Source organism: Megalobrama amblycephala, linkage group LG18 (assembly GCF_018812025.1).
Source record: "Megalobrama amblycephala isolate DHTTF-2021 linkage group LG18, ASM1881202v1, whole genome shotgun sequence".
Lineage (NCBI taxonomy): Eukaryota > Metazoa > Chordata > Actinopteri > Cypriniformes > Xenocyprididae > Megalobrama > Megalobrama amblycephala.
In genome coordinates this window covers 28,018,555-28,121,584 of record NC_063061.1, presented here as the reverse complement: position 1 = coordinate 28,121,584, position 103,030 = coordinate 28,018,555, and the positions used below count along the sequence as shown (strand labels likewise).

The 103,030-nt window shown below is 36.9% G+C and overlaps 7 protein-coding genes and 1 pseudogene across 34 annotated transcripts in view; 2 read left to right on the top strand and 6 right to left on the bottom strand.

Annotated features, from left to right (window-relative positions):
* The window catches only part of nedd4l (NEDD4 like E3 ubiquitin protein ligase), an 89,237-nt gene extending 82,138 nt beyond the window's left edge, over positions 1 to 7,099 (top strand). For all 18 annotated transcript variants that reach the window (XM_048166274.1, XM_048166273.1, XM_048166275.1 and 15 more), the window contains 8 exons: positions 1 to 37; positions 151 to 224; positions 312 to 372; positions 505 to 564; positions 1,534 to 1,641; positions 3,734 to 3,830; positions 4,553 to 4,625; positions 5,224 to 7,099. The exon at positions 1 to 37 is cut by the window's left edge and continues 59 nt beyond it. In XM_048166274.1, the coding sequence (XP_048022231.1) occupies positions 1 to 37; positions 151 to 224; positions 312 to 372; positions 505 to 564; positions 1,534 to 1,641; positions 3,734 to 3,830; positions 4,553 to 4,625; positions 5,224 to 5,326 (613 nt within the window). In that variant the 3' untranslated portion in view covers positions 5,327 to 7,099. The remainder of the gene's footprint in view (positions 38 to 150; positions 225 to 311; positions 373 to 504; positions 565 to 1,533; positions 1,642 to 3,733; positions 3,831 to 4,552; positions 4,626 to 5,223) is intronic.
* Positions 7,100 to 14,838: 7,739 nt separating this feature from the next.
* alpk2 (alpha-kinase 2) lies at positions 14,839 to 27,903 on the bottom strand. 4 transcript variants are annotated; one of them, XM_048165895.1, is made up of 12 exons: positions 27,743 to 27,903; positions 27,419 to 27,490; positions 24,147 to 26,281; positions 21,355 to 22,894; positions 19,911 to 20,064; positions 19,271 to 19,401; positions 19,021 to 19,059; positions 18,566 to 18,864; positions 18,386 to 18,474; positions 16,721 to 16,938; positions 16,566 to 16,614; positions 14,839 to 16,241 (listed from the first exon to the last, which is right to left on the bottom strand). In XM_048165895.1, exons 3-12 carry the CDS (start codon positions 26,262 to 26,264, stop codon positions 16,040 to 16,042), a joined length of 4,839 nt encoding a protein of 1,612 aa, XP_048021852.1. In that variant the 5' UTR covers positions 26,265 to 26,281; positions 27,419 to 27,490; positions 27,743 to 27,903; the 3' UTR covers positions 14,839 to 16,039. The 4 variants fall into 4 exon arrangements, with proteins under 4 accessions (XP_048021852.1, XP_048021855.1, XP_048021854.1 ...); XM_048165898.1 differs by having other exon boundaries at positions 24,312 to 26,281; XM_048165897.1 differs by lacking the exon at positions 19,021 to 19,059.
* Positions 27,904 to 40,941: 13,038 nt separating this feature from the next.
* oacyl (O-acyltransferase like) lies at positions 40,942 to 53,446 on the bottom strand. Its single transcript, XM_048167422.1, has 15 exons — positions 52,881 to 53,446; positions 51,887 to 52,020; positions 51,597 to 51,675; positions 51,250 to 51,385; positions 49,698 to 49,942; positions 49,376 to 49,543; positions 49,169 to 49,271; positions 46,855 to 46,956; positions 46,577 to 46,742; positions 46,410 to 46,489; positions 44,553 to 44,663; positions 43,677 to 43,800; positions 43,392 to 43,578; positions 42,962 to 43,104; positions 40,942 to 41,235 (listed from the first exon to the last, which is right to left on the bottom strand). The coding sequence occupies exons 1-15, from the start codon at positions 53,032 to 53,034 to the stop codon at positions 41,137 to 41,139; spliced, it is 2,031 nt and encodes a 676-aa protein (XP_048023379.1). The 5' UTR covers positions 53,035 to 53,446; the 3' UTR covers positions 40,942 to 41,136.
* A 1,597-nt stretch (positions 53,447 to 55,043) lies between these two features.
* On the bottom strand, positions 55,044 to 75,965 carry znf532 (zinc finger protein 532). Of its 8 annotated transcripts, XM_048165916.1 has the most exons (12): positions 75,790 to 75,965; positions 74,383 to 74,538; positions 74,097 to 74,157; positions 65,385 to 65,583; positions 63,282 to 65,259; positions 62,154 to 62,335; positions 61,325 to 61,501; positions 60,093 to 60,255; positions 59,504 to 59,815; positions 58,222 to 58,334; positions 57,924 to 58,065; positions 55,044 to 57,233 (listed from the first exon to the last, which is right to left on the bottom strand). In XM_048165916.1, exons 4-12 carry the CDS (start codon positions 65,528 to 65,530, stop codon positions 56,715 to 56,717), a joined length of 3,732 nt encoding a protein of 1,243 aa, XP_048021873.1. In that variant the 5' UTR covers positions 65,531 to 65,583; positions 74,097 to 74,157; positions 74,383 to 74,538; positions 75,790 to 75,965; the 3' UTR covers positions 55,044 to 56,714. The 8 variants fall into 8 exon arrangements, with proteins under 8 accessions (XP_048021873.1, XP_048021866.1, XP_048021870.1 ...); XM_048165909.1 differs by lacking the exon at positions 74,097 to 74,157 and having other exon boundaries at positions 63,282 to 65,583; XM_048165913.1 differs by lacking the exons at positions 74,097 to 74,157; positions 74,383 to 74,538; positions 75,790 to 75,965 and adding exons at positions 70,736 to 70,990; positions 71,084 to 71,993 and having other exon boundaries at positions 63,282 to 65,583.
* A 2,951-nt stretch (positions 75,966 to 78,916) lies between these two features.
* Positions 78,917 to 84,308, top strand: LOC125252819 (gastrin-releasing peptide). Its single transcript, XM_048166405.1, has 3 exons — positions 78,917 to 79,328; positions 82,963 to 83,246; positions 83,992 to 84,308. The coding sequence occupies exons 1-3, from the start codon at positions 79,193 to 79,195 to the stop codon at positions 84,040 to 84,042; spliced, it is 471 nt and encodes a 156-aa protein (XP_048022362.1). The 5' UTR covers positions 78,917 to 79,192; the 3' UTR covers positions 84,043 to 84,308.
* A 6,362-nt stretch (positions 84,309 to 90,670) lies between these two features.
* rx3 (retinal homeobox gene 3) lies at positions 90,671 to 95,011 on the bottom strand. The gene is made up of 3 exons (XM_048166309.1): positions 93,221 to 95,011; positions 92,566 to 92,792; positions 90,671 to 91,543 (listed from the first exon to the last, which is right to left on the bottom strand). The coding sequence occupies exons 1-3, from the start codon at positions 93,453 to 93,455 to the stop codon at positions 91,109 to 91,111; spliced, it is 897 nt and encodes a 298-aa protein (XP_048022266.1). The 5' UTR covers positions 93,456 to 95,011; the 3' UTR covers positions 90,671 to 91,108.
* On the bottom strand, positions 92,317 to 92,426 carry LOC125253635 (annotated as a pseudogene).
* A 922-nt stretch (positions 95,012 to 95,933) lies between the features above and the next one.
* Positions 95,934 to 102,274, bottom strand: cplx4a (complexin 4a). Its single transcript, XM_048165098.1, has 3 exons — positions 101,584 to 102,274; positions 99,649 to 99,736; positions 95,934 to 97,507 (listed from the first exon to the last, which is right to left on the bottom strand). Exons 1-3 carry the CDS (start codon positions 101,745 to 101,747, stop codon positions 97,280 to 97,282), a joined length of 480 nt encoding a protein of 159 aa, XP_048021055.1. The 5' UTR covers positions 101,748 to 102,274; the 3' UTR covers positions 95,934 to 97,279.
* Positions 102,275 to 103,030: the final 756 nt, after the last annotated feature.

The window sequence follows — 103,030 nt, the reverse complement described above, 5'->3', positions numbered from 1 at the left end:
TTTGCGGTTCTGCATTGATGAGGACAACTTTGGACAGGTAACACACCACAATGTTTCTAAATGTCTGTGTTTATTATAGATTTAATTTCATTTTAGTCATATATGTAATTGTAATATTTTTGTTCATGTTTTGTATATATATATTTATAGACATATCAGGTGGATTTGAAGCCAAGCGGATCAGACATGGTTGTAACCAATGACAACAAAAAAGAATACATAGAGTGAGTTGCTGTTTTGCTCTTTATGTAAAATCTTACATATGGCATCTTATACTAACAATGTTTTTTATTTTTTTTGGCTCTGCACAGCCTGGTGATTCAGTGGCGGTTTGTGAACAGGGTGCAGAAACAGATGAACGCCTTTTTGGAAGTATGTGATCAAATTCCTCACACGATCAAAGTTATCTGAAATTCTAACTAATGCCACTAGGTGGTAGCAGAAGTTAGATTATTACTAATGCCAACATGCAATAATGACATGCAATTTTTGATCGTTTCACAGGGATTCACCGAACTCATTCCCATCGACTTGATAAAGATTTTTGACGAAAATGAACTGGAGGTAACAACTTCCCACATACCCGTTACTCAGTGTCTGCCGTTGTCATGGAGACTGCATCCTCCATGTCCAAGACTTTCATAGAATTATACATGCACACCTCATAAAAGTGCCAAAAAATGCTTTTGTTGAATGAATCGTCTCTTCTCACATGAGCACAGGATAATGCGTTTATGTCCAAGCTGTTGTTTGCATACTGGGGGAAAGCTACACATACAGTATGCCCGTCATTGTGGCAAATAAGAATAAACTAATAAAGAGAGGCATTGCAGTATATACCATGGTATAAATGTGGCATCCATTAGAGGTTCTTCCACTTCACCACCGCAGCGTATCCTCTGCATGATTTTGTACTAATGCTTGATTTATATTTTATGATTAATGTTATTTCATATATATATATATATATATATATATATATATATATATATATATATATATATATATGCTACCATTCTTTTTTTTTTTTGTTACACGTGACTTAGTTACATTGTACTTACTCCAGTACGTACTGAGTAATATTAATTAAATACATGTACTTACTGTAGCCGTTTGGATTAGGGTTTGGTTTAGCATGTTACTTTTAATTATGCATAATTTACTGTTATTACTATAGTAAGTACATGTAGTACCATGTAACTACTTCACCTTAAAATAAAGTGTTACCATTTTTTTTTTTTAAATCAGCAAGGACACATTACATCGATCAAGTCACAGTAAAAGCATTTATAAGGTTACTAAAGATTTGTTTTAAATAAATATTGTTATATTGAAAATACTGTTATTTTTATACTGTTATATTTATTTTTGATCAAGTAAATACAGCCTTGGTGAGCATAAGAGACACATATTTTGTGTGTGTAAATTTATATATATGCTTTCTGAAGTTCAGTAGATCTGATCAGGAGGATAAAGATGTTGGTTGGTGTGTGTTAGTTTGTTTATTGGGCTGTATTCTCTCTCTCTCTCCAGCTGCTGATGTGTGGTCTCGGAGACGTGGATGTCAATGATTGGAGGCAGCACACCGTTTATAAGAATGGCTACTGTCCTAATCACCCTGTGATCCAGTGGTTCTGGAAGGTATGTAGAAGCACATAGTCTGTGTGTTTTGTGTGCTTCATAAGTTTGGATGCACCTACTAATTCTTTATTATTACTATTCTCCACATTTATAACAATTGTAAAAGTCATCTGAACTACGATAGTAGTCACTGAAAAATGTTTAACAAGTCAAAACAATCTAATATTTTATCTTAGAGGTACACTATAAAACTTTTGGCCCTCTAGCGGTTAAAAGACCAAACTGCATGAATTTTGCAGAAGAACATTGTTTTGGTTGTGCTTCGGCTCTGTGATGATGACCCTTCACAATAGATAATGCTTTATAATAAACTCTGTAAGAGAGCTATATGTGTTCAATAAAATATCTTACCTGTTTAGTAATAAAAACACCATCTCCGCATCGCTTTTACAACATTTGAAATCCCTCAGTTCTTGCCATCTCCGAAAAGCCAAGCTAATGTTGATTCTTGTTTTATTACGAGCTCTGTTGCATTCTCTTTTTGCCAGAGACTCTCCTCTGTTAAGCTTTTTTTTTTTTAAATGAGTGATTCCCCAGAGGTTGGAGATTTAGTGAAATGATCGCAGTGCCAGTTCCATTTTTTTCCGTAATTAGAATAGGCGTAGGACATACATGCGAAATGCGAAATGCGAAAGTGCGGTTTTGGCGGAAGCATGTGCAAGGCGATCATTATTTATATAAAGCATATACATTTAAATTTTTTTGAAAATGACCGATCGTTTCGCTAGATAAGACCCTTATTCCTCGCCTGGTATCGTTTAAAGCCCTTTGAAGCTGCACTGAAACTGTAATTTTGACCTTCAACCGTCTGGAGGCCATTGAAGTCTATTATAAGGAGAATAATCCTGGAATGTTTTTATCAAAAACCTTAATTTCTTTTACACTGAAGAAAGAAAAACATGCACATCTTAGATGACATGAGTAAATTATCAGGAAAAATGTATTTGAAAGTGAACTCATTCATTAAAGTAGAGCAATTTTCCCCTATTTACAGATTTGACAAGACATACATGAGCGATTGACGTATGTGCGCAATTTCTTGCGAAATTAATCCTGACAGGTCTAAAATTATATAAACACTTACAATAGGCTTACCATTGTGAATCAGGGTAAGACAAAAACATTTTTTTAATTCTGAACAAAAAAAGTTACATGGTTTATGTAATGAGGTACATCCTGGGATGCTGGGAGTTGTGACACTTGGTATGAATGCATATTTTCTTTCAAATTAATTTCAGACATTTAAACACAGTCCTTTAGATCAAAAGATTTCAAATATCACGAGAAACAAATCAATTGTGTCAAGTCAAGTGTGTCAACTTTTGTATGCACATGAGTGTGTCTGACCCCATGCCAAGTGCACTGGGGGCAGTTACCGATCAAAGTCTGTTTGATGTGAGGCTCATCGAGTGTTTACTCTGATGAAAGTCACGGAGCGCATTAGGAACTTCTTATCAGCAGTCTGGAGCCAGACTTGCTCTTTCTACATACTTTCTAAATATCTATCTGTTATTTCAGTTTATTTCAGCTGCAGTTGCTCAGCTGGCAAACAAATTTTTGATTGACAGTTGATGGAGAAAGATGCTTTTATGCCACAGAATGCTGTAGTTATGGCATCTGTCAGCAGGGGCTTACTGTACTGATCAAATTTTGACCCCTGGCTCCGACATGTTTGAGCCACATTGCAGGTTAGAGTCTAGTTTGTAGCATTTTTTGATCCTTATCCCTGCTCTCCTTCCCGTAAATTCATATCACCTCACAACTGTTGCCTTAATTTTTTGGCAAAAAGGCAAAACACAAAAATAAAAATTGACAGATTTTTTGATACAATTAGATATAAAACATTTTGGTGTAATATTATTATTTATCTATTTTTTACATATTCTAATGCATTGGTCGGTTTTTATGCATGCAATGATGCTTATTTGAAATGGAATAATGAGGAGACTTATTTTGAAAAAACAACACTGGTTACTGGTTCCCATTTACGGTTGTTTCGAGAACACATTCCCTGTAAAAAGTTTTCACTGCCGTTAGCATAAACACATAAATGTTATTGGTATTAACTGTGTCTCTCTTTATCTCTTCTCAGGCTGTGTTGTTAATGGATGCCGAAAAGCGGATCAGACTTTTGCAGTTTGTCACTGGAACATCCAGAGTGCCAATGAACGGCTTTGCTGAACTCTATGGTAAATGAAGCTCTACGGTGCTACATAATATAATATAATATAATATAATATAATATAATATAATATAATATAATATAATATAATATAATATAATATAATATAATATAATATAAAGTTAAACATGTAACTAATAAATTAATATAATATTAATACAATGTAATGCAATATAGCTAGATCTGCATAATTTATACCATTTTTATATATTGCTATATCACCCAGCTATAAAACGACTCTGTTAAAGCATTAAGGCATTACAGACATAACTGTATGTCTTTCTTTCAGCAGCTTTGAAATGCGCATTATGAAAAGTGTAATTCAAATAAATTTGACTTGTATAATATTACCAGTATATTATGGTAAATTGGGTTTAACCTATACGTGTACTGCTTGGTAAATACATGTATCTTTCAGCTTTGAAATGTGTATGATTAAAAAGTGCTATAAAATTGACTTGTAATATAATATTTCCAATGTATTATGGGAAATTGGGATTAACGTGTGTATATATATGTACTATTGTGTACATGTATGAATGTTTAAATTTTCAGAAAATGTCACTGGTGTTGCAGTAGTATTGTATAATTTCTCTTGACATTGTAATATATATATGAAGATGTTTGTAGCAGCTTTATCTGGTTTTTAGATCTTAGCATTCCCCTTTGAGACCTATAGAATAGCTCCTTTCCTGATTGGTCCTTGACGAGTCATGTGATCTTTCACAGGTTCCAATGGGCCGCAGTTGTTTACTATCGAGCAGTGGGGGACGCCTGACAAGCTCCCTCGTGCTCACACCTGGTAAGACCTAGAGGGATTTGAGCACTTTATTAATTCAAACATCAATATATGAAGAGTTCAGATGCAAAAACCTCTAAGCCCATCTGACATGTTTTCTTTTAAATGAGCATTTTTTTTTTTAACCAGGCTTCTATGTTTAGGTTCAGTAATTTCACTTGCCTTATTTTCAAAAATTTCACGTTAGGCAGTTCATTGGTATACAAATGTGACTCTTTTTTGCTGCAAAACCAGCTAAGTCCAACTCTTTGGACAAGAAGACAGTAAAATAGCAGTTTCTGTCAGTTTTACAGCAGCAAAAGGTTGTTTACTTGCAAAATCCTGTCATTGCCACATTACCGATGGACAAAACATGATGATAACTCGCCGCTTTAAAGCTGGCTCATACGCACACCGTCATTCATCTTGAAATCATATGATTCGATGGTTCTTCTGTGGACTTAGAGGCTATTGCTGACAAAGGGAAGTGGCGTTTAGTGGTTTCTGAACGACACTGGGATTTAGAAGTGAAAGTATTTGATGAACGTATACTATGTGCAGATCAAGTAAAATGTTTGCATTCCAGTAATTTCTTTGATCGTTACATTTTCTTCCCACTCAGCTTTAATCGTCTGGACCTCCCGACGTACGAGACGTTTGAAGACCTGCGAGAGAAGCTTCTGATGGCGGTGGAGAACGCCCAAGGCTTCGAAGGCGTTGACTAAAGAAATCCCTTTATATACACACAATCTCCTAATGCAACCGACGAGCAAAGACATGTACAACACGCACACACATCTATACTCACATATACACACTCTCGAGTTGCCATTGTACAGCCAGAACCCAGCGGTCGCAGGCGTGTGATGTCAGCACAGTATATGCATGTATCTGTCTAGCTGGAATGACATTGGCTGTGAATGCGTTTTGATGCCAAACAGCCCTGCAGTATCCCTCAAATCATGTTCTCTCCCAACACATTTTATTTTTAAATCCAGCTCTGAGGCCATGGCAACTTTTCTATTGACGGTAATCGAAACTTCAGTATTTGAAGGCCTCAGTGGGTGTGGCCTCAGAGAGGGCGTGGCCTTGATACAGCATAAAAACCACCACAACCAATCCCATTTTCACATTAACATAATATAAGTTCTGCGGAGAGGCAACAATGAACTCTCTTATCAGGTTTTACTAACACCAGATTACCTTAGGAATCACAGCCAGGATGAAGGGCGCATCCTCATCCTCCCTTATCCCGCAAAGTACGCCAAGTTTCCCCTTCCTTTGTCGAGGATTATTTTTTTATCTTCTTTTGCAACGCCAAGAAGCAATGGGATGTTGATAATTGTTTTTAATAGTTAATTATTATCGCTGTTATTATGATACTGTTGTCATTCTTACTGAGTAAACAGATATTTGTACCAACAATGTGGTTTACTATTTTAAACTATGTTATTGAAAATGCATCAATGGCCTGGCTATATTCAATTCAATTCAAAATCCATATCATCGTGGGTAAAAAAAAAAAAAAGAAAAAAGAAAAAAAGAAAGAAAAAACAAACAAACATGATCAACATGATTATTGTATTGCTATGAAAACTGGCATGAACATGTATCTTGTGTTTCAATATGATTACGTAGTAATTATAAAGCTATTCTCCTTCTTGGTTGAGAGCAAAGATCGAAAAAGTCATGCATTGGACATGTAAATGCGTTTGTCGGAGAGGGTTTTCTTCAATTGTAATAAGTATTGTTCTTATCTTAATTATGATTATACCTGTTCATAATGCTGTAAATGAGTTTGTTTTGGGGAAAGATGCGGTTGGACTCTTTTACTGTATGTGTTAAATCTGTTGGAAGTATTAAAGAGCGACACAGAGTGTAGCTATCTTAAAAGCGCTGTGATTCAACACTGCAAGTCTCGTAGACTTTCAGGATGTAAACTTTCTTTCTGTCTTTATTTCTTTCTATCTTGTTTCTTCTAACACCACTGTACCTATAAGGGCACTTTATTGATCACACACTAGGGTCATGTCACCTGTTTTTTTGTGAACTTGAATGTGATTATCTTTTATTTTCTTTTAAAAGCACTCAGTTACTTGGTGCAATATCTATTGTTTATAATCGGCCTGCTGCTAACATATCAGATCACAGCTCACCCCTACAGCTGATCTGGAGTCAGACTGGCTCTTCAGTGTGAAACTGGACGAGTCGACGTCTGGATCAGCTCTGTAGGAGCAAGCTCCACCTGGAGTAAGACTTCAGAATTTTCTTTTCCAGTCTTTTTTTTCTGTACGCCTCCCCACTCACACTTTTCGGGCCGCTGTGGCTCTGTAGGTTTGTGATAACATTATGATTATTGTTATTGTTATAAATTACCCTTCCTCTTTTGTAGGGGCAGTTCTTTTTTTATTGATGAGGAACATTTACTGTCTGGTTCCTGCTCACCATGAAACCTTGCGATTCGTATAACTTCGTTCAAAATAAACTGATAAATGGAACTTAGGTGTGTTGTCGCATTACTGTTTTATCCAGAAAGTCTCAAAACGGACATATTTTAAGATATGTTAGTACAAGTTGCTTTCAGTTAAACCAGCTCAAACGTGCATTTTAGTCTGGGACTAGGCTTAAGGGGGGAGATGCCATAAAAACTTTGTGATTTTACACAAGCACAATAAACGATAGGAAATATGGCTAAAATAAGAATTTATTTTTTGTGTGCGTGTCATTTATGTTTGGATTCTACAGGGCCCCTAAAGGGACATGGTGATGGAAAAAAAAAAAAAGATGAGGAGAAAAATTGTCAATGGTTTTGCGTCCATGATCAACATGATCATTGTATTACTATGAAGTTTACGTCCTTGCGTTCCCCCAAGAATCATTGCTTTCCCTTCCAAAATTTTTGCCTTCCCCTAAGAAACTTTGTGTTCCCTCGCAAAAATTTTGCATTCCCCCAAGAAATTTGGGTTCCGTCAAGAAACTTTTGGGTTTCTCCAAGAAACTTTTGCCTTCCCCGGAGAAACTTTGCTTTCTGCCGAGAAAATTTGCGCTCCCCTGAGAAACTTTGCTTCCTGCCGAGAAACTTTTGCATTCCCTGAGAAACTTTGGGTTCCGCCGAGAAACTTTTGCGTTCCCTGAGAAACTTTGGGTTCCACCAAGAAACGTTACTTTCTGCCGAGAAACTTTTGCGTTCCCTGAGAAACTTTGGGTTTCACCGGGAAACGTTACTTTCTGCCGAGAAACTTTTGCGTTCCCTGAGAAACTTTGGGTTCCGCCGAGAAACTTTACTTTCTGCCGAGAAACTTTTGCGTTCCCTGAGAAACTTTGGGTTCCACCGAGAAACTTTACTTTCCGCCGAGAAACTTTTGCGTTCCCATGAGAAACTTTGGGTTCCGCCGAGAAACTTTTGCGTTCCCTGAGAAACTTTGGGTTCCGCCGAGAAACTTTTGCGTTCCCTGAGAAACTTTGGGTTCCGCCGAGAAACTTTTGCGTTCCCCTGAGAAACTTTGGGTTCCACCGAGAAACTTTTGCGTTCCCCTGAGAAAATTTGGGTTCCGTCGAGAAACATTTGCGTTCCCCCGAGAAACTTTGGGTTCTGTCGAGAAACTTTGGGTTCCACCGAGAAACTTTACTTTCCGCCGAGAAACTTTTGCGTTCCCTGAGAAACTTGGGGTTCCACTGAGAAACTTTACTTTCTGCCGAGAAACTTTTGCGTTCCTTGAGAAACTTTGGGTTCCACCGAGAAACTTTACTTTCCGCCGAGAAACTTTTGCGTTCCCTGAGAAACTTTGGGTTCCACCGAGAAACGTTTGCGTTCCCTGAGAAACTTTGGGTTCCACCGGGAAACTTTACTTTCTGCCGAGAAACTTTTGCGTTCCTTGAGAAACTTTGGGTTCCACCGAGAAACTTTACTTTCCGCCGAGAAACTTTTGCGTTCCCTGAGAAACTTGGGGTTCCACTGAGAAACTTTACTTTCTGCCAAGAAACTTTTGCGTTCCCTGAGAAACTTTGGGTTCCACCGAGAAACGTTTGCGTTCCCTGAGAAACTTTGGGTTCCACCGGGAAACTTTACTTTCTGCCGAGAAACTTTTGCGTTCCCTGAGAAACTTTGGGTTCCACCGAGAAACTTTACTTTCTGCCGAGAAACTTTTGCGTTCCCTGAGAAACTTTGGGTTCCACCGAGAATCTTTACTTTCCGCCGAGAAACTTTTGCGTTCCCATGAGAAACTTTGGGTTCCGCCAAGAAACTTTTGCGTTCCCTGAGAAACTTTGGGTTTGCTTGCAAAACCTTTACGTTCCCCTGAGAAACATTGTGTTCTCTCGTAAAACATTTGCATTCCTTCACAAGTTTTTGTTCCCTCGAGAATCATTGCATTTGCTTGCAGAACTTTTGCATTGCCCTGAGAAACGTTGCGTTCTGTGGAGAGACTTTTGCGTTCCCCTGAAAAACATCGCGTTTGCTCTCAAAACATTTGCATTCCCTCACAAAACTTTTGCATTCCCCTGAGAAACTTTTCCATTTCTCAGAGAAACTTTGGGTTCGCTCACATAACATTTGTGTTCCCTCACAAAACTTTTTTTTTTTGTTGTGAGCAAATGCAAAGTTTCTCGGGGAACCCAAATGTTTTGCGAGTGAACACAAACGCATTGAGATATCTCATATTTTTTCCATCATCATGTCCCTTTAGGGGCTCTGTAGTATTTCTTCCTATTGATTTCAAGGTAACCGTTGAAAACGTACTCATGATATTTCTACTTCTGTAGCTGCAATGTGGCTTGTAAATTCCCCTTCATGTCTATTTTAGGTTTCATTTTAAGATGAAGGTTGAGCGGTTGAGATAAACAGCTTTGTCAGTTACTGGATTGTCTGAAGTCGAAGAGAAAGCTTGATTGTGGGTTTTCTTTTCTTTTTTCTTTTTTTTTTTACAGATATGCAATGTTACATGTTCTGTTGATTTGACCTGTTTCAAAGCTGCAGGCACAGCTTTGGGTCAAATCTGGCAGCCATTCAGTCTTTTTAATCTAGTTCAAGGCTGTTTTGACTTCTCCGATTTTATTTCTGTGCTTAAACATTACAAGCTTACATAATTTGTGAAATACATACATACATAAGTAATTTACATACACTACTGTTCAAAAGTTTGGGGTCTGTAAGATTTGTTGATGTTTTTGAAAGAAGTCTCATGTTTTCCAAGGCTGCATTTTGTCAAAAAATTATTATAATTTAAAAGAACTGTTCTCTATATAAATGTTTTCAAATTAAATTTATTTCTGTGATGACAAAGCTTAATTTACAGTCTTCAGTGTCACATGATCCTTCAGAAATCATTCTGATATACTGATTTGGTGTTGATTTTTGGAACATTTCTTATCAATGTTGATAATTGTGCTGCTTAATTTTTGTGGACATTCTTTCTGACCCCAAAGTTTTGAATGATTGTATATAAATTATAAATGTAAGATTTTTTTTTGGGGGGGGGGGACCTGACAACATAATTATGAAAACTTTTAAAATAATTCTGTAAAATATTTTATATAAATTTGTTATAATAGTAATTGCATAATATAAGCAAAATTAACATGTTAAATATTATTCGCAATACAAAATGATGATTAATAAGCATATGCTGGCATTTCAAAACCTTGCACATTTGTTTTTCCAAATAATTTATGGTAATTTCTCCATTAATGTTGCTCCGCATCACAGCTGTACACATGGCATGAGGCTCTAAGCGGTGAAGGAAACTCAGTTCATTCACACATGCAATCAGGCAGCTATCAGATCCAAGGACAAGCAAATAAAAGCGGCTTTCTGTCCTGTACGCTTTATCAAGTGCTCTCTTTCAGCAATCACAAACAAGTCCAACTCCAAACTCACCTACACCTACCTATTCAGAGAATGAGCTTCAATTATTGAAACACTGCGGCAGGCCTGAATGCTTCACTATGTTTGTCAACACTTCTTGGAAATTAGGTAAGACGGTTGTGTGTTGTGGATTTGAATGGAATAAATACTGTCCCGTAGTGTCAGTATGATCTTTCTTTTGCACCTGCTGAAACATTTGGGCTTTGACAAAATCAAGAATAGGCATGATATCATATATTTTAATCGCTGATTCAAAACATTTCAGGCCGTCTCACCACTTTTTATCGCATGATTGTTCTCATGGTTACAGATGTCTGAAATTTTGCTGGTGCATTTCATTGAGAACGCTTACTAGAAACATGTTTTTTTTCATAATCACTTGCAGGTTTTGGGTTAGTGACCTCGTCCCCACGTCACTGCGGATCAATACTTCTCTAAGCTTATCACAAATGTGTTTGACTAAACCCCCTCTACATATATGGAGGTTAAAGGAGAGTAGAATGACCAGTCATGGCAAACTTTGTTCAGAGACTGGACTTGTTTCTCGTTTTCTTGCCGACCGCGGGACCCTGGAAGAGACTATGTGAGGATATGACGGTGTGTGAATGTATTATACATAGTGACATAGTATTTGTGTGTTCTGAAGAGTTTCTTTTTCAGTGTTCTTACTATTCCAACAGCATGGAGGAACATGTGGATCAGCCATCTTTACAAAACAGGGTCTGTGGTAAGTCAACAATGGATATGAGAATGGATTTATAAAAAAAAAAAAAATTATAATTTGAGCTTATGTATAGTAATATTTAAGGCTGCATCATTTTTTCAGAAGGAAATTTATGAACAAAAAGGTTGCTTTTTACAATTTACAGAAAAATGTTTTGTAAAATGCAAACTAAAGGCCCAATGAGTATTCACACATCAGAAGTGACTAAACAATGTTTTGACTATGATTTACATAAAACTAAATCTTTAAAAGAATGATGGAGATCCAGCATAATTTTCAAGTGTCGGTCAGTAGTTTTAAACAAATAACAGAGTTCAAGAAGAGACATTTCCAACCATTTTCAATCCATTGACCTCTTAATGGATTAAAAAAATTTTTTGAAAGAAATTAATACTTTTGCTCAGCAAGGTGGCATGAAACTGATGTGACAGTAAAGGTGTTATTTCAGTATTACTGAGATACCATTATACTTTTATGACTTTTTCATTTCAATTTTAGTTAGAATTTTACTCATTTTGTTGTATTTGTCATTTTTATATATTTTATATATTTTATATATATATATATATATATATATATATATTAGTTTTTAATTTTTATTTCAGTTTTATTTGGTTTAGTACACCAAAATTGAAGGCTTGGCATCTAGCAAAAATAAAATATTCAGATTATGATTTTTTTTTTTTTTTTTTTTTTTTTTTTTGAAAATTATTTTTTTAAATTATTAAAGTTTTTTTTTTTTCCAAGTTAGTTTTTTTTATTTCAAGTAACAAAAATATTTTTTTTTTCATAGGGTGAATTCAGGGCGATTGGGACACTTTTTGACTTGGAAAAAGTGTCCCAATCACCCTGAATTCACCCTATATATGGGTTTAGTTTTAACTATAATAACCCAAAAAAATATGTTATAAATGCTGTTCTTTCAAACTTTCTATTCATCAAATAATCGTGAAAAAAAAGTTTCCACTAAAATATTAAGCAGCACAATGGTTTTCAACCAGTTTTCTTGAGCAGCAAATCAGCATATTAGAATGATTTCTGAAGAATCATGTGACTGAAGAGGAGTGATGATGCTGAAAAGTCAGCTTTGCCATCACAGGAATAAATTCCATTTTAAATATATTAAAATAGACATTTATTTAAATTTATTACAGTTTTACTGTATTTTGATCAAATAAATGCAGCCTTTATGAGCATAATACACTTTCAAAAACATTAAAAACGTCTAAAGCTAAGTGTAGCCTAGTTTTTGTGCTGCAATTTATTTACAGATGATGCTTATATGATAAAATTATGAGTCTGAAGGTGTGGTTTAGGTTACTTTTTGTTGGAACATATTTTAAAACAATTTCACACAAAAAAGGCAGAGGAGTCTGTTAAAGAACCCAGATCTAGGGCACAAACGATAGTTTAGAAGAAACCATCTGCACTGTTCCCATCACCGTCCACTCCACTGACCGACATGTAAACAGAAGACGATAATCGATAACATTTGCACGTGATCAGACTGTGAACCGGCAGCTGACTGAAAGAGAAGAGGGAAAGGGGGCTGACATACCCTGGCTGTTCAGAGTTTCATTTTGAGGGTTTAGATTACAACTCTGAAACTAGAAACCCAAGAAGACGAACTCAATATTATGAGCGTTTACAAAAAATAATCAGCGGTGTTTTTTTTGTTTATAACCATATAGTGTTTACCTGTCACAGATGAGAAAACAACTGGAATTCGCAAACACAAGTCCCTACGATGTTCATAATAAATGTTTTAAGACTAAACGAGTGAATAAATCACCATTCATTTTCTCTCCCGTCAGTTTGTTGTCCTCCTGAGCTGTGGAGTGTGACAATGGTGTTTGTATCCTGTGTCGTCAAACGCCATTATCACACTAAATAGCCACGGTGAGACCTCACGACCTCCTCAGCCAATCAGCAAGCAGAGAAACAGATGACGTCACAGGCTATTGTGGGAATATGAAACACCTTTGTGTCGTTAAATGAATACGTATGAGTTTGTGTAAGGTTGATAAATTGGCATATGCCGAAAATAGATGTAATAGATCATGTCTGCCATATGTTCCTACTGACCCAGTTGCTGTTATTGGATATGTTAATGAGTTCAGCATGTCATGTGACGCTTCCTTCGTATTGTATTTGGTATTAGCGTGGTATCTTCATGACAATAAAATCTGCAAAGTTTTGAAGTGTTTCAGTGGGTCGAGTGTTATTTGTAACTCATGATATGTGATTAAAATCAAGCACATTCTCAAAAAAGAAAAATTATATTTATTATTTTACAATATATCATTCAGAAAAGCCCATTTAAAGCCAATACAACAAGATTGTGGTTCAGTCAAACCAAGAATCTTATGTCATCTTATATCATGGACCTTCAATTCACATTCACTAAGACTACTAATATTTAAATATAAGACTATCTAGATTTGCATAAAGTAGCTAGCATCACAGTTTTTAATTTCATGTGATTCATTTGTGCGGTTCATTAACATTAACAGGACAAATATGTTGCTTCAAACGTGTGTGTTTATATATAGTAATGCGGCAACAAGTCATTTGACTTTCGAAGGATGATGGAAACGTGAAGGTGGGAGGATTGTCATTCTTACTGAGGCAAATCAACAGCTGTTTACTAGGGCAAGCGTACAAACTTTTCCATAGCATCATATTCACCACCTTATCCTACCTTCCCAGAGACAAACAGAATAGATAAAGTAAAACTACATACTGAACAGTAAATTAAATACATTTTTTTACTTGCATTTTTACTTTGTAAATTTTAACATTGAAAATGAGCAGCTTCCAACATTCAGTTCTAGCAGTTACATTAACATTTTTTTCATGTTGTACATTCATCTCACTCATAAGATAAATATCTATTTAAAGGGTTAGTTCACACCAAAATGAAAATTCTGTCATCATTTACTGACCCTCATGCCTTTCCAAACCTGTAAGATTTTGTGTGAATGGCATGTAACCAAAGTCCCTTTAAGACAAGTCATTTCACTCGGCGGCCATCTTTGAAACGCGACTCGGGCATTTAAGTGCAGCTCCTATCTCTCTGAATGGGGAAACACCAAATTCTCAGAAACTGTTTGCCAAGCTTTCGATTAAATTTCATATTTGAAATCACCAATGAAATCGGACAACAACTGTCTCATAAATTTAGTTTCTAAACGCTCGAATCATGACAAAAAACTGTATTTTTCAGGCTGGATCAACCTAATGTGCATGTGCAGTCCTAAATTCGCGTCTCTTTTGCCTCATTTCGGAGGCGCATGTCTGACTGTTTCTATTGAAACCGGAGCTTCTGACTTTACCAATCGGCGATTGGCTCTTATTTAGAAGGTGGGACTTATTCCGCCATATTGCGCGATTCACTTTCTCCCATTCATAATAATATGAGTGACGCGTCTTGTGTTATTCTATAGTCTTTGCCATAACTGATCGAAAAATAAACAGCGCAATCTTATTTGTGTTGTTATATATTTAAGCCTTATACATTCAGTTTAACAGCATTACCAGCAAGGTTTCAACTGAACTATGCATATGCATTTTATACACTTATGCTCCATGCATACAATAAATGTATGTTCTTTAAGGTGCAGTGAGCAATTTCTGAGAAACGCTGTTGGTATTTGAGATCACCAAAACAAAACACGCCCCTAATCAAAAATGGATCACACCCCTATCTTGACAGCCCCGCCCCCAAATTCACAAACACACTATGCAACATAGGCACCTCCGCCCAATGAGCGTTTACACCCCTTACTGCTGATTCGCTACAAGTGTGTTTTGGTGGTCTCTCCGATTCACTTTCAACAGCATTTCTCATAAATTGCTTACTACACCTTTAAATGAGCAAGGTATTCTAGCGTATTTCAACTGCTCATGACCCATTTTAATTAGTTTAATTTAGGCTTGCTTGATGTGTGAAACAAGCCAGAGCCGTTCAATGCAGCTTTCACAGGAACCAATGAGATTTGTTCTCGCACGTCAAACAGGTTTGGTTGAGCTTCTGTTTATGTTCATTCATCAATGTTTATATGTGAATAAAAGCCTAAATTAAATCTGTTCATCATATAAAGCGATCAAGTCTCGTCAGAAAATTTGGACTAAACCGCTCTATTCGTATCTCTTTATGAACTTTTTGAAGTGACAAAGTTGCATGGACTGGCAACGGAGGAACAGAAATCTCATTTAAAATATCTTAATTTGTGTTTCAAGGGTAAATGAAAGGCTTGCGGGTTTGGAATGATATGAGGGTGAGTAGCCTAATTTATGACTTTCTTTTTTTCTTTTCATTTTGGGTGAACTAACTCATTAAGCTTTAGCGGTTAAATAAACACTTATCATAACATACAATCATAATAACACAAGGAACCGTTTCCAGTTCTTTGTTATTATTCTGGCACCTCTATTATACAATAGTGCCAGTAGGCTAATAATAAAGAAACAGATGGCAGCACCACTGGCACGATTATGAACTTTTCAACAAAGCAAATCAGGATAAAACACTATAGGCTGATAACTTCCTATATTTCTTTGGTTTTAACAAAAATATTACATCAAAAAACTGTTGAAAAAAAATTGCACAATCCACTTACCCCTTAAAAACATTTTTAAAAAATCAATAAAAATCAGTAATACGCTAATTTAAAATAGCACAAAAGAACTCTCAAGAAAGAAATAACCTCCCTACTGTCCTTACAGATGAATGTCATCTTACATTTAAAGAAACATCTCAGAAACACGTTCGTCCCTAAGAAAGACTTCATTGATAAAACCTGCAAGCAGTATTTATCCTACAAGCAAATCTTCAGGGCTTCTGTCCAATCAAGATTTGCCATTCAGAACAGGGCCGAAGGTTTTTTTCTTTGTCAAGGGTTGTGTTTTTGGCTTTGGGAGGGCAACGGTCCGCTTTGGCTTGGGTTGGAGTGATGTCAGGCCCAGTAGCTCACAGTACCTGTTACACTGATGCAGAGCTTTGAACTGATCAATAAAGGACGTGGCACAGTTTCCCTTGAATCCCTTATAGCTGCACCAATAAAAATAAATATTACTGCTTACTACACATTTTTTATTACAAATCTTTAAATATCACTCAAATATAAGGAGGGGATATTTAAATAATTTATTATTATTATTATTATTATTATCATTAGAGCTACACGAAAGTTGTTTTTTAAAAAAAAAATTGTGATTCTCAATTTATTCAGAATCGTGAAGCTCTAATTTCTATTATATAGGCCTATTTACATATTTAAATATTTAATTGTGAAAGGGATATTTAAATGTATTATTATTAAATACAGATTTCTATTAGATATATTTATAGTTACATATTTGTTTCAGAACTTACCCTTTTTTACCGGTGGCAATCCCAACATCTGTTAGTTTCATACCGACACCTGTACATGAAGGAGAAGATTTTTTCTTCACTACATCTACATCCAACATCTTTACTGTTAATGTCATGATGTGCAGCATGTGGTAAAATGGAAGCACATTATTTACCCTGCATATCGGTGACCAGCAGGTTACCCTCTGTCTGTGTGTAGACCCAGTGCTGAAAGGCACAGCATTTCTGTCCCGCCTCAGAGTCTCTGCGCATCAGGTTGATCTCCTTCCCATCCTTCACAGAGTACTTCACGAAGTCTCCCAGCAGCTCCTCCTCCAGCGTGGCGTAAGGGATTTCATTAGATGGTCGGTGCACCAAATAAATAGGGATGATTCTGGGAAAATAAGGAAAGGGTTTTTTAAAAAAAAAACGATGTTTATGAATGCTGATGAATTCACTTTCTTTATGTGTAAATATAACATTTTTGCTGAATTTTAAAGTGTGTCTTAGAACCTAACATAATCTACACTACCAAAAAGCTACCTATTCAAAAGCTTGGGGTCAGAAAGATCTTAAATTTTATTTAGCAAATACATTTTATTTAGCAAGGATGCATTCAGTTGATATGGAAGCTTCTGCCACTAAAAAAATTATTTAAAAAGGTACTTGATTAATTATCACACAATTCTGACTTTATAATTCACAATTCTGACTTTATAATTCGCAATTCTGACTTTATATCTCGCAATTCTGACTTTATATCACACAATTCTGACTTTATAACTCGCAATTCTGACTTTATAACTCGCAATTCTGACTTTATAACTCGCAATTCTGACTTTACATCACGCAATTCTGACTTTATAACTCACAATTCTGACTTTATAACTCGCAATTCTGACTTTATATCACGCAATTCTGACTTTATATCACGCAATTCTGACTTTATAATTCGCAATTCTGACTTTATAACTCGCAATTCTGACTTTATATCTCGCAATTCTGACTTTATAACTCGCAATTCTGACTTTATATCTCGCAATTCTGACTTTATATCTCGCAATTCTGACTTTATATCTCGCAATTCTGACTTTATAACTCGCAATTCTGACTTTATATCACACAATTCTGACTTTATAATTCGCAATTCTGACTTTATAACTCGCAATTCTGACTTTATAACTCGCAATTCTGACTTTATATCTCGCAATTCTGACTTTATATCTCGCAATTCTGACTTTATAACTCGCAATTCTGACTTTATATCTCGCAATTCTGACTTTATATCTCGCAATTCTGACTTTATATCTCGCAATTCTGACTTTATATCATGCAATTCTGACTTTATAACTCACAATTCTGACATTATATCATGCAATTCTGACTTTATAACTCGCAATTCTGACTTTACATCACTCAATTCTGACTGTATAACTCGCAATTCTGACTTTATAACTCGCAATTCTGACTTTATATCACACAATTCTGACTTTATATCACACAATTCTGACTTTATATCACGCTATTCTGACTTGATAACTCGCAATTCTGACTTTGCCCCAAACTTTTGATCATACTGTAGATGTTACTTTAATTAGACATTTTTTCCTAATTCCTAACTTCAGTACTGTCAAAATTCAAATGCTAGGTTTACTATTTAATTAAGTAAACATAGAAATGTTTTCACTTTACTCATTTTGGTTAAGTACCTTTAACTTTTAATTGAGTGTATTACATACAAGTTTCCCAGTACTTTTTACACCTTACATTACAAACATTACTGTCTAACATCAATAGTGTGTAGACAGCAAGGAGACAGTTGGAGAGTTTGATAAACTTACTCTGGCACCTCTCCAAATGATTCAGCAGACTTGGCCACACTATTGTACGCTTTAATATATTCCCTGGCGGTGTTCTGCACATGACATTCCTGGTTAATACAGAGAGAGAAAAAAATCAGTCCCAGATTTCCTTAAGTTAATTTCTTAATTAAACATCTCCCTGAAGACATCCATTCTCACCTCCACAGCCAGGCTGTAGTTCTTCTGGACAAGCTCCTCATTATTTTTAATCCCATAGTTGATGCCGTTGTGGACTTTCAGGACGCAGGGATGGCCGGGGTTGAATCGTGGTAGATTGCCTTCTCTAAGTGTGGTCCTGAAAGCTTTGCGGTGCATGCCTTCACCGAAATGGACCTTCTCAGTCACGATGCTAGCGGGTTGATTCTCTCCAAAATACTGATCCGAAAGAAAATCCTCCTTAAATAGAAGCGGGCTGCACTGGATGTTCTCCTCATCCCCGTCCATAACCCTGGGCTCAACTGGGAGATTAAATAGGGGGAGAACTGTTACCAATCACACCCAGTTGCTATTAAAAATCATACACCTTTCAGCTATGCATAAAAGAAAACGTTCATAATAGTTTAGCTACTCATAGGAACGGGAGATTCTCAAGAGACCATGAAATTAAGGTTTACCTGGTTTATCATGACTCGGAATGACTAGTTCCATAAGCACTGCAATTAAAAAATGTAGACAAGTTGAGTCAATGTGTGTAATAAGCTATCTGCCATTTTTTTATTGTCTTCTCCCTGCTGAAGCTTCAGAGCACAAGTTAAACATCCTGCTGTAACTATCTGCTTAGTCACGGAGTACATCAGCAAATTAAAATCTTAATTTATAGCCTTTAATCAGATTATTGTGAGAAAGCAGCCCTCTATGTCTTACCCTCAGATGTGAGATGGTACTCTGAGGTCGAAACAGAAATGTTGGCAGCATTCAGACTGCATTTGTACAGCCCTAGATCTTTACTGCAAGCCTCTAGGATTGTCAGTGTGAAGCGGCCGTCATCCTTCTCTCTGCAGGAAAAGAAAAACCTAGTAAATCAATCATTTTTCAGACATCTGGGCAAATACTTTCAATTACTAAATCAACTGTCAAGGTCGTAAAGACTAAATACAGTGGTCTACGCAGATGAATCCTTGAATCCCTATTATATACACTATAACTCTAGTTACAGCTTACAAAAGAGCTCAGAAGGACCATTCTGGAAAGCAGAGGCCTGTTTGAGAGGCATAGTCAGCATTTAGTAGGAATGAATCACATGGTTATGTAAAAGGTTCATTTTGCTCCCACTCCAACTCATGGCTGAATCACCAGTGCGCTGATGTTCAGTCAGGTCTCTGCCAAAATGTACAGCAGATTTAGACAACAATAGAGTGCCACCAAGTGGTAAAAAAAAGTTACGATGAGTTTCTTCAGAAAGAATGATGTTCTTTCATCTTAGTTAACTAATTAAATTTGGACCCAGAGGAAGACGGGGTATAAGGTGAAGTGGGGACTGATGGGTAAAGAGGGTTTTTCTTACACTTTGTTTATCTCTGACAGCACTCTTCCCTCTTTAGTCCACTTAATGGTGGCATCAGGTGGGATGGGGCTGAACTGGCACCAAAGTAAGATGTTTTGGGGGTCAGCAGGGATAGGGTCAGCCTGGATCTCTGACACTACACAAGGAACCACAACTACAACAAAAACACATACAAATATGTCATTTATAGACCATTTTTCACATGGCGACTTATTTGTGCAATATTTGTTAACCTGCTGCCATGTATTCCCCTAGAAACAGCTTAACCTAGGCTAAAGGGATAGTTAACCCAAAAATGAAAATTATTCCACGATTTACTCACCCTCAAGTCATCCTAAGTGTATATGACTATCTTCTCTCAGACGAACACAATTGGGGTTATATTAAAATATATCCTGGCTCTTCAAAACTTTATAATGGTAGTGAATGGCGCTCATGATTTTGAAGCCCAAAAAAGGCATCCATCCATCATAAAAGTAATCCACACGGCTCCAGGGGGTTAATAAAAGCCTTCTGAAGTGAAGCAAGGAGTAGAAAAATATCCATATTTACAGCTTTATAAACTATAATAACCAGTTTCCAGCAAACATCCGTATGCAAGTCGACTTACGGTGGAAGCGTAACTTCTGACCGTAAATCGACCTGTGTACGGATGTTTGACGGAAACTGGTTATTATAGTTTATAAAGTTTTAAATATGGATATTTTTCTTACAAAAACACATCACTTCACTTAAGAAGCCCTTTATTTACCCACTGGAGCCGTGTGGATTACTTTTATGATGGATGGATGCACTTTTTTGGGCTTCAAAATCATGAGCACCACACACAACCATTATAAAGCTTGGAAGAGCCAGGATATTGTTTAATGTAACTCTGAATGTGTTCATCGGAAAGATAATCATATACACCTAGGATGGCATGAGGGTGAGTAAAACATTGGATAATTTTCATTTTTGGGTGAACTATCCCTTGAGGTGATTAGCTGGTCTCCCTAAGGTGGCCAAGCTTCTCAGGCTGGTCTGCTGTTGTTGGTTTTTTTTTTTTTAATAGAGGTTTTCAACCACCTTAACTATGCTGGGAGACTAGTTTAAACCAGTTAAGACCAGCAAACCACATAAGACTGGTTCAAGTTGGAGTTTTTTCCTGCAGGGTTCTGACATTTCTGACTCATAAACTGGTATAAAAACACAAAATGTTCTATGGGGTATCCAATCCTCTCACTATTCTGCAGAGTTTAGCTCCAGTCCTAATCAAACACATCTGAACAAGCTAAACAAGGTCTTCAGGATTACTAGAAAACCTCCAGACAAGTGTGTTTTTGGCAGGTTGAAGCTAGACTCTGCAGGACATTGGGCTTTAGGGAGCCGATATCATGTAGAGTTTAGCTCTGTTCTAATGGATTGACTTTTAATTTTAAGTTGAACAGGAATATATTTGGAGAACCTTCTTTGGGTTTTGGAATCTTCTGCTTGACAACCTCACTGTAAGCTTTCCGGGTCACATCTTCTCCATCTTTTCTTGCTTGGCGGAAAATTGCAGGCAGCTGTGGCCTCGTCCTTATCGGAACTGCTCCAGACACGTCTGCAATTCTCCTGCGCTTTATGTCATCACTTGGCATGTTGGGTAAACACGCACTAGGAGAATCTGATGTGCACGTCTTATTTTCCATCTTGGCTGTGTTACTGGCATCTGCTTTGAGTTTTATTGGGGCAGCTTTCTGAGTGGCATTTACGGTGGCAGGGTCCATCTTGGCCCCACTGGGTTCTACTTTGGGTCTCACTGACATGACTATTTGAGTGCTATCTTTGTTAGTAATATCCATTTTGGTGGGAAGATGATATGCTGGTTTATCCAGACCATTTGATGCCACCTTCACTTCAAGGTTCTCTGTCTTGCCAATTGTGCTCTTCTGAGTGCTCCTGCTCACTATGTTAGTTGGTGGATCACTCTCGGGTTTTGGCATCCCATGTTGCACATACTTCTTTTTCTTTTTCACTTGGGCTTTAGGAACAGTCTTCTCAGTGATGACGATAGTTTCAATGACAGTAACCGGACATTCTTCACAACCAGCTCCTTCTGAGTTGAATTCGTCTTTCGCCTGGGATGAAAACTGAAGATCTTGCTTTTTTGATGTTTGAATCCCATGTTGCTGCTTCTCAGCCAGTTTCTCCTTATGTTTAGAGCGTGTTTTACCATCTAAGGAAGTCTTGGAGGTCTTGTGAGGCATATTGTCTGTTTTAGGTAGTTCCTCACAGTTTGACAAGGAAAAAAGACTCAAATTTCTGGGTTCCTCCAAGTCTAGAGTAACATATGCAACACGTTTGTCCTCAGACACCATAAAATGCTCTCCTGTGAGTAAAATGAACTTAGAAAGCTCTTTGCTGATGCCACAGGTATCACTATACTCTGATTTTCTCTGAGTATCCTTGATGGAAAGATCATCTGAATCTCCACCGGATGAAGATGAAGACTGGTCAGGGCATGTATGAAAGCGGCCTTCAGAAGAATTGTCACTACTTACTGATTTTTGATCGCTCTTAAGGTGTATCTCATTAACAATCCCTTTATGAGGAAGATCTAGATCAACTTGTGGACTGTCCTCTCTCAATAAACTATGATTGAGGAAATTTTTTCCAGTACAGAGTGGAGCAAACGGCATAATAAACCCTGGAATTGTACTTATTTCCTCTTCTCTTGGCTTCACTGTACAGTCATCAGAGTTAGAATGCACAAACGATCCATTCCCTTCAGCACATCCCGCCTCAGAAGACACATGAACATCCGATTGAGAGGGACATGTGCGGTGATTCACATTGGAGCCATGACGCCGCTCCTCGCCACTCACACAGCCAGTTAAATTCTTGTTGCTGGTGTAAGCTGAGATCTTCGGAGAAGAAAAGCTGCTTTGGCGTTCCTCCTCGAAGACCAACCCAAGTACAGAAATTTTGTCTCCAGTCACCTCCACCAATGTATTTCCCTCCGACTGAAACACAAAAAAATGGACAAAAAAATTAAATGTCATGCAGAAGACAGAAAGGCCTATCTGAAGACAATAAAGACAGCACAGTAATTGAAGAATTAGTATCATTTAACAAGTCACAATTTAGGCCTATTCTTGCCCAAACTGCATGTCATTGTTTGTTTACGTACCTCACTGAGGCGTTGGTCTGCCTAATGTAAAAATCATTATGCTTTCATGCAGCACTCCAAAGCCACATGTGGTTGGCAATGGCAGGGATCATCTCTATTATAGTGATCACAGTCACCGTGTAAAGCAGGTGAACCAATCACAGCTCTCCCACTGCCTCAGGGGTCTGTGGGATTGGAGAAACTGCCATACAGTACGACACTGAAGTTGGAGCAGGGGTCGTATTTCGGCCTTCAGCTGTGCTCGTGCCACTCAACCCCCTTCCTCTCCAGGTCCTCTTTTGCTCTCTGATCTATTATCATCTGCCACTCTCTATAATTAGTCTGCATTTCTGTTTATCAGTATTTTTCTCTGCACCTCACATTTCCTCAGCAGCCACAGCTGTCTGTCATGAATGAGGGAAACGGTGAATGTTTAAGGATTAGTGAGTGGGTTTGAGCTATAATTTGAGGATGAATTTGTCAAAAATGGCTCTAGAATTTAGTGTTTGTTATGTGTGTATGAGAAAGAGAGAGAGGGAGAGAGAGTACATTATGAAGTGATATTCATGTGTGGAATGACTGGGCTCTTCCAGCACACAGAGTGTCATAATAAATAATGAAAGTCACAATGACAGTGTTAAAAACATGTAAAATCTATTAAAGGAAATGTTAAAGGTGACAGGCTATTTAAGATCACTGTAACATGTAGAAGACTTTTCCTTAATGGAAATGGTATCTAACAAAACTATGTCAGAAATATCATGGTATTGGCATTTTTTGTGTATTCTTTAAAGTACAGTAGCTTGGTATATGAGATATTAACATGGTGTATGATCCCATCATTGAACTAAAGGTATAAATGTTAATTTCTGTGTAATTCTGCAACCATGTAGTAGTTGCATTCAGATTCAGCTTTTAAAATACTTAAGCTCAATATGAGGTTATTTCAGTGCAGGTAACCGAAACTAACCTTTAGGTTAAACTGAAAACTCTGAAGTGCAATGCAAATTGCAAAAGATCTAAAGAATACTCAGTCAAAACTCCACATCTGCAGTCTACATCTGCCTGTGCTAATTATATTTGAAGAAGTGTACTAGTAATCTCACCTTTGCACTCCAAAGCTCTCCAGAGATGTGCTGACTTCCATATTGTTTGGGGCTGAACTCATTTGCAGAAGACATACATGACTTTGATGCATTAAATGTATCAATGGCTGCATTCTTATATGGTTTAAGGGATTCAGACATAACCAGAGTCTCCAACAAACTCACGTTGTTCTCCATCGTTGTATTGTCCCGACTGTCTGCTTCTGAATGTGAAGGAAGTCCGTCTTTATCTCCTTTAGTTCCATTAGTGTTATCAGACTCGACTTGTCCTCTACTTGAGGCTTGACCTGGTTCTTCTGGTTCTAGGAGGTTCAGAGACAGACAAGTCTGTCCAGTGTTGTTTGCATTATCTGGACCTGTCCTTTGCTCCAAAATCTTGTCCTGGATTGCCATACTATGCTTAGAATCAGAGCTTGAAGTGTTAGCGCCCAAGTCTTCTGGATAGGTGTTAACTGCCTGGAACCAGTCTGAAAGAGCGCTAGCCCAGCTGTCTGAGGACGACCACCTCTCAACAGGTTTAAATTTCAGCTCCAAGTCTTCAGCGTGGTGGTCAATTGAAATGTTTTCTCTCCTAGAGTAATCTGAGGCTTTTGTGTTGTCTGAATGGGCCGTAAGGGGGCTGGGAGAGCATGAACGACCCCACTTGTCAAAAATAGCACCCTCATACTCTTCACCTGCCAAGAACTGGCAAGCATCCAGCCACAACTCACTACCAGCCTTAACATCACGTTCCGTTCCTGTGAACTTTAAGCAACAGCCCCCGGTCTCCTCAGAACGTTTACCTAAATCTCCATTCGTGACAGGTGTTGGGTTAGGGACCACCTGTGAGAGATCCTTCTCATGTTTTTCACCAATCTGTGGTGTTTCAAGTATGGACTGGGGGGAAAATGACTCAGAATTACCTATTGTCGCACTCGTATCATGGCTACAAGCAACCAGTGGTTGCACTCTACTGACTTCCAATGAGAATTTTGTATCTATCATTCTATCAAGCATGGAATCATCAGTTCTGTTGGATTCCAATTCCGTTACATCATGTTCTGAAACTTGTTGAAGGTTCTGAACCGTCTGGGTAAAAACGGCAGTGCAAAACTCACCATTTGAGGAAGCCAAGTCTTTATTTACAGTCTGAATGATCTCACTGTCATTGGCAGGCATGTCAGCTGTTTCCAATACGTTGCTCATCCCCAAAGAATCTAATAATGTGGAGGCATGTGTTAAGTGCAAATCGGCCAAACATATAGGAACGTCAGTCTTCGGATCTTCTATCTTTGGTGTCTGGGAAGTTGTGAAGCCAGCACACATCAAGTCGCCTGCAATGTCAGGCTTTTCTGGGTCAGTTTTATAGGCAGTCGCTGCTTCCACTGCTACATAAACACCTTCAGATGTATCCCCACAGGTCTGAACGAATGATTCAGGCGAAGTTGAATCAGTCTCATTGTTTGCTATTGAAAGTGGTTGTTCATGGTTTTGCTCACTATTCATTACATCAGAGACAGTATTTACCAGGGGATCGTCATCATTAGCCATTCGACTAACCTCAAGTCCAACACTCTCAGAGGAGGAATATTGGTTTAAAATGGTGTATTGGCTCATTTCTTCTTGTCTGTTGCGTTCTGTTAATGATGGAACTTCTGGACTCATTAAAGTGCCATGAGCCTCATTTGGATCCTCTATAGTGTTTAAATCACTTTGTTTGTTATTTTGATTTCTGTCTAACATATTGTCCACGTCCATAAGGTGAATTGGGTCAGGGTTGTTAATGCTGTTTGTAATATTGTCAGTCTCCATTACAACACCAGTATCAAAGTCACAATTGCTTTTATCATCATTTGGATGATTTATTTTCGGTTCAATCAGTGCAGTGTGATCCAGGGGCTGCGTTAAGACTAAACCACTCTCATTTTCTGTTTCCCCGTGAATGTTTGGACTATGGATCTCCATGGCCCTGCCCTGACTTTCTAAGGCTGGATCAGGCTGTTGATCAGGGATTGGACTGAAGCTGTCGTCTGTCTGGTTGTCCAGGGGCTCATCTTGCTTTATGTGCACTGAGGCGAGGGAAGAGTTGACAGCATCTGTGTCCAAGAGCAGCAGATTGTCAACCCGCTCAGCTGTCATCTCCTCTCTCTGGATCACTGCGCACACGTCATTGCAAGAGAGCAAATGGAAAAAGGGGAAAAAGAAAACAAGGAACAATTAGACGCATAGAAATTGAGAGCTGTAGATCATTTAAAAAAGAAAGATTCAGCAAAGAAACATTCACAACATTCTTTTGTCAAATCAACTTAAATAATTAATGTGGTTCAGATAACATAATATTTTGAGTTTATGTTGATTAAACCAATCGCCTTGATTGTATTAACTCAAATTTTTTATTTTAATGAAAACCAGGTAACTTACTTTTTTAAGTTAAACCAACAATTCTTTTTTAAAGTGTAATGTGGCACTACTGTGGTTTTTAGACATTGTATTCTTTTTAGTAGCTTGGGTTAATATGTGGTAATACTATAATACATGAATATGTTTATCAATTTCTGATACTATCAATACCATTAGCAGTACCATTGTACAACCGCAGTCTGTTTTGTAAGACATCATGGGCAAAATCATGTGACAATACCGCTATATTTGTGTGTCCTATGTATTTTTATAAAAAAAATCGAAATATTCTTTAAATGATAGTTTTGAGATTAAAAACGTTGAAAATATCTTTCAGAGAACATCTTTAATATTGTAATATTTAAGAACATTATTGCATATTGCATTACCTATTTAATGTTAAAGTTAATGTTAATTTAATGTTAATTATAAAATGTATATTATTGTATTATTTATTTAATATTAAACATACATTTATATAATATAAATGAAAAATTATATATATATATATATATATATATATATATATATATATATATATATATATATATATATATATATATATATACATATATATATATATATATATATATATATATATATATATATATATATATATATATATATAACTTAAAATAAAATCTTTATTAATGTCATTTTAAGTGTTAAAGTCATTTTAGAAATAAAAATAAATGCATTCAATCCTAGGTTTTTCCATTACAAACAACCTGTATTGTTGCCCGATGGTGTTGGGCTACACTGGAAAACTGACTGACTGATTAGTCAAATGATTTTCCATTTAGATTTGTATCAAACCATGTGTGTGTAATTTCCATACGTGATTCCTACGTCAGCGCTCTCAAATGAATATGACTCAGCCCTGTTTTTCCTACCTGCGTGATTTTCTTAAGCCACTCTTAAACTGTCATCACGCACTTCAGTCAGATGCAAGACTTCATAAATACCTTAACAGACGTAAAGCAAAACATAAATAAATAAGGTCAATTATTACTCATATACACCACCTGACTCATTTAATATGCATGCAAAACAACAACAACGAAAAGTTAGGTGTTTTAAAGATGACCTTTAAAACTACATTTCTTGTTAGAATATAGAAATAGTAAACATAACTATTTGTGTAATTAATTCAAGAAATAGATAAAATACAAAAATTATTAAATCATTAAACCTCACAACCTTTGAGAGTCCATTACCTTAATTAGGACATCCAAAAATCTCACTCTTAAAGTAGACAGATCTTGGCATCAGTTCTCTGCATTCACAACAGAAACTGTTTGTCCTAACAGAGAAAATCCCAGTGACAAAATCCCACAACCCTTTTTTTAACATCCAGATGGGCAATTATACTCAACAGTGATGTAGGTCTGGAGAATATGAGGTTCACATAAAGCTGAAAGGTCTTGGGGGTTTGGGGAGAGGGTTTATTTTTAGTCAACATCCCCCTTAGTTCAAAGTGGGTTACCTGATAGCAGAGACATGTGCCATCCCAGATGATTTATCACTTCACGGCTATATTTGCCCGCCTTGCGATAATCAGAGTTGACAAACATCACGAAGAAGCTCTCCGAGGTGTTTTCATCTGCGGAGCCAGAATGAGATTATTACTGTCAGAACAGTGGAAGGGAATTTGACATTGAAAGGTATTTTAATGCCTCTCAGAGTCGGTGGGCCAAGTGTTTATCCTGCATCAGTGTTGCAGACGCAGATAGAGGGATTTTAAATAAGAAATGGAGGATCTGCTCTACAAGCTCTGGCATAGAGGAAGAAGACTGTGTAGTTCTCAGAAGTGCTTCGTTCTTTCCTTAGACACGCTAATATCCATCACCTTATCCACCTATTAAAATGCTATCTCTCTCTCTCTCTCTCCAGCACACACCTCTGTAATGTGAGGTGGCCTTCCCAACAGGTGCATTTGATTCAAGGAACGCAGTAATGGAAACTTTCTCTCTGTTTCAACATCTATGTGAACTGATTCACGAAGCTGTCAACAAACAGCGTGCTTGATTTTCTGTTTCTTTTGTGATACTGAAGAAATATAATTGAATTCTGTTTGCATTATTGATCACTATTTTCCTGTTTATCACTGTAAAGCTGCTTCGCTAAATAGATAAACAGAGGTTTGATGCAAAAGCACCAATAAAGTGCCATAAATGTCATCCATACAACTTCTGTGTTCTAGTATGTCTTTTGAATTCATACAATGGCTTTTTATGAGAAACGGACTGAAATTCGAGCTAACTTTTTTAGGTGAGCTATAGACCTTATGTAGCCCCGCCCCTTTTCAGCGTTGCGCTCGTTGCCTTTTGACTTCCGGTTTGTATTTACAGCGCGATCTTACATTTATGAATGAACTGCTCGTTTTAAAATCTTCCCGATCTACTGACTTTTGTTAAGACATATGCTTTAAACATAACAATGCTCATGATAATTTTCATTAACTCTACAACAAGTAAATCCACTTAACCAACTAATTATTCTTTGACAGCGATGCCATAGAAATGTACAGAGCTACCGCAAAACGGAAGTTCAAAGACAATTTTATAAAGATGGCGGCGCGCTTCTTGGTAAATAAATAAATAGTGCCTCAGGGATGACGCGTTTTTGTTGGCCAACCAGGAAGTTAGCGGCGCACGGGTTCCCTCGACTGAAAGCCTATTCATTTTTCCCATAGACTTTTGGAAAATCGTAGAAAATAAGCTCTGTGTTTAACAAAGGGTTATGACACTTACACGTTTTGTCTATCAAGATAATCTTTACAAGTTAACACAACATTTATAGATTTTGAAGCCTAAATAAAGTCGTCAGATACAAAAGGCTAACAGTAGGCTATAAACAGACTACAGCACACCATGGTCGCGGATCAACGTCGTCACCACCAAGCGTCCTCAAACTTTATTTAGAAAACAACTCTATTTAAAAACATGCTCGCTGATTATGATCTGCGCTGTTTATGAATACTTATCCACTTTTTCATGAGAAATGCTGTCCAAATGTCCTGTTTGTCATGATGACATCTAAAGTCCCCGCTAAAGGAAGTAGGCTAGTCCCTTTTAGCAATTTGTTAGCAACCGCCGATTTTAAGACACAGTAAAAGTTTTAAAAAATCACAAGTGGGTTATAACTGGTGTGTTTTATGTCATAGATCAAAATGTGAAAGTATTTAGAGGCTTTGTTAACCACAGACCTTATTTCAGGCGATTTAGCAAAAACCCATTCAAAAAACCCATAGACTTTACGGCGTTGGAACCGGAAGTCCTAAAATGCTAACTCGCTTCCGGGTTTTGCCTACAAAAACGCGTCATCCCTGGGGCACTCTATTCATATAATGTTTTGTGGTGCAAGGATTATAAACTGACAAAATTTGCACAAAATTTGTGAGGTTCACTTCTCACATTCCTATGAATATTTAATAAGAGGTCTGATAAACCAATCTGTTTTATTAACCTCTTAATTCATCACTTTGGAAGGTATCCATTCATAGTTAAGCTGTTTTTTATTAATACTTTCATTGATTAAAAGTGACGGTAAATACTCATGTTATTACAGAAAATAGATTTCAAATAAATGCTGTTATTTTGAACATTCAGTTCATCAAAGAAAATTTAACTTTTTTAGGTGAGCTATTCATATATTATTATGTGGTGCACAGATTATAAACTGACAAAATTTGCATGCAAATTTTACTGCAAAATTAGGGTACAAAATGAGGTTCACTTGTGATGAATCCAAAGTTGAGTTTGTTAAAGGTTTCATTGTTGTGTTTAATATCTCCCTCAATTTACACACTTGTCTCTGGATGCAACAAATTTATTCAACATACTCCAGCTTAGGGTTGGCACAGGTCGAGAAACCTTTAAGCTTTGCAGGCTGTTAAAATCGCGCTGAGGTTTCAGTCTTTAGAATGTGTTGTCTTATGATTGATCCCTGTGGGAACATACTGTCTTCAATCCTTCAGTGTCCTACTGCAAACCTCAGAGGGCGTAAACCCTTGACTCCAGTCTGTGTCCTGAGACGGGGTCATAAACAACACACACACTTGAATATAAGCTTTTACACACACACACACACGCTGGGTTTCCATGTTTTATGGGGACTTTCCCTAGACAATGATTTTTATACTTTACAAACTGTACATTCTATCCCCTAACTCCTAAACCTACTCATAACAGAAAACTTTCTGCATTTTTACATTTTCAAAAAACATAATTTAGTATGATTTATAAGCTCTTTTCCTCATGAGGACCAAAACATGTCTCCACAAGATTAAACATGTCTGGTATTACTATACTTGTGAGGACATTTTGTGCCCACAAAGTAGGAAATACATGAACCACACACACACACACACACACACACACACACACACCTGCAGGTCAAGTGGTGTGACCTTATTTCCCCATTGAGCCTCACTCATCAGATTCCATGGGACACCTCTTAAAACACACACACACAAACACACACACGTCTATAAATGCAGATGCCTCTCATAAACAGTCAAGCAAAGGAGTGGCATTAGATTACACAAAACATCACAACATATCTTTCTGTAAAAATAGAAATGTAATGTTATGCAGTGGTTCAAAAATGGGTTCAGCATTTAAAGTCCCCCTGTAATCAATCATTTTATCCCATAAAACTCATCTTTGATCACCGTAATGATATTTAAATGTTTTTTTCCTGTGAAAAAAAAATCTTCATGCTTGAATGTAACTCTACACCCTTGCTTCAATCAGTATACTATGAATATGCTAATTAGCCCCGCCTCCACTCATTTACGGGCTCAGAGATCCAAAACTTACTAAGGTAAATGCTGCACAATGGTATCGCTTTTAAACATCACACACATAATGGTATTTAAAGGTGCTATAGAGGATGTTTTGTTTTATACATTTTTGCAATATTACTTGAAACTGTCTTTACTAACTGATAAAAGACTATTTATTAGGTGCACTGAAATGAATAATATCAATATACTAGTGTTGCACCACGATATACCGGTACTAGAAAGGTATCGCGATACCCTGCTTTTAAAAACGGTCCGGTTCTTCATTTTATTAGTACCGGTACTTTGAGTGCCAGCTGTATTTCCTAATGTGCGACAGCAGGGGGCAGTGTGTGTACAGCGCGTTGCTTCTAAGGCAAATTGAGTGCGTGTTTATTCCTCTCAACTGCGCAACGGCTTTTATGGTGACGAAACGAGAGGTATGGCTGCAAATACAGATGCTCTTGCAGACAGTCCACAAATTGTTGAGAAAGCAGATGCACGAAGCGAAATATGGCATTATTTAGCTTACATTGCCGACAGCCAGGGCAAGCCCACGGACACCACTGAGCCCGTCTGCAAAAGATGTTACAAAATAACGCAAGCGAAGGGAGTCAAAAGCATCTTGCTGTCAAACATCTCGATTTGTACAAAGAATTTAAAGAGCGACAGTATAGTGAATGTGATACCAGCATTATGTTTATGCTCTCAAACATTAAATGAGTGTTATTTATTTATTTTACTCGTGCAAACAGAACTCCGCAAAGAGGTGTATTATTGAGTCCAAGTTTAATAAGTGATATCTGGTTGCAAAAATAAAATTAATTTAAAAATACATAAATATGTGAAGGGTATATACAGTTATTTTAAACCAATTTATGCTTTAATAACATTGCTCTAATTATTTACAGTAATATAATTTTTACAATAAAAATTATTACTTTATAAATTATTAATTTTACAATCTTACTGTCAAAACACCTAAATGTATTAAAAAAAAAAAGCATAACAGCAAATAATTTACAATTTTATTGAGCATGAAAATAATAAACTTAAAAAATTACATTAAATCTAACCCTAACTTCACGGCAATGAAGCTCAAATCCAGAAGTATCAGCCTGCACACTGGTGAAGAAAGAAGTTCTGTCATATGTTATTTATTTACTTTTCCTGCTGTTTTAGGTTTTTGCCATAGTATCGCTTAAGTATCGGTATCGTGATATTTAAGTTGGGTATCGTATCGAAGTCAAAATTTTGGTATCGTGACAACACTACAATATACATCATCTGTGCACGAGGTAGGGCCTTAAAAACATCAGCCAATCGTTTACGTGATCATCGTGTAAACCAGGGGTCATCAACTATATTTGTCCAAGGGCCAGAATTTTTCTCTGCAGACACTGTAAGGGCCAGATACTCGTAATATAAAATAAAATTCGAATTGTATCCTAATATGTTATTATTTGATATACTAATTCTAATTCCAAATTTATTTTATTTTTTACATATTACCTCTACTGCAGCAAGCCACCAGGGGGCGATAGCGATATTTTAGGCTTCATATTTGTGAGGCTGTCAAGCTGTCCATCACTGTCACGCAATTGTGCGCTAATCCCAGGCAAGGAAAATTTTGACATTTGTGAAAAAATGAGCACGTGAAACAATAAAAGATGTTCAATGAGAGCAACGCGTTTATCGTCATTCTTGACTGAAGGCAGGCTATGGCACAAGCTACTTTTCAGAAGGGTTTTTTTTTTTTTCGTTAGATTTAAAAATAAATAAATATGGAACGGACCCGAATATTCAAATATTCGTTCGGTGGGTTTGTTTTCGATTTGAAAATGTGACATTCGAATATTGTTTTTTTTTTTTTTTTTTTTTTTGCACACCTGGGATCCCCCGCGAAACGATTCTCATTCCCCCTTGAATAAGGCCGGCGACACACTGGCTGCGTGAGCGTCTCAGCTGCGTGGCGTGTCCGTTTTTATTTCGGCTCCCATATTTAACAGGTTGGAGTTTGCACACTGAGACACGCGTCTCAGGCGCGCTCCAGCCACGCGGAAAACGCGTGCATGCTAGAAATAGAACCAACGCGTGTTCCAGCAACGGGAGTGTTCTCTGGCTAGAGCGCAGAACAGCGGAGTTTGTATGGACCGAAGTGCATATCTGAGCTTGTGTTTTGTTGCTTTGACATTGTGGAAAATAGAATAATAGAAACAAAATGTATTAGCATTTTTACCCGTTATTATCAATCTAAATTAATCTCGTTTTTAATTTAACTTAATTTCGTTTTTCTTCATTTAAATTTCGTTTTTTCTTTATTTAAATTTCGTTTTTGTTTATATAAATTTCGTTTTTTCTTTATTTAAATTTCGTTTTTCTTTATTTAAATCTACCCTTACTGTGCCAATTTGTTAGTCAGAAAAATATTAGACTACCTTAAAAGTATTGCTTAATTTAACAGACCTGTGTGTGTGCGTTTTATATCACTAGTGCAGTGTCCGTTCTCGGAGCATAAGCCCTGCCCGCATGAGGTGCGCCGCTTCCCGCTCGCGCTGTTCTGACTGTAGTTTACTAAAAGTTTATTAATTCTGAATGTGTCGCGTCTCGCGTGTCCATCTATATTGCACCAAATGCGACACTGCACTGCCTTGTGAAGTCGATTGGATGAACGGTTCTCGAAATAATAAAAATGCAAACGGACATACAGACACAGATTCCTGCCTTTATTAGAGAGAAAAATATGTTCAGCCCCTCTCTCCGAAGAGTCGATGTTCATTACTACCGAAGCTTCGAAGCTCAAAAAATGGTATTCGGACCAGCCCTAAACTTTTTCCTCTTACAAGGCTATTCCTGAATTCAGTATTATTCTGGGGGCCGGATGGAAATCTCTGGCGGGCCGGATTTGGCCGCCACTTGACCTTGCATGGTGTAAACGATTGGCCCTCTAGCTTGTCAATCACCGCCATTACGTTCCTTGTGAGAGACGTGCGCACTCCAGTAACTTTCCACACTCCACAGGCGCCGCATGCAATGTTTTTGTCAGGAGTAACAACTGCAGATTATGAGTTATCTGCGGTGAGTCCGACATAATGAATCCACTAACACGACAAAGCGAATGCCGGTGGTAAACAAACACTCGTGTTCCAATACTCGTGCATGAGTTTTGGGAGCCGTTCCCTCGAAATGAGCTGTGAAGGAGGGGGGTTGTTCTTACACATGCGCTCATTTCAAAAACTCACTAAGGCCGTGTGTCCACCAGAGCGTTTTTAGCCAGCTGAAAACGCTAGGCGCTCTGCTTAAAACGCCCGTCTGTGAGCACTTGAGAGCGCTTCTGCAGCGCAGCGTTTTTTTCCGTTGAGACGCTTTGTTGCTATGATACGGAATATCTGCGGCACTGTTACTTATAACTGATTTTGCAGGTAATTTGTTTCAGCCTAAAAATGTTGACACAATGTGAAATTACTGTGCTATGTATTTTCGGAGAGCAGCAATATTAATTTCTCATCCATTTTGTATCGTTCTCAGTTTGTTGATGTTGTTGTACAGCAAGAATGTTGTGACGGTTGGCCAGTGTAGTATTTGTCCCGCCCCTCCTCCACTCTGATTGGACGGCTGGCTAAAAAGTGACAGTGATGAGCGCAGCGTTTTACTCAAAGTTGAACATTCTTCAACTCGAGGCGACCAGTAAAAAACACCGAGCTCTCATCGCTTGAGCGTGAAAAAGACGCTCAGCGCCTCGTTACGCTCCTGGCGTTTAAAAAACGCGGCGGTCCCATTGAAAACAATTGAAAAAGTACGCTAGCAGCTGAAAAAAAATGCTTAGGTGGACACACGGCCTAACAGTCTTTGGTTTCTCAGTCGTCGAAAACATCCTCTATAGCACCTTTAATATAATTAGCGTTTTGCTTGACTATGTTATCAAACAGATAATAATGTGTTGCTAATGTTACACAAACCATGTTCCAGTTCACCATCTCAGAGTCAGACAGCTGCCTTCGAAAAATCAGCATCCTTACAAACGCCTTGAACTTAGAACCTCGGTGGAGAAAGGCATATAGTTTAAACCTAACATCATAATGTACATCATATACCCTCTATTATTGGTAGCCTAATTCTACCCTATTTTTCATATCAATAGAAAAATGTACCGGAGACTCCCCTGCTTCAAAGCAGTCATAGTTAATGATATGCTAAAACCCATCAGCATGTTGATGTGATTGGTTACAAGGTAGTTTGTGACATCACAAACACCAGTGATTTCAAAACATGTTTGTGAGACTGTCTTTAGATCACTGGCGTTTTAAAGAGATAAAACTCAGAAATGGTGTTGACTTATGAATTTGCACATAGTTTGTCTTAAAGCCTATGATTTTCACCACATTAATATTTTTACTGATGGGTCATTTTTAAACTAAAAAATAGATTCACAAATATTTCTTTCACATTGCTATCATTACAATTACTGACACAGTCACATTTTTTTTTTTTTCACAGAAAGAGACATTACTGCTCACCTTCAGTCCAGAGGAGAAACATCTCATGATTATAGCTCATAGGGAGATTGACGGCATACAGTCTGAGGTTTTGGCACTGTAATAAAACACAACAGACTGTTTCATCATTCATGTTACATCATGTGTGTGTGGTGTATTATTTTCTGATAAATTTATGAGCGGGTCATTGACAGCATTGTGTTGGATACAGGAAGAGGTGTGGACAGGCTGGGGGTCTTGAACTCTGCATGACCATTCCTGTGTGTTTAACAAGTCATGTTGATGTTTTGAGTGTGTGTTAGTATGTGTGTCAGAACAGTTGCTGGGCAGATATACAGGCCAGACTGACTAACAAACACACACATCTTGACTTGAGGTGAAGACCCACACAGTTATTTTACACTAATAAAATGTGTTGATGCCAAACACACACCCTTATTCATAAAAACTGATATGAGGACTTGGACATCTTTAATTTGTTTTCTTGGAGGCCACAATGTCTTCGCAGTCACATCAAAATAGAATGTTATAGGTCATATGTTATGTTTTAGATAACGGATTTCTGATGGCAGCATGGTATACTGATAGATGGAAATAACATGGTACTTTGACATTTACATAAGGGTACTGCGCCATTATCTACCTATGTATCTATGTATATATCTATCTATCTATCTATCTATCTATCTAAGAGCCCGACATACATGGTGGTAATTAATATAATATATAATAACCATGTAGCACTGATGTCAGGCTCTTGAAATCTTATCAAAGAACAGAGTATCACTACACACTCAAAGCACTTCAGACACACGTGTGTTAAACAATGTTAAGAACAGATTGCACAGGGCTTGAGTGTTGACGTATTACAGTAAGTGAATATCTTAAAATTGGTTAATCTCACATCATCAGTTTAAGAAAGAGGGGGAAAAAATACAATACAGCTTTAGTAACTGATATTTTTCAGCATCTGTTTATTTAACCAAACATACAAACAGTTGCTCAGGCTATTTAAAATTCTGGATCACAGAGAATGAATATTATTAGTAAAACAACTTTCAATTATCAATTAAATAAAATGGTTCTCGCTTATTTTTTTCCACAAATCATTCCCACATTAGTATTCAATTATAATAAAATCCATCTTTTCAAATACAAAATATTGAGAAATATATATATGAGAAGAAATTATTTAATAAGAGGTCTGATAAATAAATTTTCACTTTGTTTTTTATTAATACTTTTCATTAAACAAAAGGGACAGGAAAGATTTGTGTTATATTTTTCAAATATTGCTCCTTCTGTTCATCAAAGAAAATCTATCATTTAAGCAGCGCAACTGTTTTCAAATTCATAATAATATAAAAATGTTTTTTTGAGCAGCAAATCAGTAGGCTATATTAAAATGATTTCTGAAGGATCATGTGAAACTAAACACTGGAGTAATGATGCTGAAAATTCTGTTATGCCATCAGAAGAATAAATTACATCACAATAATATGTTGTTACTGTATTTCTGAAAAATAATAAATGCAGCCTTGGTGAACATAAGAGACTTCTTTCAAAAACATTAAAAATACCAACCCCAAAAACGCACCAGCATGACCCATGTTGTTATTCCTCCTGAACACTTCTTCACTCTAACATACTAGGTTATATCACAAATCACTGCGCAATCAGTCTTGTTTAAGTGTTTAATTGTGTTGTTATTCCCAATCCAGACACATGCTTACAGATCTAGTCCTGTTCTGGCACAGAACCTGAAGCATTCTTGAGTGGAGATATATGGAAAACGTCCAGAGTGTCAGCTTTCTAAAGTCAGTTAAATATAACTTCACTAGTATGTGTTGTCGCACAGGGCATCTTCTCGCCGCACCCTATGAATTACTGTATACGCGAATACGTGCACGGCAGGGGGTTAAAGGAGGGTGAGAGGGGCTTCAGCAGAAAGTGGGGCACCCTTTGACTTCATTCTCAGGACTACAATCCAGCCGGGCCCCAAAAAAGCACTCTTTAATGAAAAAATGTAAGGACAAAGTGACTCAGAGGGGCTAACTGGACCAGACCTTGATTTGAATTTGTCATATGTGAATTCATCCATGATATTGAATAAGAAGACTGATCTAAGAAGCATCCATCAACAGCTGGAAGACATTCTGCTAATAAAGTCACCATGCAGTTATCACACTGTGTACAAGACCACCTGCTATTCACAGCTCTCAAATAGCTAATGATTACTTAAGACTAACGTCATAAGTACAGTGCCAGTAAAGCATACTTTAGTGTAGGAGTCATGTTATGCTCATGACCAAAAGTGGTAGGCTATGCAATCCTGATAACGTTTCTTAATCATATTCATCTTTTGGAAACACGTCATTCTTCATTTTAACCACAAGGTAGCGCTTTAGACCCATTATTCATGGAAGATTTTACATTATAACTTAAACCGAATTTAATGTTTTTTTCTTGAAAAGACTAACGTTAAGCACATCATCGAATAACAAATATTAAATGTAAACACGGTGTTCTAAATAGGCCACTCTTTCAAAGCTGGATGTCAGACACTTTTTTCTTCTATCGACTAACCTGAATAAACCTTCACTTCACTGACTGCGGAAATGTCTTACCTTTCATGTACCTTTTTAACTTTGGAAAGTCCGATTCTTAGTAGCGAGCTGGCATACATTTCAATTAATCGATTCGAAGAAATTGATTCACTGATTTGTATCATTCAAGTGTCCCCTGAAGTTCCCGCCTCCCATAGGGTTTTACGTTTTTTTTTGTTTTGTTTTTTTGTATTTTTAACATGTGTTTGTGTGTGTGTGTGTGTGTGTGTGTGTGTGTGTGTGTTTGATCTTGTGGGGGGAATTTTTTGGTACCCCCGAGGAATCATGCTAAATGACGATTTATTTTATTTATTTATTTTTTTGAAAATGTAAATATGCATGTTTGTTCAGAAATATTTCTAAAAAGATATTTGTTATATGAGTGAAACAAATTTGCCTAAATCAAAACAAGAAACTTGAGAAACTCTCAATAAACTAAGAAACGAAAGTTTTTTTTTTTGTTTTGTATTTTTTTCTACAATGCAGGCATTCGAAGGCTAAACAAAAAAGCTTGCTACATACTGCAGTATGTATATAGTGTGCAGCATATGCTGTGCAAAATGTGTGAATTTTCTGTATACAGAATTCCTGGATGACCTCCTACATTTGCCAAAATGAACCATACACTCAAACAGAGCATACTAAAAAAAAAAAAAAAAAAGCATACTTACTGTAATACTGTATCCCACAATGCAATGCATTTGACTGCTTTATTGGACCTGCACTTCATTTAAAAAAAAAAAAAAAAAAAAAAAAAAAAAAACGTTTTAACACAATTTTGGAAATATTAATTAGATTAAAATTGAAGTTTTCAGTGAATTGAGGTTTATTGCTTCTATAACTTTCTATATTTTTTTAATTGTACTAGGCAGTAGGCTATGTATTGCCTGGCAAGGCCAGGCTGATATATCTTCTACAACAGTGTTTCTCAACCAGGGTACCCCCAGTGGTCCTTGACATAGTGCCAGGGGGTCCTTATAAAATATCTGAATATTAATTTTTGTATATTTTGACATTGACATGTTCCCACAAAAGAGGAAGATAATATATGTATAATCTACCTGACAATATGACTAAATATAGGACAAGTCAACAAACGTAGTAGTAGTAGTAAATTATACTTGATTGCATTTGGTTGTCACAAAGACATTAATGATACCAACGAGACAATTTTATTCTGGGGTCCTTGAGGATGGTTCCAAATATGATGGGGGTCCATGACTCAAAAAAGGTTGAGATTCACTGTTTTACAAGATATATCAGTCTGGTCAGTCCACCCTCCGTCGCGATTCGAGTCAACTCCAAACCGTACCGTGCAATCAGATTCGTTTATTTCAGTGACGCAAACAGCGTCACTCTAGTGCGGTGAAAGTCCCTTCAATATCAACAAAGATGGCGCACGGGAGACCGGAGAGTTTGTTCTATTCAGCCGTGAATTCAGTTTTAACTGACCAAAAACACACTAAATTATTTACTTTTCGCTGTTGACTCTCTTGTCGCTTTGCTAACGTCATATCCGCCCTTCTCTGATTGGTTTACTCCGCTTCCTGTTTGCTCGGATTTGCTCCGCCCTAGAAATCAAATTGATTCAATGGCCGACCAGACTCATGCGCTGGTACAGTGGTGAGGCTGGATTTTCCAGGCAAATTGTATAGTGCACTAAGTTGGTGTTAAGTTAGAGTTATTGCATTCCTTTAATTTGAGCTTGAACTTGTTACACAAAAGTCAAAATGAGTTGCATGAAGTTTTAAAGTAGTTCTGTAATTTCTAAGTTGTCAAATAGCTAACTGGCCTCTTGAAGAGTTGATTGACCACTTGATGTTGATTGTCTTCATATGATTCAGATGTTGTGGCTTGGCTGATTACAGTGGGCACACAAGTGGGTTATATACTTTATTTTGATTATAGTACATTTACTGTGTTAGAATCTAACGAGAATAAAACTTAAAATAAATGAGTGCATTACTAAATGATGCTTCCGTTTCATTTTCTTTTAAATGTTGATGTTGATTGTCCTCATATGATTCAGATGTTGTGGCTTACCTGATTACAGCAGGCACTCAGGTGGGAACATACCATGTTTGTTCAGAAATATTTCAAAATTTGTAAATATATACGAGTTATGTGTTTTTTTTCTAGCAAGCTTTCTTTTCGGACCTAACTAATGGGATGATTTGTGATTTTTTTATTTTTTTAAATTTACAATGATGGATTGTTAAATGACTCATCTTTCACTTCCTGCAGTTAAGATGTGGTCGCCTCAACTTCAGATGCTGACGTCTGGTCAGTGTTTTATTGTCTTGAGCTGCTCATACTTGAGGTCGTGTTTGTCCATGACATCAGCTCATTTCACGCATGACATCATTTCACTTATGCAGCAGAGAAACATTTCCTGCTTCATAATATGCATACATCCCTGCTACACAGTATGCAAAAAAACAGTCCCTCAAACAGTCAATGACAACTATATGACAACATACACTAATGCATTGGGACTTTGCAATTCATCTATTAATTCTGTACATCAATATAGGCTATTATTTATTTTATGCATTCAAATAACAACACCAAAGCTCTCTAACATGTTCATAAACAGTAATCTACAGCTTTCACAGAATGAAATGAGGTACAAGGGGAATAAATGAATAAATATACTGCACTTGTCTCTTAAATATATGTAAATCTTCTCTTCACCTTCCAGTTTTGAGGGAATGAAGCAGGACTTATCGTTTTGACAGGAAGAGATACGGCTTTTCAATTAGCACAGTTAAAGCGTAACCTATAGGGATTGTCAACAGCAGATGACCCAGAAACAGGTAGAACTGAGGACAGAAAATGAGAGAAAAGAAGACAAAATGCTAATTAAAAATCCAATAACTTGACTTGATCAAAAGTGACAGTAAAGACATTTACAGTGTTGGAAAGATTTCCATTCCCAACAAATGTTTGAACTTTCTATTCATCAAAGAATCCTGAAAAAAAAAACATATCAGTTTCCACAAAAACATCAAGCATAACAACTGTTTTCAGTATTGTTAATAAGAAATGTAACTCTGCAGACTGGAGTATAATGATGCTGAAAATTCAGCTTTGTCATTAAAGTACTACCATTTTAAAATAGAAAACGATTATTTGAAATTGTAATGATATTTCACGATATCAGTTAGAGTTAGAGTCACGATAAGAGTTATTTTTCAAAAACATTAAATGTGCTATATAAGCATGTATTAATCTCTTTTTTTATTGCCACTGTGTTAACAGCTTGTAACTAATCTTAAAGGGTTAGTTCACCCAAAAATGAAAATAATGTCATTTATTACTCACCCTCATGCCGTTCCACACCCGTAAGACCTTCGTTCATCTTCAGAACACAAATTAAGATATTTTAGTTGAAATCCGATGGCTCAGTGAGGCCTGCATAGCCAGCAATGACATTTCAACTCTCAAGATCCATTAATGTACTAAAAACATATTTAAATCAGTTCATGTGAGTACAGTGGTTCAATATTAATATTATAAAGCGACGAGAATATTTTTGGTGCGCCAAAAAAACAAAATAACGACTTATATAGTGATGACTGATTTCAAAACACTGCTTCATGAAGCTTCGGAGCATAATGAATCTTTTGTGTTGAATCAGCGGTTTGGAGTACCAAAGTCACGTGATTTCAGTAGTTTGGCAATTTGACACGCGATCCAAATCATGATTCGACAGGCTGATTCATAACGCTCTGAAGCTTCATGAAGCAGTGTTTTGAAATCGGTCATCACTATATAAGTCGTTATTTAGTTTTTTTTTGGCGCACCAAAAATGTTCTCGTCGCTTTATAATATTAATATTGAACCACTGTACTCACATGAACTGATTTAGATGTGTTTTTAGTACCTTAATGGATCTTGAGAGAGGAAGTGTCATTGCTGGCTATGCAGGCCTCACTGAGCCATCGGATTTCAACAAAAATATCTTAATTTGCGTTCTGAAGTTTAATGAAGGTCTTACGGGTGTGGAATGACTTGAGGGTGAGTAATAAATGACATTATTTTCATTTTTGTGTGAACTAACCCTTTAAAGAACGAGACCTTCCCCCAACTTTGTAGCCTGTAGTAGACTAAAATTTTATGAGATAACATTGTAATTTTAATCAAGCTCATCTGTAAAAAAAAAAAAAAAATGTTGGTGAATCATGTTCAGCACCAGCAATGAGCTGCTGGCTGCAGTTCACTTAATGGCCACCGGTGTCGCTAATAACAAGGGTTTCTGAATTCTGCATGTAGCCCCTTTTTTAAAAAATGGTAACAATTTACAACAAGGTTTCATTTGTTAAAATCAGTTAACTATTAGTTAACATGAACTAACAACAATGAACAATGCTTCTACAGCATTTATTAATCTTAATAAATAAATAAATAAAGTGAGCTTATATGATGTGTGAGCTTAATCGGTCCATTTACTATACATCCACATGCAATTTGATGTGAAATACCTTAACTAAACAGTGTAACTGTCCTGCACACTCTCATCTGCATTTATTTGGAGAGAATACTTACAAAGTTGAAGTCAGTGTAGTGCATGGTTGTCTCTTGTTTGCCGTTGTACAGTATAATAATGATGGGGTGGATGAGATAACAGGCAAAGCTGATGTTAGACAGAGGAGTCCACAGGCCTAAAGACAGAATTTTATCCACAAACCCTGTACAGACAGATACATATTTAGGTACTTCTGAACGAACACCACTTACATGCATTTTTATTTGGCTGACAGTTATTTAATTATGGTTGTAAGGTGCTTATTAAAATGATTTGTTATTATTACACAGCTGGTTCATGCCTCATATCGCAATTTAGTCTCTTTCCTCTCACTTAAAATAATTTCAATTCAAATCAATGTTCATTTATTTAGTAGCAGCCATGTAATAATGTAAGGTCAGCTAGTCTTTACCACATAAATAAACCCCTACTAGTGGCTCTTCTTGTTACCTCCGTGTCCTTCCTCACAGGCAAGGATGATCCAGACCAGAGCCAGGGCCCAAAGCGAGCGGTGCATTCCTTGATAAACAGCATGAGGAAGGGATGGATAAGGCGGGACTTCTCTCAGCACATAGGCCAATCCCACTAACAGCGCCATGATTGACAGGGAGCAGAGCCAACCTATGACTACCTGCCACTGTCACATAGAAAAATTGATCTGTTATGTGACTGAAAACACATTTATTTTTTAATCTAAAAAAGAACACTGAGACTTGTATGTATTCAAGACATTGCCTGTTGTTTTATAAGCATCTCTTTCTTGTTTGTCATGTATATTCCAGCAAGAATGCCCAGCAGATACGGCCCATATCTTGTGTAGGGTTTGTTGTAGTAATATTGAAAGTAGCTTTCATATGCCCTAAAAAAACAAGCCAACCAGTACAGAATATCAAAGAATTACATTTCAAAAGCAATTTGAAACAATTAAGTAACTTTTAAAGGGTTAATCCACCCGACTATGTCAATTCTGTCATTATTTACTCACCCTGTCGTTGCAAACGCTTAATTTTTGTCCCTCCACTGACAGTCCACGTAATTACCACAAAATAGTCAACGTGACTACAGTGGTTCAACCTTAATGCTATGAAGCGATGAGAATACTTTTTGTGTGCAAAAACAAAACAAAAATAACGACTTGAACCGTTGTCATACGTAGTGAACTCAATGCATGCTTCCTTGTTTACATCCGAATGCTGGCTCATTATTGGCCGGATCCTGTGTCAGCATCACATGCATGCGTCGTGCTGCTCACATGTTCAGCTTCGGCTAGTCATGTTGACTATTTTAACCATGTTTTCAACTACCTTTCTGGACGTCAAAAGGTGCAATGACTTTGCTGCCTCTGTGTGGATCAAATACCCTTGGATTTCATCAAAAATTATCTTAATTTGTGTTTCAGAAGATGAATGAAGGTCTTACGGGTGTGGAACGACATGAGGGTGAGTAATTAATGACAGAAATTTTATTTTTGGGTGAACTAATCCTTGAAAGGAACAAAAATCAGATTCAAATTGACTCTGCATTGCATTGGCAGCTGTTAGAGGCCATAATCATAGCATTTTAAAAATGTCTGCTTTAGTCTCATTGCGATAAAAAAAGAAGATCTCTTACAGTGTGGTTGGCTGGTGCACAGGGAGATGCAGGAAACCAGTGATCAGGGCTCCTGTTACACTGGAGAGCATTAGGAGAACTGACGACACAACGACAAGCACACTCTTGTTTCTGGAAATAAGCAAAGAGCTGCTGATTATAGACTGGAAAGACTGGCAACCTTTACACGTTTCAATTTCACAAAACCTGTCAAGAGCATTTCATGTATTATACTAGAAAGAATAGAAATGAGAAATTATGGCTTGTTTAAAGAAAACAAAGCCAGTTTTTAGAACTATTAAGATGGTGTGCATGGCATTCTCATAACTGCAATGAGAAAAATCTTGTCCTTTTTAAAATCTCATTGAAAACTAATACTTTTAATCAGCAAGGATGTATTAAATCGATCAAAAGTGACAGTAAAGACATTTATAAAGTTACAAAAGATTTCTATTTCAAATAAATGCTTTTATTTTGAAATTTTTGTAAAAAAGTATCACAATTTCCACAAAAATATTAATTAGCACAACTGTTTTTAACACTGATATTAAGAAATGTTTTATGAGTACCAATATTAGAATATTAGAATGATTTCTGAAGGATCATGTGACACTGAAAACTGGAATAATGGCTACTGAAAATTCAGATTTTCCATCACAGGAATAATTGCATTTTAAAATGGATTAAAACAGAAAACAGTTGAAATAATATTTCACAATATTGCAGTTTTTACTGTATTTTTGACCAAATAAATGTGGCTTTGGTGAGCACAAGATACTTTTTTTCTGAAACATAAAAATAATAATCTTAATGTGCTCAAACCTTTGAGCCTATGAAATTATTTTAAAGTATTTACAATAATTTATAAATACTTTTTGTTGTACTGCTTTTAATCTATTTTTATTAGATTACTTTATTCATTTATTATAGTGCCTTTACTGTGTTAGAACCCAGTGAAAATCACAATTATTAAAAAAAATAATAAAATAAATGAGCAAATTACTGTAATTATGATACTAAAAATACATTTAAAAAAGGGCAAATTTTCTTCTTCTTCTTTTAATTTTATGGTCAAATATGACCTTGAAATGTTTTCATAAAATTCACCCACATGTCTAATATGAGATATAAAGGGTGGTGTGGTAATAAATTCTGTATTTATGATACAGGCAAAATGGCTGAACTTACATTCTTTCCTTTAATACTTTTAATCAGCAAGGATGTATTAAATCGATCAAAAGTGACAGTTACGGAAAAAACGAAACTGGCGCCGCGTTCGTTCCGTAAGTAGAATAGGGAAGGCATAGAACATTCAGCGTAAGCGTTATGAAGAATGCGGAAAGCGGAAAGTACGTTCAATGCGATATTTTGTTTATAAAGCATAAACAGTTGTATTTTTTTCGAAAATGACCGATCGATTCGCTAGATAAGACCCTTATTACTCATCTGGTATTGTTTAAAGCCCTTGAAGCTGCACTGAAACTGTAATTTTGACCTTCAATCTGTAGGTAGCCATTGAAATCCACTGTAAGGAGAAAAATCCTGGAATGTTTTCCTCAAAAACCTTCATTTCTTTTCGACTGACGAAAGAAAGACATGAACATCTTGGATGACATGGGGGTGAGTAAATTTATCAGGAAAAGTGTAATTAAAAGTGGACTAATCCTTTAATACAAAAATAATAAAATAAATGAGCAAATTACTGTAATTATGATACTAAAAAAACATTTAAAAAAGGGCAAATTTTCTTCTTCTTATAATTTTAGGGTCACCTTGACATGTTTTCATAAAATTCATCCATATGTCTAATATGAGATATAAACGGTGGTGTGGTAATAAATTCTGTATTTATGATACAGGCAAAATGGCTGAACTTACATTCTGTATAGGAAGATCAGAAAAGGTGTTGTTGCATAGAACTGGAAGTCAATGGAGAGATACCACGTCCAGGGTGCACACTTCAAAAAAAAAATCATTCTCATAATGTAATTTTAACCATATTCTGCAATTACATAAGTGAAGTGATCAGATCAATCGAGACGTACAATGTCTGTGATGGTGAAGAGGTTGTTGATGAGGAGCAGGTTTGACCACCAGTATTTCTTACAGCTGAAGACCTCATCCTCTGCTATGAACCAGAACACCCCTCTCTGAACGACAGAGAAGAGTCCAATGGTTAGGCACACGATAAAGAGGTGGAGAGGCTGGATCCTGACAAGAAACAGACAGCATAAAGGCAGATGATTATCATAAAATCAACCCTGAAAAAAATGGTGTAGAACTAACATGCGCCTTGACTGGAAGCTATGAAGATAAAACTAACCGCTTGAACCGCTTGAAGAGGAAATGTGCCACCAGACTGAAGCTAAGCGTGTTATCTGACCTCTGGATGGAGTTCAGCAGTGATTTGGCACTCAGAAGACCACTGACACAACCAAACAAACAAGACACTGTCAATATTAATAAGCCAGTTATTCTTACAAGCAAGATTATATCAAGCAACATGGATAAACAATGTTTTGGTAAAACTATTTTAAGGTGATGTTAAAGTTTAATTACACAAATAAGTAATGAGTATTAATTAACTGCATGTACGTACTATATAGGGTTTGGTTTAGGGTTAATTGCTTTTAATAATTATGTATAATTTAGTAAATTACAGATAAATACCCTACTTATCATAAGCCAATTGTACACAATTATTCTGGGCATTTTCTGTACAATATACCTGCATTTGTTTTTCTGAAACATAAATCACAACTTTTATTCATGAATAAATACAAGGATATTATTTAAAAAGCAAATGCAAATAAATAAATAAAAATGATGCCATTACAAGCTTTTCTCGATTTAGGTCTTGTGTCCACCAAAGCGTTTTTAGCCGGTCTTTTTATTCGCAGAATTATTATCTGATGTCGACCAAAGTCCCTTTAAGACTTTGCCATGCTTAAATTTCATATTTGAAATCACCAATGAATTCTGACAACAACTATCTCATATTTTTTTTTCCAAACGCTCGAATCATGACAAAAAACTAAAATTTTCAGGCTGGATCAAGCTAATGCGCATGCGCAGACCTAAATGCGCGTCTCTTGTGCCCGCTTGTGCCTCATTTCGGAGGCGCGAGTCTGACTGTTTCTATAGAAACCAGTGCTTCCAACGGCCGCTGCAGTGACGCGATGACTTTACCAGTCGGCGATTGACTCTTATTTTGAAGGCAGGACTTATTCCGCCATATTGCACGTTACACTTTCTCCCATAATTCAAAACAATACGAGTGACATGTCTTGTGTTATTCTATAGTCTTTGTGCTCTGGCACTCGTTTTGATAAAGAGATGTTGTTGTCGTTTGTTATCGTTGCACAAGCAGAATATGATGGCTGGTCGGTGTGGTATTTGTCCCGCCCCTCTTCCACTGTGATTGGACGGCTGGGTATAAAGTGACAGTGATGAGCGCTGCGTTTACCCAAAGTTGAACATTCTTCAACTCTCAACGACCTGTAAAAATGCTGAGTGTGAAATGCCTCATCACGCTGTTTGCATTTTATAAGAAAGCCGCGCTTCCACTGAAAACAATTGCAATAATACACCAGCCTTGGCGGGAAAAAAACGTTTTGGGTGGACACAGAAACCACTCAAAACAACCAAGCCGCATAAAAAGCCTCAAAACATCTTTGTAATTGCATAGCAATGCCTTAGCAACCATACTGAACATCCCTGCAAGTTGCAACCATATAAAAAAAAGCCTCAGAATGCCGACTCAGTATTGGCCGGCTCCTGCATCACACGCATGCGTCATGCTGCTCACGTGTTGTCTTCAACGGCAAACTGTGTGGCCCAAACTTAACTTCCAGTAGACTTCCACAAAGAATCAATAACAACTGAGTCCCTCTAAAGTAGATTATTTCTGATAACAAGCAAAATAAATGACAAGTAAATTACATTAGCTAGCAAGTTAAAACTATGTCCAGCTAGTATTATTTTGGGTTACCAGTAGAAGAAAAGAACCAAACTTAAATGCCACAAAGTTACTACTAGACCCATTCAACAAACACAGACCGAAAATTACTGTAAACTGTCTATGCTGAGTTGGCATTCTGACGCAGAACCCGGAAGCCTGCACTGTTATGTACACAGCGTAGGAGAATCAGGGTAGAGAAGAAATTGTTGAATAAAGTCGTTATTTTTGTTTTGTTTTTGCACACAAAAAGTATTCTCGTCACTTCATAACATTAAAGTTGAAACACTGTAGTCATGTGGACTATTTTCACGATGTCTTTACTACTTCTCTGGACCTTGAATGTTGTAATTACATTGCTTTCTATGGGAGATATAAAATCCTCTTGGATTTCATTAAAATATCGTAATTTGTGTTCCAAAGATTGGAAACCTGAAAGGTCTTTCAGGTTTGGAATGACATGAGGGTGAGTAATTAATGACAGAAATTTCAGTTTTGGGTGAACTAACCCTTTGCATTTTTCCTTTGCATTGTCACGTACAGAGGAAAATGTTACCGATGATCCCGTTCACACAGATCAGCGAAAACAATTAAAAACGCTCCTGGCTAAGACTTGACATTTGTCAATGTTTCATATTTTTGTCGACTATGACATGAGCCATTGCTAAGGTGGTCTTACCCCAGCAGCAGAAAAGAGTCAACCGCTAGATACACAGGCCCACTGAAGGCAAAGACATACAGAGGGTTCTTCTCTACCATGTCCTTCCACCTCTTATCATTATCTACATGGAAAGAAATCAAGTGAAACTGATGAAATCAGGTGAAAGACACAAACAAAACTTAGTCAAATAGTGCGTGGATACGGATATCTCCCCCTCACTCTCACCCAGGTTACTCCAGGCACTGAGCTGCACGGTGTGGCCTGAGATGATCCAGAGGAGACTGAGGATACGGATGCCATTCAAAGAGGAATAACTGCTTCCAGAGCTTTCTGTGGCGAGCAACCCCTGACTGCTGTTCTGCACAGAGAGCGCCTGAAGACACGATAACACAGCTGAGAAAAGAGAATATGAGGACAGAAGAGGGGAAAAGGTGGATATAATGCAAGGAAAGGGTGAAAAAATAATCAATTAAAATGGGTTAAATCGGCATACGTATTTGCTATAATGCTAAGAAGAGTATCTGTATGTCTCTTTGTGTGTACTTGCTCTTTGAGATGCCGTGCTGGACATTTTCTGCATTTTGATTCTTCGTTTGTGTGGCATCAGGGGTGCCACTGCATCCTTTACTCTGATTGGCCGAGCCATTAGTCAAGACGGCGCCGTATTGGTTGGTGTTTGAGGTTTGAGCAAAACCCACCGCTGGCTTCACCTCTCTGTTTCTCTTCCTTTTTATTAACGCCACACAGATGGAAGCTATGAGAGGAAGTGCCAATAATGCACAGCACACAAACCTGAGACACAAAAAACTCATTCAGTCTTTACAGTATTACTTACTGTTTTTGTTTCAAGAAAAAAATATTTGTACTTATATTTGCAATCTCATTCACCCAAAACACCTAGCAACCACCCAGTACAACCTAGTAATGCCCTAGAAACCATGCATCTACCTAGCTATGCCCTAGCAACCACCTAGAACCACCTAACAACTGCATCAAAAGTCTCAAACCACTTTAGTAACTACATAGCAATGCCCTAGCAACCACCAGAACACCTTATCATATAACTAGAAACACCATAGCAACCACCAGAACAACGTAGCATCTGTATAGTCTCAAAAATACCTTAGAAACTGCAACCTACCTACCCAGAACAACCTGGCAACCGTATAGTCTCAAAGCATATTAGTTATTGCATAGCAATGCCTTAGCAACCACCCAGAACAACCTAGCATCTAGCAAGCAATGCCTTAGCAACCACCCAGAACAACCCATCAACTGTATAGTGTCAATAAACCTTAGTAACTGCATAGCAACGCCCTAGCAACCACCTAGAATGATCTATCATCTGTATAGTCTCAAAACACCTTAACTGCAAAGCAATGCCCTAACAACCACCCAGAACACCCTAACAACTGCATCAAAAGTCTCAAAATACCTTAGTAGCTGCATAGTAATGCCCTAACAACCAACCAGAACACCCTATTATCTACCTAGCAATGCCCTAGCAACCACCCAAAACAACCTATCAAATGTATAGTCTCAAAACACCTTAGCAATTGCATATCAATGCCCTAGCAAGCACCCAGAACATCTTATAATCTACCTAGCAATGCCCTAGCAACCACCCAGAACAACCTAACAACTGTATTAGGTCTCAAAACACCTTAGCAACTGCATCACAATGCCCTAGCAACCACCCAGAATACAAGGCAGCTGCATAAAAAGTCTCAAAACTTCTTAACAACTCCATTGCAATGCCCTAGCAACCACCCAGAACACCCTAGCAACTGCATAAAAGTCTTAAAATACTTTAGCAACATTGCGAGTTCTTTGTGAGCGAATGCAAAGTTTCTTGGTGAAACACAAAAGTTTTGAAAGAGAATGCAAAGTTTCTTGGGGGAGAGCAAAAGTTTCGAAACATTTTTTCACCCGATCTCACGTCCCCCCCCCCACCACCATATCCCTTTAGGGGTCCTATACATGTGCAAGTACCACAAGTCAAATGGAAAATGCACTTCTAAAAATAAACCATATATACAAGTATGTATGTGTGTGTGTGTGTGTGTGTGTGTGTGTGTGTAGGTGTGTGTGTTACTCACAGGCAGACTATAGCAGACAGGTCTGGATGGGGGGAATCACTGAGGCATTGTGTCATAAATATGCCCAATGTGGAATCCGACATCAAGATTGAAGGCACAGAAGGAAGCAAAGAGATGTGTTTCTGTTCAAATGCCTCTGCAGACACAAACACACAAATGTAGACAGGTGTACATTACACATACCCCACACAAAAATGATGAAGAAGCACAGTAAATCTATACTTCTTTTATTATCTTGCATCAAGGGTCAATCATTTGTCTAATCTAATGCAATGACAAAGACATTTTAAGGGTGGCATAATTGTTTAAATACTGTTGTGTACATTAGACACAATGATTTCACTCACCATAAACAACTAGCGTCTGGACTTCTGATTCTGTACAAGAGTCTGGAACACAAACACCCACAAAGTACTCCACCCTATCCTGCATAACAGAAAAAAATATCACCAACAATCACTCTTTCAACTCAATTCAAGACCATATCAGGTTGTTTAATCAAATTGCAATATTTGTTTAACACACTGGCATGATACATGGCAGACTTATAATACAAAATATGCAATATTATAAAATATTTTTTCTTAGTGAACTGAGTTGTATATATTGTGCATTTGCATGGTTTGTATGAATGTACCTGTTTGAGGAACACCTGGCAGTACTGTCCCCTGAACTCTGGGCCCTCCACGGACAGACACTCTCTCAGAGATCCGGGTCGGTTCACGTTCCCTCCCACAACATCACTGCCAATCTTACCAAACGCATCATACACTACAACAGCAAGTGGAGAAGGACAGAAGACATGAAAAACAATCACACCATACTATGTTCATATATATACAAATGGATAAAATAAAAAAAGAAAAGTTAGGATAGGATACATTATATGAACAATAAACCCACCCAGGCCAGAACACCATATCATCCAAGCAACACCCTAGCAACCACCCAGACCAACCTAGCAACTGTATAAAGTCTCAAAAACACATGGGGAAAAAATATCAGAAAACAAAGAGAAAAAAATATTATATATATATATATATATATATATATATATATATATATATATATATATATATATATATATATATATATAAATAGAATACATAATATTAAAAATAAATAGCACTACGAAATTTTAAATGTTTCAAATATTATAAATAATTGATAAAATAATAATAATGCAAAAATAACTGAAACAGACAAAAAATGATGAACAATATGAGAATCTAAATAAAAAAATACTATATATATATATATATATATATATATATATATATATATATATATATATATATTAAAATAATATTAAAAATTAACAGCTCAAAGATATTTTAAAAATGTGAAATATTATAAATCGATATTGGGTAAAATAATAAAAGTAATAAAAAATAAAAATAGACATTTTATATGAAATTATATAAAAAATAAAATTATACATAATATCAAAAATAAATAAATAAATAGCTCTAAGATATTCTAAATGATGTTTCAAATAATATTAATATTGTTAAATAAAAATGACTGATAACAGTGTTACATTATTCTGGGAGGAAAAAGCAAAGCTCAACCTGAAAACATGACCCCCATTAAAAATTACGCTTCAGTAAAAGTCTGGCATTATTACTTACTCAAGACTGCATATTTGCTTGGAGTTTCTTTCTGTAATTCCTTGAGGAACGTTGTTGTGTCCTTCATGCATTTTAGCGTCACGTTCCAGGCACATGCGTTGTGGCAAACAAACAGGTACATCAGAGTGACAGCACTCCATGTTAAGCGTAGCATCTTGTACAGTATTTCATTTTTGCGGTTTCACTGGTTTAAATAATGTGAGAGCAGGACACATGATGGGAGAAGAGGTGGACATGTGACCCGTCATACTCTCGCACCATCAAAATGACCGTGGAAATCAAAACGCCACGCTCGGATGCTAGTCTGATGCTCATCACACCCAAAACCAAACATAATCAGCCCTTTACCACCAGGAGGCTAATGAACAACAATGTTTGTTTTGTGAATGTGGTCATGATTAGGTCTCTGTTTTGAAGACCAAAATCTGCTGAAAAAAAGGCCAAATCATCTGAGCTATGCAAACTACATATAGCTCATTCCGTGTCAACTCAACCAGAGGTCCCTGGCTCAAATTTTTGATTTTGTAAACATTTTTTTTTTGTACGAAGACAAACGCAAATAGTGATGAAAGCCAAAATATTAAATGTCAAAGATATATAATTACTGAGCATCATTATTTTATTTTTACACAGAGATTGGTAGGTCTATTAGTAAAATCTGTTCACTTTAGCTTTGTTTTTTTGTATGCATCTTGAGACAAAACAATGACACTGACATATTATGTCAAGATATGTCAGTACAAGTTGCTTTCAGTTAAAAGCATGAATTTGGTAAATTGGTAAATTGTTCACATTTTCAGTGGTCAAAAACCAAATGTGGGTCACTTTGCATACAGCTGAGACTTTTTTTTATTTTACAGAGGACTATCTGAAGAACAAATAACTGCATATTTGAACTCTTGGTAGCTTCAGAAGCTGTTAAAATGAACAAAATCCCATTTTCCAAATTTCCCTATAACTGATTGAAATATAGATTCTAATGAATATACTTTTGAGAGCAAGTTAATGTGCCTCAACCATTTTCAGTTGATTTTTGGTACTCAGGGAGTTATGTTTTATGCAATTCTTTTGATAGAGGGAAATAAGATACATTTCTAGTTTAAACATGATTTATTCTTCAGACATTCCTCTTTCAATGCAAAATATATCAGCTGTATGCAAAGTGACCCACGTTTGGTTTTTGACCATTGAAAATGTGTACAATTTACCAATTTACTCATAGAGCTGCATTAAGATCTCCATATCTCTGGGATTGAGCCATCGAGGGCCTTTAAAATTAAAATACCAAAAGGATATTAAGATATCTTTAATACTTCTTGAGTTACAGGCATGCAAACTTGAGGCAAAAAAAAAAAAAAAAAACACAAGAAGTGCTTTCTGAACTGTCACCATTGGCATATAATGAAACAAAGACTGCTAAAGTCAACAGATTATACTAATAGACCTACAAATCTCTGTGTAAAATTAAAATAATGATGCTGCCATCTTTCTAAAGCCATTTTACACTCCTCTAATTTGACTCCATTTCTCAGGTGAAAATGGTCATTTGAACCCCCTCTACAAAATAGTGAATTACTTCAGTAATTATGCATCCGTGACATTTAATATTTTGGCTTTCATCACTATTTATGTTTGTCTTCCTACAGAAAAAATATTAACAAAATCAAAAATTTGAGCCAGGGAAGTTTCTGAAATTTGTTGGATTTGAAACTAAATGACCTATACGTTTTATATTGCTATACTCTTACTGAATATCAAAATTGTCTCATTTAAAGGAGAAACAAAAGACAAATAAATAATATTTCAATAAAACCTAAAAAATTTAAAGAATTAAAACTAATAAGAATAAAAAAACTAAAAAAGTGACAACATTTGCCAGAAAAATAACGGATATTTAAGGCAGAAATATTAATGAATCTTAACATGTAGCATATTTTACAACTTTATAAAATGATATTTTCTCTAATGCCTCAGATTTGTACAGTGATTGATTTTAAAGTCACATTACGTTTCACGCCGGTCCCTTATTCTGAGAATCCTGACATTTAATTCCCTTGTAACAATGGTGACCAAGACCAGTGGCTAACAGGAAAATGCTTTCAAGCTAATGAAACAGACATTTCTGAAGCACAGAATAAACTCGAAACCCATTTAGACACGTAGTATTGTTTATGTATCATTTATTAATGATAACTATTTTTTGCACAAACATAGAACAAGGTCTACCGAACATCAGCAAGACATTCTATAAAACAGAACCACTGTGAATGGCTTCTCTCATGCACATATGCGTCCTCAATAGTACTCATATATCCGTCCAAAGGAAAAGGAGAGCAAAATACAGCGTTTCGAGATGGAATGAGGGACAAATAAAAAAAGAACCGTAGTACTTTCACGATTGAGCTCATTATGAAGTGAAACGTCGAAATTATATGCTACAGCAGAGTCAGAGCGAAAAAATGTAAAGAAATTTTACAGCTCTTTCACATTTGACCAAAACATTCATTTATAGTGAAGGCAGCATTTGTTGCCCCCCTCCCCCCTTTTTATCACACTTAGCATGTGAGTCAGTGGAACACTATACTTGAGAATTTTCCATAACATGCTGCTCTAAAAAAACACGCACATTAGGATGTTGATGTCAAATCTACATTTGGCTTTTGAGCGCCGGAGGCACTTGAGCACAATGTATAGCATATAAGCACTTATGATTTACTGATTCCATGAACGAGAAAACAAGTGGGGTGTCGCGTATAGGAAAGGAACTTTGGTTTCAAATGAAATGGGCTAAATGGACATATTCAGTATTTGTTTCATTTATACTTTCACATATCTGCAGGGCAAAGTGGTTTTGGATTCAAATTACAAATAAAAGCTTCCCAAAGTACCACAAAATTAAATGGGCATGAATTTGAAATGTGGTTCTTGATAACAGGCCAAAGCTAACACACTCTAGTATGTTAATAATCCAAAATACAAATCCAGTCAAACATAACTCAAAGTGATGATGATTTGAAACAAGCTGCCTGAGAAGAAATGAAGTGAGGAGAATCGTCCGGGTGTGACGACACCTTAAAGTTAAAAAGCACATATCGATTCAACACGACCTCTTGGCAGTGGCTGAGATATATAAATTTAAAGAACTACCTTCATGTCTTGTTCTTCCGTAGTGCTAAATTATAGTAGACTAATTCACAGAACAGAAACACACCATAAAAAAAGCTTTCGGGCTCAATTCCATGACCAAAATTCATTCAAACGCCGTTTTCGGCTGCTTTAGGAGACACTTTTCCTGCTCGTGTTGTAGGTTGTGGACTGATTGTCCTTTTTGGAGTGCAAAATGTCTCACTGAGAAGTGTAACTGTGACATTCCGTGCACTTTTATTAGCAGCAGTTCGGGAATTAGGACCGAAAGTGCATCCCAAGAAGACTGAGACAGCCGTTTGGACAGTATCTGCTCTCACGAGAAAACAACGAGAACAGTCTAAAATAGAAAATAAAAAGGAATCTATAAAAAGGTCTATCCAACACGCATACAAACATCTATCATAAAGTATACAAAATGTGTTCTCATAGATAATTAAATACACATAAATCAGTTTTTAATATATTACACATCTTTAAACACACATTCTGTGTGTATAGATTTATACATTTCGTATATATGTATATTTATATATATATATATATATATATGTATATACGTATGCACAACAAATGAGCATACAAAGAGGCCAAAGTGAAGGAATACAACGTGAAACATTTCTACACGTTCAACATACAAATAATTCCTTGCAAACCAACATCCATCCACTAGGGGGCACTACCTCGCTCTTACTTCTCAGCTGCACTCAGCCGTTTGGACTTAATGAAGGCCATTCCATGTGTCCGCATGTGTGTGTTTAAGGCTCCCTCCGTTTCAAAAGTTTTGGAACATACTTTACATTGAGTGTCCGGGATTCCATCGTTGGACTCCGGGTTAGGCGTATTCTCCTGCTGACCGTTGTGACGTCCGAGTCCTTGGGCCTCCTTCATCTTGTGCACGATGAACAGGTGCCGGGACAGGGAGTGGTGCGAGGTGTAGCACAGGCCGCATTCACGGCACTGGTAGGACGAGACGTCGGTCTTGTGCTGGGGAATGTGCTCGTGGAAACGCACAATGTCCTCGGTGGTGAAGCTACACACGGCACATTTGTGTGTTTTGAAGACATTGATCTTCAGCTTCTTCAGAGGTTGCGAGGATGAGCTCTTGGACCGCTGACCAGGGGTCACGTCCCCTCCGGCCTCCTCCACTTGCTCTTCCCTCTCGGCATCCTCATCTTCAGAGTGGTGCTTTCGTTTAGGACTGGGTAACTGAGGATACAAAACAAAATGAAAACAATTTTATATTTTGTTAGCAAGTTATTATTAAAAAAACAAAACATTTAAGACTAAAAATAATGGTTTTAAGACATCACAGCATTTTAACAGATCTCAAAAAGTTTAGAAAAAATTAGAAAAAATCTAATATACAATATGGTACTGGTAATTTTAAAGAAATTGATAGTTTTATTCAGCAAGCATGCATTAAATTGATCACAAGTGACAGTTAAGACTGTTTTAATGTTACAAAATATTTCTATTTTAAATAAATGCTGTTCTTTTCAACTTTATATTCATCAAAGAATCCTGAAAGAAAAATGTATCAAGGTTTCCACAAAAAAAATTAAGCAGCACAGTTGTTTTCAATATTAAAAACAAGAAATGTTTCTTGAACAGCAAATCAGCATATTAGAATGAATTTTGAAGGATCATGTGACACTGAAGAATGAAGTAATGATTACATTACATTTTAAAATATATTAAAATAGAAAGCATATAATAAAAATTATATTTCACAAAATTGTACTGTGTTTTTGATCAAATGCAGCCTTGATGAGCACATTCTTTCAAAAACATTTAAAAAATCTTACAGATTCCAAACTTTTGAACAGTAGTGTCTAATACACTTGCAAGAGTCCCAGACAATACAAATGCAAATGTGCTAGTCTGTCTGTTGGTTACCTGCTCTTTATCCACGGTGACCTCTGTGCTGCTGGAATCTGCTGGAAGCTTGGCCTCTGTGTCTTTGATGCCATGGACCAATTGAATGTGTTTCTCTAGCAGCAGTCTTTTGGTGAAAGTGCGACTAAGTTCTGGACAGTGTCTGAGAAAACCAAAGAGAGATCTGTTTGACACTCATAAATGTTTGTGATTAGCTTTAGAGTAAAATAAAGTGTTTTAAGCATGCGTGAGGAATCTAGAATTGAAATCACAAGCATGGATGAAACTAATGGACGGTCCAGAAACACATGATACTCACGGACATGAGTAGACCTTCCGTAGTCCCTTGTGTTTGATTCGGTTGTGTCTACATAAACTGTGAGAGGAACTGAAGGACTTTTCACACTGTCGACATGGATGCTTTTTCAGTTGCTGTTGTTGCAGAAAGAAAGAGACTTTCATAATCATGCCCATACAGGTGCAATAATGTACATACATTCAACAAAGTTCATAATGTGTCTTCCATACTTTTCAGATTGTTCCTATAGCCCTGGGTCTTTATAAACTAATTATTAGAAATATAACTGCGAGCAGCAATTATCGAAATTCAAGAGCTTTAATGCTAAGGCAGAAAGAGCATAGGTATAATGTTTTAATTAGCAAGCCTGTAACTATCTCGATCAGAGATGGAAAAGAACATTTACAGGCAATACAGGCAATTTACCATAGGAAATTTATGGTTTAAGCTTTTGAACAGTTATCGAGGTTGAGCCAAAAACCTAGTTTGCCAAAGTTAAAAATAACCTCCAGTATTTAACGATATTTAACGAACGATTCGGTGGACAACGGCGGTCCTAGAGGCAAAGTTGCTAGAATGAGGAGTTCTACCATGTGGTACGAATGTCGTGGATGTGTGCGAAAAATCCTTTACGCACATGAAAAAGTGTCCGATTTATTTCAAATTTCTCACAGGCCTCTAGGGCCGTGATTCAAACAGGCCCAGCGAGTTTTGTTCCTATCTGCCTGTTAACCTTGTCTGATAGCTGCTCAAACTTCAGTGGCCAGTGGCGGACATGGTTTTGAGATGCGTCAATGTGGAAAGTTACTGGAGAGCGCAGCCGCGCTCGTCTCTCACAAGGAACGTCATGGCAGTGATTGACAAGCCAGAGGGCCAATCGTTTACACGATGATCGCGTAAACGATTGGCTGATGTTTTTAAGGGCCTACCTCGTGCACAGATGATGTATATTAATATTATTCCTTTTATCAGTTAGTAAAGACAGTTTCAAGTATTATTGCAAAAAAGTATAAAACAAAACATCCTCTTTAGCACCTTTAAGGAGTTATGAGCCATTTCATACTTTTGACCTTTGTAGCGCCCCTTTCAGGCCGATTGGGGGCAAGACTTGCTGACTTTGAAGACTGTATGAGTACTACCAGCCCTCAAAGTTTCAAGTCTCTGTGACTTACAGTTTGACCTGCCTGATCGCTTTTATGGGAAAATGCTGATCCTTGGAAATTTTAACAATTAAAATAGGCACTAAGTGCTTGAACCCCTAACTAAAACTGGTATAAAACAGTTGTGCTTCATTATATTTTACCTTTCCATGCTCTCTTTTCATGTGCGAGATGAAGACTTCTCTCTGTGTAAACAAGCGGTCGCACTCCCTGCAGGTCCAGCCAGGGCAGGAAGTTGACGATGGGACTTTCTTGGGAAGGTCTGTCCCATTACTGTTCTTCTTTGTCGGGGATGTTGGCTTCTTCTCTCCCTTCTCGAGGCTGTTGATAGAGCTGCTCTCCTTGTTGTTGTTGTTGTTATTTGGGCTCATGGAATTTGTAGGTTTGGAGCTGAGAGGGAGATTGATGCCCAGGTTTGGAGGGCCTTCGATGGTCTTCAAGGTGCCATGCATGGACTTGAAAGAAATAATAATTTTATTATTAAAATATATTATAATTTAATCAATATTTTATTATTATCATTTTTAATATTAAATAATAAAAAGTTTTCTTAAGTACAACTTTTTTTTTTACAATTACAATTTTTTATTAAAATTTATAATAAAAAATATATATATATATATATGTTTTTAAATTTAAATATAATTTAAATGACCTGTTGATACAATTTATTATGGCAAATGACAATTAATTTAAAAAAAAAAAAAAAAATCACAGATTTGACTCCCTTACTTTAATATGATCCAACATGAGCTGCTTTTGGGCATAGTGCATCGAACAGTCTGGACACTTGAAGACAGATACTTTCTGATTAGATATGTGCTGGTCAAAGTGCGTGTAGAGCAAAGTCTGCTGGGTAAAAACTGTGTCACACATGGAGCACTTGTAGATCAGCCTGCAAAACAACACATAATACATTGTCAGTGAAAAGAGCATTTTTGTTTGGTTGCCTGTTCCTACTTGAGAAGTAGGAATGTACACCTATATATTACAAGGTTGAATAGCTCAGGCCGAACAAAACAACATTCTCTGTCTATAAAGTAAGCATTGTGTTGAAGGAATTATTCCATACGGAAGCTTATCAGCTCATTTATGTGTCAGACATCTGCATTAAACGCTCACGTTGTCAATAAACCAGCTGATCATGTTTCCAACATGGATACAGGTAACACAGGAAGTACAAACAAACCATCTGGCCTTTTCATTAACAAGTGCTGATGAACATGACAGGCCTCATGGGGAGTGGTTGGGTTCAAAGAGAGGACACACTAATTAAAGCCACCGTACATAATTTCTTTCTGCACCTGAAAAGGTCAGTGGCGTATGAGTTATAAAAGAACCGATTTGACACTCCTATTGAGTTTCCCTCCACTCTACTACTACTAAGAATTACTGCAAGCTTGTTTTGTCAGAATGATGGCAGTGTTTAGTCTACGCGTGCTTTTGCACGATAGGAAAATATCATCGTGGATTGTTTTTTTTCACTAAGGGTAGAACACTAACTATACATCTTCAAAGCATAACTACCCATTAGTATCATCTGCAATAAACAATCTTACACAGCTCTATGAAATACTTGTTTCTGATTGGTATATTGTGGCGCTCTGAGGTCAAATATTTTTGTATAATGACTGCTCAATTGAATAACAGCCCATTTTCCCAGAAAAACTTAGCTGTGTGTTTCATGTTCCAGGGTTTCTTCTCACATAATACAATTACTTCAACTCAAATCAATATTTCACGTCTATTTATTAACTCATTTGTCAAGTAATAAATAGAATATGAAATCAGATGACCCATTTGGGTTTATTTTGGTTTCATGACTGGCTATTTATAGATTTTCCTTTACTTAACCATGTGGTTTCTCAAAAAAAACCTTCAAGAACGAAAACTGGAGAAAGACGATATCATGAATCAATCACACTATTTTATAAATTCTATAAATGTATAGAGAAATTACTCACTTAGGCTCTCCGATTTTAACTCCTGGATGCTGGGTGTAGGCGTGGGAATGTGTACCGGGGGCCGATTTAAAAGCCATGGGGCAGATGGGGCATTTGTAGAAGATTTCACAGTGCGACCCCTGAATGTGTGATTTGAGAGCAGCAACGTCAGCGAAGATGACACTACAGTGAACACAGCTATGACCAAAGAAGAAAAAAGAAAGTGTTATTCTTTAATATAACTCTTTTTTTGTTTCCATAATCGACGCCAGTCACCTTTAATGCGGCATCAATCATGGGTGAATGGCAGTATAATAACAGTGAATAGCTCTGTGATTGCTGTTTTGAAAGCATGACGAGCCCTTGTTTCATATTCCACTCAAACCCAATTAAACACTTAGGCACCTTTTTTATTTCAATACATGTTTTATGCATAAATAGGAGCTTTTAAGTCAACTCAGAAATAAGAATAAAAAGAGGTCAGTAGGGGTGGATACACTCATCTCACAAATTGGTTCAATACATGACAATGAATTCGTGACTTCATACGCCCTAAAAAAGTTTCTTATTGCAATCAATTTTTCATATCCTCAACGCATGTTGCTGCATTTTTGAATTGTGAAATATTGTGGCATTATGCATTGCTACACCCCTAGTGGTCAGTGAAAATAACTACACAGTTTTGATAATCTCTGGCTGAGGTTAAATGCCCCCCAGTGTTGTATTAATTTGCTTTGCATAAATAAATAAGTAATAAACAAATATATTATACTTGAAAAATAAAGCTATTTCTAGGAATCATGGAGCTTGTCTTGGCCTTGACAGTTATAGGGAGTAATGCAGTACTAACCGATAGCCCACTCGGCGTGTGTAGTGCAGGCAGTTCTTGGTCACATGGGACTGAAAATGGACAGACCGACAGATAGCTCCACATTCAGGGCAGATATATGGAGACTTGTGCTGATGGATCCGCAGATGGGAAGCAAAGCTACACTGGTTTGGCAGTAGCATTTGGCAAATGGTGCAGGTTTTCTGTTTTAGTTGAAAGAAAAGCACAAACTATTTGTTAAAAAGGTCTTTAACACAACTTTTAACTACTTCTGTAAATAAAAGAGGAAGCCAGTGTTGTAGTACTTAATTACCACTCAGACTTCGCTCCCCTACTGATGTAGGAAAGGGATCTTATTATTATATTACCACCCCTTAAGCTGCATGTTTTCTGCACTGTCATTTTGTTTTCGCAAGTTCTAACACCATGGCAAAAGTTTGAGCGAAGCATGCTAACTGTTCTGTCGTTGGCTGCACACTCAAGCACAGAACACTATTTAGAGTCTTATTAGTTTGGATAGCCTGTAAGTTGACCTTGGCAAGCTCGATTTCTAAAAAAGGAGCGTTTCTGTCCGAACAATATTTTGGAGAAAATATTAGACCATTCATAGCATTTGATAGCAATCATCAATGTTAGCCTGAAACGTCCAGTTGCATTCGAAAAGTTGTAACCTCCTCCTGAGTCTCTCCATCAGTGTCCGACTACAGATTGTACAATGTAAGTCTGAACACTGTTACTGACAATCATAATTTTAGCCGCGTTGTTGTTGTTGAGCAACCGAAGCGCGAGCTGTTAAAGCTCCGCCCTCTTCTGGAAAGCGGTCAGGGAGCAGCAACTCATTTGCATTTAAAGGGACACACAAAATGGCATGTTTTTGCTCACACCCAAATAGGGGCAAATTTGACAAGCTATAATAAATGATCTGTGGGGTATTTTTAGCTAAAACTTCACAGACACATTCTGGGTACACCAGAGACATATTACATTTTGTAAAAGGGTCATAATAGGTCCCCTTTAAGGTTGGACTCTACCCTCTTCAGGTCTTGGCCTGGACTCTGACTCAAATGAGCTGGTCTCGACTACAACACAGAAGGAAGCTGAGGATCTTTCCAACTCTTACAAATAATCACAAATAATACATGCACCCACCTGTCCACCTGACTCGGGAGCCTGCTGGTAGTGCATTGCAAGAGATGATTCTTCCTGAAATGTCTCACTACACTCCAAGCACTTCAGATTCGATTTGCAGACCTTGGAGGCGTCCTTATCCAGTGGCATGGCAGCAACAACGGGGGCTGAAGAGGGTGCGGAGATCACTGTGGTTGGGTTTCCCTTTCCTTGACTCCCCACTATGGAGGATCCAAGATTAGCTGAAGAAGTGGGAGCGCTGGAGGTTATTGATGGTGCTAGGATCATCTGGTCAGCTGGAATTGGCTTCAAGATGAGATGTGAACACTGCATGACAACCCCTTTGTCTTTGTGTCCCCTAGCATGTGATAGAAGGCTGCACTTGTTGTAGAAGACCAGGTTTTTGGCGCAGTGGTTGCAAGTGACCTCAATGCGAACACTTCTACGGTCATAATGCTGAGTGAGGCTTTTTTCCAGGGCAAAGGAATCACCACATTCTAAGCACTTGTAGCCACGGGATGGTAAGGATATACAGGCAGAAGTCGGAGGGCTGAGATTGGGTACATAAACTGGCACTGGGTTAATGCTACTCAAAACCTTATTGAAGGCCTCTACCACTGAGCTCTGGGAGCTGGTTAGGACCTGGACCCGAGACACTTTCTTTTGTTGTTGTTGGGCCAACATGGCTTGTTTGAGGGGCTGTTGGGACTTGGTCAGGACCTGGTGGAGCTCAGCCGTTGATGGATTCTGAGGCAAGAGATTTAAGTTAGTTAAGTGGACTGTCTTTGGCACAAGTTTGGTGTTTGTTAGGCTGGAAGCAGGCACCATGACAGTTTGTTGCTGAATGGCATTAGCAGCTTTGAGGATGGCGCTGCTGGCACTCTGAACGGATGCCGCCGGTATGACAGTCGCCTTTACAGTTGTATTGTTGGCAAGTTTCAGATTAATTACTTGGGAACCTGCCGTCTTGACGGCTGAAACGGGTAAAAAGGCAGTGGCCACGGGTTTGATGGTCATTTGTTTAGTTACCTCAATGGCAGAGCCTCCAGAAGTTGCTACTACTGTGGTTGGCAAAGTTGTTCTGGTGGGAGATGAGAAAACAGAAGTCGAGGTTGGAGAGGACAGCAGAGAAGAGACAACATTGGATGAAGAATCAATACCTTTCTTCAAGACGTCAGGATCAAACTCGGGCAGAATTCTGGTAACTGTCCTCTTGATCTGCCCTGATGATGTCTTGATTGTTTTGATGCGGACTTTGGGAATGACTGGTATGGATCCTGCTGGAGATGTTGGAGACTCTTTGCTGCTGCTTTCGCTGGTAACACTGCAAGGACTCTCAGGTTGTTTCGAAAGCATCTTCTTGCCAAGCTCCAGAGCTGACTCCTGTTCTGGTGATTTCTCTGTAACCTTAGGGATCTCTTTAGCCTCTCTTGGTGAGTCTTGAGGTGTAGCAAGGGAGTCTGGAGACATTGCTTCTGTGCTAGCTTTCTTTGCACTGAGTGCTGCAATTGCAGCAATGCAGGATGAGAGCTTTGCAGATGATTTGGCCTTGGCCTGGGAGAGGTTGGCCGTGCTCAACTCAATGACTGGTTCTCCAGGCTCTTTTGCTTCTTGGGATCTGGAGGTTTCTTTGGAGGGCTCCTCAGTTTTTCTTGGTTTTTGAGAGTCATACAGGTTTGAGTGTTCCATTGTGCCATTGGTGCTGCTACCATTCTCAACTTTCATATGATTGTAGTTGCCATTTGTTCTTGGTCTAGATGGAACATCTGGTTTGGTGAGTTGAGATTGAGGCTCTTTTTTCTTTGTGCTCAGACCAGTTAGAGGGTTTGGTCTAAATGGTAAATTACTTTGTTTATCAGCAGGGTCATCTACTTCAATCTTGTCATCATCATCAAACTCCTCGGCACTGGAGATGGGACTAAACTGGTTGAATGTGGAGATATTTCCTGCCATCCCATGGATTTCACTTTTTTGAAGCTTGTTACTCTCTTTACTGTATCTATTGTTGGGTGAAACAGGCAAGAAACCGTTGTGCAGTCCATTTCCTACAGTGGGATGAACATCTTTCTCTGAGAGATGTTCAGTGGTATCAAAATTCCGGACGTTCTTAACAATAACACTAACCCCAACATCTGGACCGGAAGAGACATGGGAGTCCTCTTCATGGTGGGCATGGTGTTTGAGTTGTCCCTCATGATCATCATGGCCGGACTCAATGGCAGCCTTGGGATCGACCATATCAGGAATGTCAAAGGCTGCAAGCAGATCATCAAAGTCTGGGGTTTTCATGTCGCCCATGGTCTTATAAGAATGAGCTAAACACCTTTGAGAAAAAAGGGAAAAGACATTCTATATTACACTCTGTATTACAATTAGAGAAAAGGGTTGCTGCACATTTTTTAAAAGTCAAATTTAAGGCTTTTTAAGACCTTTTTAAGACCTGAAGTGTACATATATTGATATTTTCAAAGTTGTTTCAAAAGTTTGTTGATAATGATAATTAGATTAGATGATATTTTGTTGAGTGTGTTTTTTTTGCTGGTACCATGGCTGTTTTAGGCCTGTTGTGGACAGCTGACTCATGAAGACATTCATATTATTCATATTCTGTGCTATGGTTAGTTCATAGCAGTAACAGAAATCAACATCTTTATTAAGGGGCAATATTTGCCACCTTCAACTGATTTCCAGAGTCACTTTTACCAGTTAGTTCTTTTTTTTTCTAAACTTATTAGATGTATGCATCACTTTTTATGTCAAATTCTAACATTCAAATTCAATTCAATTAGAATAATAACACAGTATAGGTCTGTTACCAATCAAACGAAATCATTATCAACAAAATCCATCTTTGTAATGCAGAGGTGAGCAGGTGACACAGAAGCGGCATTAATATATTTGCAATGCATTTACAATTAGTCTACATAAATTTAATTCAATATTTAAATATGAAATGATTTCTACTTTAAACTTTTTAATTAAAATACACTTTAAATATAAAACTAAAAATACCAGTAGGTGGCAGCAAGACACTGTCTTAATGAGTGAATCATTCATTCAACCGATTTGTTCATTCAGGAACGAAGCTGATTCGTTCAAAACACGGATTCAGTCAGTAAAATCATCGCTGTCTGCTGCACGGACACAAAACTGTATCTAAAATGTACTCACAATGTAACTTATCGTTTAACTGTATAAAATAAATATCACATTGACAATCGTGCTGATATTTGGGGAAAGCAGCACTTGCTTGTGAGATATTGTAATATAACTACGTATGATGTATTCATCATATGCCCCTGTATCTTGAATTTTTGGGGCATATATCTGCATAGCCTACATCGCGCAGTGAAAGCTTGAGTGACAAACTCAGCTCGTACATCGTTAAAACAATAATTATGATAACATCATAGACCATACATATCACACACACCCCTACGCACATAACTGAACTAACATTTACCCATTTCTTCTGCTTCTCTCTTCCTTTCGCGTGCAGGAGACAGCACATGCTGTGACTGTCGTAAATGCCGCGAATTGTCACGTGAACAAGCAAATCCACAAAGAAAGAAGGCTATGTACGCTAATGAGATAGTTTTAGATAGTAAGTGATTTAGATATGCCCAAGTCAACGTGTCATCTAAAATTTAAGACCTCTCATATGTAAAAATAAGACTTTTTATGGCCAGCAATTTGAAAAATCTATTTTTCAAATTGCAGACCTTTTAACACTCTGAGGTCTAAAAACGCGCCGGCGCGTTTTGCAGGTTTTTTTTTCACATTGCAGCAAAACAGACTTAAAATACTCCGTCATTTTTTGTCATAGAAACATAAGTAATACATCAATTGAAACTATAGAATATCTCCTTTTATTTGTATACTCTCAGAGTAAAAACAAAATGTTGTGCTTTTTGTAAAATAAAGAAAACTAACATGATGCGTGATCTCTCATCTCCCTCTGAACGAAGTCCAATCTGATAGTTCTCAGAAAATGAAGTGTAACTTAGTGAATACTAATCACAAAAAATTAATACTTATGTCTAACAAAACGTTGAAATGTCAGGTTTTAAATCGTGCAAGTCAAATCGAAAACAAACATTCTGTGTTTATGTAATCTGTATGAAAAGAGAGCCATGTCAGAAGTCCGTGATTCAGCTCATTACCCACTAATGCGGCCACACCCACGGAGCCAGCGCTATTCACAGGCAAATTCAGAGACAACACATGCATTCATCATCTCAATCGTGTATTTATTGCCTTGAAAATTGTTTATCTGGATGAAAAAGCCATGGTTAGCGATCTCTGGAAGACATTCAGTAAATTCCTGTTTGTTTTCTTCTATTGATAAGTTTTAAGTGAGTTTTTGTTTCTTTAGCGCCCTCCGGCTGTAGTATGAATTGGTAAACACCATTCATGGAATATCGTCTTCTTCTTAGGTGAATTTGTGGACTAAAATGCACAGAGCGCCCTCCGGCTGCAGTATGAATTGCAAACACCAGCGCTCATAGAGATAACAATGAATATTAAATAAAAAATAACTCCTCTGTATAGAAAATTGACATAAACATATGAGAATCCTATATTTCTCCAAATGTGCATGCTTTTAAACTAAAAGCCTATATTCAGACTCTTTGCATCACAGAAATACATTATATTTTAAAGTATAATATAAAACCATTATTTTATATTGTAATAAAATTTTTCTGTATGTTTCATATACCATGATGAGCTTGAGACATCACAGAAGTTTTTTTTCACAGCCTACCTGACTGAAATGCCTCATTAATATGCAAGTCTTTTCAGGTCATTACTATTCAATTCTTTTGTCTTCACAGGTGAGAATGAGCCATTATTCATGGAGATTCACGCCTCCTCGCATACCGTGTTTCTTGGCAAAAAGTGTCTTACAAAAACTAAATCAGTATATTGTTATAAATGAAAGAGTAGTCAGCATAATTTTTACATAATTTTGAAGCAAAAACTCTAGTCTACAACCTTCAATACCCAAAAGTCTTGTGAACACAGATTTAATATACTTTTATTGGCCTTATATCAGTGACTTAAGTTTTTTGTTTTTTCAGTAACCACGCATAAACGTTATTCCTTCAAAAACACAAACATGTACACACATGTTCCTCACATATTATGGTAGCCTAGTTTGTGCTGAATACAGTGTAATGACACTTGTGTCATTAATATGTTTATGAACAACTGAAAAAAGCACAAATGTCAGGGCATGTCAAAACTTCTCCAGGCCCCAAATCAGCCTCAGACTCCAGAGGGTTAAGGATGCGCGGGAAAACCGGAGAAGTATTCTTGCGTTAAACTATGCAATATATAAAATTACCACAACTAAATGTCTTTTCGAGGCATTAAAACTATTAAAAATCTATGCACCAAATGCATAAACTTATTACAAACATTCAATAAAAAGCACCTCTTACTGAGATACAAATTGAGTTCGGCTAAACAGATGTAAATAAAAATGGAAAGGTGAATTATTTGGCAATTTTTAAAGGAGTTTTATACCAGTAAATAATCCAGTATATAAAGGTGCAGAAAAATAGTAAGAATTGCCCAAATATAACGTGTAAAACATAATCTAAACATTAAAAAATAAAGAAACAGAAAACTGAGGAATTCGAAATACTGAATTTATTAAGCCTAAGCATTTTTTTTTTTTTTGCAATTTTTTTGCAAAGGCACTAGAATGCAGGACCAAATCTGCAAACATAAGAAATAAAGAAATAATTAAAAGTGACATTATGGATAAAAGAATACATTTGTATAATACAAAAACAACAAAATGTAACAAATGACTAAAGAAATGAATAAAGAATTAAAATATCTTTAAATTATACAACAAATAATGAATTTATAAAATAACCACATAGAAAAAAGACCACATTGTGTAAAAAACAATACATTTTATAAAGAAAAAATAACAGATTTGGTCCTCCATAAGGTTGATCCTACAATATCAGCACAGACTAAAAACACAACATATGAACATCACCATTTGGCGTATTTAAAGTGTTAATCATAAGGAAAATAAAGCTGTGCTGTGCTACGGTTAGCCACCCCCATTACTCCTGCTACTGCTGCTTTTATTGAAATGGAAGAGAGCACTGCAGCCCTGCCTCCATTACAGCTAATAACATCTGCACGCACAGGGTATGCAGGGCCAAGACGGCCTTCCCCGCACACAATGGAGCCAATGTGGTAAGGCGTGTAAGCAGAGAAGGAGCAGCAAACAAAAGACAGAAAAGGAATGAGAGAAATAACACAAGGACAAGAGGATTTTAATGAAATACATTAAGCAGTTGAAGCCAGTATGGGGCCTAAACACATTTACAGCAGCCTGATTTCAAATGAGGGTGCCACTCACAGGAGAACAACTGTGATTCTCGGGTTTCTATCCGAGGCCTTTAAAATCAGGCCACTGTACGACGCGGTAGCCAACAATATAGAATATCACACATAATAAAAGTGAACACACACACACACACACATGCAAACATATAGAAGTGGAAACATGCAAATGAGCCACTCCTCACCCTCGGTGTTCCGACAACTACAGCAAACAATCTTGCTTTGCTTCCCTTCTTCCTTCCTCTTACCACCTCCACAACAAAACACCACCACCCCCTCCTCCTCCTCCTTTCTCCCTGACAGCAGAGGGGGGAAAAAAAAAATCCACTTTTTGCACTAGGCAGGGCCCATCAAGAAACGATCCACCAGGAGGGCTGGCATGCCAAAGACCATTCTGGATGGCGACCACTATGAATAACAGCACACAGTGACCCACGGTCACCATATCTGCTCAGTTCTCATGGCTGCCTCCCATCCCTGATGTGCATAACCGTCTCGAGGTGTGTAAAGACTGTCTCTCTGACATCCCTGCTCGGGGCTGTATCACTCCTGAAGACCCCTTTGCCATTTTGGCTGCCATGAAGCAGTCGGCTATCTGCCTGTAGCACAGTGACTGTATTGTTTCCTAGCCTCCTCGTCTGCCTCAAACCGGTTTCAGCCGGTTCCGGTCACCCTGCATAATGTGTGTGCTGCAGTGCAGCCACACAGGAGACACGGGAGCTGCCAGTTTCTTCATCAAATCTTCAATATTCCTGCAAAATACTCCTGCTTTGAGTGTGTGTTAATATTATCAGAGAGGTTTGTGTTCAGAATGCGTGTACAATTCACGTTGCCGAGCCGAATCAAACGCTAGGCCTGAAAAACACGAGACTATGGAGGATGTTTATGAAAAATACATGCACACCAGAGGCTCTGAGCTGGTTTATATGGATTGATGGATGGATGAGAGAAGGAGAAATGAAAAGCCAAACAGCAGATGCACATTCCAAAGGAAACCCACAAGCACCCTGTAAACCAAAACCACAAGATGATCACCGTTTCCTGACAGAAGAAAACAAGACACAGAGACAGCAAGTAGAATTTAAACAGGCTCGGTACCTGACCTCTTTTTGATTGTGCCTCTCGCTTTTACCCCATTCTGCAGCACTGGACTGTTTCTACTTCCTTCTCTGCCTCCCCTCTCCCTCTCTCTCTCTCCCTCACTCTCTCCATGGTCCCTGTTCCTCTCTTCTAGCCAGTGTCCCTGCTTCCTCCTCTCGTTTTTCCCCCAGAAAACCAGTGAGAAACACGGATCTTTGTCAATTAAAATCAGCCGCTCGTCCCCTAATCCTCCAGCCCTGGGCAACCGTGTCCGGTCTCTGCCAAACGAGAGAGAAAACAAAGGCCGTGACACGTATAAAAACACACACGCAGAGACACACAAACAGGGAAAAAGTAGGCTCTCGCCCTACCCCGCTTCTCCTCGGCCCTACTACCGGGAATCTTCGTGGAAAGGCTTATGCAAGACGTCAGTCCAGCCAGGCCCCATTCTGTATGAGTGTGATTTTTTTTCTCTTCACTATGAGCCTGCTGGTTCTTGTTCTATAGGTCACTCTCTCCTCTGCAGATGCACGGCAGCGCAGGGAGGAAGGGGGCAGTGTTCTGACAAGCAGCCCTGGCCTTTTGTCTTTGAGTGCACTCGTGGGGGGGAGGGGGACGCGGGATGAGACTCTGGCTCAGGACTGCAACCAGCTGCTGCAGCCAAAGAAGACAAACAGATTTGAGGAGAAAGGCAGATAGATGAGAGAAACAGGCAGAGGAGAGGTGGAGAAATAATGAGGGAATATGAGACGTGACTGGAAGGAGGGGTGTAAGGGGAGAAGGGAAGCTCTTCTGGAATGAGAGACTGCAAGCAGGAAGAACAAAGGCCCATGATGGCGTTGGCTAGATTGAAGATAGAATGCAGTTGAATCGTGTTTGCGTGTCGTTTTTTTTTCATACGGGTGCATGCTGAAATATTCAATCCTTTTGGCTCAGGTATATTTGTAGCATCAAAAAGATAAATAAAACCAAGTGACATTATCTATAATAATCATTCAATGCAGTGATGGTGTTGTTTACTTAAATTATGGCCCTATGGCGCAATTTACTAAGCCGCAAATGTAAAAATAAGCACTTGTTTCTGCCGTTTGGCCTTTGTCAAGCAAACAAGCTAATCTGAGACACCCTAACAAAGCAGAAAATACCAAACCAAATGCTATTCCCAACACTAGATAACATATGAGTCACATATCAGAACAACACAGATTCCGTTTGGTTATTTTTCTTTAAAGTCAACATAAACTGCCATTCGCAACCTATTGTACTTCCATTATCTGATGTAAAAAACAGAGATTTCATTCATTGTGAAGTCACTGGATTGTGAAAAATGGGCAGTATGCAGCATAACCAAATGTGAGTTTACAAAAACACAATGCCACAAAACAGTTGTTTGGCTATTGGTTAGCATTATCCAATAGCATTGTAAGGCCTATGTGATGACATCAGCAGTCATGTCGTTTCACAGGATGTAAAGGGTTAGTTCACCCAAAAATGAAAATTCTGTCATTTATTACTCACCCTCATGTCGTTCCACACCCGTAAGACCTTCGTTCATCTTCGGAACACAAATTAAGATATTTTAGTTGAAATCCGATGTGGATACGATATGCACCGAAGCTTCCTGAAGCAGTGTTTTGAAATCGGCCATCACTATATAAGTCATTATTTTGTTTTTTTTTGCGCACCAAAAATATTCTCATCGCTTTATAATATTAATATTGAACCACTGTACTCACATGAACCGATTTAAATATGTTTTTAGTACCTTTATGGATCTTTAGAAAGGAAATGTCATTGCTCCCTATGAAGGCCTCACGGAGCCATCGGATTTCTTTTAATTTGTGTTCCGAAGATTAACGAAGGTCTTACGGGTGTAGAACGGCATGAAGGCAAGTAATAAATGACAGAATTTTCATTTTTGGGTGAACTAACCCTTTAATATTACAAAGATATTTTTGTCCAAAAGTCACTTATAATATAATAATGACATGCATGAAGAAAGTAAATGGGGTCGATTTTGATTTCTTGTTGACTTTAAATAAAAATGGAGAAAGTTATATTCCAACTATAATGAATTATTACAAACAATATTGCTGACTAAATATTCAATTTCAATCAGAAAAAAATAAAGGACGGGACTAGATTTATCCATTGGAAATTGAGTGTATTGTGAAAAGTGCCAGTATGCAGCCGAACCGAAATCAAGATTACAAACACACAATGCCTAAATTGTTGTCTGGCTATTTGTTAAAGGGCTGGTTGATTATAATTTCACTTTTTTTAACTTTAGTTTCTGTGTAATGTTGCTGTTAGCGCATAAACAACATCTGCAAAGATGCTCAAACTTCAATGCAAAGGGAGATATTTTGTTTTACAGAAATCACTGTTTAAGGACTACAACAAACTGCTGGTAGGAACTACAACAAGCTTCTTCCCAGGTTGGTGACGTCGCTAACCTAAAATTTACATAAACCCTGCCCCCGGGAACACGCTACAAAAGGCCATGTCGGGCTTCTTTAGAAAAGAGGAAGGGATGTTGTAGTAGAGTGTTGTTGTCATGCCGTCATTTTACGCCGAACTTCTTCACAAACTGAGGGACTGCTAGTCAATGAGTTGAATCAACTACATAAATTTATCCACTAACCGTTCAGAAACGTCCAGATGCATTCTAAAAGTTGTTCCTGAGTCTCTCCATCAGTGTCTGACTCCGGTTTGAACAATGTAAGGCTGAACACCATTACTGACAATCCTCATTTTGGCTGCGTGAGATTCTCCAGCTTTGTTGTTGTTGAGCAACCTAAGCATGAGCTGTTAAAGCTCCGCCCTCTTCAGGCCAGGAGCAGCAGCTCATTTGCATTTAAAGGGACACACACAAGAACGGCATATTTTTGCTCACAACCAAATGGGGGCAAATTTGACAATCTATAATAAATGAACTGTGGGGTATTTTGAGCTGAAACTTCACAGACACATTCTGGGGACACCAGAGACTTATAATACATCTTGTAAAAGTCCAATCCAGTCCAATCCAATAGTGTTGCACGGCTTACGTAATGACATCAACAGTGAAGTCTTTAACAGGTTGAGCATGTTACAGCATTTTGATTAAATATTAGATATAAAATTAATTAAATATATTGATATTTACTTTATATAAATATATTAATAAATTTATATTAAATATAGACATTTTTTTCAAAGAACCAATCCAAGCAAGACATGCATTAAGAAAGTAAATGGGATAAATTTTGATTTAATGTTGACTTTAAATAAAAATATAGAAAGTTATATTTCTACTGTAATGCAATATTAAAAATATATTAAAAAGAAAATGACGATAATTTCTTGTGTTATATAAAGAAAACATTGGTGGTTGTGGCCTACATGAGGATTCTTTAGCTCTGGCCCCTGAATCATTTACAGGGAGGTTCACTTCTGATGACTTCTGGAATGAGAAGAACATGAATGCATGTAGCTTTTGCACAACAAACCAACAGACTTAAAGTCCAGCGAACAAAAACCTCCAATCATACCAGAAAACCATGACGGCAGCAATGGCCAATAAATGCATGTAATGTATCCCCACCATCATCAGCAACCCTCCTGGCCTTCCACAATGACAGCTATCGGAAGGATCAATTCAAAGAGCAAAGAACAGATGCTGACCTACCTGTGGGTTATTGTAAGAAAGGACTGTGTCTCAATTAAAAGCTTGCATGTGAGGGCTCTTCTTCTCAGCAGGGCAGCAAAGGCAAATATCAAAAGCAAGAAGGCCAGCCATGATTCTTGCTGCTGCACCACCAAATTCAGCTATGCACAGCACAACCTAGAATGACAAACATCATCAGTATTCATGAAAGAGGGACTCAGGAATACATTGCAGTGCTGTCAAAAAGCATTGCAAAACGTTGCTCATGGGTGCAAGCAGCCCTCATGACAGCACAGCTCTAAAATGAGATGAGAATGCATGGCTTTCCCCCTGCCGAATACAGCAGTAAGACATGGAGAGAGGTTGCTGCCCACCCCCCGAGATGCAAGCGCAGTCACATGACCGCCCGTGTCCTATTGATTCCTTAAATCGTGTGATAAAACTACAAGCTGCAACATTGTAACATTCGAGTTGCAGAACGTTCTATGACGCCACCACGAATTCTCGCACACCGCGGAGTGTTTATTCGCTGTTATTAACCGAAATAATTATGTTTTTTTTAATTGGGAAGTGTTCTCTCAAAGCTTGCCCATACATTGCAGCCTGTTTCCAAAAGGCGTCGGTATGGAACGAACATTTACGTTATATAACCACGTTTTTGTACTTCACTGTTTTAAATGAGTGAGATTTTTGTGACTGTCAATCCCACAAGCACTTGCGATTACGATTCAGCAAATCGGCTCTTTTGAACAGCTCATTTTTAGAAAAAGTGATTCAGTGAATCTTTTACGTCATGACGCAATTACGCCATACGTGCTTCCGGCGTGCTTTAAAACAGTTTATTACGTTTTTATAAACATATTTATGTGTCTTGGTGCAGTTTGGTGCAGCCTTTATTCAGATTCAGAAGTAATAGTAATTTAGAATCTAGAAAATGACAAAAAGCAAATTCTAGGATCTCTTGGCTGTAAACGTTTTAGTTGAAATGTTTGAAAACGTTTAATAAAACATTAAAACCACATGTGTAGCACACCGAAATACAACAAAATACCCTATTTCCTGAACGTTTTGTATTGTGTTTTAAAAATGTACTTTTTTTAAAAGTTATTTTATATTGCTTAATTTTTTGTTCTCGTATGGAGCTGACTCGAGAAATTCTCGGACCACTGGTTCGTGAACCATTCGTTCAGTCCGGTTATATGAACCGATTCAACAGATTCGTTGAAAAGATCCGACTCATAAGAACAATTCTTTCACCGCACTTGGATAAAGAAAATCTTCGGCAGTTCGGCGGGTAAATGATCTGAGATCATATATCATTGATCTCTTTCGCAAAACAAGACCATGCAATGTACTTACGCTCTTAAAATAAGGCGAAATGCTGGAAGTGGAACATTTTGTGCATTGTTAGTTGTGTGTCACACTTACCCATGAATCACTGCGGTGATGGCTATTCGCTCCTCATAATCTTCAAGATCGGACTTAATATTTAAAGATGCTCCTATTGAATGAGATTTTTTTATTATAATATTCAGCTGTTGATATGCTTAACATCATGCGTTTACATACTGGTGTGTGAGTGGCAGCCACCCAGTTCAGCTCCTCATAGGATCAAACCTGATTCCCAGAAGTCTTTGCTGCACACATCAGCAGTGTGCTGGTAGATAAACAGGAGTCTCTAGTACACAATTGAAATACATTATTAATATGTGACCCTGGAGCACAAAACCAATCATAAGGGGAATTTTTGAAAATTATACATCATCCGAAAGCTGAAGAAATAAGCTTTCTATTGATGTATGGTTTGTTAGGATATTTGGCTGAGATACAATATTTGAAAATCTGGAATCTGAGGGTGCAAAAAAATCTAAATATTGAGAAAATCGCCTTTAAAGTTGTCCAAATGAAGTCCTTAGCAATGCATATCCACTCACAAAAATACATGTTTGATATATTTACAGCAGGAAATTTGCAAAATATCTTCATGGAACATGATCTTTACTTAATATCCTAATGATTTTGGGCATAAAAGAAAAATTGATCATTTTGATCCATACAATGCATTGTTGGCTCTTGCTACAAATAGGCTATACCCGTGTGACTTACGACTGTGGTCCAGGGTCACATATGTCTATAAAGTGATTGTGAATAGCACGTTTGTGGACATAATCATCAGAATCAGAAAAAACACAAACAGAATGGTGGATATTACATACAGGCGAGCATATTTAGTCAAAATATAGCCCTAAGACAGCAGTGGCCTAAAATCTAAATGTTTGACAGAATTCAGGGACACTTAACCTGGATGTCTTTAAGGGTAGAGTTGTGTTGACATCTTTCATTTATGACCTTTTCATCTTTAATCTTACCTGAAAAAAGTTACTCATGCAGTTTGCTTATTATATCCTGAAGCAATACTCTTAGTCAAGTAATATCTTGATAAATAATTGTCATTTTAATTGTGATTTTGAATGCAGACTATACAGAATACAGCCATTTGCAATATTGCAAATAAATGCATTTGTTTTTTACATGATGAAATCAAATAATCAGATTATTATAAAACATTATCAGCCGTGACTGGGATTTTTATTATTATAAAATGTATTATAAAATGTATGTACCTTCTTCTCTGGTCAACAGATCAGACTAGTTAGTGTAATGTTGTTGGTAACCTTCAAATGAAAACAAATAGTTCCATCTAGTGGTGAAAGTGATGCTGTGTTTATTTGCATGTACACTTTATTATTTTATTATTGCAGGGTTATTGGATTAAATACATACTGTCTGCAGGTTATGTCTAGTTTGCCTGTTTTAGTGTGTGTTTAGATGTTTCTCATTTATTGGTCCTATCTTGCAAATATTTCAGTTCATTAAAAAAATCAACATTTTAAAGCAACATAATTTGATTTGCAAGACCTTTCAAATAATCACCTCCACTCATTGCAATAAACTAACATTTCTCTTTTGACATTCAACTTCATTTCATGAACAACTTGCGTAATAAGCCTCAATCAGTGATGATGACGTAAACCACAGCATTAGAAATCCACCTTGCCTGTCCTGCTTTTTGCTGGACTGTTTCAAAACTGACAGTGCCTTCAAGGTCTTATCCATACTTTTCAGGCTTTGCTATCTTGTTCATTCTATCGTGAAATATTATAATGCACCCCTCAATATTATCCCGGTATGATAACTCACGTACACGTATAATCATTTAAATTCACAGAAAAGCTCACATATCACTTCATCTGCATGCACACATTGTTCACTTGTTGGTTTTTCCATCCAAGTGAAACCGCAAGCATCAGAGCCCATCTGTTCTTTCTGTTTTACAGAACAATACAAGCTTTTAGGAGGTTACCAGGGGTGTTTTTTTCCTTCAGTGCCATTGAATGCAGGCATGAGCAATGTTTGCCATGTAATTAACACTATTTAAATGTATCGAGGCTTTTCTTATTTTTCATGGCATGATATGCCTTTTTATGGGCTTTGCAAGAACTTCCATTCTGCCATTGTTTGCTGGATGAGAGATGTGAAATCAAGAGCGAATATCATTGTGCCAAGTGCCAAGTAATTTCATAATGCTTACTATAAGATCGTCCTCAAAAATTCTTAATTCTTCTCCCAACTTGATGGACAGAGTTGTATGTACCTTCTTCTCTGCGGTATTTAAGCTATTAGGTGCTTTCACCTCATCCACAATAATGCATTTTTTTTACAGTAACTGTCTGCAATATACGAACTCTCTATTTCTTAATTGTTAAAAAATTATAAACATACACATTAGGTTTTCATGTTTTATATAGAGACATTCTGTAAACATAATGATTTTTATACTGTGCAAACTGTATATTCTATCCCCTAAACACAACTCTCACAGAACATTTTCTGCATTTTTACATTTACAAAAAACATCAGTTATGATTTAAAAGCTGTTTTCCTCATGGGGACCAAAAAATGTCCCCACAAGGTCAAAAATCTCTGATATTACTATCTAGGGTCGCCATAAAATAGGGTTTACCAGGACCACACACACACATGCAAGAAGAAAAAGATGATGACGATGAAGAAAAATAATACGTAGATCTTTCATCTTTTTGCAGAACCAAACAGTGTTTTTATGTATTGCCTATAATGTCTTAAATTAATTTGTATTATAAATAGATTTGTAACTGGAGATCTGTTGACAGTTTTAGGCTGCAGTGTCCATTACAAGGAACTTCATTATTCATTAAAAAAAAAAAGGCCTTAACTGGTCTGTTGGCTGGTTTTTACAGGGGTTTTGGGCACTATTTAGCAGGTCAGACTGGGAGACCAGTTAAGTTACTGTTTTTTTCTATCCCCATTTTTCTATGACATAAAGCAATGGGACTCTATTGCACGAGAAAACAATAAGGAGCCATTTACAAGTTATTTTTACCCCGCATCTAATGAAATACTGATGACACTTCACATTGAATCTGTCTTGGGGAGCATAATAGCCCGTGGCTGAGATAATGACAGGTTAGCTCAACATGACATTCTGTTTTTTTATATCAAGTAGCCTAACCCACCAAGATACTGACGCAGAACCCCTGGGAGGGGGCATTAAACTTTCAGCGTAACACCCTACGCGAATCATCCAGACATTGACACAACAATTTCTCTCTATAGCGCACGAAATTATCGCGTCATTTTCTTTCACTTTTTAAGTGGTCGTCGTCACGGGAGTAGCTATATAAATGAACTGATTATCCAAACGCACCATTACAGGGGCCTCTACAAGCAATAAGTGAACGAGCAATTACAGGAGTACTGATCAAGGAAGGTGAAGGGACGTCAGTCTTATATGGGCGTTATGTGCCTCGTGTGGAGATACAGATTAGTCGTATCCATGATTCTGGTTGTTGTGCTCTGTGATGTGTATGCATCAGACGCACAACCAATTGGAAAAGTTTATCCACGCGGAAATCACTGGGCTGTTGGTGAGTGAAAATCATATTTTTAATTTTCCAAAACCAAAAACAAGAATAGAATTTGGGCGATACTGTATGTGTGTGTATTTTGTTTTTGGAGCCGAGTAATTGTATTTAAATTGATATTACATTTTCAGCAGTTATCCTGCATGTTTTTAAAATCCAAGAAGCTACTCTGCATTTACAGAAACTATATCACTGATATGTGCTTAAATACTGAATGTTGACAATTAAAGTCAAAGTTGTATGTGTCATATGTGCAACAACAGTACTTGTTGACAAATTAAATGTATTTTTCTACATATTATAAATTTATCAAATTTAAAGTAGTAGGCTATGTGCATATACCTTAAATTAAAAGAAGCAATTAAGTTTAGAAACAAATATGCTGATATAAAGGACCTATAATGTGTAGAACTTTTGATGTCCAAAGAATCATATATGCAAAAATGGTTCTGGATAAAAATAGATTTGTTGCTGAACCTAAGGAGCTGCAACCATTAAACAATGGAAGAAAGTAAATTAAATCAATAACACTATAGGCAATAATAATATAAATCACTTGATTAAACGTATCAGTGGTAGTTTATTGAGTACATTTATTAGATATGTATATTTGGAGTGATTGCAAAATACTCAAGTGTCACTTAAGCTTTGAGACTGATGAGGGATAGTGGACGCATGTGGTGTAATGAGCAGACTAACAGCCGTATCTTCATTGGATGAAAATAGGAGGTGTGCAACTGACTTTTTGTATGTTTGTGAGATTAATCTGTTTAAAAATAAAGAGATAATCAGGTAAAATATGATACGTTATTTTGATTCTGATTTTGAGTCTGAATTTATCCTTTTTTAAATTGTTTTACACATAGTATAATTTGTCATATTTTGTCTTTACAATACATTTTTTAAGAATGTTTACAATAAATAAACAATGTTCAATTTTACATATGTTGTTGATTTATTTGCTACCAAGCATATGCTATAATTTTATAGAAATGTATAAATAAGGATTGTCTGTAAAATAGAATTTTTTTTTACAAATAGAAATTTTAGAAATATAATTTTTTTTTATAGTGTTCTATTGAGGTTTATTCTGTTCTATTGAACTTGTGTTGAATTCAACATTTCCTCATAAAGTCTATCTTGGAATTATGGATTATTTTGGCTCACATTTTGTTTGCACATTAATACCAGACTACATTCAATATTTGAGTTTTCAAGATATACATCAACTGCATTGTTATTTTTGCTTGTGTAATGGAGGCAGCTAGTAAAGAGCTGTACAGGTAAACCTTAGTCTGACTGACACTGGAGGCACGCTCGCCTCCTATGACGGTGACTGTGGTTCGAATCCCATTTGGAGCGGTGCGAGTCACATTGGTGCCGTGACCCAGATGGGAGTGAGGTTTAGGGGTGAGTGTAACTGAGGCCAGCTAGTAAAGATCTGTGCAGGTAAACCTCAATCTGACTGACTTGGAGGCTGCGGTCTTCAGTGTCCTTGTTAGTGCACCCGCCTCCTATGATGGTGACTCTTGTTCGAATCCCGTTGTGAGTAGGACTAGTTACATTGGTGCCGTGACCCAGATAGGAGTGAGGTTTAGGGGAGTGAGTGTAATGGAGGCCAGCTAGTGACTGATACTGGAGGCTGCTGTCTTTAGCGTCCTTGTTAGTGCACCCGCCTCCTATAATGGTGACTCTCGTTCGAATACCGCTCGGAGCAGTGCAAGTTGTCACATTGGTGCCGTGACCCAGATGGGAGAGAGCTTTACGAGGGTGAGTGTAATGGAGACCAGCTAGTGAAAGAGCTGTGCAGGTAGACCTCACTCTCTTGGCCTCGAGGCACACTAGTGACTGACACTGGAAGCTGTGGTCTTTAGCATCCTTGTTAGTGCACCCGCCTCCTTTGAGAGTGACACTGGTTCGAATCCCGCTCTGAGTGGTGCGAACAGGACCAGTCACATTGGTGCCGTGACCCAGATGGGAGTGAGGTTTAGGGGTGAGTGTAACTGAGGCCAGCTAGTAAAGATCTGTGCAGGTAAACCTCAATCTGACTGACTTGGAGGCTGCGGTCTTCAGTGTCCTTGTTAGTGCACCCGCCTCCTATGATGGTGACTCTTGTTTGAATCCCGTTGTGAGTAGGACCAGTCACATTGGTGCCATGACCCAGAGAGGAGTGAGGTTTAGGGGAGTGAGTGTAATGGAGGCCAGCTAGTGACTGATACTGGAGGCTGCTGTCTTTAGCGTCCTTGTTAGTGTGCCCAGCTCCTATAATGGTGACTCTCGTTCGAATACCGCTTGGAGCAGTGCAAGTTGTCACATCGGTGCCGTGACCCAGATGGGAGAGAGTTTTACGAGGGTGAGTGTAATGGAGACCAGCTAGTGAAAGAGCTGTGCAGGTAGACCTCACTCTCTTGGCCTCGAGGCACACTAGTGACTGAGACTGGAAGCTGTGGTCTTTAGCATCCTTGTTAGTGCACCCGCCTCCTTTGAGAGTGACACTGGTTCGAATCCCGCTCTGAGTGGTGCGAACAGGACCAGTCACATTGGTGCCGTGACCCGGAGGGGAGAGAGTTTTATCGGGGTGAGTGTAACAGAGGCCAGCTAGTAAAAAAGCTGTGCAAGTAAACCTCAATCTTCTCGCCTCAAGAGTAACTGACACTAGAGGCTGTGGATTTTATTGTCCTTGTTAGCGCGTGCACCTCCCACACTGGTTTGAATCCTGCTTGGAGCAGGTGCGAGTAGGACTAGTCACACTTTGCAACCACATGAAATCTATATAGTGTGAATTTGGTATGTGTTCAGTCATATTATATTAAAATCATGAATTTTACTTAAAGGGATAGTTCACCCAAAAATGAAAATTTGATGTTTATCTGCTTATCCCCAGCGCATCCAAGATGTAGTTGACTTTGTTTCTTCAGTAGAACACAAATGATGATTTTTAACTCCAACTGTTGCGGTCTGTCAGTCGTATAATGCGTGTCAATGGGAACTCCATCTATAAGAGTCAAAAAAACATGCACAGACAAATCCAAATTAAACCCTGCAGCTCGTGACGACACATTGATGTCCTAAGACACGAAACGATCGGTTTGTGTGAGAAACCAAACAGTATTTATATTGTTTTTTACCTCTAAAACACCACTATGTCCAACTGCGTTCAGCACTCGGTTAGTGAGGTCTGATCACGCTCTGACAACAGATGTGATGTCTCACACTTATTAAAGTATAAGCGCGAGACATCACTTCCGTTGTCAGAGCAACTGAACGCAGTTGGACATAGTGGTGTTTTAGAGGTAAAAAACAATATAAATGCTGTTCGGTTTCTTGCACAAACCGATCGTTTCGTGTCTTAGGACTTCAGTGTGTCGTCACAAGCCGCAGGGTTTAATTTGGATTTGTCTATGTAAGTTTTATTTATTCTTATAGATGAAGTTCCCATTGACACACATTATACGACTGACAGACCGCAACAGTTGGAGTTAAAAATCATAATTTGTGTTCTACTGAAGAAACAAAGTCATCTACATCTTGGATGCGCTAGGGTTAAGCAGATAAACATCAAATTTTCATTTTTGGGTGAACTATCCCTTTAAAATCAGAGCAACAATCAGTCTATAATGACCAATAATTGTTTTAGGGCACTTAATGGGCAAGAAAAGCACAGATGAGCAGGTCAGACCAGAGGAATCGGAAGGTGATGACGAGACTTTTATGACGACCTCAGATCTGCAGCTGGAAAGATTCAACAAACATCTCCTGCCGCCACTCCTGTATGCGCTCATGAGAGGACGGACAGAAGCAGAGAGCATGCAGGAGCAGGAGGACGCAGAGGAGATCAGTGCTTCTAAACTGCTCCAGCGCATGCTGACAAATAGACGTCAGTGGGAGGAAGATCACGAGAGAGGCAGACAAGTCAAACTGGTGAGAACATAGGAAGTAAATTCTTAAGATATAATGCAAATGCATGAATGTGTGCAAAATGTGCAGTGTATATAATGAACAGAAATAAAACATTTATTATTGTTGAGCAATTAACCTGTTAACTGTCAAGCATAGAAATGGTTTTCACAGGATGAATATCAAGTGTTTAAGCTTTCAAATTATAAATTTATGATGATTAGTAAAATTTGTGATAGGGAAAAAAGGCAATAAAAAGTCCCGCTACCAAGACACTGACAGTTAACAGGTTACAGTTTTTATTTGACAAAATAATGATGATCAGTGTTGGGTTTAATGCATTACTAAGTATTTAATTACTGTAATTTAATTATTTTTTCATTAAAAAATAAAGGGATTACTCTTATTTTTTTCTGTAATTTAATTACAGTTACTTCTGATGTAATTGCATTAAAAACTGTATAGACTATAGAGAAATAGTGTATTTAACATCAACATTTAACATCTATGTCTTTAATATAACCTTCTCCCTTTAAATACGTTGGTCATTTCAAGAATAATTTATGCATTTTTATATTATTTCTTTGAACAAATTAAAAGATCAGTTTCATGTATCCTTGTATTGTTCAACTGGTTAAGGTTGATATATATTAATTAGTAATAAGTAGTACTTTTTCGAGAGAGTAATTAGTACAGTAATCTAATTATACTGTTGAAGACCTTTTTTTCTAATACAAGAATGTTTCTTTTTTATATATTTCACATGCAGATTGCTGACTTGTTAAAGGCTTTAAGAATGCAGGATGACAACGAAAGCTGAGGATGAAAGACTGTGGTTTGAAGTTCACTTGTCAACTTGCTCTGTCGAATACAAATCTCTTTATTAAACAACATATAAATAAGCATGTTATATTTTTGTATGTCACTATCTCAATGAAATACACATAAAACTGAGTGTCATTATTCTGTATATTTTATGCTATTGTTTTATAAATGAATTCATCATCTTGGTAACTGACACCATAGTAAGCATTGTAGTCATAGTTCAACTGACTAATATTTAATAAACTTTATCTTGTTGGGCTATTTGCGGTTTATAAAAATGACAGTGTGCTCTCTTGCATTTGAAATGTCTTGGCTGTATTTAGAAAAGGCTATTAACATTAACAAATGAATTTCTTGCTTTTAGTCTGTGTTGTAGAAGAGTAAAATGTATTACTGGTTATGATTGATCTCTAGAGGTGGCTGGCCATAAACCGCCTATTAGTCAAGCAGTCACTTAACAGAGGAGGGCAGGTGACAGGAAAGCTCTTCACTGCACGCTAATGACCATCTGAATAACTAAATCACAACCTTTGCATTGTCTGTGACAACCGGCAGGAAATTGTTGATGGTCTAGCTGTCTAGCTGCTCTCAGCTGTCTGTGCACAATAATGGCTCTAATTACTGTTTCTAACAATGAAAAATGTCAATTGGAGCCACTTTCATTTGGTTAAGTTCATCTACTTCACTCTGATTTGTGCTTTTCTCATTTGTCACATATGAACGACCACTAATAGAAATTCAGCATACCTGTGACCTCGATCAATCTGAATCTAATTGCATCATTGATAACGTTATTGCAAAAATGCCAAATGTCAGATCTGGTGATAGTCGTGATGTGTGTTCATGCAGATGAGTTTGGTACGGGTGTCTTGAATGATCTTAACTGGTAATGCAAACAACTATATGAAATTTGTGAAATTTAGCTAGCTGATGATATGTATCTATATGTACGAGAGATTTCTATTTTATTTTAAAGGTTTGCGCATCTTAGTGTGTAAAAAAATAAAATAAAATATAAAAAATAATATATATATATATATATATATATATATATATACATACAGTGGGTACGGAAAGTATTCAGACCCCCTTAAATTTTCCACTCTTTGTTATATTGCAGCCATTTGCTAAAATCATTTAAGTTCATTTTTTTTCCTCATTAATGTACACACAGCACCCCATATTGACAGAAAAACACAGAATTGTTGACATTTTTGCAGATTTATTAAAAAAGAAAAACTGAAATATCACATGGTCCTAAGTATTCAGACCCTTTGCTCAGTATTTAGTAGAAGCACCCTTTGATCTAATACAGTCTTTTTGGGAAAGATGCAACAAGTTTTTCACACCTGGATTTGGGGATCCTCTGCCATTCCTCCTTGCAGATCCTCTCCAGTTCTGTCAGGTTGGATGGTAAACGTTGGTGGACAGCCATTTTTAGGTCTCTCCAGAGATGCTCAATTGGGTTTAAGTCAGGGCTCTGGCTGGGTCATTCAAGAACAGTCACGGAGTTGTTGTGAAGCCACTCCTTCGTTATTTTAGCTGTGTGCTTAGGGTCATTGTCTTGTTGGAAGGTAAACCTTCGGCCCAGTCTGAGGTCCTGAGCACTCTGGAGAAGGTTTTCGTCCAGGATATCCCTGTACTTGGCCGCATTCATCCCTTGATTGCAACCAGTCGTCCTGTCCCTGCAGCTGAAAAACACCCCCACAGCATGATGCTGCCACCACCATGCTTCACTGTTGGGGCTGTATTGGACAGGTGATGAGCAGTGCCTGGTTTTCTCCACACACACCGCTTAGAATTAAGGCCAAAAAGTTCTATCTTGGTCTCATCAGACCAGAGAATCTTATTTTTCACCATCTTGGAGTCCTTCAGGTGTTTTTTAGCAAACTTTCATGTGTCTTGCACTGAGGAGAGGCTTCCGTCGGGCCACTCTGCCATAAAGCCCCGACTGGTGGAGGGCTGCAGTGATGGTTGACTTTCTACAACTTTCTCCCATCTCCCGACTGCATCTCTGGAGCTCAGCCACAGTGATCTTTGGGTTCTTCTTTACTTCTCTCACCAAGGCTCCTCTCCCCCGATAGCTCAGTTTGGCTGGACGGCCAGCTCTAGGAAGGGTTCTGGTCATCCCAAACGTCTTCCATTTAAGGATTATGGAGGCCACTGTGCTCTTAGGAACCTTAAGTGCAGCAGAAATTTTTTTGTAACCTTGGCCAGATCTGTGCCTTGCCACAATTCTGTCTCTGAGCTCTTCAGGCAGTTCCTTTGACCTCATGATTCTCATTTGCTCTGACATGCACTGTGAGCTGTAAGGTCTTATATGGACAGGTGTGTGGCTTTCCTAATCAAGTCCAATCAGTATAATCAAACACAGCTGGACTCAAATGAAGGTGTAGAACCATCTCAAGGATGATCAGAAGAAATGGACAGCACCTGAGTTAAATATATCAGTGTCACAGCAAAGGGTCTGAATACTTAGGACCATGTGATATTTCAGTTTTTCTTTTTTAATAAATCTGCAAAAATGTCAACAATTCTGTGTTTTTCTGTCAATATGGGGTGCTGTGTGTACATTAATGAGGAAAAAAATGAACTTAAATGATTTTAGCAAATGGCTGCAATATAACAAAGAGTGAAAAATTTAAGGGGGTCTGAATACTTTCCGTACCCACTGTATATATATATATATATATATATATATATATATATATATATATATATATATATATATATATATATACTGTATAGTACCATGATTAATTTGAATATATATATATATATATATATATATATATAGAGAGAGAGAGAGAGAGAGAGAGAGCAAGCTGCCATTATATTTTAGTAAAGAAGCAGGCACAAGAGATCATTGTATTTGTTTTTTGTTTGTTTTCGCTTTGAAAAATGAAAAAGTTTAAAACCCCTGATTTATAATAACTCCTGATTATAATAAAAATAAAAAGGTGAGTGAAAGCAGGAAACTATTTCTAGAACACAACCTAAAATTCACCACAAATTTAAAAATATTAAAATATAGATTGGGTTACAATTATACTACGGGGCTGTTGAATGCTTGAATCTGATTGGTTGACCAGCGTTCTAAGGTGTGCAATAATTTTCAAGGAAAGGCACGGCTAAAGTAGTTCCAGGTCTTGACCGCTTTGCAGTTCCATATCACTTCGCCAAATGTTTTCAGTTATCTCAGTAGGTCCTTACAGCTACAACCGCAAAAGAACCAAAACCCACAATGACACCGATCAAGCAAAAAAAATATAGTTAATATTAGGATGAAAATGACAAATTATTGTCATGTTTTTTGCCACAAACTAGGTTTTATTGTGTCCTGAAAGTGCATACTCTCTCCCGCTCTCTCTCTCTTTCAAACTTACACACATAGGCTACAGTACAGACACACACTCGCACTCGCACAGAAACGTTTTGTCAGCGCTGTTCTGATGAATTAATCAGTAAAATAGTTTAGCAACTTAAAAGATACATGACTCACCAGCGAGGTAATAACTCTGTGGTTCTTGAGGTAGATAAACTTAGTTTCGCTCAGTGGCGGCTGGTGCAAAAAATATTTGGGGGGGCACAAAAAAAAAAAAAAAAAACAATTTAGAAATGCAGGAATGAATAGGCTAATTGTTAAATAACCATTTAACAAGTGATATAATAATGTATCTATCTAAAACATGGAAAATTCAGTATTTAAAGCATGCCATAGGGCTGAGATCTAAATAAATAAATAAATCTGTATTTAATTAAAAAAAAACAATTTTATTTAAGATCCTGCCCAATATTGTCCTAGAAACAATGTTCATATTGAAGGCTATAAAAACAAACATGAATGTAATTGTGTAGTATATGCTATAAATTAGTGCAAAAAAAGGGGTCAAATCACATTAGGCCTAGGCTACATTCTAAAATTGTACCTTTACAATCTAAAAACAAAATGTTTTTTGAAGCAGAAATTAAATACAATAAACTAAAAATGAAAATAAATAAAAACAAAAGAACAGACTAATAATTATTATTATTTTGATTACCCTACAATAGTCACTTTACACAGTTACTGCTATCGTACAAATACACTTAGTTGTAGGTTCGAAATTCTACATAATTATGTTCGTCAACAAATATTTTGAGCAAAATGTATTTTACTCAGATTGAACTCCGTCTGTTCGGCGCGCGGCGGCGCTCGTTCACGGAAGTTTGTGCTTGCTGAAGGCTCGTCCACGCCTGACTGCAAAATGGAAATATTTTCTCGACTTTCTAACTTTTATAGATGGAGAATATGTCTGTGAAAGTCATGAGTCCGCCATTGTCACATAACATTAATTAAAAATCGCGCCACTACTGGCCAAGCCCTCATTTGAGCAGTATGGGGGCGACAAAAAAATCGCCCATTGCGGATAAGAATTGAGGACGCTGATTGGCTAAATTTTATGTCACATCTTGAATATATTTATATATTGAATAGGCATTTGACTAAATTCTACAAAGACCCACCTCCTTTGGGCGATTTCTCGATTGCCCCTCAGCTGAAATTGAGTGGTGCACACAGAGAGGACATATGGTGATTGTGAAAAAAAAATATTTTCCACAGATGATTTTCTAATATATTACATCATACAAATATACATTTAAATAATTTATATGATTATAATTTTGCGTGTGTGGTTCAGGGAGGGCGGCGCCCTAGCGCCCTCTATTGGCCAGCCGCCACTGGTTTCGCTATTAGTAGAGACACTGCTGCCGTGAGAGAGGCACAGACTCAGGTAGGTTGATTCACTTGCTTACTCACTCTCTCTCTCTCTCTCTCTCTCTCTCTCTCTCTATTTCTAAAAACTACATTAATAACTGTATCAACTAGTCTGCTATCAAGGCTCAAGCCTCCGTCACTAGTTCTGAAATGATGTTTTGGAATTAGTAACGGAGGCTTGGGATGAGATGCGTAAGAAATTAGTCCCACACAATAGTGTTTTTAGGACAAAAACCTGACAAATGTCTTGAAATACAACATCGGAACAGTGTCTTGAGGTGTGGTAACCGTAGTATAATCGGAATAATTGACTCAGGGCCGTTGAATTCTTAGAAATTCTTAGTAAGTCTGCTTCGCGTCATGTGCATTATTTTCTAAGAATTCAACAGCCCGTCGTCAATTATTCCTTACATTGTAGTCAGTTACTGATTCCAAATTACATGACAAAAATTGTAATTAGTAACGTAATCCATTACATTACACATTTAGGGTGATCTGACTACTTTTGGATTACTTTTGACTAACTTATTTATCACATTGATTTGAATAGGATAATCTTGTACAATGTTGATAAAAAAATACAAAGAGAGAAAATATAAATTATCCCAGGTGAAAAAATACTATAGTCATTTATAGTAAATAATATAGTGTTTTTGAACCATACTATAGTAAATTGTAGTATACTGTATATATTATAGTATTTACAACACTTTTTTAATGAATGCTACACCATACTAGTATTAACTATAACTGATAAACTGTAATAAATACTGTAGTATACTTAAGTTTTTACTACAGTAAACTGTAGTGTATATTGTAGTATAATATACCCTATAGTTGTAGAAAACTTAGTACAGTATTTAGGCTATATTACTAGTTGTTGTTACCTCAGCAACTTTTAATAGAAATAGTATTACCACAACAAATTAATTCAAGTACTTTACTATAGTATGGTTCAAAAACACTATAGTATTTACTATAAATTACTATAGTACTCTTTTTTTTCTTTTTTCTTTTTTTTAACTGGGTAGGCTATATTCCATTCTTTGTTATCAACAACATGAAGTGCATTAAATATTATATTACAACATCAGGGTTTCTCAGACTGGGATTCGTGATGGAACTGCAGGGGTTCGAGAATTTAATGAAAAACTATTAAGTATTTAAATCATTAAAAAATTAAAATAAACTATTTTAAAATAAAAAACAGTTCGGAGTATCAATTAATTATGAATAATTCACTGCCACGGAGAATAGCTCTCATGTTTGTAGGCTAATCAATAAAAAATTTAACTCGTAACAATCTAATTACAAGTACTTAATTGTTAGAATCTGATTACGTAATCTAGATTACATGTAATGAGTTACTACCCAGCACTGATTGTAAAGACATTGGTCTATTATCGCACAGTGTGGGCGGAGAAGAATGTTCCAAACGCAACCACTAGATGGCGGCAGAATCAAGGAGAAACGCCACAGTGAGGCGTCTGCCGCTTCAACGCTCTGCGAACTCACAGTATGTATGATGACTTTCTGCTGGTAGCCTGTAAGAACCGGATTAACTGAAAAGTAAAAATAATAATTTATATTATAAATAACAATTTATATAATAAACAATTAATTAGAAAAAACAAAGTCTGGGATTATAAAGAATATATAATACCCTAACAATGAAAGTTTATCAGATAGAAATGAAAATTAATTTCTAATAAATATGCATTAAAACATAATTGATGGAATATATATTTTTAGTTAGTTTAAGAACTCAAATTTAGTATGATATAGCATAACAACCTCAAAAATATGAATAAGCATTAAGAACTATAAGAGACATGTTGCATTTGATATTTTTATGAGTTTGTCTTTATTATAAAATACAAAATTAATCTTTACAATGTGAAAACATACAACAAAATGGAAAGTGGAAAGTGGCCATTTGCATTGTACAATACTTAACAGTGAATCATTCCTATGAATTGCCATTTTAAAGGAATTTTGAATCGGACGAATGTGATTCAGTGAAATTAAATGCATGCATTTATAATGCAAACATTATTTGACTGACATTTATTTCTCTCTTTAAATGCTTTTTTTTTTTGGTCCAACAAGGGTTGAATTATATGCAAACTTTATTGAACTCTTGATAAAAAATAAAACAAAAAAGACAGTAATGTACAATGAACAACTCTGGGAGGTTTATGAACCACAAACAGGTGTGAAAACCACTTTCAGGACCAAACAGAGTCTGATTTATAAAGTTAAAGAAAGTCTCTGAGTGTCTCAGTCCAGCATCACTCTCAGTCTACCACGTCTTCCCTATAGACTGGATGTGTTCCTTAGCTTTCATTCTTAGTGAGGCGATACTTGTGTTTCGTGGGTCTGCCTCTTCTAGTGAAAATTTATCCATAAACCCCGAGCAATGATACGCTGGTGGAGGGGGGCACACCGCCCCTATATGGGGCAGAGGGTGGTTGAGCGTGGATGAGCTGAGGAACTGTGGAGGGGTGTAGCTGGCTGGTACTCCCTGCTGAGGGGTGATGAAGCTGGGTAGGGACTGCAGCGGAGAGCCGGAGGAAGAGATCGGTCCGGTAAGCCAGGGCTCCAACGGCAGACCGCTACCCAGAGACAGTGGCCCTGATCTGGGGATGGACAGCATGGAGGACTCCTGCAGCTTGATGGAGCTCACCTCCAGTTTCTCTTGACGTCGCCACTTTGCACGGCGGTTTTGGAACCACACCTGAAATGTGACATAAGAAAGGATTTAGTTTATAATGCAAAAGTTGGACATATTGAAAAGTCCCATTGGTGAGGGAAGTTCAGATGCTGCTCTTAATATGTAAAAACCCTTCAAATGCACTGAAAATAATGCTTTTATTTAAGTCAAAAAATATGATTTAACATCACTTAACCAACATCAGTTTAAACCAACTAAACTTTTTATGGGTTAACCAGACTGTAAAAAATATTTTCATGATTTATCATCACAACTTTTTTTTCTTTTGCCAAATCAACTTAATGTGGTTCTGATAACAATATCTTGTGTTTCTGTTGATTAAACCAATCTCCTTAATTGTATTTTTAATTTCAATGAACTCAAAATTTTAAGGCAGGTAACTTACTTTTTTAAGTTAAACCAACAATATTTTTTTACAGTGTAAAAATAACTCTTTAAGGTAACAATCGCAGGTTACATCTACACTTGCAAAAAATTGATTAATCTGCTTCTATAATTTATGATTACATTGTATGATATTTATATTTAAACTTTTTTTGCAATTATTTATGGTTGAATCATAATTTGCTCAACATTATTTGAAACCACATAAAATTTGACACATTTTAGGACTTTTTTCCCCATAGAGGTTAATTATCGGTCACTAAAATTATTAAATCAAAACAAAAAAATCCTAATCAAATCAAAAAAGAAGGCCACATGACCTCTGGGACTACACAAGAAATAATATAGCCTACCTATATTTGCTGAACTTTTATTTTTGATTAGTTGATTACAAAACATCAACGAGTTGATTTTAAACGAACATGTTTTTTTTTGCCTTAAATTTGTGCTACAAATATATTTTTTACTACACTTGATCTTAGCCAAAAGGCCGAGAAGCGATACAGATATATTTTTTAAAGGAAAAATGATTTTTTTTTTTTTTTTTTAACAAAGTCCTATAAATAAGGTTATCCCATTGCCAACATGCGTCGATCCTATTCTCAAAATACACAGATCATTGAAGTCCATCACGTGCTCACCTGTACTCGAACCTCTGGCAGGTTAACCTTGAGCGCGAGCTCCTCTCTGCTGTACACGTCAGGATAATGCGACTTCTCAAACGCCCTCTCGAGCTCGTGCAGCTGAAATGTGGTGAACGTGGTCCGGTTCCGCCGGTGCTTTTTCTTGGGATTTTCATCATCCGAAAATTTACCACCATCCGCATCCGGTAGATCCGGACTGACCATGACAGCAGATCTACAGACACCTGTATAAAAATAATGCAGAGTTTTCCTTGAGAAGATGCGACATGTTTATGTTTTAATTAAATTCTGGCATTTTAATTAACTTCACGCGAGAACATTAAAAACATTTATTCGTATATTAAACATTGTAATATATTTAATTATTTTTATACATTTCTTCAAATAATTTAACTTATTCTGTTTTTCTTTCTTTCTTTCTTTCTTTCTTTCTTTCTTTCTTTCTTTCTTTCTTTCTCTTTTAACTTTAACGTCTTTTTCATTTACAATTTAAACACAATCTTAACACGCCTAAAACTTTCAATAAACTTTTCAGCTTATATTAATAGCCTATTTAAATGTGCCTCAGATGTACATTTAGATTATTAATTACTTGAAAATGAAAGAAGCGCCAGTTTTAAACCCTAAAAACTTTGCGCATCTGTTTACTCACCTTCAAAGTTCTTGGAGTTCTTAGAGTCCTTTTTGGGGGACAACAAGTGCTCAGTGTCTTTGACTGGCTTTCCTGATCCATAGGAAAACGCCGGGTGGAACATATTCTCTCCTTTAAATCCCAAAATGGATTCAATGCTGTGGATCCTCATTTGGGATCCAGGACTGCGAACCAAGCGCGCGGAGGGGGAAAGACGCTCTTCCATGTCTTGGGACTGTGATCCAACAAACCTCATCGAACGTTTTGATTTGGAAAAAAACAAAGTGTGGAAAGCTCTTCTAAGGATTTTCCGTTTTATATTTCCTAATCAATACACTCAGCAGCACATCTACTTCCAATAGTCCAGGCTGTCCCAGCAGAAGCAACTTTGTCCAGTAGTGGTCCTGCACACACTGAGGATGCAGTGGCCCCCAGGGGCCTTATATGGTTCCCCCTCGACCGGGAGTCTATTGTGTGAGTGACATCCCCTTCGACACGTCAAGAAACGTCAGATTGGCCAGAGTGAGGGATGTAGTATTGTCCCTGAGCAGAGCATTTAACTCCTCCCAGAGATTCTTGTGGCCATAATGGCAGCTTTATAAACCGCCTTACATAAATCTTAAATAATCTTTTCCCACTCCAGATGTCTTGATCATGATGGCCTGTAGAAATGAGAGGAACTGGGGCTGGGATTACATCTTTAAGACCGAAACAGATCAAAATTACAAGATCTCTGCACGCGCAAAATGTCATTAAAAACGTCAGTTTACAAAAACGCTCCGTGGTAAGCACGTGCACCTATAACTATTATATAAATGAATAAACGACGTACATTTTAAACAGAAAAGCTTCTTATACACTTTTAAGTTAGTTTATCATGGTGAAATCACTGTCATATTATCACACCCTCCTAAGGTGACAGTAAATTGAACGTTTCTGTTTAGAAAAGGATTTACAAGACAAAAATGTAACAAAATGACACATTTGCCACGTAGGCCAACGTAAAACGATCCCTTTATATTTACCATTAAAACGTTTCAAATGAAAGAGTAGGCCTACATATCCTACTTGAAATTATTATTATTTTTTTTTTTAAATTAATTTGTTCGGAAATGTTATATCAAAGTCTGAGACACTGTGCAATAAATAAGTAGCCTAAGTAAGCCAAAATAAAAAATAAAGAAATTATATGAAACACTGAGTTTCAGACATTTAAACAAAATGGGCCTAAATAGCCTAAAACTCCGCAGTCTGTCTTGTTATTGTTGTTAAGGCGATAATCTTCTAACCTATAAAAATAAAATAGTAACAAAAACAACAAAGTATAGCCTAGTTCATATAATTTCTAGAAGGAAATGTAAACGTTATTTAAAGTCTGTTTGCGAACGACAACATATTGAAATCCATTGGGCCTAACGGAATATGCCTGCTCAGAATAGCCTAAAATGGGCAAATTGGTTAGCTGTTGGTACAAATAAATTATCATATCTAATTTAACTTGGTGATGAAACATTTAAGACGCCTAATTACCAGTCTAAAACGATAAAACACCACCAAGAACTACTTTAAGCCTACACTTCGAGCATGGAGTGGTTTTTCGGCTATTAGGGGATTTTGTTACATGAACAAAACGCGATCTCAAGCAGCAAGCGCGCGACCCCTGAGAGCTAGCCTACAATTGAGGTGCAGTTAATTGGAAGAATTTGCAAACTTCCTCAATATTGAATGGATACGTGTAATTAGCTCCGAACAAAGATTGACAGCAGTCTGATAATCCGCAGGACACACGCTGGTTTGAGGGGATTACACACTTTCCCCCCTCTATCCAAAACAGCTCAAATCCTTTCAACTGCTTGGCTTTTCCCTAATTACAACAGATAATGTTGGTATTCCGAGATTTATTCAAAGATACACTCACACATACTTGAAAAACAGAAATACACTGCAAAATACTTTTTTTTAAATGTGTTAACTCCTCAAAAAAGACTAGGACTATATATTTAATATCAACGAATGTGTTAAATATTATTTTATTAAGTATTATTTTTAAATATTCAGATAATGAAACATTGAGAATTATGATATAAGACTAGCCTATATTGGAAGGGGAAATATACACATTTTTAATAGGCTACTTTAATACGTTTTTGGGTAACACTTTATTTTAAGGTGACATAGTTGCACGTTATTGTATGTACTTACTCTAGTAATAACAGTAAATTATGTATAATTACAAGTAACTAACCCTAAACCAAACCCTAACTGTAGCTCTACAGTAAGTACATGTAGTTAATTAATAGTACTCAGTACTTATTTGATTAAGTACAACATAATGTCACCTTAAAATAAAGTATAACCCCTTTTTCTCTTCACAACTTTTTAATTACCCGTTAGGTTTGGTTTGTCTTTATCTTATTGTAAATTCCCACTAGGCAATTTTTAAAGTGCAAATATTCCACTCAATAAATATGAGGTCATATAATGTGAAAACAAGATTACTGTCTAGTGAAGGAATTTAACTTGTAATCCTATTAACAGGTAATCTTTTAAACTCCTAATACATGCTTTTTTAAATAATCATGAACTTGAATTATTTAACACTTATTTTCTCCAGTCATCTGGCCCTTTTTAAAAATTTTATTATGCTTATTTTCTTGCATGAAATAAAATAGTTCCAGCCAAGAAAATCTCAAAGACATACTTACTTTGATCACAAATGCCCAACAGACCCACAGTTTTTCAATCGTCTGTTTTATTCATGCGTTTACACATTAGACATCAATCATATACATGCCTATTTACCTCACATAAAAAGTTAATACATAATCCTAATGAATCCTAATGAGTGTTACAATATCATATGCGTCAACGCTATGGTCAGCTGTCAAGAAAAGAAGAAATAACAGCATCACATTCATCTCAAACCCTTGTGCAAAAAAGCAGGAGGGGGAATTAAACAGAGCTTCTCCGCTTCTCCTCTGGTTCAAGTCATTATACTTTTGTTAGATATATTTACAGGTAAATATTGCAACATATGCACAAAAAAAAAAAAAAAAAAAGGAGGAAGAAACGGACTACAACATCATTTATTCAAACAAAACATACAAAAGAAATAAAGTCAGCAAAATTGGGGGCAAGCAAATGATATTCAGAGAAGCCGAAAAGCTGATCTAGAATCAGATGTTGCAGCTTTGGGATTTAAAAACTTGGGTGAAACTTTGGTAACACTTTACAATATTTCTCATTTGTTAACATTAGTTAACATAAATTGCACTATGAGCAATATATATATATATATATATTTTACACAATTTGTTAATGTTAGTTAACAAAAATACAATAGTTCATCATTGTTAGTTCACAGTGCATTAACTAATTTAATCAGTACAATTTTTGATTTTAAAAATGTAGGCCTATTAGTAAATATTGGAATTAAGATTAACTAAGAAACCCGATAAGTTAAGGTAACTCAAACCATCTGAGGAATCTGCCATAAACCATTTAAGTTTTAAAACCAATAAGTATGAGTATTGTAAACTCATATACATTAAGTTAAATTCACTTATATTTTAGTGTTGGTTTAGTCAATCAATAGAGTAAACTCAGTTTAAAGATTTTAAGTTCATTCCACTCATTCAGTTTGAATTGACGTAACAAATCTAAGTCTTAACAACTATAGCTACTTAAATGGTTTGAGGAAACCGATTGCCTTAAATGGTTTAAGTTCATCAAACTCAAAGTAGTAAAGTTACATAAGACTAGCAAAAACTAACATTGGTACAAAGCAATGATTATAGAACAGGAGAAGCAATTTCATTGCCAGTTGATGTTAACGAATGTTGTTAACAAATTAAACATTGTAAAGTGTCACCGAAACTTCAACCAAACAGCAATCAATCAATCAATGCAGAGGGAAAATTAAGAAATTTTTGTTTATTTTTTTCTAAATGCGACCCAGGCTGGGTTTCTCAAAAGCATCATTGATTGCAGAGACCATCTGTGGCAACGGTTCTACAGTCTATTTAGGATTACAAGGCTTTTGGGAAACGCAGCCCTGGTTTGAAGAAATTTGCTAAATCACTACATGACAGAACACTTCTCCTCAGCCTTGGACTTCATCTCTGTCAGTGTAGCGCTGGCTTTCTCTTTTAACTGATCCATGTCCATGTTCTGTAAGTTCTGCATCTGCCCCAGGATGGAGTCCTTCTCCTCCTCCTCTGTGGCGTCCTCATCCACCATCTTCAGCAGCTCCTCGGGAACGTCCACGTCATCTCCTGCCATCTGGAGCATGTTCTCGTCCTGCTCACTCTGAGGGACAAACCCACACAAGGAGTCAAATGGGGAGACAATATAGGCACATCAGTGTTCAAAAATGAAAAAATAAACAATGTGGAACAGTTTTTTTTAACACCTCGACCAATCTTATTGGCTCAACCAATGAATTTTGAGATTTGTCTGTTATACGCAATCATCATTCTAATACAATCTTAAAAAAAATAAAGGTTCCAAAAGGGGGTTTTCACATCAATGCCATAGAAGAACAGTTTTTGTGCCATAGAAGAACCTTTCAGTGGACAATTTATAAAAAAAAAAACATTTTTTTCATTAGTGTGACGAACATTTTGTGCAATGGAAAGGTTCCTTGGATGTTAAAGGTTCTTTATGGAACCACATATGTTGTTATTTTTAACCATATGGTGCTCCTTGCATGGCAGTCAAAAAAAAAAAAAAAAAAAAAAAAAAAAATATATATATATATATATATATATATTTTTTTTTTTTTTTTTTTTTTTTTTTTTTTTTTTTTTTTTTTTTTTTTTTTTGTCTTTTTTTTTTGCTATGTTTTTTATTTAATATTTTGTATTTTTAGGGGATTTTATGGTATGAAATTATATTTTAAGTTTTGTAGTTTTGAATGTTTGTAACCAAGCAGATCTCACCCCCATTGACTATAGTATTTTTTTTTTCCTACTATGATAGTCAATGGGGGCGAGACATGCCGGGTTACAAACATTCTTCCAGATATCTTCCTCTGTTTTCAGCAGAACAAAGAAATTTATACAGGTTTGGAACAACTTGAGGGTGAGTAAATGATGACAGAATTTTCATTTTTGGGTGAACCATCCCATTAAACTGTCATGAATCTTGAATGCTTTGGAGCACAGACTTAAGTTTGGTCTCATTTTAAAGACGACACTTGGCAGACTATTGCTAATGTGTATAAAAGTTAAAAAGGGGATAAAGAAGTTTATGTTTAGTGATATGAAAAATGCACAAAAATACTATTATATGAAATATATATTTTCCAAAACATGTTTTACTGTAAAACTGCAAGAAAATCAAAGCCATAAATCTAAACAAGTTGTGTTCGAAACTTGAGGTTGATATCTCCAAAAATTAGCTTATAGTAAGATTTTGTTTGGGTGCAGTACCAATAGTTTCCACTAGATTAAATTAGTTTCCCATTCATTTCCAATGCGGTCATTTTTGACCACGAGTACAAGTAAGACTATTTAACCTTTTCTTTTTGTTGTGTTCACATAGCAAGTACCAAAACCTTTAAGTTTCGTACCATTAAAATATTCTAAAACAACAGCAACAACAACAACAAAAAACGTAAAATGAAATGACCGCAGAGCACCAAATAGACTCATGATAGCCGTTTTGCATTATTATATCACATAGATTTAAGAGAGAAAATGAAGCTGTACAAAGACGAACAGATGTTGTGGAAAGCCAATATTGTTGGAGGCTTGCGCAGACCTCGGTTAACTCTCTTAATCTGGTTAGTTTATTTATTGTAAGTGCCAAGAGCTCAAAGCCACTCAAAGCATCCATATGGGAGAAAATGCATTTGTGTGCATGTGTGTGGGAGCCAAATGCAAATTTAGGAATTCTAGAGATGGTTTCAACAAATTATTTTCAACCTAATAAATCTTTGTTACTGCAAGTGTCATAGTGATAATGACTTTTCATTTTAATACAATTCAAAAGTTTGGGGTCAGTTATTTATTTATTATTTATTTGAAAGCATTCAATACATTTTTTTCAGCAAGGATGCACTAAATTGATCATAAGTGACAGCAAAGACATTTATAATGTTACAAAATAATTATTTTTTCAAAATAAATGCTGCTTGTTTGAACTTTCTATTCAAAATTATCACAATTTTCACAAAAATATGAAGCAGCACAACTGTTTTCAACATTGATATGAGAAGAAATGTTTCTTGAGCAGCAAATCAGCATATTAGAATGATTTCTGAAGGGTCATGTGACACTGATGCCAGATACCAGACTTCTTTCAAAAACATTAAAAGAAATCTTAAAACTGAGTTGTAGTGTATATAAATAATCTTACAATTATGATTATGAAAGTCACCTGAAATATATTCATTAAAAATTAATTCTTTTTGTATATGAGAAGGAATGGGGCAAAGTGGCTCTTACTTTAGGAAGTCTGTATTTTTCTCGTAGACAAACCCTCAGAGTCGCCCTCTCTGCTTTCTTGTGTAAGAAATCTGCATCTCGCTCCATTCTGTGGATCAGAAATGTTTTAACAACACGTTATCACGTGCTAAGAAAAACACTGTGTATTCATCTATTTTTTTAATTTTATGTAACACAGTGCATACTAATCTTGTGATTTTCATGTTAAAAAAAACATACCACCATAAACATGTATAAATCACTGGAAAACATACACTGCACAAACAGTTTGTTTTAAAATCTGTGCGTGACAGAACACTGTGGTAGAATGAAATGACCTCTGGGGTTTAGCTTCACAGCTTAATTTAAGATAAAGAGCTTCAGGATGCTTATGGCATTGTTCAGGCAGTGCGACGACTATACTTGAAGCAAAGCTAGTTTACCAGCAACAACTAGATAATAAAATCCTTTGGGTGTTGGATCTGAAAGATGTTTAGATGTAATCTCACAGAAGACATGTATGTTTATTGTAGGAATCCTCTGTTTCTAACCTTGTCATATTTCTACTTAAGTGAGCCTGCTGATGCTAGTTGTTATCTCATCTCTTTTGAACATGAATCATATCAAATCTAGGGATTAAACTGGCAATAGTTGCAATCATGCCTCAGATGCATTTTCTGTACAATTTGATCCGTATGATTTGAAAATCTGCTTATTGTCTCAATACAAAAGGTAACAGCCTTTAGATAAATATTTCAAATAAAGAACCACATGCAGTGTATATAATGTAGTTAGATCAGAGTTTCACGAAATTAGTAAAACATAACAATTTTTTTCTTCAAAATGTATTTTGTTTGCATGTACTTTTTACGTATAAAACACAACCATGATTGGTACCAAAACGCTAATGATTTTTATAATCAGAATGAGTGCCATCATTCCATGTATTAATAATCACATTCCCTGTTTATGAGCACACTGTGAAAAAGAATTGTTGGTTTAACTTAAAGTAAGTTACCTGGTTGCCTTAAAATTTTGAGTTCATTGAAATTAAAAATGTTAGTTAATACAATGAAGGCAATTGGTTTAATCAACAGAAACTCAAAATATTATGTTATCTGAACCACATTAATTATTGAAGTTGATTTGACAAAAGAAAAAATGTTGTGATGACAAATCATGAAAATACTATTTTACAGCGCTGACTGAATTTCAGTACATCAAAAAAAAATTTTTTAGATAATAAAATCAGACTTAAACTGTTATACTGCAACAATGAAATAGCCATAAATAAATATCAACTATGCCTTTTTAACAAAAGGCTAGGAAGTAAGGAAGGAAGGAAAGGTTTTAAAATATGCAGACGTTCAACATTCTTCAATACTTTCATTACTCCAATGCTACCATGATTGTTTCTAAAAATAGCATTATCCAGATCAACAAGGCTAGGATAACCCACACTAAGCTCTGCTCTTAGGGCTGATTAGCAACTAGCATCTGATGCTTACTCTCTGATACCAACATGGCGTCCGTTCGTCTTTAATCGTCGACATTATCATCTTTTTTACACACAGAGATAGTTAAGGTGCAGGTCTTAGCATGAATACATCACTATGGAGATTATATTTATGTGCTTGCATCATGACTCCTGTTGTTCCATGTTAAGCTGCACAATGGACATCAATGCAGCTCTTTATTTGAACAGACTAACAGTGTTTTTGTAATGCATCATCACCTTTAAAGGATCTAAATCTGACTTGTTAACAGCGTACGTGTCATTGGGATTAGCAATGCATTAGTCCCACTAAGAACCAAACAATCTCCAAAAAAGATTAAACCAAACTTAAAAACAATGTACAAGATGCCATATGCAAGTTTTTCCATTTACTTTGTCAAGGTCATCAAAGGTCATTATGCAAGCACAAAATAGGGCCAGGAGGCCCAAACTTTACTTACTTTTCCTCCACTAGCTGTTTCTGGTACTCCTCATATTCTTCTCTAGTCATGCCGGCGGCCGCTGCAGGGTCCTTGGGGGTCTCCTCCTCAGCCTTTTCCTCTCCTCCTCCAAGTCCCATTCCCTTCAGTGGGTTCCCAACCATACTTTTGATTAAAAACGCCATTATGTACCCTTTTGGAGTCTCTAGCTTGACGCCAAGTTGTGATTCCTTGAACTCCTTTGGTTAAATTCCTTAGTTTCCAGTAGAGATGTCCCTCAGATGGATTGTTGGTGGTCTAATTGGAGCTAGGCTAACCGACCTGCCTGTCTGTTATCAAGGGCACACTGTTGACTACAAATGGCGGACAGGGGGGGAAAAAAAAAACGTTTATGGTGGAGCCATAATCTGGATTAAGATACGGCCGTCTACTCTGAGAGGCAGATGGCTGTGTGCTTTCTCTTTTCCACACAATAAAAGTGAAAGAACCCAATGCATTTATCAATCATAAGCTCTAACTAGAGGGGAAAAATATCAGTAGTAGACAACGATCAGAGAGAAAACTAGAAAAAATGTGTGTTTTGGAGATTAGGTTGGCCTCCGCCGTTAACGTCACATTTGTTGTATCCACCCACTGACTGCTAATCACATTACTTAATGAGGGACTGACCAATGAAGCTGGATCCCAGATTTTCCATTTATACACCTTCTGAGCCCAAAGAAGCACAGTTACAAGATTACAAACCTGTTTATCAGTTTCACAGGATGTGGAGATGAAGACAAGGAGCTGCGAATTTATACACCATATTTACTTGCAAACAACCAGGAGGTGTTTCAGCAGTTCTTCAATACTTGTCTGTTGAGATGATTCAAGAAAAACAGATAATGGTTATTAAACATGAGATGAAATACTGACCCTTAGAGAAAACAAAAAACAATGACCATGGATTTCTGGTGGTTTAGTAGGTCTCCCAAAGTGACCAAACTGGTCTTCCAGACTGGCAAAGATGGTGTTCAGCTCATTTAGCAGAGTGAGCTGATCTTCCAGACTGACTAGCTAACAAATGCCCAAAACCTTTGTAAATCCTTTAAACTTGACTAACCTGGTGGCAGGTAAGATTAGCACACAACTGTAGACTTTAGCTGTTAGATTTTCCACTGTTTAAACAAGGAATAGCTCATTTCAGGCATTGAATTCGCCAAGTAGCATATTAGCATGTAGCATAACATTCACACATGGAGCAGCATAAACTGAAAGTAATTACCGAAAGGTCTTAATTTTATTATTTGTGGTTGATAAGTACCTCAGGTCAGTTAATGTCGTAGTTGACTCTTGAATTTTGCACTCTCATTTTATAAGGTGATTATCCCCCTTCAAAGCTCTGACACAATGATTGTCCTGTGGTAAATGTGGGATACATACGAACTTGTGTTCCTACAAACTCCCATGACTCTTGGGGGAAAAAAAA

Excerpts from the sequence above, each read along its gene's own strand:
- rx3 (XM_048166309.1), bottom strand. The coding sequence starts at position 93,455 with ATGAGGTTTGTTGGATCACAGTCCCAAGACATGGAAGAGCGTCTTTCC. Across the intron at positions 92,793-93,220 it reads GAACTCCAAGAACTTTGAAG|GTGTCTGTAGATCTGCTGTC; the intron begins GTGAGTAAACAG and ends ATTTTTATACAG. Across the intron at positions 91,544-92,565 it reads TGCCAGAGGTTCGAGTACAG|GTGTGGTTCCAAAACCGCCG; the intron begins GTGAGCACGTGA and ends GTCACATTTCAG.
- oacyl (XM_048167422.1), bottom strand. The coding sequence starts at position 53,034 with ATGCTACGCTTAACATGGAGTGCTGTCACTCTGATGTACCTGTTTGTT. Across the intron at positions 51,676-51,886 it reads GCCAGGTGTTCCTCAAACAG|GATAGGGTGGAGTACTTTGT; the intron begins GTACATTCATAC and ends TCTGTTATGCAG. Across the intron at positions 46,743-46,854 it reads CTCTTCAAGCGGTTCAAGCG|GATCCAGCCTCTCCACCTCT; the intron begins GTTAGTTTTATC and ends GTTTCTTGTCAG.
- alpk2 (XM_048165895.1), bottom strand. The coding sequence starts at position 26,264 with ATGACAGCTGAGCGGGTTGACAATCTGCTGCTCTTGGACACAGATGCT. Across the intron at positions 22,895-24,146 it reads GAGAGCTTTGGAGTGCAAAG|TCGGAGGGAAATACATTGGT; the intron begins GTGAGATTACTA and ends TTTGTGTTTCAG. Across the intron at positions 18,865-19,020 it reads TCCGAGTCATGATAAACCAG|TTGAGCCCAGGGTTATGGAC; the intron begins GTAAACCTTAAT and ends TTAATCTCCCAG.
- cplx4a (XM_048165098.1), bottom strand. The coding sequence starts at position 101,747 with ATGGCGTTTTTAATCAAAAGTATGGTTGGGAACCCACTGAAGGGAATG. Across the intron at positions 99,737-101,583 it reads AAACAGCTAGTGGAGGAAAA|AATGGAGCGAGATGCAGATT; the intron begins GTAAGTAAAGTT and ends TCTGATCCACAG. Across the intron at positions 97,508-99,648 it reads AAAAATACAGACTTCCTAAA|AGTGAGCAGGACGAGAACAT; the intron begins GTAAGAGCCACT and ends TTTGTCCCTCAG.
- znf532 (XM_048165909.1), bottom strand. The coding sequence starts at position 65,558 with ATGGGCGACATGAAAACCCCAGACTTTGATGATCTGCTTGCAGCCTTT. Across the intron at positions 60,256-61,324 it reads GTTAAAATCGGAGAGCCTAA|GCTGATCTACAAGTGCTCCA; the intron begins GTGAGTAATTTC and ends GTTGTTTTGCAG. Across the intron at positions 59,816-60,092 it reads TCATGTTGGATCATATTAAA|TCCATGCATGGCACCTTGAA; the intron begins GTAAGGGAGTCA and ends ATTTCTTTCAAG.
- LOC125252819 (XM_048166405.1), top strand. The coding sequence starts at position 79,193 with ATGGGCGTTATGTGCCTCGTGTGGAGATACAGATTAGTCGTATCCATG. Across the intron at positions 79,329-82,962 it reads CGGAAATCACTGGGCTGTTG|GGCACTTAATGGGCAAGAAA; the intron begins GTGAGTGAAAAT and ends TAATTGTTTTAG. Across the intron at positions 83,247-83,991 it reads GAGGCAGACAAGTCAAACTG|ATTGCTGACTTGTTAAAGGC; the intron begins GTGAGAACATAG and ends TTTCACATGCAG.